At 46.0% G+C, this 142,574-nt stretch overlaps 8 protein-coding genes across 25 annotated transcripts in view; 4 read left to right on the top strand and 4 right to left on the bottom strand.

Moving 5' to 3' along the window:
- The window catches only part of prkg1l (protein kinase cGMP-dependent 1, like), a 16,370-nt gene extending 11,936 nt beyond the window's left edge, over positions 1–4,434 (bottom strand). For 2 of the 3 annotated variants that reach the window (XM_076990290.1, XM_076990292.1), the window contains exons 1-5: positions 3,945–3,966; positions 3,628–3,819; positions 3,096–3,207; positions 2,467–2,633; positions 1,434–1,547 (exon numbers count right to left, since the gene is read on the bottom strand). In XM_076990290.1, the coding sequence (XP_076846405.1) occupies positions 1,434–1,547; positions 2,467–2,633; positions 3,096–3,207; positions 3,628–3,819; positions 3,945–3,951 (592 nt within the window). In that variant the 5' untranslated portion in view covers positions 3,952–3,966. Of the gene's footprint in view, positions 1–1,433; positions 1,548–2,466; positions 2,634–3,095; positions 3,208–3,627; positions 3,820–3,944; positions 3,967–4,252 lie in introns of those variants that run through there. The other variant, XM_076990291.1, reaches the window with a different exon arrangement.
- Positions 4,435–6,301: 1,867 nt separating this feature from the next.
- b2ml (beta-2-microglobulin, like) lies at positions 6,302–9,838 on the top strand. The gene is made up of 4 exons (XM_076990244.1): positions 6,302–6,493; positions 8,307–8,579; positions 8,690–8,718; positions 8,921–9,838. Exons 1-3 carry the CDS (start codon positions 6,430–6,432, stop codon positions 8,701–8,703), a joined length of 351 nt encoding a protein of 116 aa, XP_076846359.1. The 5' UTR covers positions 6,302–6,429; the 3' UTR covers positions 8,704–8,718; positions 8,921–9,838.
- Positions 9,839–15,219: 5,381 nt separating this feature from the next.
- Positions 15,220–18,350, top strand: ubl4a (ubiquitin like 4A). 2 transcript variants are annotated; one of them, XM_076990218.1, is made up of 5 exons: positions 15,220–15,408; positions 15,634–15,739; positions 15,835–16,031; positions 16,177–16,294; positions 17,807–18,350. In XM_076990218.1, the coding sequence occupies exons 1-4, from the start codon at positions 15,361–15,363 to the stop codon at positions 16,282–16,284; spliced, it is 459 nt and encodes a 152-aa protein (XP_076846333.1). In that variant the 5' UTR covers positions 15,220–15,360; the 3' UTR covers positions 16,285–16,294; positions 17,807–18,350. The 2 variants fall into 2 exon arrangements, with proteins under 2 accessions (XP_076846333.1, XP_076846332.1); XM_076990217.1 differs by having other exon boundaries at positions 15,221–15,408; positions 17,728–18,350.
- Positions 18,351–18,485: 135 nt separating this feature from the next.
- rab7b (RAB7b, member RAS oncogene family) lies at positions 18,486–23,196 on the bottom strand. The gene is made up of 6 exons (XM_076990216.1): positions 22,976–23,196; positions 22,276–22,344; positions 21,386–21,512; positions 20,043–20,261; positions 19,752–19,880; positions 18,486–19,571 (listed from the first exon to the last, which is right to left on the bottom strand). The coding sequence occupies exons 2-6, from the start codon at positions 22,326–22,328 to the stop codon at positions 19,482–19,484; spliced, it is 618 nt and encodes a 205-aa protein (XP_076846331.1). The 5' UTR covers positions 22,329–22,344; positions 22,976–23,196; the 3' UTR covers positions 18,486–19,481.
- Positions 23,197–23,912: 716 nt separating this feature from the next.
- On the top strand, positions 23,913–37,726 carry LOC143491347 (dynamin-1-like protein). Of its 7 annotated transcripts, none has more exons than XM_076990247.1 (18): positions 23,919–24,153; positions 24,786–24,910; positions 25,357–25,498; positions 25,788–25,820; positions 26,063–26,109; positions 26,253–26,321; positions 26,511–26,597; positions 26,707–26,869; positions 27,153–27,273; positions 30,221–30,559; positions 31,077–31,383; positions 31,681–31,836; positions 32,876–32,965; positions 33,070–33,168; positions 33,286–33,399; positions 33,848–33,960; positions 34,158–34,317; positions 34,814–37,726. In XM_076990247.1, exons 2-18 carry the CDS (start codon positions 24,809–24,811, stop codon positions 34,868–34,870), a joined length of 2,199 nt encoding a protein of 732 aa, XP_076846362.1. In that variant the 5' UTR covers positions 23,919–24,153; positions 24,786–24,808; the 3' UTR covers positions 34,871–37,726. The 7 variants fall into 7 exon arrangements, with proteins under 7 accessions (XP_076846368.1, XP_076846362.1, XP_076846363.1 ...); XM_076990248.1 differs by having other exon boundaries at positions 23,921–24,153; positions 33,851–33,960; XM_076990250.1 differs by having other exon boundaries at positions 23,928–24,153; positions 31,263–31,383.
- Positions 37,727–56,878: 19,152 nt separating this feature from the next.
- disp3 (dispatched RND transporter family member 3) lies at positions 56,879–77,081 on the top strand. Its single transcript, XM_076990191.1, has 20 exons — positions 56,879–57,960; positions 59,272–59,491; positions 60,704–60,840; positions 61,508–61,642; positions 63,199–63,359; positions 63,849–63,988; positions 64,109–64,200; positions 64,631–64,795; positions 67,037–67,198; positions 67,662–67,796; positions 68,023–68,159; positions 69,040–69,209; positions 69,424–69,554; positions 70,440–70,615; positions 71,361–71,487; positions 71,884–72,029; positions 72,152–72,311; positions 72,531–72,644; positions 73,538–73,713; positions 74,378–77,081. Exons 1-20 carry the CDS (start codon positions 56,919–56,921, stop codon positions 74,732–74,734), a joined length of 4,083 nt encoding a protein of 1,360 aa, XP_076846306.1. The 5' UTR covers positions 56,879–56,918; the 3' UTR covers positions 74,735–77,081.
- A 3,243-nt stretch (positions 77,082–80,324) lies between these two features.
- bmp1a (bone morphogenetic protein 1a) lies at positions 80,325–123,632 on the bottom strand. Its single transcript, XM_076990192.1, has 20 exons — positions 123,323–123,632; positions 104,804–104,917; positions 103,983–104,126; positions 103,245–103,362; positions 100,160–100,338; positions 99,157–99,262; positions 92,872–92,996; positions 90,382–90,497; positions 89,934–90,036; positions 89,671–89,787; positions 89,009–89,154; positions 88,109–88,304; positions 87,740–87,865; positions 85,422–85,582; positions 84,334–84,514; positions 83,878–84,003; positions 83,188–83,315; positions 82,618–82,831; positions 81,974–82,224; positions 80,325–81,292 (listed from the first exon to the last, which is right to left on the bottom strand). Exons 1-20 carry the CDS (start codon positions 123,465–123,467, stop codon positions 81,155–81,157), a joined length of 2,934 nt encoding a protein of 977 aa, XP_076846307.1. The 5' UTR covers positions 123,468–123,632; the 3' UTR covers positions 80,325–81,154.
- A 5,084-nt stretch (positions 123,633–128,716) lies between these two features.
- kansl3 (KAT8 regulatory NSL complex subunit 3) lies at positions 128,717–141,245 on the bottom strand. Of its 9 annotated transcripts, none has more exons than XM_076990237.1 (21): positions 140,389–141,245; positions 139,479–139,649; positions 139,238–139,328; positions 138,802–138,987; positions 138,560–138,721; positions 136,876–136,992; positions 136,617–136,715; positions 136,334–136,405; positions 136,179–136,253; positions 135,830–135,987; positions 135,610–135,673; positions 135,318–135,506; positions 134,183–134,339; positions 133,775–133,852; positions 133,139–133,309; positions 132,763–132,847; positions 132,402–132,526; positions 132,102–132,190; positions 131,423–131,630; positions 130,013–130,128; positions 128,717–128,868 (listed from the first exon to the last, which is right to left on the bottom strand). In XM_076990237.1, the coding sequence occupies exons 1-21, from the start codon at positions 140,607–140,609 to the stop codon at positions 128,866–128,868; spliced, it is 2,637 nt and encodes an 878-aa protein (XP_076846352.1). In that variant the 5' UTR covers positions 140,610–141,245; the 3' UTR covers positions 128,717–128,865. The 9 variants fall into 9 exon arrangements, with proteins under 9 accessions (XP_076846352.1, XP_076846350.1, XP_076846351.1 ...); XM_076990235.1 differs by having other exon boundaries at positions 132,763–132,850; positions 140,389–141,244; XM_076990236.1 differs by having other exon boundaries at positions 130,013–130,125; positions 132,763–132,850; positions 140,389–141,243.
- Between the last annotated feature and the right edge of the window lie 1,329 nt (positions 141,246–142,574).

The following is a 142,574-nucleotide window of genomic DNA, read 5'->3' as shown; positions in this document are numbered from 1 at the left end:
TGAAGGGTTCTAATTCATTTCTGTGTTTCCTTTTACAAGATGATGTAATAACGAGATAAGAAGCTTTTGACTGGTGCACTCCACAGACAAAAGGGGCGCCTGTAACTCGCTTAAAACATCTACATTGCAGTCTGCTATTGGGCAAAACCACACCGCTTAAAACATCTACACTGCAGTCTGTTATTGGACAAAATCAAATTGCTTAAAACATCTACACTGCAGTCTGTTATTGGACAAAACCACATCGCTTAAAACATCTACACTGCAGCCTGTTATTGGACAAAACCACACCTCTTGTTTCTGCCCCCTACTCCAGGTCACTGGCCATGCAGGATGTCACCTTTAATTTGATGATATTTACATCTCTGTAGGGTCAACCAAATGGGAAATGCATTATTGTTCCCTCAGTACAGATACAAATACCCTCGAATTGAAGCTGACAATCCAAACCTTAGTCATTGTTTCATTCAAATTTTTTGTGCAGGAGTACAGTCACAATATGTTACTGTCCAACCACAGACTGAATCACAGACTGTCCAACCACAGACAACTGAACATGTTAGGTGACCCTGAGCTTTCACAAGGTGAAACCCAGAACCGGGCGGCAGGCATCACGACAGCAGGTCTCGACTCCAACCTGGAAACAGCCTGGAAGTGTCCATCAGCGCCAGAACCATCAGAACCATGTGTGCATGCACATTTCTGCAGGCTCTCTGCTTTAAAGGGGACGGTGCAGACGAGGCGGTTACTGGCGTGTAAGTATGGTCTGATTATCTGACTACGTTGAGCACTCAGGAGGTTGCTAGCGTGCAAGTATGATCTGATTACCTGACTACGTTGAGCACTCAGGAGGTTGCTGGCGTGTAAGTATGGTCTGATTATCTGACTACGTTGAGCACTCAGGAGGTTGCTAGCGTGCAAGTATGGTCTGATTATCTGACTATGTTGAGCACTCAGGAGGTTGCTGGCGTGCAAGTATGGTCCGATAATCTGACTACGTTGAGCACTCAGAAACTTACTGGCGTGTAAGTATGGTCTGATTATCTGACTACGTTGAGCACTCAGGAGGTTACTGGCGTGTAAGTATGGTCTGATTATCTGACTACGTTGAGTACTCTGACTACGTTGAGGTTGGCGTGACGTGGATACAGCTGGAGGGGTGTGTGTGTGTGGCTCTCTGATTGGGGACGACGTGGGAGCTTGTGGAGCCTTTCAGGGAACTTTGATTAGAAATTCCATTGATCTCTTCGTGCCACATCGGATCAACGCTGACGAGAAGACCCTGCCTCTCAACGCTCCGCAAGTGTGTGTGTGTGTGTGTGTGTGTGTGTGTGTAAAAACAGATGATTGTAGAGAACAGGCTATGTGTTGCTGCATTCTTCAATATAATAGTGAATGTGTGTGCGCGCGTGTGTGTGTGCGCGCGCGCGTACCTTTGACAGTAAAAGTGCAGGTGTATTTATACAGGAGGGCCAGTTCTCCAAACAGCATTCCCACTTCAATTGTGTGTACCTTCTGGCCACTCCTGAATACCTCAAGTTTTCCCTCTGTAAATAGACACACACACACACACACACACACACACACACACACACACACACACACACACACACACACACACACACATTAAAGATGTGCCCTCAGTCTCAGGTTGCCTGGGGCGACAGGTGCCGAGTGACAGATTAGCTCAGCTGTCACAAATTACAGCTAGAGAAGCAGTCATCTCCAAAGGCGGAACCACAGCAGCCGAACCACAGCAGCCGAACCACAGCAGCCGAACCACAGCAGCCGAACCACAGCAGCCGGTCTCGTCACGGCACTCAACCAGCGGCATTCACAGCGTTGATGAGCACTTCGATGACAGCTAACATATCTGTGCTTCTAACACTCTCCAGTACGTTACTTCTCTATTCACACGTTCAGCCATCTTTGCTTGAGCCAGAGCATATCACACAGGTTTCTTCTCTGTGTAAGCCATTTCCCCATCTCTCTCTCTGTCTGTCTGTCTGTCTCTCTCTCTCTCTCCGTCTCTCTCTCTCAGGAAGTAATGCTTTCTCCGTGAGAATAAATGAGAGAAGGACTGAATCTCAGAGAAAGAGGGAGAGAGAGAACAAATGAGAAGATTGAAACTCGAGAGCGAGGGATAAAAAGTGGTAGCCAGAGAGAAAGCAACGCTAGTTTTGACAGGAAGTTGCGCGTCTATTAAAGATCACAGGTATGCGGGGGTTGATTTGAACAAGCCGCACTAGCAGAACATCCCAGTGCCTGCACACGGGCTACGAAGACCTTCTTCTGACCACTGGATCATGTGGTTCAGCTGAGGTAACTCATTATGTTCAAATGCTAACACGCTAACAGTCGAACATTGAAAGTGTGGGACCGAATTACAGCATAAACTGGAGAGGTAAGGAGGCCCCTGGGGTTCTGAAGCTTTGGGTCTCGCTCTTGTGTTGTCCAGTGTCTTACCTTCCAGGACAAAAGCCTGGGACATCTCCTTGCCCTCCTGGGTGAGCCGAGCGCCCTGGCTGACCACGGACAGGTGGGCGGAGTCAAGCAGCACCTGCAGCACCTCCGGTCCCATGTTAATCAGACACTCGCTCCCCGCTAGTGCAGCCTCGAGCACTCGCCGAGACCTTGGAGATGGAGCGGGGGAGGGAGAGAGAGGGGGAGGGGGAGAGAGAGGGGGAGGGGGAGGGGGAGAGAGACAGAGATTGAGGAAAGGGAGGAGAGGGAGTATCGGTGTTTTTTTACATCATCTCCCATAACTTCATATCAGCTCGCCTTGGGACAAGTATCAAAGCAGAGAGGGAAAATCTCAGCTCAGCGTCCGGCACCATTATGGACTTTAGCCGTCCGCATGGGCGAGAGGGAGGGAGGTCTGGAGTATCACGGCCGCCCAACACACAGTGGCCCAAGGCTGTGGCTGGACTTCACGGATAATGGCAGAGAGAGATGAAGGGAGACGATGGCCAGAAGCTGGAGGTGGTAGAACTCCACACACACACACACACACACTCCACACACACACACTCCACACACACACACACACACTCCACACACACACACACACACTCCACACACACACACACACTCACTCTGTGCTCATGCCCTGGCTGGCTGGAGGACTCTGCTGTGTGGGCTCTATGCTGGCGTGGGTACTCTGCACCGACTGTCTCTTCACCCTCAGAGGCGGAGCGCGGGGCTGCCCTGGAGCACAGAGAACAGCACAGGTAACACAGAGGTACCGACACACGGTACAGCATGTGAATTACTGTAGCCTATGCTGCACTAAAGACAACATATCAAATTTGTAGATAATATGCTGTAAATAATATTGTTCTTCAATAGCAACATTAAAGGCAATTTTTTACCTCATTTTTCTCTCTGTGTGTGTGTGTGTGTGTGTGTGTGTGTGTGTGTGTGTGAGTGTGTGTGTGTGTGTGTGTGTGTGTGTGTGTGTGTGTGTGTGTGTGTGTGTGTGTGTGACTAAACCTATTATTAAGTCACGGGCCTTTTGACATCCTTTGTAAATCATTTGGCACGAGTCAGCCTAATAAAATAAATAGGCCCTACTGGACTGTTAATTAACTACACTATAACCGCTACGGTAAAACGTGAGTTATCTACCCATGGGAGAAAACAAAGCAGAGGCGCTGAGGGTTAATCGGAGCCGGTCCAGCTCTTCCTGCAGACGGCGGATCAGATCGTCTTTGGCGTCGAGCTCCAGCTCAAGTTCGTCGATCAGCGCGTCCCTCTGGCGCAACTCCTCGATCTTCAGCTGGAGAGCGAACTGGAGGTCTCTGAGCGTGCCCATGATAGCTGCGTGGACGAGAAGAACCCGAGAACATGTGCCAAACGCAGCAAAAGCAATGTATTCACATATATAGAAAACTCTCTGTGGTGGGTGTGCGTGTGAGAGATAGGGGGTGGAGCTCAGTAATTACTTTTCATATATCCAGGTGACGAAAATTAGAGGTTCTTAGTGCAGGACATGGTGGAAAACATTGAGATTTAAAGAGATTAAAAATCGTAGTCAGCTTTTCAGCTTTGTATATTTGTATTTTTTAGAATATAATATTTTTTGTTATAGAATCATTCTATAACATTTCACCTCTATTTCTCACACAAAATCATATCGAAGATTACCTACCGTCCTTTAGAATAATAACCATGTCTGAATATCAACGGCAATAATAATATCGATCGCTGAGTTTATGAAGACACGGACATGGGGGATAAAACGAACTCTTACCTATAGTGAACCCAGGTGTTGCACGACGGTGCCCGACGTTCCCTCGTGTAACGCAGAAAACCGACACGAGAAAATCCAGAAGCGTTAGAATTTGAAAGCTTTATTAATAAATAACATTGCGTCTTGTGTGTAAAAGAAATGAGAAACGCGTGCGGTCACCAGACGGTTGGTTCGCGAGCTCCGGTGAGAAGAGTGTGAATGGAGATTTAGTATATAAGCACACACACACACACACACACACACAGAGAGAGTAACTGCAGTGTCGTTCGCTTATCACACTATAGAAAACGAGTTCTATAATTGATTTAAATAACATTCACAGCCAACATAAACTAATATATAGTAAGTATATGCTGAACAATATTCTGCATGATCTCGATTCCTATGGCTACTGTACACCGACATGCACCTTTGTAGCGTGCTGTCTATAGCGGACATTAGGTATGGTTCCTCTGAGGATCAGCCAGAGAGAGGTTGCGCTAGAGACATACAGGGTTATAGTATTACTTTTGTTACTAATTGTACGTCATAGTACACCAGCAATGTGATCATTTTCCCTTCAAACCTAACATTTAGAATACATTGATATTCCGGGTTAGTCTCTTAACTTCACAGGTTTCTCTCTTTGTTTAACATTATTTTAAGCTTTTAACTATGCAAAATAAATGTAAGTTTTGACGAAGGGAAAAGGAGTTCGACTTGAAAAGATGGCGACATCTAGTGTTAATTTTAAAAATAGCATATTCTGACCTACATTATTAAGATAAGATAGCCTTTTATTATCCCACATGCGGAAATTGTGGTGTTACAGGAGCTTAGAGAACATACAAAATAAGAGGTAGAAAAATTACTTCGCAAAGTTACTTGAGCATATATTAAGGGTAAAGAAAAATATGTAAAAAATATGAAAAAATATAAAACAGTCTTTATATGGTAATATTGCAGTTCTTTAGAATATTGCACAAAGTTCCGTCAAATTATACTGAGTTATGAAAAAGAAAAATGTATACATAATTTACAATGATTGTTTATGTTTTGTTTTGGGGCAGTGCTTGTTGTATAGCCTGACAGCAGAAGGAAGAAACGAGCTACGATGTCTTTCCTTTGAACAACGTGGACGGAGAAGTCTGTTGCTGAAAGAGCTGCCAAGTGCGGCCACGGTTTCATGCAGTGGGTGATCTCTGTTCTCCCTTAGAGATGACAGCTTGGTCATCATCTTCTCTCTGCTTCCTGTGTCCTGTGTGCAGCCCAGAACGAAACTCGCCTTTCTGATGATTTTGTCCAGTTTTATCCTATCTGTTGCAGTAATACTACTGCCCCAGCAGACAACGCATAGAAAATTGTAGATGCTACCACAGACTCATAAAAATAGTTCAGAAGAGACCCCTGTATTCCAAAGGAACTAAGCCTTCTTAACAGATAGAGTCTACTCTGGCCTTTCTTGTACAGGGCCTGTGTATTGTCCGACCAGTCCAGTTTGTTATTGAGGTGGACACCCAGGTATCTGTAGGAATTAACAGTCTCTATGTTCCGCCCCTGGATGCTCAGCTGTTTGGTGGGTGTGCCTTAGACCTTCGAAAGTGCACCAGCAGCTCTTTTGTTTTGCTGGTGTTGATTACAAGGTGGTTTTGTCCACACCAGTCACCAGTTTTGTCCACACCAGTATTAAATCATAGTTTAGTAATTTTTCCTTGTTACTCTAATTGAGGTTGATTAGGAAGCTGGTGATTTGTACATTCACTTCTTTTTAAATTGTGTGTGTGTGTGTGTGTGTCTGTCTGTGCCTGTGCGTGCGTGTTTGCGAAATCAAGATATAATTTAGAAATAAGAAGAAATAATGTGATTAATCGCAAAATAGCTATTTAACCTCTCCACTGAATATCAAATTTTCAGATTTAATTGTCGGGTCATGTATCCTGAGTCTTTTATAAACTAATTCCATGCGAGCAAAACCGCCAGACGCGATGTTCGCGCAGCAACAAGCCGCCGGCGTTTCCTATTGGCTATAAAATACAGTAGGGCGGAGTATATGAGTGTGTGTACGGTACTTTCGCTTTATTTCCGTCCCCGTGTTTGAGGACAGCAGGACGGTTCTGGGAAACCTCCGACGTCTATCACAAAAGCGGTTTTACTGTGTTTATTTCTCGGTACCGGTCGTACAGCACTGCGGGAGGATAATGCGCACGTTACTGGGTTTGGTCGTGCTCGCCGTCCTGAGCGCAGTTTCCCTGGCCAAACAGTGTAAGTACGCCAGGCCTGTGGCGCAGTGTCTGCCCGGTCCTCCCTTTAATTTGGTGTGATTATCTTATATTATACATGTTCTTCTCTAATAATTTACAGTTTCTTCTGATTGGTTAGATTATCGTCTTGTTTTCGACATTTTTTATATATATATTTTTTTCTCGTTACTTATCTCGTTCTTATCGCAGATAAATTGGTAATGAAAGCCACATGAAAACGTTGTATAACTAACGTAGAGCCACGAAATGTAATCGTTTTGTAAATGCGTATTACTATTTATTACTTAGTTTTTGGTTTGTTTATTATTTTTACAGGCGACGTTGCTGGTAATCCCCTACCGTTTTTACTTTCACTTTAAGCGTTGCGGACAGGGTCGTCTAGCTCTACCATGTTTGAAGTCTATGCACAAAGAACAGACCTACGTTTTAGACAGATTTCTTACTTTATATGGGACAAATGTAATTTTGTTTTCAGATCCACAGTATTTGGAAAATACAAATAATATAATCGTATAAATAACTAAAACTATATAGAAAAAGCATGGTTTTGCTTTAATGTAAAGACTAAAGAAATAATGTAGTTTAGTAGGTTGTTTAATTTTTATTTAATAAGATAAACATTATTTAACCTAACTTTTTACTTAAGGTTATGAGACGTCTCTAGATTCCAGTTTTATATCTCCTCACCTCCATACTGGACTTATCAGAGATAAACGATAATAAACATGTAGTCGGGCAACGGGTCAGAGCAGAGCTAGTGCTGGCGTTACAGAAATGTCAATAAACTATCATTTGTAAATAAACTGATATTGTAATTAAACTAGTGCTGTCAATATTAACGTGCTAATTGTAATGATTAATTTGAAATATTTAACGCGTTCAAAAATATATATCGCAATTAACGCAGCTGGGCGTTTACTTCCCGTGGAAGGTTGTTCACTTTCAGGCCATCATTCAATAGAAGAGAGCTGCTTTATCCCCTGATAATGTGAAGAATCTGGTCTGACTCAGTAACTAGCTGAATATAAAGGAGAACTAAGCTGAGTTGTTACTGTATAGAGAAAAACATATAAGAATTTCTTGTTCTTAATATTTTGCACAGTTGATATTGATTTTGTCTGAAATTCAACTAGCACAGTTCACAAGAGATAATCTAAAAGTTGAAAAAAGATTAAATTAAACAAACATATCTGAATATGAATATAATTACATTGTGTTGATCTTATATTGATTGTATTTTACATTGAAATATCTATTACTAAAAGCATCAGTCTTATGAAGGAAAAATGTGATTAATCGTGTTTAAGCACAGCAAATTGTGCAATTAGTTAATGTTTTTAATAGATCGACAGCTAGATTAAACTGATGCATGAAAACAAACATAAAAAACATCTTGTTTAACCATTTAGATCATTAACAAACAAAGCTTCTCAGTGATCTGAACCAATCTCATGATCTTACTTTTGTTGACCTCTTGATGTTTTCAGCTAACTGCTTAGAGCTGTGCAAACTGGACTGAGACAAACTCTTATATTTGGCAAAAATAACAAAAATCACTTCCATCCTTCTGTCAGACAGGCAGGACTCTATATAACCAGTGTAGGCATCTCACATGTTCTCCAAAGAACTTAACACAAGCAGTAACCCATCAAAGAAGAGTTCTAAACATTTATTTTAACATGTGACAAAAATAATGAAGGAATGCTGCCAAAACCATATTTTTTGGTTTTCTCCAACAAAGTAAGTTGTTTGCAAAAAACCTGTGTTCCGTTTTGCTCTTCATTTAACATGTATTTAAATGTGTCCATCACTAGCCTCCCCCAAAGTCCAGGTCTACAGCCGAAACCCTGGAGAGTTTGGCAAAGACAACGTACTGATCTGCCATGTGAGCGGCTTCCATCCGCCAGATATCAACATTGACCTCTTGAAGAACGGGCAGGTCATTAAAGAGTACAAGCAGACAGACCTGGCGTTCGAGCAGGGCTGGCAGTTCCACCTGACCAAGAGTGCAAAATTCAAGCCCAGTCAGGGGGACACGTACACCTGCAAAGTGCGTCACATGACGGAGGAGAAGGTCTACACCTGGGGTGAGAGTCTGAGTGATGGTGTCTGGGCTACCTGCACGTTACCTGTTCTTACCTGGGAAATTATGATGTCATAAATCTGAAGGTGATTTTGTTTTTTGCTTTCTTTCTAGAACCCGACATGTAAACTACTATGCACAGGGTAAGTACTGGTGTAATATATACAAAGGCAAATTTGCATTACTTTATACTCTTGATAGAATTAACATAATCTTTCATAGTTCACAGGTCGACTTATATATAAGAAAAAAAGTTTATTTACAACTTTTAAGTAACAATGTTTTTCAAAGATGTTTCTAAAATGTTTTAAATGTCTTTTATTTATTATTTTTTCTATTCAACAGGATCAGTTGATATGGTTGGACACCATAAAGTTTATTGGAAGATTGAATCTTATCTGCTTGGATCTTTGAAGATCAGCTCTTTTGTCAATGCATTCACATTGCTCTGTAACTTTGTAAAATCGAACACACTTTTTTATAAGCATCTTTATGAGAGACACGTGTTTTTCGATATTTGATCAATTCTGAAACTGGGGTGTTGACATGACTAACACAAGTAGCCTCCTCCAGCCAGACCCGTACCCAGAGGGTACGGGAACGGTTAGGCATAACAAATTCAAATTAATCTACAACAAAACAAGAAACCAACAACCAGACAGGATAACTCGGATAACAAAAGACAGATAATATAATAAATACAAGAACTAGAAACACAGGAAGCACTTACAGACCAGGACTACTATTAACCAGGGGATCACTAACACATTGACTTACAAAGGGGGACCGAAACACTGGGAGTATAAGTACCAAACAAATCAAATCTAAATCAGAAACAGCTGAGAGCAAAGCAAGGGGGTAATCACAGATCTAACAAGAAGGTGAGGAACAACAGAAGACATGGACAGGACTGACAGAAGGAGTGGCTCCATTCATGACATTATTACTCTGATAATTGCAATTAACTTAACTGTCGTGTCTGTAGCTAGTAGATGTTGTTGCACAAAAGCCATTACTTTGTTTTTCTGGTCTACCACTGTTTATAGAGATTTAGAACATTATTGATTGCTTACTTTTTATTTTTTTATATTGAGAAATGAATCAATATTTCAAATCAAGGTTTAAAAATTGGTCATTGGGACAACATGTAAAAAAAATCAACCGGTGTTAAAAAGAGCTCCATATGTCATCATTCATTATCATCACCATCATCATTCATCACTTATCATTGGTTTTCATTTAATAAAAACAATGTTTCCCCAACTAATGGTTCTTTATGCAATTATTTTAAATGTCTTCTGCTTAATCAGGAGACATTTAATTCAGCTTAAATAAAGTTCACTTGACCCAAAAGGCTTTATGATCTGATGGATACAGACGATTAGGATGGAAGTAGGCGGTAAAGCAACGTTAATGGTGGGCATGAGAAGAATGAGCAAAGGTTATAAAGCAGTTATTATTAATGGTTATTTCAAGCATCTAATGCAAACCCAAACCTGAAGGCACTTTTGGTTTAGCTAATTTTAAGTTATTGGGCAGCAAATCTCAACATGTCATGGCAAAGAAAGCCCAAATACTTGTGAGACATGTGAGAACTGCATTTCCTCCTGCTATAATTTAAATATTGTATTTATACTGCAGAAAGAAACCTGTATAAACTCCATTAGAGATCTGTACACATACAGGATAGATGTCTCATTTAATGAATGCCAGGAAAGGAGTAAACTTGGTGTCACATTTTTTTCAGCTATTTTCAAATGAAATTCAAGACCTTGTAAGGTCACACCTGCTCAGCTTTGACATCATGTGTGCACTGCATACTCTTAATAGGCACGTAGCCTACTACTGGGTCACAGATTTCAACACAGGCTATCAAATGCAAATGGGAAGATGAATTCGGAATGGAAATAGAAAAGTATATGTGGGAATTAATTGTGTGACTGACGGATGTGCCCAATACATATCTGAAACAACATCTGGACACATCTCTCGTAAGCAGTAGGACACACATATCTCTCATGAGTAGTAAGACAGACGTATATCTTGTAAGCAGTAGGACACACATATGTCTCCCGTGAGCAGTAAGGCACGCATGTATCTCTCATGGCAAATATAGGCAAATATATTTGGCAAATATAAGGCAAATATATCTCTCGTGAGCAGTAGGACTTTTCCTAGGCCGGTTGGCCTATAGCTCAAAGGATAATAAAAAAGGTCAAATAATCTTACTGGTAGGTTTAGCAGATTCACTGTTTTTTATATAAAAGACATATTTGAACGCACACCAGTGTCGAAAATTCCTACCTAGGCTTACTGCGCATGCGCAAGTCACTATTACGTCATGATTTTGGTGGCTTAATGATGTTTTATAATGAAATTTAGGCTGTCGAAATTTCCTACCTATAGTGTTAGTGAACTTAACGCTGGTTTATAATGACACACAGGCTAAAAACATGTTCATACAAAGATGTAAACAATCTTTGCATTAATATTAATTACAATACATGTAATACGCAAATACGCAAAATAAAACTTTTATTTTAAAGATTATAATAACTTTTAAACGCTGATTTGCGCAACATTATGACGTTTCCATAAGGTAAACAAACTCTACAGATATACGTCTACAAATACGCGATGCCCTCCGACACGATAGGAAATATCGATAAGGTAGGAAAATTCGACAGAACACCTTATATTCGCGCAAAGCAGAGTTGATGAGTCCAGGGGGGTGTTCCAAGAAGCGGGTTAAGCGAGAAAACCCGGGTAAGTTAACTCAGAGTTCGCGGAAACTCGAGATTTTCCGTTCCAGAAACCGAGCTTAGAGAGAACCGGAGTCAGTTACTATAGCAACTTATGCTCTGAAGCTAACCTGCTCGCTGGCAGGTTAACTTGGACCTGAACCAGAGTTACAAACACGTCATCATGACGTGTCCTTTCCTCGAAGATCATGTGGATATTGAAACTCAGTTTATTCGCTGAGTTCTTCGTCGGGAACGCCTTATAAAACCCCGAATAGACATAGGCCTACTATCATTTTCGGATTATTTTTTTAATGTACGTTATCGTTTTCAGCACAATCCATTATTTACATCAATAACTTTATTATTATAATAACATTTCAACTATTACACATCGCGGATCAGCCCTAAATTCTCTCCAGATTGTTATATATCGGTCTTCGTTTTTTGCTAGTGGAAGTTTTCTTTATAGTGTAGGAGATGCGGAATCTGTCAGCAAAGCTACTGTATGTCGGTCTGTCCGAAAACTATGTCCGGCATCAAAATGACTAGTGCCCGGTTTTGTGGTGTTTCCTGGGCTTAAGCCAGTTATGGACATCAAAGAGGAATTCCACAGCATCATTGGTTTGTCTTTAATTCACACGGACAATAAAGAAATTAAGCAAAGGAGAGGCAATATATAACGAACTTCATTCCATTTACATTTTAATGTAAATTCCATTTACATTTTACAATCCTAGAGTGATTGGCTGTATTGATGGAACCTACATATGCTACCTATTCCAGCACCATTAGAACATGAATATTCATCCATAGCATTAATGTACAGTTGTGATCAAATTTATTCAACCCCCACTGAAATAAAGTGTTTTGGCCAGTTTGACATTGATTTTGATCATTTCAGTCATCTTATTTACAATTATATCAAAGAGGCACTTATAAATTAGACAAACATAACATAATATTTATGATGGAATAACCACAAATGTCTTTACTGTGCTCACATCATTATCAGTTTTATTCAACCCCCTAGTGACATTATTTTTTAGTACTTAGTACAACATCCTTTTCCAGTTATGATAGCTTTCAAGCGTGAAGCATAGCTTGACACAAGTGTCTTGCAGCGACCTATGGGTATCTTAGCCCATTCTTCATGGGCAAAAGCCTCCAGTTCAGTCACATTCTTAGGCTTGCGCACTGCAACTGCCTTCTTTAGGTCCCACCAGAGGTTCTCAATTGGATATAAGTCTGGTGATTGCGATGGCCACTCTAGAATGTTCCAGCCTTTCATGTTCAACCATGCTCTAGTGGACTTGGATGTGTGCTTCGGATCATTGTCCTGTTGGAAGGTCCAACGTCTCCCAAGCCGCAGGTTTGTGACTGACTCCATCACATTTTCCTCCAAGATCTCCTGGTACTGAAGGGAATTCATGGTACCCTGCACACGTTGAAGCTTTCCTGTACCATTAGAAGCAAAACAGCCCCAAAGCATAATTGACCCCCCGCCATGCTTCACAGTAGGCAAGGTGTTCTTTTGTTCATAAGCCTGGTTCTTCCTTCTCCAAACATAGCGCTGGTCCATTGTCCCAAACAGTTCTAATTTAGTTTCATCTGACCACAGTACACTGTTGTGGCTTTGTCCACATGACTTTTGGCATACTGCAGTCGACTTTTCTTGTTCTTTGGAGTCAGCAAGGGGGTGCGTCTGGGCGTTCTGGCATGGAGGTCTTCGTTATGCAGTGCGCGCCTTATTGTCTGAGCTGAAACTTCAGTGCCCACATCTGACAGGTCTTTTTTCAGTTCCTTAGCAGTCACGCGGGGATTTTTCTCCACATTACGCTTCAGGTAGCGCACAGCAGTCGCGGTCAGGATCTTCTTTCTGCCACGACCAGGTAACGTTTCCACTGTGCCCTTTAACTTGAACTTGCGAATGATACTTCCGATAGTGTCTCTTGGAATATTTAACAACTTCGCAATCTTTTTATATCCATTGCCATTCTTGTGAAGAGCAATAACCTCTTCTCTTGTCTTCTGGGACCATTCTCTTGCCTTCACCATGCTTGGAAACACACCAGTAGATGTCTAGAAGGAGCTGAGTATCACAGTCCTTTTAAATCTGCCTAATTGGTGCTTATCATGCTTGATTGCTGCTCGTTGACATCCACAGATGTTTTCAATACCTGATGGAAAACACTGGAATGAACCTCTGTTCTTAGGAGTGGTAGTCGTAAAGGGGTTGAATAATTGTGTCAATGAAGAAATCACAAAAAGGCCATTTAATACTTTATGACAAAAAAAATTGATGCTATCTTAGTTGCATTTAGTTCTTTAACAAGTCCTTGTAAGATTTCATTATGAACACAATTACAAATGTGCACTGAATTCCATAAAACCCTTCGCAGCATTGGGGGTTGAATAAATTTGATCACAACTGTACAGGTACTAACCTTTATAATCCTTAATGAATAATGTACTTATCTTTAATGGTAACAAAAATAACGTAGCTATTGTAACTGACCGTTCTTCCTATCAAGATCATATGTGATGCTTCCCACCTCATCACAAATGTTGAAGCCAGATGGCCAGGATCCATGTATGATTCCACACTGTACAACAAATCTGAACAGAGTAGGCCTGCGGTAGTTTTGCTAGTTGTTCACATACAGTGTAATAGTTAAATCATTGCAAACCCTAGATGTGATTATAGGACATGACGGCCTCCTTCATGGAGACAGAGGGTATCCCTGCCGGTCCTATAGGCCTACCTTATGACTCCCTATTCAGATCCTGCACCTGGACCACAGTCCCGCTACAATCAGGCCCACAGCAAAACCAGGGCAAGAATTTAAATGACCCTAGGAATCCTCGAGGCCAGGTTCCAGTGCCTGAAGGGGCTCAGAGTAACCCCTGATAGGGCGTGCCACATAATAATGGCATATGTGGTATTACACAACATTGCAACCATCCAGGAAGAGCGACAGCCTACCATCTCTGACATGCCCACAGACGAGGAACCTTACATGCATGTGGGTGACAACAGAGATGGTGGAGTTGTCAGAGACTCCATCTGCAATCACTGCTTTCCACATTAAATCATGCACCACCACCACCCACCCCACCACCCACCCCACCATCCACCCTGTAACCTTTTAATATACATTACAGTCAAATTCACTGTTATGTTTCATTATTTCATTTTTCCTGTAAATAAATATAAGATATAGTTATGTACAGCCATACCACTTTGTACAATATTCTTATACTTCATTTTTATCTGATGCCATGTGTGTTTCACACCACTCAGATTAGACCTGGAATTAGTAAGTGTTCAATTAAAAAATATTTAAAAACTCAATACAGTATTATAAAGGTGGAGAAAATAATATAATCGCACCCTTCTGCTAAATATAAAAATATCATTTTCACTCACGCATTAACTCTGTTGGCAATTTTTTGACATGCTGACTGCCTTTCTCTAGCAGCTACCGCAGTATTACATTTACGTTTAATAATATCTAAATATTCTGCATACGCAGTCATTAATACTTCAAGCAACAGTGGTGTGAAATACGATGTTCGGCTGATTTTCGCGTTTAAGTCCATGATAAATCCTATTAATCTGCGTTCCATTAAGAATGCCTTTCATAGTTACGCGTGAACGCGCTTCTGTCTGGGTCAACCCAGAACCTACTCAGAGTTGAGCGACCCTGATTACTTTAATTCCGATCCGCCGTTTTGGAACCGAAAACTCTGAGTATATCAGATCGGGGTAAGACAACTCCGAGTTCAGGGTTAAGTTTAGAGTTTGTTAAACCCGCTTCTTGGAATACCCCCCCAGATATTTTATTTGTTTATTTCGTCAACGGGAACGTGGGCGCGACACTTAAGGCTGTTACGGTGGTTCGTTGCGTTCCTTCGACGTCATTTCCGTGCGAATCCACGACGTCACATCCGTGGGAAACATCGGGAGCTAATGTTGAAGAATCCTGTTTGATGATTTCTTTTGTCGTGCCGTCGTTTTTGTTTTAAAAAACAAATGTCAGTATGATCCTCACCGTGAAGCCGCTTCAGGGGAAAGAATGTAACGTACAGGTGAGACGAACCGCCTCGCTTAATCCGCGAGGGAAGAGGTAGCGTTATAACGGCGGCTTCTCCGCCGTTGTCGTTAGCTTAGCTAACTAGTTAGCTTCACGTATCCTTCACGCGACGGACGTTCACGCGACGTTTTTGCGCGTGAGATTCCGTCGTTCTGAGGCGAACGAACGCCAGAAATGTCGGATAATGTGTTTGGGGGGGTCACGGCTCTCGTCGTTACAGGTTACCGAGAACGAGAAGGTGTCGACGGTGAAGGAACTGGTGTTCGAGCGCCTGAACATCCCGCCGGACCAGCAGCGGCTGCTGTACAAAGGGAAAGCCCTGGCAGGTAGGAGCGGGTGGGGTTCTTCTCGCGGCCGTGTGGGGGCGACACACGCCCGGCACCACCGTTGTCCTTCATGGCTTCTCCTGTCTTGCTTTCAGACGAGTACAGGTTGAGTGACTACTCCATCGGCCCCGAGGCCAAGCTCAACCTGGTGGTGCGGCCCGCGGGGGAGCGCGGCGGCGCCTCGGGCGCGGAGGGCGGCGGGGGCAGCGAGGTGTGGCGGCTGCTGTCCGGTGTCCTGGCCAAACACTTCAGTCCTGCAGATGCTGCCAAAGTTCAGGAGCAGATAGTGAAGGTGATCTTTTAAAATAGCTATTCAACTTCTTGTGCTATGGTATGGAAAAAAAACTCTAGCAAGAAATGTATTGAACTTGCACTCAGGAGTGATGACTCGTCAAAGGTTCATCTGATATGCCTTTTTGTCCACCCCTCCCTTTCAGGATTATGAGCGCTCTCTTAGACAGCTCAGTCTAGACGACATCGAACGGCTGGCTATACGTCTGTTGCACCCCGAGACTGAGGGAATGGATACCTCGTACATGGACTAGACAAGCTACAGTGAGGAAAATGCGTATTGGAACACCTTGTGACCTTGCAAGTTCTCCCATGTAGAAATCATGGAGGGCAATCTTGGGTGCATGTCCACTGTGAGAAACATAATCTAAAAAAATCTCATCTGTATGATTTTTAAAAAATAATTTACTGCTGCAAATAAGTATTTAAACATCTGCCAATCAGCAAAAAATGTTGGCCCTCAAAGACCTGTTAGTCCGCCTCTGAAAAAAGTACACCTCCACTACATTTATTATTGTAAATTAGAAGCACGTTTGAGGTTGTTAGCTGCATAAAGACACCTGTCCATCCCACACAATCAGTAAGACTCCAACTACAAACATGAACTAACAAGACCAAAGAGCTGTCCAAAGACAGAATTGTAGACCTCCTCAAGGCTGGAAAGGGCTACAGGGCAATTGCCAAGCAACTTGGTGAAAAAAGATCCACTGTTGGAGCAATTATTAGAAAATGGAAGAAGCTAAACATGACTGTCTGTTCCCTCGTACTGGAGCTCAGGTGAGGAATCAACCCAGAACCATTTAGATGATCCAGAGGAGACATGGCAGAAAGTTCTGTGGTCAGATGAGACCAAAATAGAACTTTTTGGTCTTAATTCCACTCATCGTGTTTGGAGGACAAAGAATAAGTACCATCCCAAAACCACAATCCCTACTGTGGAGCATGGGGGGGGGTAGAAGTATCATGTTTTGGGGGTGTTTTTCTGCACATGGGACGGGCCAACTGCACTGTATTAAGGAGAGGATGACCGGGGCCATGTATTGTGAGATTTTGGGGAACGACCTCCCTCCCTAGTTAGAACACTGAAGATGGGTCGTGGCTGGGTCTTTCAACATGACAATGACCCAAAGCACACAGCCAGGATAACCAAGGAGTGACTCCATAAGAAGCATATCAAAGTTCTGGAGTGGCCTAGCCGGTCTCCAGACCTAAACCCTATAGAAAATCTTTGGATGGAGCTCAAACTCTGTGTTTCTCAGTGACAGCCCAGAAACCTGGCTGGAGAAGATCTGTGTGGAGGAATGGTCCAAAATCCCTACTGCAGTGTGTGCACACCTGGTGAAAAACTACAGGAAATGTTTGACCTCTGTAATTGCAAACAAAGGCCATTAACATTGATTTTTCAGTTCAAATACTTATTTGCAGCAGTAACACAAATAAATTATTAAAAATCATACATTGATTTTCCAGATATTTTTTTAGATGTCTCTCAGTGGACAAGGCAGCACTCTTTAACATATGAGAAGCAGCAATGGCGACTGCTTATTTGGTTTGAAAATGCAATTTGTCAACGCCTCAGAGCAGAACTGGAAATCACCTGTTTAATTTAGTTAGCACTTGTGGCTGACGTAGGATAGAGGCTCAACTCAGGATTCCTAACCAGTCTACTGACTGCTTTCTTCGTCCTTTGTTTTTAGGAAGTGTAACGACGGTAATTATGTACACAGTATGACACCCAGCTCCATTTTCAACTTCACTTCTGCTTGTCTTTCCGAGTCTGGAGCCCCGAGCCGCCACACGGACCTGCAGTACTTTGGCTTTGGTCGCTAACATTCCTCGAAGTAAGGACGCTCACCAGCATGGGACAGTACTACACCTTCACTTAATCAGCGTTCAAGGCACTGGAATGGAGGTTCATGCTCAAGGCTTTTCAACAAAACCTTTGGGCACTGGAGTAAGTGTTCTTGGAACAGTAGTAACCAAGTCTAATAAATGCAGCTCGTATTGGTGGCTACGCTTTTACAGACGGGTTAAGTGACTGCAAATTGAACTCGAATTAGACCACAGTGTGAGGCTTGGTTACTTTTTGTGACATACTAATATTTAAAGGATCAAGGAATCATGTAAGCTCAGATTTTGGCAGATCTGGTGTGTGTGTGTGTGTGTGTGTCTGTGTGCGCACATGTTTAACTCAAGTGGATTATTTATGACAGTCGGAGAAGCTGTGCTGGTCACCACTGACCACGGAACATGTGTGCTTGGCCATATGTGGGTGAATTGCTGACTTTGTAAATATTAAAAGTAAAATAAATTCACTGGCTTTATTGTTCTTACTGGTTTTTAATTGTGATGTTTAGCAATATGGGGGGGGAAGAGTCTCAAACTCTGGCCATAAATGCGTCTTCAGCTCTGTCTAGTCAATTTGCATGATACCTAAAAAGGTTCAATGGTCTGGTTGGCCAAGGACATGTATTTATTTTTTTTACTTGCATTAAAACATTGCTTAACCAATTTATTTCTTCCTCAATTATAAAAATGTAGTTCTCAGACTTAAGGTATGTGGGTGTGTATACATTAATCAGTACAGTATGTAAATGTACAAAAAGAAAACATGAAAAGACACACTAGAAGTGAAGACACTTGGTTCCATGAAACACCTGTGCTTTGGATATTTCTGAGTACACGATTCAGTTGTGTTTCACTTTTATGCCTACTTCCTACGCTAGTTGTACAAGTTGATACATACCAAATGCTGAGTGCACGTATGTGATCATGAACTTTAAAAGGCTCAAGAGATAAATGGTGCAAATGGCTATATATGATTGTGGCAATACCATTCCCACCACGATCCAGCAATCCCAAAACAATCCTGATTAAAGTACTTGACAAAAACAAACATTCAAGTTAAGACTATATATGTCCTTGACTGAATACCATAGATGGTTGCTCATTTATATGGATGACATGCAGATATAGATGGATTTGACACCTTTTATCAGTGGTGCACTTTACAGAAGAGAATGCACGGTCAGCATTTGATGTGCGTAACAGAATTAAGGGATGACTGCTAAGTACAACGCAGAACGAAAAGAACAAATTTGGCAGACAATCATTTTCTAAGGGGGAAAAAAAATACAATAAAGTTGCACGAACAAAGTGGGCGTGGTGACAGTCTTCGATAGTGACACTGGGAGCTGTAGCTTTAAAAGTAATGCTATGTTGGAGGAAACCGGTCACACTATCCCCCCCGTTTCCTCTAACAGTTTGCCACATGTTCGTCAGACAGAGGGGGAACACCGTCACTTGGCTTTTCAAACTCCGGAGGTCTCGCAGATGACGGCACATGGAGCAGGGTTTGGGGGGGGTGGAGCTGGGTTGTGATGGTTCGGCCTCTGCTGATCATCCCTCTCTCCTTCCTTCCGCCCCTCAGTGTTGGTTCTCTCTCTCTCCTTTAGCAGCTGCAGCCTTCACTGGAGGAGGTGGGTCTGTCGTCCCTTAGCTTGATCTGGTCAGGAAAATCGTAGGGCTCCCCCTCAGACTCCTGGAAGGGACAGTACAAAATTTTAAAATGGTGAATATATTGGCAAATGTCCAGGTGACCTAAATCGAGCTGTGGCACACAACGAGAGCATGTCTTCATGGAGTTCTTGGTAATCTTATTTGTATTGCCTTCAAACACGGTCTCACGTGTATTCATGGGATTGATCACACATCTCTGTACCTGTTTGAGTGCATTTCTAGCAATTGTCTGGAAAGCCTGGTCCACATTGATGGCTTCTTTGGCACTGGTCTCAAAATAAGGGATGTTGTTCTTGCTCTGACACCACGCCTGGGCTCGTTTCGTTGTGACCTGTACAAAGCAGCGAGTTTTAGTCAACAAACATGGCCGATTCCATTGGCGCCATGGTAAACACCATGCTACGTTAATCGAAACTGCGAGTACGTTTGCGACACTGTCAAGATAACATTTTGGAAGTTTGACATGACACAAGAAATGAAGATGCCCTCTAACCTGTCTGTTCTCCAAGTCGATCTTGTTTCCGAGTACCACAAAGGGAAAGTTTTCAGGGTCACGAGGGCTGGCCTGGATCAGGAACTCATCCCTCCAGCTGTCCAGAGTCTTGAACGTGTTGGGGGCCGTGACGTCGTACACCAGTACGCAGCAGTCGGCCCCTCTATAGAACGCCACGCCCAGAGACTGGAAACGCTCCTGTCCGGCTGTATCCCAAATCTATCAGCAGTAATAATGCACAAAATTATCCATCCAGCAAAGGGGAAAAAAAACAATAAGATCTGCTCTTCCTGAAATACATCTGTGAAAAGCATAGTCACAAGTTCTTTAAGAGGTACTGACACTTTCTCAGATCGCGCCTGCCTTCTGGCGAATCATTCAGCTGTATGTAACAAGGATAAACATTCCTTGGCACCTGTGCTTTATGTATAATAATAATAAAAAAAAGAAACCCGTTCTGACAAACTCAAGTGCTTTCTGGGAAATTACCAGGAAGGTAGCCACATATCACGAGCTCAAAGAATGAGTGAGATCACAACAAACAGGGTTTGGTGAAGCGTGCTGAGCACTAATGAGGTGCCTAACAGGCTGTCAGAATCCAGCAAGCGGTTGATTAAGGGCCCTTACACGTACACATCTTGTTTTGAAGATGACTGCATTTCTAGTTGTCGAAACCAATAACCAATGCATTTTTATTGGGTTTAAAAATACACCAATCAAGACAGCAGTGCTCATCACCATGTTGTGTGGCTTCTAATTTTAATCTTAATGAACAAAACACCATCAAAATGGTTTGCCTTCTAGCATCAGTAAAGGAATGAGGCAGAAACCCTATTTGGGCGTTTCCAAAACAAAAGCGCTAAGGAAGTGACATCATAGTCACATCAATGGCCTTTGCAGGTGCGTTACTCACTAGTCTGAGACATCAGACTGACGCAACGCTGCTGCCGAATTTTAGGGTGATGAGGAGGTCTGGGGCTCTTATTCTGGCAGGATGCAGTTTCGACCTAAAGAGACTTTTAATCTATAATTTTATACTGGCAAACAAAGCTGCAGGACACTACGAGACACTTAAGTGCTCTTCTGGATTCAGGATTCTGCAGACATTTTATTTCACCATTTAATGTTCTAGAGATTTCATAAAAATCACTTTTTTGTGTGTTTATTAGAAATTGGCAAATTACTACAACTGCGTCGAACTAGCCGAGAGTTTTAATATGCTTCTGGCAGCGTTGCTAACAACAAACGTGTCCTGTTTCCTAAACTAAAGCTTCCTGGAGTACAGAGATCTCCACAGTTCTAGTTTCACATCAGCTTGGTCATATGTACAGAGCAAGACAAACCTGCATAGTAACAAGCCTGTCATCCACCATAACCTCCTTGGTCAGGAAGTCTGCACCAATCGTGGCCTTATACTGGTTGCTGAACTTATTGTTAACATACTGGTTCATTAGAGAAGTCTTCCCCACCCTGTAGGAAAAGTGAACATAGAATCAAATTCACGGCGGGACATTTTTTCACAGAATCTACACTGCAGAAAACTCAATTCTATGAAAAACAGAACTACTATACCATTGTACATTTTATTCAACATTATATACTTTAAAGTGAGCCTGAGCAAAACATGAATGACAATGAATTTGCTGACGGAGCAGTTATTTCATCAACAATACGGCTTGAGCATCAATACCAGCCAGCTGTGTGCGCAGGGCTAACGGAAGGAGACCAGGAGCCCAGCTGCTGCGACTTCTTTTACATAGAGCACAGCATCACATTACATTGAAGCTGTTATAACACAGCTCAGTTAACTCGACGCCGAGACACTCAGAACCCCCAGACGGTATCAGTTAGTTCCAGAGTACCCTCAACATCCAGCGTCCCGTAGCTGTGCCAAAAGATTTAAAGATTAGCCGTCTGATTTCTCTTTCCAGTGATTTTGATCAGAGTGATAAGGAGCCAGTTACACTTGCCATTATAGGACATATTGAAAATATTATTTTAGCTTAGTGGCACAGTAGAGAATTCAACCTCACCTAAAGGCCAAGGCCACGAATGGCAGATATGTGAAACTAGGTGGAAGTTTCCAGTACGTGAGTGGCTGTAAAAGAAATCCTACCACTGATGCACAGGATACAAAGATCAAATCAACACGAAAGTGAACGTCAGAGAGCTCAGGTTATGGTCTTTGGAGCTGTAAAACCCCCGTTTTCCTGGTGCGAGTGTCGGTCCTCACCCGGAGTCTCCCAGTATGATCACCTTCAGCAGCACCTTCTTGCGGGAGGTCATGACGTCCAGAGCAGAGCTGGAGAGACACGTAACCACACGTTATGACACCACGTTACGGACCTCGTCTGTTTCACACACCAACTTTTAACACAAGTGGGGTCCTTTCGTCACGAATGTCAACCATTTCAAACAGCCTGAACGTTGTGAAACACACACCACAGGTCAATAAACACGTATACCACCGGCACGGCCGTAAACGCCGCGTTCAATACCGGGGAAACAGTGACACACGCAGCGGTCCCGAAAACGGTGACCTCCCCGCGTTTAAAAAACACGAATGCTTTTAAAATAGTTGGTGGTTTATTGTTATTTTTGTCTCTAACACTAAAACACGAAACGTGGAGTTATATCCGAGCAACTCGACACTGTTTTGGTTCACAAGTTGTTTGGCAAGGGCAGATAAGGCGGCTCAGCTCGGGCCAATTTCGCCATTTCGACATTAAAACCGGGACGGTTCGGCCGAATAACCAACGCCGTCTTCTCTCGCCACGACGGAGACGAGGCAAAGCTCGGTTCGGTGAAGCCTGAGGGACTTTAAATGGGTTTAAAACACACACACACTCGACGCAGCAGCCGCCCGGGAGCCACCCCGTCATTTTCGTTTTTCCCGAGGAAAACACACCGGGGTGAAAAACACGCAGCTTTACCTTCCGCCTCTTCACTTTCAAGACGCAAAGACGACGTTAGCTGACGGTTGGGGTTTCCTTTCGTGTGCGGTTCTCCGAATAAATGTCCTCCGAGTGTGTGTGTCCAACGCTATCCGTCTCGGAGAGGAACATCTGCTGGGGGGGACCGTGCACCTTTCTAGCCGAACATGGCCGCGGTCACAAGGGCCTGACGCGCCGCTCACCACGGGAAGAGCCTCGGAGGTCTTAATCACCCTAAGATGGAGGACTTCAAAAACATCTACTTTAACTCCATCTGCTCTTTTTAACACTAGATTAACTAGATTAGGCCACGTTCATAAAAAAATAAAATAAAAAACAATAATTTTTTTTTGAGTGTACAAAACTAGTGTACAAAAAAGTGGTCGTGTTCAGTTTCGGTGACTATCGTGCGAAACTTTAAATTGAATGGTGATTAAAAAATTGTATTTGTTACAAAAAAAAAAATACAAAATAATAATAATAATAGTTTATGGTGCTCGGTAAAAAGTAATCGTCAGTAAAATACACCCTATTCATGCATTTGACTCTGTTTGATTTTTTGTTAATTCAAAAATAATATTAAATTTCTTTAAGCCTTATTGTAAAACTACCTTAATGTAAAACTATCATAGCGATACCTCTTTTTGCAGTTTTTTTTTTTTTGCTTTTTTAAGTGCTTAACACACGTATATTTTAAATGAAAGAAAAAACATGAAATCTATACAAAAACATTACGGTTTAATGGGGAAAAAAATAATGGAAAAAAATAAATATAGGTTTAATATTTCCAGTCGCTAACCTTGTTTTTTAATTGGTTGATTTCAACTGAGGCTTTAGATCATGAGCCATCAAAGATAAGATATAAGGGTCCTGATGCTGGGAAGAGGTGGGGTGTGGTAGCCGTGACAAAACATGTGATTGACAAGAGTGTTGTCCAATGAAATAACACCGCAACAGAACGTCACTACTGCATTAACAAATCATGGCCTTTGAAGGAGACGCGGAACGCCTCATTATTTTGACAGCCGCTTCGAGAAGGACGAAAGGAAGCGAAATCTTGAAGATGAGCCCGTTTGTGTGATTTATTGAGTTTATACAGTTTTCTTCACTTGCAATGGTCTGAGTGACGTTGTGAGGACCTGACAGAGGGGAATAAAAGAACAACACGTCTTATTTAGGTAAGGAGACTCCGACAGGTAACCAGCTATCCATCGTCTTTCGTTATTTAGCTAACTAGCTAGTTAGCCGTTATCTTCCTCATTTAACCAGCTGGTCGCGCGCTTCCGCTTAGCTACGTGCACGCGCTTTTTTACAGTCCAGCCCTGCATGTACAACTTCCAATTGGGGTCTGTTTGACAGCTTGGTGCTTCGTTTTGTTTTATTTCTCTCTCTCTCTCTCTCTCTCTCTCTCTCTCTCTCTCTCTCTCTCTCTCTCTCATGTACACATACCAGCTGATACACTCAGAATGAGATTAGACATACTTATGTCACACACTCAGGCACATGCACGCCGGTGTTCACATGCCACACATTCATAACCTGTTGTAGAAATATGTGAAAATGGTCATCTGACTTCTGTTAAGTCAGGTGACATACACCAGTCTGAATGGCAGGGTTCTAATGTAATGTCATGATTAAGTCCCTTATGTGTTTTTATATACACTATTTACAACAACAGCACACAAAACACCTTTGATATGTTGCACTTTGTGCATGAGCTTCATTGTCAAAACAGTTTAAACCAAATCAATATATAAATCTGAGGTTATATCTTTCTGCCCCCCCCCCCCCCCCCTTCTCTGTGTCCCAGTGTGACCGAGCTCTGTGTGTGAGATGGACACTCTGATACCCATCATTAACCGTCTGCAGGAGGTCTTCGTCACTGTGGGAGCGGAGATCATCCAACTTCCTCAGATTGTGGTGGTTGGATCACAGGTCTGTCGAGAATTACAGCCAGTGTTTCCAGTGCAAACACAAAGCTCCTGTTTGCCTATACCACAACCACACTTTAGTTGTCTTTCCTTTTAGAGAAAACGAGGACATCATGCATGTTTTTTTTCTTTACGGTCTCGTGGTTTTGCTTGCTCTTGTGGGAGGGCATGCCCGTGGCTTCTCGGTATCAGAGGAAATGTTTCATGGTTGAGGTAGTTGAGATTAGGCAGTGCATGATAATATTTTTAGAAAACAATAAAATAGAAATCTATGATATTTGGAAATGTGACATGGAACATTTTATGTTTTAAATGTGTATGTGATCACGTAAGTGATCTGTGTCTCCTTTCTGGCATTCCACCTTGCCCTGTGTGTGTGTGTGTGTGTGTGTGTGTGTGTGTGTGTGTGTGTGTGTGTGTGTGTGTGTGTGTGTGTGATTGCATTCACAGAGCAGTGGAAAGAGTTCTGTGTTGGAGAGTTTAGTGGGACGGGACTTTCTGCCTCGCGGATCTGGAATAGTCACACGTCGCCCTCTAGTGTTGCAGCTGGTGACTGTACCTCCACTAGAGGAGCGTCGGAAACAGGAGAACGGTAAACACTGCTGTGGTTTTTAGGATATCCGGCGCATACATCCCTCTATGTAATCTGTTGTGAAAATACAGGAAATACTAATAACCTTTCTGAATATTTTTCTTGAATTTTTACTGTTGCTACACAAAGAATCAAGTCAGTACAGCTGAATCACACTACTCTTATTACCTACCATTTACAAACATCTTCACTCACTTCCTTATCATCATCAACACTGTAGACGTGATTGTTTCTGAGTTTCCTCTTAACATTCTCCAAATTTCTCAAATCTATCTTTCCGCTGTCACAGGGTCAGAAGCAAGGTCTCAGGGCAGCTGTCCAGGTCTCTGTGCAGAAAGCACAAACACCCCCTTTAGCCTGCATGAACCTCACAAATACCCCCTTTAACTTGCATGAACCTCACAAATGCCTCTTTAACCTGCATGAACCTCACAAATACCCCCTTTAACTCTTTTTCTGTCTGATTGCCTTACTCTCAGGAGACTAGTCTCGTTTGTCAACCAGGCTGTTGGGGTGCTATTAGTTTATTTTGAACTCTCATTTTGAACTCTGTCTGTCCTACAGCCATCAAAGCAGAAGAATGGGGAACGTTCCTTCACTGTAAAAACCAGGTATTTATTCACCGCTTTTCTCACCTTATCAGTTCTTCAGGTTTCTTGTCTTCTGATTGGGTGTGCTGTTGTCCTGCTGTCCGATCATTGGTTAAGATGGTTATGCTCAACTGACCTTCAGTGGGTCTTTATGTTCTTGTCAGATTTTCACAGATTTTGCAGAAATTCGCAGGGAAATTGAAGAGGAGACTGATCGCACTGCAAACAACAAGGTGCTGAAGGAAGGCACCACACACACACACACACACACACACACACACACACACACACACAAGGACACACTCTCTCGCTTTCTCTCTCTCAGATTAAAATATTTTCAAAGCCTGCTGGTAAACTTCTGTGTCTTGGCTTTTTTTTGATTGATTCGTATTACTTTTAATATTCTCTGTTCTTGTACGTAGGGCATTAGTCCAGAGCCCATCCATCTGAAGATCTTCTCCCCTAACGTTTTAAACCTCACCTTGGTTGACTTGCCTGGCATCACCAAGGTAACCGCATAGGGGGAAAAAAATGCAGCTTCTTTCTCATGGCGCCTCGTGACATATTTTTCTGTGAGAAAATTTCCATCTCACAAAATTAATTCTGTGGTGTTCCCAGGTGCCAGTAGGCGACCAGCCAGAGGACATCGAGTCTCAGGTTCAGGACATGATCCTCTCCTTTATCTCCAACCCCAACTCTCTCATCCTGTGTGTGTCCCCGGCCAACTCGGACCTGGCCACGTCTGACGCTCTTAAACTGGCGCGCGAGGTGGACCCAGATGGTGAGATGCTAGTGCGGGTCATGGTTCATCTGCCTGGGCACAGCTGGTCACCACAGAGACCCTGTCCAGCTGTCCATCTGTCCATCTGTTGATGGAGACCTTGTTCTCGTCACGCTCTTGCCATGCCTCTCCTGCGCTCTGGGGCAGGGATTTTTTTCTTGTTTTGACAGGATGTTTTTTCTATGTGTATCTGACTTTTCTGTGTGTGTGTGTGTGTGTGTGTGTGTGTGTGTGTGTGTGTGTGTGTGTGTGTGTGTGTGTGTGTGTGTGTGTGTGTGGTCAGGTCGGAGGACACTACTGGTTGTGAGTAAGCTGGACCTGATGGACGCTGGGACCGATGCGCTGGAGGTTTTGTTGGGCCGGGTCATCCCAGTCAGGCTGGGTATCATCGGAGTGGTGAACAGGTTAGAAGCTTTTAACAACACAGACAGACTTTCAACAACACAGAAGGACCGACCTTCGACAACACAGAAGGACCGACCTTCGACAACACAGAAGGACCGACCTTCGACAACACAGAAGGACCGACCTTTGACAACACAGAAGGACAGACCTTCGACAACACAGACCGACCTTCGACAACACAGACAGACCGACCTTCGACAACACAGACCGACCTTCGACAACACAGAAGGACAGACCTTCGACAACACAGACGGACAGACCTTCGACAACACAGACGGACAGACCTTCGACAACACAGACGGACAGACCTTCGACTACACAGACAGACAGACCTTCGACAACACAGATAGACAGACCTTCGACAACACAGACAGACCTTCAACAACACAGACAGACCTTCGACAACACAGACAGACCTTCGACAACACAGACAGACCTTCAACAACACAGAAGGACAGACCTTCGACAACACAGACGGACAGACCTTCGACTACACAGACAGACAGACCTTCGACAACACAGACAGACAGACCTTCGACAACATAGACAGACCTTCGACAACACAGACAGACCTTCAACAACACAGACAGACCTTCGACAACACAGACAGACCGACCTTCGACAACACAGACGGACAGACCTTCGACAACACAGAAGGACAAACCTTCGACAACACAGACAGACAGACCTTCGACAACATAGACAGACCTTCGACAACACAGACAGACCTTCGACAACGCAGACAGACCTTCGACAACGCAGACAGACCTTCGACAACACAGACAGACCGACCTTCGACAACACAGACAGACCGACCTTCGACAACACAGAAGGACAGACCTTCGACAACACAGAAGGACAAACCTTCGACAACACAGACAGACAGACCTTTGACAACACAGACAGACCTTCAACAACACAAAAGGACAGACCTTCGACAACACAGATAGACCTTCGACAACACAGACAGACCTTCGACAACACAGATAGACCTTCGACAACACAGACAGACCTTCGACAACACAGAAGGACAGGTTCACAACAGCACTGAACTGTGAATCATGAGCAAAGTTTTGTTAACTCCAGTGTTTGGTATTACATGCGGCTGAAGGAGTCTGGAGAGATTTTTAGGGATTTTAACTCAGACTGGCTTCAGGGAGGCAGCGGGGGGTAATTGCTCCACATTGATTTGGAAGGTAATATATAGAGGTAATATATAAGGCTACATTTCAAATGTTACTTTATCCAAATGAAAAAAAACACATATTTTCCTACTAGAACTCCATCCCTTATCAGACATGAATGCTTTGCTGCTGTTTACGGTGGAACTACCCTTTCGGGTGTGTTCACTGGAGGTGGGCAGGAGGTCATTAGAGAAAAATCTTTATTTGATTTACAGCTGCAAACTGTCAATAAGCCTACACAGAACGAAGACTTTAATCAGTAACGGACATTAGTACAGCCATTTTAAACAGCCGAAAATCAATATCTAGCAGGGGCTATGTCCAGACCCACGTCTTCATGCTTGGTTGCAGAGACTTTTTTGAAACCGCATTGCGTGTGCTAAAGGGCCCTATTCCAGCGGCCCAGCTCTGTCTCTGGGGACCTACCGCCTGCCCTCCACATGGGCGGCGCCCTTGAGAAACACAGCAGGCGTGATTCCTCCGTGCAGCTTACACGGCCTCTTCAGGGTCCCGACCAGTGATGTCAGTAACGCGTTACTTAGTAACGCGTTACTCTAATCTTATCACTTTTTTCGGTAACGAGTAATATAACGCGCTACTATTTCCAGTCCAGTAATCAGATTAAAGTTACTTATCCAAATAACTGTGCGTTACTATTTTTATTTTCCCTAGTAAAAATATATATTTTTGCTTTCTTCTTGGCTCAGTTCTACTTTTGCGTTTGACCGTAGCGCTCCGCACGCTGCGCGCGACCCTGTGAGAGCGCGAGCGCGTTTTACAAGTCATTTTTTGCAGTGTCCTCCCGTAACGATATGTGGTAGGTAGTATAAAGAAACACCCCTCAAAAACAGGGGAAGGGGGCGCCAGGGTTGCGTTATCAATAAAGTTTCCCTCCTCGGGATTTTTGGATTAAGCAGTTTCTGCCTCGGTTACCGAACCTGTTTCAATACATTGTTACTGTTAAAAATGCACTTCCAATAAAGTGAGTATTGGAAAATTTTATTTTGCTGCTGAATGTAACTACTAAAGTAGCTTGTAATCTAACGTAGTTACTTTGAAAATCAAGTAATATGTAACGTAACTAAGTTACTTTTAAGAGGAGTAATCAGTAATCGGATTACTTTCTCAAGGTAACTTAGCCATCACTGGTCCCGACAGACAGCTGCCGGCCCAGTTTAGCAGAGCCGGGAAAACGCCCCGCCTGAGACCACAGCGCACCTCGCTAAAATTCATCTCTCAGCCGCCAGATCCATCCACGCTTCCCTCCAGAGCTTCGGAGTGGAAACGCGATGTTCACTACGCTGCTAGACGGCTGGTTTTTAATGAGAAGATGGATGTCGTGATCACCTCCCCCCCCCCCTTCCCCCCGCCACTCGACAGGTTGTTTTTTTTCCCACTGATGCCTGACACCACTAGAGGGTTTATGGCTTGCTTTGCACGTCCTCTTTGGAGATGCCTGTTAAAGATACAATGATAAAATGGCACTCAAGCTCTGGGCTAGCACACCCCTCCTTCCAGCTGTGAACAGTATTAATCTAACTTCTTTTTTTTTATTTACTCCTCCAGGGAGAGAGTTTCAATTTTATTGACCTAAAAATACTTCACCTATTTCCACCTCTCTGGAACAGACAGTAGGTGATAACTAGATTTAGTTGTGTGCTCTAGACTCCATTTTTTTTTACTTAGAAAGAAGTTTTACCTCAGTGGCCACGTCGAACGCCTCCGACTCTGAACCCTCTTCCTCCTCTTCATCCTCCCACAGAAGCCAGCATGACCTGAACACGGGGAAGAGCGTGTCGGACGCCTGGCGGGACGAGCAGGCCTTCCTGCAGCGCCACTACCCGTCGGTGGCGGGCCGGGCCGGTTCCCGGTTCCTGGCGCGCGTCCTCAGCCGTCTGCTGATGCACCACATCCGAGAGTGCCTGCCGGAGCTCAGGGCCCGCTCCACCTCGCTCGCCAGCCAGTACCAGGCCCGCCTGGGCGGCTACGGCCAGCCCGTGGACGACCCCAGCGCCACGCTGCTGCACATCGTCACCAAGTTCGCCTCCGACTACCGCGACACCATCGAGGGCACGGCCCGCCACATCCAGACGTCCGAGCTGTGAGTGTCGCCCCGCGCCCCCTTCGTGCCGAAGCGGCTGGGCACCGGACCGGGCTGAGGCCCGCGTTGGGCCGTGGGACTCTTAACGCAGAGAGACACGCTCGCTGTGGCCCCGATAGCCAGACTAGCACTGCGGCGGGGATTTTGGCTGCGCAGAGCTAATCTAACACGTAGCAAATTTAATTTGAGCATCTGAGCATCGAAAATGGTGAAACGAGTGAGAGGAGTATCAGGTGTTTGTTACGTTATGTAAGATCCCGTCTGAGTTCCAGACCTAATGGATCTAATGGGCTGAATTGAGTCCCTGCCAAACTGCAAAGTAGCGTCTCCTCTGTCTGGCCGCCCTGAACTCTGGCTACCTGCATCATGTTAGCACCCACCGCCCAACCCGCTAGCTGTAACAAACGCATGTCTTTGTTTGATAGATATCGAACTCTGCACATTTGTTCTGCACAGCTGAGCGAAAATGACAGGCAGGTAATTAGGCAGCACAAAACTCTTTACTTTCACCCGCCAGGCTGGAGACTGGAGCCATGTTTCTCTCCCGGGCTGCTGTCATCCCGCACTGCCTATTGATCAGCGTAGTGTACGACAGTTGGGATACACGTTTCGCTTGTGGAGACTCTGAGTTGGCGGGCTTGTCTTTGTGTGTGTGTGTGTGTGTGTGTGTGTGTGTGTGTGTGTGTGTGTGTGTGTTTTACAGGTGTGGTGGAGCTCGTATCTGTTACATTTTCCATGAGACGTTTGGGCGAACCCTGCAGTCCATTGACCCCCTTGGAGGACTAACTGAGTTAGACATTCTTACGGCCATTCGAAATGCCACGGTGTGTGTGTGTGTGTGTGTGTGTTTGTGTGTGTGTGCATTAGTGCATTTTCTTGGTACACAAATATGTTATATAATTATCTTTATAGAATTTTTATAAATAAATAGTGTTTTTTTTCCCCAAGAATAATGTCGTGTGTTTGAGTAAAAAAATACCTTTCAGCACGATTAACATTGGTGTGTTGTAGAAACCACTGGTAACAGTTTAAACAATTGATATTTTTCTTGCCGACTGAGTAATGAGTGAGGATGAAATCCCAGGTGAATGCTGGGTAATGTAGTCTTGCTTATGCTGTAGGGCCCACGACCAGCACTGTTTGTCCCTGAGGTGAGCTTCGAGTTGCTGGTGAAGAGGCAGATTAAGAGGCTGGAGGAACCCAGCCTGCGCTGTGTGGAGCTTGTTCACGAGGAGCTACAACGTATCATCCAGCACTGCTCGTCTCACAGCACGCAGGTAATATACACACACACACACACACACACACACACACACACACACACACACACACACACACACACACTCACAAATTCACTCCACACACTCACTCCACACACACACACACACACACACACACACACACACACACACACACACACACACACACACACACACACACACACACACTCTCACACACACACACTCACACACACTCACACACACTCACTCACACACACACACACACACACACACACACACACTCACAGGCACATGTACATACACACGAGAGCTGTTGCATACAAATCATAGAGCACCGTGTTTGTTAAAGACATTTGCTATCAACGTAATGCAGTATTGTTTGATTCAATGGAAGATGCTGATTGGTTGTGCTTTAAGCCCATGGGAAGGTGCTGATTGGTTGAGTTTTAAGACCAGCAGAAGGATGATGTCATTGGAGCAAAAGGTTTTGTTTCATCATATTTTTTAGCACTTGTTGGTTTCATCAGAAAAACATTTTAGAAACAGGCTCCCTGTGAGCTTTACACCCTGTCACATTTAAATCAACCACAGGTGCCTATTGCTGCCTTTTTTCGTCTCAAGTTCCATGTCATCCAGATCATGACCCTCTGTCACATCTCTTGAGTTCGTCCATATGCGCGGGTCACTCATAATTTCATTCCAATTCTCTGTATCGGTGGCTTATCTTTCTTCCTGACACCCGCTCTCTTTACACACATCGCTCATTAGCATTCTTTGTTCTCTCTGTTTTACATTCAGATTCTGTGTCAACATTTTAGTCTGGCTGCTGTGAGTACATGGGGTGCTGATAGCTCACCTCTATTAACCTTACAGTAATGTATTGCGGGGGATTACATTGTAGACTCAGTCACATATTAAATAATGGCTTTATTTCTGTCTGTCTGTCCGTCTATTTACAAGGAATTTAGAAGCTACATGTAAGTGTTGCGTGTTTGAACGCCGTTTGCGCTTGTGTTTGCGTATGCATGTGTGTATGTGCGTGTGTTTGTGTAATCATGTGTGTATGTGCGCACAGGAACTTCTGCGGTTTCCCAAATTGCATGATTCGATAGTGGAGGTGGTGACGAGCCTACTGAGGAAACGTCTACCGGTCACCAATGAAATGGTAAGAGGCTGAATGTGAGTTTTTAGCCGAGGTGATGTACTCCAATAGCGTGGGCTTGCAGTCTCTGACAGTGGGTGGCGTCTGTGGCTTGGCCTCTGTCTCAGGTACATAATCTCGTGGCAATAGAACTGGCATACATCAACACCAAGCACCCGGACTTCACAGATGCAGCTCAGGTGTCTGCCTCAGTCAACAGCCAGCAGGTATTCACCTTCACCACACACACATTAACCCTCCCCCCCCTTTTTAATATGCATAGGTCTTTCTCCCGGACCCACCAGTCGGACCCTCTCGCCTTACTGTCTGCTCCTTTTCCTCAGACCGACTCGCTGGATGCAGGAAAGCACCGGAGGTCCGAGAGGATGCCGTCCGAGGAGAAAGGGCCCACGTCTGGTTTTGGAAGCCCGGTTAAAGCAGTCAACTTACTGGACACGGTGAGAGACTTTCCTCATTATTACCTGCAGCCATCGTGTTCGGTCCAGTCCCATACTATTCCACATGCGTGGTCCGTTCTCACCCTCGACACTTTTGGTTAATCACCTGTCCTTGATTACCTGGCTCAGGTGTGCTGGTGCATAACACAACAACAGAAACTGGAACAGCTCAGAGTTTATAAGAACCAGATTGGCCAGGAGTACCAAATTTACCACGAATATGCAAATCCTGCTCTAATAAGAGCTCTCAGGGGAGCAGTATGTGATGCTAGGAATATTTACACCTCCACTTTACCTCATTATGAATATGCTAATGTCTGTTGCAGCAAAAGACATTTTTACGGAGCCAGAAACGAGCGCACTGTTGGTGCAGATTTGTGAATGTCACTCTTTAAGGCGTGGCTTACAGCCATGCAGATGAGCAGGAACTGACCCGTTTTGGCTTCAGCAGCCGGTGTCGGTTTCCCGCAAACTGAGCACGCGCGAGCAGAGGGACTGTGAGGTCATCCAGCGCCTCATCAAGTGCTACTTCCTCATCGTACGCAAGAGCATCCAGGACAGGTCTGTGGGGTCAGGGGTCAAGGGTCAGGGGTCAACTGGCTCAGGCAGCACAATTTAAGGATACAGAATTAAAAGAAGTCATAAAATGCTCATAAAAATAAATATTGATTGCTTCAGTCTGTATCATCTCCCTATGCTACTTTCCTGACTAACATTTCTCTCTGGCACTTTCTCCAACTCTCCCCGGTTCTGCTCAGCGTGCCCAAAACGGTGATGCACTTTCTGGTGAACCACGTGAAGGAACGTCTGCAGAGTGAGCTGGTGGGTCAGCTCTACAGGCAGCCGCTCCTGCAGGAACTCCTCATAGAGTCCCAGGAGACAGCACAGCAGCGCACTGAACTCGTCCACATGCTGGAGGTGTGTGTGTGTGAGTGTGTGGGTGTGTGTGTGTGTGAAGGGGGTGGGGTGGGGCAGATGTGAAGAAAACAGATATGAAGAAATGTGTGTGCATATATGTGTGTAAAATTTTGATGATGATGATAAACAAACAAAAAAAAAACATTGATTTTAGTGCTCCTTCAGCAGATAGTTTTCGGTCAGAACTGTAGTGTTTCTACAGGGCCTGCCTGCCTGCTGAAGTGGGTTCAGAGGACAGTAAGAGTGTGCAAAGAAATGGGCGGAGTCGAAAGAATGGGCGGCGGCTTATATAACGGTCTTTTTCTAAAATGCAGAACGTGGTTAAAAAAAACGTGTCCCTATGTGTCTCGCTCTTTTGACTGGTGCTACAGACAGGTGTTTGATATGTTCCACAGCTTGTTTTCTGTGACTTGTCTTACAGCTCTGCCCTCTAATACAGTCTTCTTCTTCCCCTTATCCTTCTCTCACATTTTTTTTCTCTTTTTTGTTTTCTCAGGCACTCCAGAAAGCCAACAACATTATCTCAGAGATCCGAGAGACACACCTGTGGTAGCCAAATGCGGTCTGCAGTGTCACGCTGCTGAGTGTGTGTGTTTACATGTTTTGTATGTCTGTACTAGAAACAAGTTGCCTCACAAATACATATTTAACGAACCTCCTGAGCACATGCATCAAAAAATATTTATTAACATTTATACATTCATAATTGTTCAGGTACTTGTTTATATATAATTGTATATTCACACCAGTTTCTTTAAATATGTATTTGTGTTTGTATGTTTGTGCGTGTGTGTTTGTGTGTGTTGGCTTATGCTTAGGTGAGCTTACACTTTTTTTTTATCATTATCAGCCATACTTGAACAACCCCACAAGCATCTCTTGATGTTATAGGAAATTGCACTGATTTAAGATAAACATTAAGTTAGAGCCCAATATTCTTGCCAAATTCAAAAAATCTATACCTACCCTAAATCCTGCTACATTTTAGAAAGTGTATGCAGCATTTTTGTAAATTCAATATGAATTTTTATCTTTCCTCCAGTACTGAGCCTGCTTAAACCACCTAACCCAAATATAAATGCCAAATTCATTGATCAATACTAAGAACAAAGCTCGTTTAAAAAGAGAAATGGTTTATGCACAGAACATTTTCAGTGGGTGGACCACGGGCCAATCATGGTCTCTTTTCCTGACTGGAACCTGCTAAGTCCTGTAACTGCCCATAAAACCTCAATTCCAATTGCAGTCTCGTAGTCAGATATATTGTTAATATTTCAAAACCTCTTTGCCCTCAGAGAGCATCAGAATTTCTGAACAGATTGTAGGAACTTAGAGCAAGAATGTGGAATAGCACCCCACGTTTCATATACAATTCTCATTTAACGATGGCTTTTCCATTCAGATATACAGGGCTTTTGTGTTGTTTATTGAAGGAGAAAGTACAAAAATAACCTATGAAAGGAATGAAAATTAACTCTACACAGTAACCACTTTACTTTTTACAGTAAATGTGGATTCACTACAATAGATTCGGATTGTAAATACATAATTGTGGTATGTTATAGTGAATACTATTATGAAGGATGTGTTTTGACCATTGCTTGTGTGCGGGAAGCAGCAGGTTAAAAGTAACGGTTATGTGTCACGCGCGTTTCGTCCGCGTGCTTCACTTTGAACAAAGGCGGGAGTTGCAGCAGATGGAGCGCGCGTGCGCAGGCCCCTGTTCTCGCGATCAATAGACTGATGGATGCTGCTTCTTTACGTAAATCAGCGTAAATCAGTTCGCGTGGCTAATGGGAAAATCAGATTGTCCGCACAGCGTTGTTTTTAAATGGAAAACCTTTAGCTCGCGTTAAATGAGTCAAGTCGGGCTCGAGGAAAACGTGATTACTGCTGGCATGCTGACTGTCTTTGGGTTACTGGTGCTGAGCAGAACGGGAAGGCGCGAGACAGTCGACATCGTCCCGCACGTGGCAGAGACTTGACTGGTGTAATATTTATGGGCGCGTGGATATTAATTGTGTGAGTGCACAGTTCGTTAGAGGTGGCGTGATGTGGAGGGATCCAAAAGTCGTTACATTTGAAAGTCGTGTCAGGTCCGGTTAAAAACGTGTAAAGAAATGCTTTGTTTACAAACAGCATGCTTAATAACAAACATAACAATCTGGTGATTACGTCCCTTGGTCCCTATCATGACCCTTGGGCTGAGATCTGACGCTCTGCTACAGCTTCAGTTTGTTGCTAATTACCAAATTAATTTAGGTATTGCACTTGATTTGTCGGTAGTGAAAAGGCATGTCGCAGCGTGTGTGTTCCTTAGACCACATGCAGATTTGGTACCCCGTGAATAAGATAGTGTGAGGTAGACCGTATCCTTGTGGCTTTAAGGTCTCAGCACTTCAAATGCCAAACAAGTGTCTCTTCGTACCAGAACCAGAGAGAGAGAAAAAGAGAGAGAGAGCGCGAGCAGGCGACACGGATCTAATCGGAGCCTTCTGAAATGAACAGACAAGAGAGATGGAGTCCTCGCGCGCCAGAGAATCCAGATTTATTTGTACGGAAGCTGCAAAGCACTGTCAGTTGGATCCGTACGGCACCAGCTTCAGTGCCCCCCCCCCCCCCCCCCCCCCGTATCTCACTTTCAGTGCGCATCACCGTCTCTTCTGTCTGTTTAATTTAAGCAGCCCGAATGTCCTGCCCTCCAGCTGAGAACTTGTGCATTCTTTGTGCGAGTTTGGCACACGGGAGTCTCACTTTATTCTCCCAAACGCTGCTGTCTCACGAGCAGAAGCCTCCGTATTTCAGAAGCAGCAGGAATATCAAGAGAGGAGTGACGTCCTTATTAAAGGGCTGGTGTTTAAAGGGAGCGAGTGAGTGAGGGAGACCGGCGGGAAGCCGGTGAATTTTAATCACCCTTGCTGCAATCTCGGCACTAATAAGACGACGGCGAGGATGAGGTGTAGAAAAGCGGAACCGCGTCCGTGCCGCAGCTGCGATGCTGCAGGATGACAGATGTTGCGAACGGCTTTTGTGCGAATGTTTCCCAATGCACCCGAGCCAGAAGTACAGTTATTTCCGTCTGTGTACTCTGAATTTGATCATGGTATGAAAACGAAATGGCAAACGATTGTCTTTTATTTTAGGGACTGCTCAGAGTTTAAAAAACATGTCCACTGTCTTGCCGTCTATGATGTAACATGTTGAAACGTGTTTTGCATGTGTAGGTGTGTGTGTGTGTGTGAGTGAAAGGGAGTGGGTGATTTTTAAAATCGTTTTAAATTACATTGCATTACAACTTGACAACATGCCTGTGAGTTCTTTGCCTGCTTCCTTTAATGGCGATACATAGACCTACAGATATACTGATATTTGTTGGAATGGAAGAAAGTAATTAAAATTTAATGCAAGCCTTCCTCTCGCCTCCTTCACACACACAACAGCACAAGATACGAATTATTCATAGTTGCTGGTAACGTTGTGTTACCGGTTGCTGCCGCTGGCCATCAACCGGCTTTATTCTCTGCATTGTTTGTGCGTTTCAAGGAAAATAAGCAAGCCATGAAAGTGTGGAGAGATCGCGTTTTTATAGCTCGGCGCCCACAGGCAACAAAAGGAGCGGAAAGGAGACGCTTTTGCGTGTGCAGAAAGCAAGACAGATCGCCCGCGTGCAACATCGCTTCATCCGCGCGACCCTGCAAAATGGGACTCGACTCAACCAGGCTTTAGGCGCGCGCCGCCCTTCAAACACAGAGGGGGATTTGACACAACTAATTAGTGGCGGAGAACATAATATTTATCTTGGAATAAATACGATTTACAGACGGTTGACTCTTCTGGAAATGGATTATGATTAGATATCACAGACTATGTATAGTTAACGCAGTGCAGAGGCCAAAAACAGACGATTTGGCAACGTCGCTAAATTGCGACGCTCCGATTTCGCGCGAGTATCAAAAGCAGACAGCCTAACCTTACAAGTGGTGTTTTTTTTTTTTTTTTACCTTTTTTGACACAGAAACCTCACGCACCGGCCCGTCTGGCAAGACGGCAGCAATTAATCACGTTTGAATTACATGCCATCAGCCAACACAGGGCCGCTGCCATGAAAAAATAATTACAATGCAAAGCAAATATGAGGCGGTGAGTTGAATGACGATAAGGCACGCGGACGGCGCCGGTGCGCGTGCTTACTGGGAAGAATACTGCACGGAGTCTACTGAGACTTTCTGTACCGCAATTCTTTCCAGAAGACAGGATCGCTGCACTTCAGAAACTGCAGAATGCTGTACATATAAAGTGCATATATCCTTTTGAGCACATATAATTAGATTCTGTTTCTTATGTTAAAGGCAAACTGATTTACAATTCTATCTTTTCTACATGGTGTCTTGTGCAGCGAATGTGAAGATGTTCAGATACCTATACTTGTGGTTAATGCGAGGTAATGACAGCGTACAGACACTAGAGCTTAAGAGGACACACTTTCCTAGCGTGAGAAGCGTCTCATGAGTAGCAACCGTGAATGACTCCTTCACCTCGCCCCACAAATTCCTTTGTACAGTGCCAACTTTACTTCCGCTAAAGGCCTCGTCAAATGGAGAAAATTTAGGTCGGGCACAATAATGTGCAGTTGTGTTTGGCAGAGAAATCTAATTAGTGACTCGTACCTGATAAGGCGCGCGAAAGTGCAACCTCGCGTTTCGCTACTTAATGAGACGTCTAATGGGAATGAGGCTCTCCCTGCTGCTATGAGAAGAGCAGCAACATCTCATCTGCAGTGACAGTCAACAAGTCGGTCACTACAGGAACACAGACTCCGAAATAAGCTTAATCTCATGGTACGTCCTGCTCAATTCATCAAAGACGGCGTCAGAAGTATCTGACTTGAACGTGTTTTTGTCTAATGCCGAGGCACAGAGTTGAGCGGGTTCTGCTGGTGTCACCAAGGTCTTGGGTCCAGTGGGCAGCGCACACACTGATCGGTATTCGAATGGCGCCAAAGTTCTGATGTCTGGCTCTCCAGGAGCTGTGTGATTTCTTCCCAGGGTAGCATTTATTTGTCACATCTGAGTGAAATTGCCTTGGTGCATTCAGGATCACGAGCTTTACCTCTGTGTTTCCCAGAGCCAGTAAATTGAAGGCTTGAAAGTGCCCTTCTGAAGTACATCTCATCTGACCGCCCTCAAAGCACCTGTCCGAAGTCTGCAACCCCCGGGGTATTCTGTAGACACCAACCCACGGAGCATTCTGTAGCCACCAACCCACGGGGTATTCTGTAGCCACCAACCCACGGGGCATTCTGTAGCCACCAACCCACAGGGCATTCTGTAGACACCAACCCACAGGGTATTCTGTAGACACCAACCCACAGGGTATTCTGTAGACACCAACTCACTGGGCATTCTGTAGACACCAACCCACGGGGTATTCTGTAGACACCAACCCACAGGGTATTCTGTAGACACCAACCCACGGGGTATTCTGTAGACACCAACCCACGGGGTATTCTGTAGACACCAACCCACGGGGTATTCTGTAGACACCAACCCACAGGGTATTCTGTAGCCACCAACCCTAAGTCACAACAAAGCCAAGTTGGCAGGCAGAGGGAGAAAGGACGGGACAGGACAGAAAACCTTGCCAAGAGCTTTGGGTTCTTGGTTTCAGTACTCATCCAAATCTCACAGAGAGAAAAGGCTCTACATCAAAGGAATTTGTCTTCTAGAGACCTTACCGAGAGTTCCCTCGTGCAATCGAAACGTTTTGTCAGCACTTCAAAGCAGGGGCCGTTGGCACTTTGGGAAAATACTGGATTTTTATTGCTAGTTATAAGAAAATGTATGTAGTTATTGCACTCTGAAATGTTGTGAAGGATGGAATATACTGTCAAAAGGAACAAAAGTGTTGACCTTTTTTTAAACTCAGAATTAAAAAATAATAATTTTAAAAGTATGTTTTTTATTTAAGTCCTACTCTTGGAGCTCTGAATTATAACAACAGACGATTGCATTAATCATGAAGTAAACAATGTGAATGATTTATAGTGGTGTTTTGGGGATGGCTGACAGCCTCTCAGACCTGCAGCATCTGGGCCTAAACACTGATCTCTAATAAGGAACTAATTACACCAGTATGTATGACCACATTGGCCCAGTCCCAAATGGCCCACCTGCGGTCCTGTTGTCACGAGTGCACATGCACTGGCCCCGTCCCTCATGGTGGCATCAGTGAAAATAACACCGTCTCACAAGAGGCTCGTTACCCAAAATTCCCTGAGATACAGGAAAGAACCAGTCAGTGGTTGGTTTTGGGTCAAGCAGTCAGAGCATCAAGGCAGAGAAATTATTCCAGATTAGTATTATAAATTATTCTAGTTAATGCCAGAGGAGAATAGCCTGGCTGCTTTTAGGTGACAGAAAGGCAACAGTACATCAACGAACCACTCGTTCCAAAATCTGCAGAAGAACATCTGCAGAAGAACATCTCTGAACACACAGCACATCAAACCTTGAAGCAGATGGGCTATAGCAGTGGAACACCACACCAGGTATCTGCTAAGATCAGACAACTGAGGTTACAGTGCACATGGGCTCACCAAACTTGGACAAAAGAAGATTGCCTCATTTGATGAGACTCAGTTTCTGTTGCAACATTCAGATGGTTGGGTCAGAATTTAGCATAACCAACACGAATCATACAACAGCTCAATCATAACAGCGCAGTCCCGTATCAGAAGTTCGGGAACGCGTAAATGTTGCAGCATGTAAAATCGTTCACTATGGCGTCCGCCGTCGCCAGGTCGTAATCCTCGAGGACGCGATCGAACGGGAGATTCACACCAAGCGGCCGATATCTGCAGCGAGTGTGTGGTGCTGTCATGACGATATGTACCAAAATCTCAGAGGAACCGAGTCTCCAGCACCTCGTTGAATCTGTGGCCCAAAGATTTACGGGGGTCCTGAAGACAAGAGGCAGTCCAACCTGGTACTAGCAAGATGGAGATAATAAAGTGGTCGTTGAGTGCATGTGATACATATACAGTGCACGTAAGCGCACCCAGACTGGTCTGAGATCAGTCACAGAGCAACTTTTGTACCTCAGTGTCTCCATTGCACTCTGAAGGCCTGGCCCCTCACCATGGGATGTTTCCCCTTTTTTAAAGCACTTGATTTACCTCATAAAGAGCCTGATTGTCTGCTGATTAGTTTAAACAGGTCTAATTAAGTTAGGGAAAATATTTAAATAAGCAGGATTGTGGGCCCTCCAGGGATGGAGAGCACCTAGCCCACCTGCTGTCAGAGCCGAGGCTGGATGGTGCCCGGCGGTTCACACGAGTTCAGTCAGTCCTGATTGACTTATGTAAATAGCTCTGTGCACTGCATTGTGCTTGTTTGTTTAATAGTTGGACGCTTCCTCGCTGTAAACAAAACTGCTTATCAGTGCACAGAGCTGGAGGAACAACAGTTGTGGAATATCAACGTTTCAGCTCGCCACTGGAACATTCACAGGCCTTTCATCCACACACGCACACGCACACACACACACACACACACACACACACACACACACACACACACACACACACACACACACACACACACTGCTCTCCCACCCCTCCAGATGAACTTCGATTGGTGACATTTCATCCAGTCTTGCCAGGCAATTTCACTCGTCGCCAAGTGACTGTTGCCACATCAAAGCCAAGTCACATCTACAAGCCTGCGTCAGGCGTTCTGATACAAAACTCCCACAATATATCAGTTCTATGTTGGAACTGTGCATTGATTACAGGAGATTTTACCTGCTGAAGCATGTGTTGAGCTTCTGGGAACCTGTGTGCTAAAACGTTGGAGCGGTAGCTGTACATTCTTTAAACTATAAAATCTCCCTCATGTCCCTCTTACTCTCACACACACTCTCTCATACACTCTCACTCTCACACACTCACTCTCTCACACTCTCACACTCACTCTCTCATTCACTCACACACTCACACACATACTCTCACAAACACTCACTCTCACACACTCACTCTGACACACACACACTCACTCTCTCATTCACTCTCACACTCTCTCACACTCATTCTCTCACACACTCACACTCACTGCATCTCTCTCTTCATTCTCTCTCTCCCTCACTGCCTCTGTGTCAGTGAAAAATAATTTAGCAAAATATATCATGCGTGAAGAAATAGTTGCTGTATTTATTACAGACAGGCATAGACCGTACTCATACCGGGTGGCTCTCCTGAGAATGAACTATTGCACAACTATTGCATCAAGAGTAACTTCTGAAATATGTTCAAAATTATGAATATTCTTTATATCGACAATTCTAGACTTTTAATGAACAAAACGACAATCAAAAACTGATTATACAATTTCCACAAACATTAGTTGCATCCCAATTTATAAAATGATGGAGATTATTCTAATAAGAATAATTTTCAGGAGTATGGACAGAGCTCCATTCCTGTTATGCTGTATTTCTCTCTCTCTTTTAATAGTTTGTTGCATAGATCTACTGGGAGTAACTAATGAGTTCATGAGGATGAACTAAATAGCACACAGTCATTTCAATGCTTCCACAAAACATTACAGAGGATTTAACACCCTCCACACACCCTGAATAATATGACACTTTGATGGTACAGGTACAGTATGTGTGGCTCAAAGACGTATGAATAGGTTTAGATGGTTTAGACATATGACTAGGTTTAGACGGTTTAGACATATGACTAGGTTTAGACGGTGTAGACATATGACTAGGTTTAGATGGTTTAGACATATGACTAGGTTTAGATGGTTTAGACATATGACTAGGTTTAGACGGTTTAAATGTATGACTAGGTTAAGATGGTTTAGATGCATGACTAGTTGTAGACAGTTTACAGATGTAGATGTAGATGTATGATTAGGTGTAGATGGTGTAGATGTATGACTAGGTGTAGAAGATGTAGATGTATGACTAGGTGTAGAAGATGTAGATGTATGATTAGGTGTAGAAGATGTAGATGTATGATTAGGTGTAGATGGTATAGATGTATGACTAGGTGTAGAAGATGTAGATGTATGACTAGGTGTAGAAGGTGTAGATGTATGATTAGGTGTAGAAGATGTATATGTATGACTAGGTGTAGAAGATGTAGATGTATGACTAGGTGTAGAAGATGTAGATGTATGATTAGGTGTAGATGGTGTAGATGTATGACTAGGTGTAGAAGATGTAGATGTATGACTAGGTGTAGAAGGTGTAGATGTATGACTAGGTGTAGAAGGTGTAGATGTATTACTAGGTGTAGAAGATGTAGATGTATGACTAGGTGTAGAAGGTGTAGATGTATGACTAGGTGTAGAAGATGTAGATGTATGATTAGGTGTAGAAAATGTAGATGTATGACTAGGTGTAGAAGGTGTAGATGTATGACTAGGTGTAGATGGTGTAGATGTATGACTAGGTTTAGATGGTTTAGACATATGACTAGGTTTAGACGGTTTAAATGTATGACTAGGTTAAGATGGTTTAGATGCATGACTAGTTGTAGACAGTTTAGATGTATGACTAGGTGTAGAAGGTGTAGATGTATGACTAGGTGTAGAAGATGTAGATGTATGACTAGGTGTAGATGGTGTAGATGTATGACTAGGTGTAGAAGGTGTAGATGTATGACTAGGTGTAGAAGATGTAGATGTATGATTAGGTGTAGATGGTGTAGATGTATGACTAGGTGTAGAAGGTGTAGATGTATGACTAGGTGTAGAAGATGTAGATGTATGACTAGGTGTAGAAGATGTAGATGTATGATTAGGTGTAGAAGATGTAGATGTATGATTAGGTGTAGATGGTATAGATGTATGACTAGGTGTAGAAGATGTAGATGTATGACTAGGTGTAGAAGGTGTAGATGTATGATTAGGTGTAGAAGATGTATATGTATGACTAGGTGTAGAAGATGTAGATGTATGACTAGGTGTAGAAGATGTAGATGTATGATTAGGTGTAGATGGTGTAGATGTATGACTAGGTGTAGAAGATGTAGATGTATGACTAGGTGTAGAAGGTGTAGATGTATGACTAGGTGTAGAAGGTGTAGATCCATGACTAGGTGTAGAAGGTGTAGATGTATTACTAGGTGTAGAAGATGTAGATGTATGACTAGGTGTAGAAGGTGTAGATGTATGACTAGGTGTAGAAGATGTAGATGTATGATTAGGTGTAGAAAATGTAGATGTATGACTAGGTGTAGAAGGTGTAGATGTATGACTAGGTGTAGATGGTGTAGATGTATGACTAGGTGTAGAAGATGTAGATGTATGACTAGGTGTAGAAGGTGTAGATGTATGACTAGGTGTAGAAGGTGTAGATCCATGACTAGGTGTAGAAGGTGTAGATGTATTACTAGGTGTAGAAGATGTAGATGTATGACTAGGTGTAGAAGGTGTAGATGTATGACTAGGTGTAGAAGATGTAGATGTATGATTAGGTGTAGAAAATGTAGATGTATGACTAGGTGTAGAAGGTGTAGATGTATGACTAGGTGTAGATGGTGTAGATGTATGACTAGGTGTAGAAGATGTAGATGTATGACTAGGTGTAGAAGGTGTAGATGTATGACTAGGTGTAGAAGATGTAGATGTATGACTAGGTGTAGAAGGTGTAGATGTATGACTAGGTGTAGAAGATGTAGATGTATGACTAGGTGTAGAAGGTGTAGATGTATGACTAGGTGTAGAAGGTGTAGATCCATGACTAGGTGTAGAAGGTGTAGATGTATGACTAGGTGTAGAAGATGTAGATGTATGACTAGGTGTAGAAGGTGTAGATGTATGACTAGGTGTAGAAGATGTAGATGTATGACTAGGTGTAGAAGATGTAGATGTATGATTAGGTGTAGAAAATGTAGATGTATGACTAGGTGTAGAAGGTGTAGATGTATGATTAGGTGTAGAAGATGTAGATGTATGACTAGGTGTAGAAGGTGTAGATGTATGACTAGGTGTAGAAGATGTAGATCTATGACTAGGTGTAGAAGGTGTAAATGTATGACTAGGTGTAGAAGGTGTAGATGTATGACTAGGTGTAGAAGGTGTAGATGTATGACTAGGTGTAGAAGATGTAGATCTATGACTAGGTGTAGAAGGTGTAGAAGGTGTAGATGTATGACTAGGTGTAGAAGATGTAGATCTATGACTAGGTGTAGAAGGTGTAGATGTATGACTAGGTGTAGAAGATGTAGATGTATGACTAGGTGTAGATGGTGTAGATGTATGACTAGGTGTAGATGGTGTAGATGTATGACTAGGTGTAGAAGATGTAGATCTATGACTAGGTGTAGAAGGTGTAGAAGGTGTAGATGTATGACTAGGTGTAGAAGATGTAGATGTATGACTAGGTGTAGAAGGTGTAGATGTATGACTAGGTGTAGATGGTGTAGATGTATGACTAGGTGTAGAAGATGTAGATGTATGACTAGGTGTAGAAGGTGTAGATGTAAGACTAGGTGTAGAAGGTGTAGATGTATGACTAGGTGTAGAAGATGTAGATGTATGACTAGGTGTAGAAGGTGTAGATGTATGACTAGGTGTAGAAGATGTAGATGTATGACTAGGTGTAGAAGATGTAGATGTATGACTAGGTGTAGAAGATGTAGATCTATGACTAGATGTAGAAGGTGTAGAAGATGTACATGTATGACTAGGTGTAGAAGATGTAAATGTATGACCCAGGTGTAGAAGATGTAGATGTATGACTAGGTGTATATGTTCTCAGTGACGTGCAGGCTATCCTGTGAGGCCTTATGCTCTTATAAGCAGCAATTTCCATAGACATTTACCAAGGTAACCAAGAGAGTCCAATTACTCACTTAATGTCAAGGTTAAATGTAAGTTATCAACTTATAACTTCTTTAAGCAGAAGGGTGTGTGTGTGTGTGTGTGTGTACCTACAGTACCACCCCCCCCCCTCCTTTCAGTTGTCTCTTTAACTGAAAAGGCTAGCAGGAATCTAAATGTCAGCCTGCTTCAAGATACTGCCATTTGGCATTGTGATGGATTGTGTGTGTGTGTGTGTGTGTGTGTGTGTGTGTGTGTGTGTGTGTGTGTGTGTGTGTGTGTAATGTCCCATTTACTCCATTTATTATATAATGGTATTTTTATGGGGGTTTGAATCTTATTGTGATGACTGGATTAGTTTCATCTGACTGTAAAATAATCCAGTTGTGATGTAAAGATGAAGCAGTGGAATTATATTCTATAATAGTTCAACAGTACAGATGATAATACATAATAATAATGTTGCGTTAGCAGCTGTAGAATAAATACTCAGTACCACCATAATGGATATTAACAAATGTACATGTATTTTCCCCCCAATATCCAATCAATCTCCTGTATTTCATTCATCACCCCAAACCCTCTCTCCCCTCCTCTCTCACTCACTCTCTCTCTCCCCCTCTCTCCCCCTCTCCCCCCTTTCTCTCTCTCAAGACTAAACCATGATAATCTGAGGGGGACCAGCGGCGTTAGCTGAGGAGTTTCATTATTACTCGTAATCCTGCAGCTGGATTAACACAGCACATGGTCCGCTGAGCAGGACTGAGGCACGTGAGCCTCACGACAGCGGGGTGGGGAGCGTCCTGCCCTGTGTCTCCCCGCGGCTCCCTCACGACTCCCCTCAAAGCCAGTGAGCCTGCCTGAGACGGAACCCGAACAAAGCAGTGAGGGAGAGCAAGAGAGGGTGAGGGAGAGAGAGAGAGAGAGAGAGAGAGAGAGAGAGAGAGAGAGGGCACGCTCACAGAGAAACCGTTCTCTCAGTGAAGCTGTCGCCTGGACAACCGAATACAGCACTGTGGGGGAAAGTGAAGGAGCGGAACAAAAGACACATCGCAAGGCACGAGCGCAAATCGAGACGAGGGGAGACGGAGTGAGAGCAGGAAAGGTGTGCGGGCTCCAGCGCGGCTGGTCTTTCAACCTGTGAGGGTTTGGACATGCTTGTGTTTTTTTTTTAATTTCACAGCCTAGTTTACTCGGTTTTCACACAGCAAAAGGACAAGGTAAATAAAATGTAATAATGAATCGCTGGCTGGCTTAGAGCTTTCGGGACATTCCTGCAGCGGGAAACCGGTGGCGCTCAGGTAAGAGTTCTGCCCTCTGTCATCCAGAACCGCCTGCTCGTCTCTGCTCAGGGAAGTCCAGGTGCTCAGCCTTCACCTGAATGAAACAAGACTAGTTAAAGTCTCTGTGTGTGTGTGTGTGTGTGTGTGTGTGTGTGTGTGTGTGTGTGTGTGTGTGTGTGTGTGTGTGTGTGTGTAAATATGTCTGTCTAAAGTGTGAGAGAAAAGTAAAAGCTCTTCCTCCTGGATCACAGGGGTGATCCCAGATCCACATCAATCAGCACCTTCACAGATGGTTTTCCGTAGTCAAAATCAGTTCCTTTGTGTGTGTGTGCACGAGCGTGCATGTGTGTGTGTGTGTGTGTGTGTCTTTCTGTGTGGCTCTCTTTTCTCTCTCTCTCTCTCTCTCTCTCTCTCTCTGTCCACAGATACCTTTTGACAAATCTTTAAAATCCTATGCCCACAATGTCAGATCTCTGTGAAAACCACATGTGGTAAACTGAAAGCTTTTGTGTGTGAGCTGTGTCTCTCTTGCCATCTTCTTGCTCTGTCTCTCTCTCACTCCTTCTCTCATTCTCCATCTCCCTTTTTCTCTCATTCACTTACTGTCACTCTTCTCCTCTCTCACATTTACACACACACATCTATCTATCTATCTATCTATCTATCTATCTATCTATCTATCTATCTATCTATCTATCTATCTATCTATCTATCTATCTATCTATCTATCTTCCCTTCTTTTTCTTTAAGCAATAGCGAGGCTGCTTTTACACTCCCCTCCCCCCTCCCCCCCTCTTTCTCCTCTTTCTCCATTCCTCCTCTCACCTCTCTCTCTTCTTGGTGCGCACCTTTCTGAGCAGCTCAGGTGAGCCCGCAGAGAGCCAGTCTCCTCTTGATGTAACCACTCAAGTGTTCGCAGGCAAAAGCATAAAAGTTGACACATCTTTTCCACACCATGTCCAGCCTAGACGCCTTGAGCCTTGATCCTTAAAGTAACATTCAGACTCCTTATGGATCCCCAGATCTCTGCCCCGAAGATGGACATTCCTTTAAATGGCAACGATGTGAGGTCCATGAATTTATGCCAATGTGAACGCAAGGGAAGAGTGACAGAAAGGGTGGGGGTGTGGGGGGGTGGGGGCGTGGGGGGGTGGGGGTGTGGGGGGGTTCGGAGGCTGAGGAAGGGTTGGTGGGGGGGGGGGCAGAGGAAGGGAAGGAAACAGGCTATTTTTAGCAGCTGTCTGATGGGGAGGTTTAGGCATCTTGCTTCACTGACATGTGGTAAAGCACACACCGACGCACACACAAATATTACCCAGATTACCCTGCCAAGAGATACCACTGTGGTGTATGAAAACGTGAGATTTACAAACGGCTGTTGAAATGTAAATGTAAAGGTCCAAGAGTTCATAAATTCCTTTCGGTAAGGAATCGTATGGAAAACTGCTCCGAACTTGATCACTCGAGCAATTCGTTTTTTTTCTCTGGTAATGACATCATCACGTAGGCCTACTATATGAATAAATATTTTGCAAAAAAAAAAATCTCTGAATGAATCACGACCCTCTCTGCTCATTTTCAACCTCTTGTTTTTGAACATTTTAAACTAGATAAAAGCGTGACAGTATACAGGATCACAGGTCAGAGACGGACACTTAAAGAGAATAGCCTACATTCTGTTGAGCGCAGATATGGCCACACAGCACTGATAACTAGAAATACGAATCTTGCAGTTTTCTGTCCATTTTTCACCATTGTGTCTCTGTAAGTGCAAAGTCTACTTCATCTGATCTATTAAACATAACCGGTTCCATGAGTTACTCGGGCTCCCAGCCGTCACAGATAGGCCTGTTCTGGTGACTTACAGATTCAGTAAAATCCAGTACAAAGAGGCTTAAGAGAAAAAACCTTGGATATTTATGCTGCTGCTTCTATGGGTGTGTGTGCGTGCGTGTGTGTGTGTGTGTGTGATTGATCCTTATAGTAACGGAAAATACGATGAAAAGGCTTGTCAGTCCAAAGTCACCTGGGTGATTTGGAGCTGTACTGAGGCAGAGGGCCCTGCTACGCACCGTTGTCCCGACGGCGTGTCCTTCCTGTGGCGTCGTTGGACAGGCGGCTGGCTTATTTACAGCACGTCAGTGCCCGAGTCGTCCCGCGTTCATCACGTCTTCGGGCCTCTCAAGGACAGAGAGCATTCTGGGTTGTGTTTAACAGTGAGCCGCACTGCCCTTCTGCACGTGTGTCGCGACTCTCGTGATATGACGGCACCACGCCAAGCACGTGAGACGCCGACATACGTGAACTTAGCGTCCGACCCAACCGAAAAGGTTAGCTCTAGTCTTTTGAATATTGCGTCTCCACCGGCCTTTGATTTATAAAAGGGAATTTGAACCTCTATAGAAAACGACTGTTCTATTCAACTCTGTCCTTTAGTGAATTTTTCATGTATACACTTTTTTTTCTCTTTTTTATAGATTCTTTGCCGAGTGTGTCATACTACAACAAAAATAACTGGGACCACAAGTCATATGTGCACTATAAAACAAAGGCCCTACTTAGCGCTAATAGTTTCAAAGGCTGTAATTAAAATGGGCCTAATGCATATGTATTTATTCATGATGTTCACTTCCTGTGGGCTGTTACAATTTACTCTCCACCTCAAAGTCCGGTAGGAAATTAGAATAAATGGTTTTGGCTCCAGGCTACTGTTAATTTGGGCCTGGTGGAGTCAATTACTGCGCAGCGGACACTCCGCTCAGAACAATAACCCGCCCGTTTCTTCCTGTCTTACAAACGAACGGCTATTTGTTGCCGCAAATGACTTTCCTCTTTGAATGAGTTTGAAGGGGTCCATTGAAGACGGGCATCTGTCCACACCCAAACCCAAACTGGCGCCGGTGTTACGATCCCATCCGCGACTCAGGAACTCAGACGCTTCACGACGAGTCTTGTGACTCAGCCCGGCTCGAACAAGACGTCCCGGCACGATCCGATCAAGATCACGGGCTGTAATGTGTCTGTATGAGTGAGAAATCATCTTCCATGCTTTTACAGTGGAGGTTTATGGAATTATACGTCGTACCGTCAAACCGTCACTGGCAGGACAATGGGAGAGGCTGAGATTACAGTGAGACGCAGGACCAATTTCGAGCTCTGTGTAAGGGAGTGAGACAGATCGAGCCACCTGCAATGAACTGCTGTGTAGCCTATTACTGGAGTTAAACAAGGCTGCCAGATATTGATGGAATTTTTATAAATTTACGACACAGACTTAACAAAGGGGCCGTACATCAACCACGCTTTGAGAGGAACATATGCAGCAGATCTAAAATTGGCGATTGCACGTCAGATTTGCGAAAATGATGTGGACCAGGGAGTAGAACCTCAAGCTCTTTATGATGATCACTGGTCCTGTGACACCTCCCAGAACCAGCAGTCATCTTCGTGTTTTATAGCAGAAGTTTGGCAAATTGTGCGGAGGTGTTCAAAACGTCCTGAAGGTGTCAGGATGCTTCATGTGTGTTTGTAGAAGCTGTAATTGCGTATCTTCTACTTTCCAGGCTTCTGTGGCCACTGCGATTTTTCATGATGAGCTAGAGATGTCATGGCTGCAGGTAGAGTCAGACTGCAGGTAGAGTCAGACTGCAGGTAGAGTCATACTGCAGGTAGAGTCAGACTGCAGGTAGAGTCATACTGCAGGTAGAGTCAGACTGCAGGTAAAGTCAGATTGCAGGTAGACTCAGACTGCATATAGAGTCAGACTACAGGTAGAATCATACTGCAGGTAGACTCAGACTGTGTGTAGAGTCAGACTGCAGGTAGACTCAGACTGCAGGTAGAATCAGACTGCATGTAGACTCAGACTGCATGTAGAGTCAGACTGCAGGTAGACTCAGACTGCATGTAGAGTCAGACTGCATGTAGAGTCAGACTGCAGGTAGAGTCAGACTGCATGTAGAGTCAGACTGCAGGTAGAATCAGACTGCAGGTAGACTTGGACTGCATGTAAGAGTCAGACTGCAGGTAGAGTCAGACTGCAGGCAAACTCAGACTGCATGTAGAGTCAGACTGCATGTAGAGTCAGACTGCAGGTAGAGTCAGACTGCAGGTAGAGTCATACTGCATGTAGAGTCAGACTGCATGTAGAGTCAGACTGCAGGTAGAGTCATACTGCAGGTAGAGTCAGACTGCAGGTAGAGTCAGACTGCAGGTAGAGTCAGATTGCAGGTAGAATCAGACTGCAGGTAGACTCGGATTGCATGTAGAGTCAGACTGCAGGTAGAATCATATTGCAGGTAGACTCAGACTGCGTGTAGAGTCAGACTGCAGGTAGACTCAGACTGCATGTAGACTCAGACTGCAGGTAGAATCAGACTGCATGTAGACTCAGACTGCAGGTAGAATCAGACTGCATGTAGAGTCAGACTGCAGGTAGAGTCAGACTGCATGTAGAGTCAGACTGCAGGTAGAATCAGACTGCAGACTCAGACTGCAGGTAGACTTGGACTGCATGTAAGAGTCAGGCTGCAGGTAGACTCAGACTGCAGGTAGAGTTAGACTGCAGGCAAACTCAGACTGCAGGTAGAGTCAGACTGCAGGTAGAATCAGACTGCATGTTGAGTCAGACCGCAGGTAGACTCAGACTGCAGGTAGACTCAGACTGCAGGTAGAATCAGACTGCAGGTAGACTCAGACTGCAGGTAGATTCAGGGCCAGTGTTCAGACATGCATGTAGAGTTCAAGAAAGTTCACTTCATTGGTACAGCACAATGTCAGACATCCCAGAGTCCTTCAGCCTCAGACCTTTCAAAGCCTGAAGTGATGAAGATGTTGGATTAATAGAAACAAACAGACAAAACCCCCCTTTGAGAATTCCTGTAACAACTCAGAACTGCACGCACAGACTCATTCGCTCATCTGACCACAAAGGTCATATAAATGTCTAGATGTAATTTTTCTAGATTGTGTCTGTCTACTCCAGCATACTTTTATCTTTGAGAGAGAAACTGCAAAAACTGGCCTATTTGTGGCATATAACGCACTGCTCCACCACTGTTTACACATGCGGTAGTGGGATTCGCCTGAAATGAGTTGCTTGGAATGAACTTCGGGCTTTTAAAAGCGAAGAGCACCTCCAGTAGCGTCGTGTCGCACAGGCCTACACAAGCCGTGAAATCACGGCATGCGAATTTAAAGATAACACACAGTTCCCATTCTAGCAGCGGCATGGTAGGCACCAGCTATTGTGGTTTTTGTTTTGTTTTTTTTTTTTGTTTTTTTTTTTTCATTTCTCATTATTATGCAACTAAGGCAGTCCAAGATCCGCCTGATCTCCCTCTCGCTGTCAATCATGTATGCAAACGGGGTTGCACAAGCCTTCGGTGACATGCGGAGAGGGTGTGTTGGTTTAGCCCGTCACGCCCAACACGATGCCACAGGAGAGCATATCTCACCACCCCAGAAGAACAAAGCGCACGAGGCCGCCCGATAACGGCTCGGCCCGCAGCTGTCAGTCACAGGCAGAATCTATTTAAATCTCCCTCCAGAGCGAGACTGGCGCTTCCAGCAAGCAGATGTCCCTCAGCTGCTCCGAATGTTGCCCCACGCCGTCCGGGCTCGGTTCTTTCTTAGTGTCGCGTTAATCTGCTGTTTGTCTCTGGTCGGGTCAGGGCCTGTAAATATTGAATTGCAGACCCAGGTCTGCTGTCTGGCGGTGGGACGATATTAAAACGAGCAAACAGTGTTTTGGATTCTGTGACAGGTGAATTTGGAGTTTCGCTGCTTTTAGCTCAGAACATTTGTACATTTATGATGGTAAAAAGTGGAAAAGCGCTGTAGATATGTTCAATTTACAGAAACACAGAATATTTACGTGTCTTTTTTTCTATTGTCTCTCTTTGTTTTTTTTTTGTCTCACTCTGTCTCTCTGTTTCTGTGTCTCATTTCTACCTCTCTTTCTGCTCTCTGTCTCTGTCTCTCATAGGTCTCTCTCTCCCATGGTACTGATTTCTGTAGATCTCAAGACCATGTTAAGGCTGAGGGCGGCTCAGTGGGGCTCACAGTCACAACAGCACAGCACACACATTTAAACCGTCATTTATATGGAGATGTCATTGTATATCTGGCCAAAGGTTGCAGAGATTACGTTAATCCAGTAATTATATCACTTCTGGAGCCTGTAGGGTAGATTGATCTAACCCTGCGATTCTTTCAATTGGAATAGTTTTTTGTCTGGTTTTAAAAGAACATTTTTGCTTCATAAAACATTCCAAAATGTCCTTGTTTAAGTAAACTGTGCCTTATGACTTATTTAGTGGAGAAATTTCAGTTTACTGTTTTCACAGCTTTTAAGGGAAAAGCTTATGGGGATAATTATCACAAACTGTTAAGGACCGTATTCTTTTCAATGCGATAAAGCTGGAAAGCTGTGGAAGATTCAGTGGAAGATTCCTTCTTTACATTCAGATATCACCCGGTTCAGACATCCTGTCTGTCTGTGTCATAATGACTCTGGAATTAGCCTTAACTTCGCTGATTGGATAAAAGAATGCAGTGATCGACCAATCGTGTTTAATCATCATTAACAGACACCCACAGACTACTGCTTAGATTTACCAAAGGCCTATATATCTCTAGATATCTTTCATTTCTGAGGTCTATAGATCCCCCAATTTTAGAGGTCTATGGATCCACCTGTGTCTGAGGTCTATAGATCGCCCTCGTCTCAGTGGTCTACAGATCCTCCTCATCTCTGAAGTCTATAGATCCCCTTAATCTCTGAGGTCTACAGATCCCTCTGGTATTGGAAGTCTATAGATCCTCCAAACTCTGAGATCTATAGATCCCCCTCATCTCTGATGGAGAATATGCAACTGGTGTCATTTGGCAGACCATGTCAGATTCATCAGAATAATGATTCAGTGTCAAAACTAGGACAGCCTCCTATAACGTAATGTTCTCATCATCTGTTGAAGTGACTATTGATGTAGGGTAATATAGTCTGCATCTCTGAGCATTGCTGCAGTGGATCAGCGTTTTACGAACAGGCATGCGTGTGTGTGTGTGTGTTTGTCTGAGTGTGTACTTGTGAGTGCATGATGAGTTCATAGTGTGCTCTCCAATTAAACCTAGTTGCACCAACTGTGCCCCAGTTCCTCAGGTATAATCCTAAGAAGTTGTGAAATAGTGAAATATTGATGCTTTTGATAATGTCTTTTGTAATGTTTAGACTGCCTTCACTCCGAGAGCCCTCTCCTCAAATCGTGCAAAGCTATGTGGCATAAAGTCGACTTGAGAGAAAATTGTTTTAGTGGTGTTTTTTTTAGAAGGGGGTGTGTGTGTGGGGGAATGCATTTTAGTATTTTTGCTATAGCCTCAAATACATGGCCAGAATGCTATTTAACATGCTGAGATCATCACCGAGTCTTTTTGAATGATTCCCAGTGCACTGATCAGGTTACAGTCACACATCTAGTAACCTGGCATCGTAAGGCTCCTCCTGCCTGGAGACACACGCCAGCCTCTCGGTTTGACTCAAATGAATTCCTTAGCCAGACAGCACTCTGAAGAGCTCAACAGACTGAATTCATTTTGCTCTGATGCCGTATTTCATCCTAAGACCCTGGGCACCGTGAAACCACATTCCAAAATGTCCTTGTTTAAGTATACTGTGCCTTATTACTTATTTAGTGGAGAAATTTCAGTTTACAGTTTTCACAGCTTTTAAGGGAAAAGCTTATGGGGATAATTATCACAAACTGTTAAGGACCGTATTCTTTTCAATGCGATAAAGCTGGAAAGCTTTGGAAGATTCAGTGGAAGATTCCTTCTTTACATTCAGAGATCGTCCGGTTCAGACATCCTATCTGTCTATGTCTATGTGTCATAATGACTCTGGAATTAGCCTTAACTTCGCTGATTGGATAAAAGAATGCAGTGATCGACCAATCGTGTCCTAACCCCGGCTGTGAAGGGCAGCACATGGCCTCCCCCACGTCGGGGGAAAAGCGGCCGTCCCCACACAGTCTGGCCCCGGGCAGCAACAGCAGAATACCCGCAGGGCATGAAAGAGGTCAGTCAGCCTTCAGTGTACGTTCAAGGCTGTCAAAAACGGAAGACAGGACATGTGAGTGCAATGATGTAAAACGTGGGGTGGTCACTTCATTATTAAGTGAAACAAGGTAAAACAAGATTATTTTATGTGACCTCAAACTCAGGTCTTAATGTTCCGCTTTCCTTGCAATTAATTTGTCCTTTGTCAGTGGAAACAAGTTAAATGCACAAAGCCTTGATAATGTCCAAGTCTTAATTTTATTCGGACTAATTCCGGTTTATTCAGATGTGTCAAAAAACGACTTCTAAACTGTCCCAGGGCTCGGAAATGTGTCCCAGAATGCCAATTAGCATCCCTGTAGTCCACGGCTGTACCTTCTTCGACTCCTAAATCAAGCAGTGATCCTGCTGGACTCCCACTGATCTCAGGGCTGCATTCTGCAAGCTATCTGTGGGAAAGAGATACAGGGCTTATGGAGCTATACTTCTCCACCTCTCCAGCACTCTGGACGCTCTGCCTCTTGTTTAGGGCTCCCCGGGGCCACGCTCTACTGAAGGAGAACGACTCCCAGGTCTCGCTGGGTCCCGTAAGCTGGCACGCCTGTCTTCCGCCGGGCAGCGGGTGCATGCTGACAGGATAATGGGATTCTGTTTGATGTTAGCACACACTCCACTACCGGCGAGGGTGCGGACGGAGTGGCGCTAAGTTTTGGGGCGTGCTCTTGTCCGGCGTGGCGCCAGATCATTTAATTTTCAGTGGCAATCGTGCGTCCACAAGGGCTAGTCCACAGTGGTCTTCTCTCTGCTCTTGGTCCTCTCTCTCTGATGTGTACACACACACACACACACACACACACACACACACACACACACACACACACACACAGGCGGGCGCATCTACTGATGGTGTGAAAGCTACTTGCATAGCTCTCCTGCTGAGACAGAGGTCTGCACACAGAGAGGAAGACAAGTGAGAGGAATATATTACCGCCCTCTCTCTTTATCTCTCTCTCTTTCTCTCTCTCATGCACACACACTCACACCATACACACACACTTGCTTTCTCTCTGTGTTTGGCATCTTAAACTGATGGCTTAACAGTCTGGGCCGTCTTGTTGCCCCTGGAGACTCGGTTCACACTTTCTCACTGTTCTCTCTCTTTTTTTGCGTGTCCCCTCCCGCCCTCCCTGTGCAGGACACACAGGCCGCGGCCTCCAGCCCCGCAGCCTGCCAGGAGACAGGATTAACGCCTGGGGTCCGTGTCCCCACACTGGCCATTTGGGAGCGACCCAACGCTCTCTGGCAACCCACCCGTAAATCAGCCTCCTTTATCGCCGCATTAACCCGTCCGCACTGGAAAACGACTTAGCCGGCCCCACCCCACCCACCCGCCCCCACCCTCCCACCTCCCGCGCAAGAGGTGTGGACCATGGACTCGGAGGACGAACCTTTGTTGCTCCAGGCTCCGTGGGACTTTGGCGAATATGAGGAGCAAGGCGAGGAAGACGGGAAGGAAAGAGGAGGAGGAGGAGGAGGAGGAGCGTCGGGGGAGGGCGGAGGGGAGCAGCCCTGCGTGGGGGTGTGGTGGGCGGTGGCTTGGGTGTACACACGCCCCTGGGCGAGCGGGGCGGTCCTGGTGGCGGGCTTCCTGCTGCCCTTCGCCCTCTCCGCTTACATGTTCCTCTACTGTGAGCCCCTGGACATCGACCTCTCGTACAGCGCTTTCGAGGTGAGGAGTCATTCTTCGGCCGAGCGCTTCGACGCCCTCACCGTGGCGCTGAAGAGCCAGCTAGGGGCCTGGGACAGGCACAGGAGGGACGCGGAAGGGTTCGACTTGGACTCCAATGCTCTGAGGGACCTCCTTTTGCTGAAATTAAACAGACAAGGGAAAGAGTCCCCTAAGGGGCCCAATGAGACGAAACTCCCAGGAGTGTCGGAAAACGAACAAGGCCAACCTGAGGAGACTCGTACGCACGGTGGCAGAACGAACGATAAAAACGAACGAAAGACCGAGGAGGCCGTCGGCGCCGAAGACGAAGCGGAGCGGGCGAGCGGAGGACGGTCCGGGAACGAGAGTTCCAGACGACGTGCCAAACGGGAATCCGACGGGACGGGATCGCGGGGCGAGTCGGGCTCGAGCTTGGCCCGGACAGCAAGGTTCGCGGGATACTCCTACCTGCAGACGCAGGCCCTCTGGAGGATGGAGCTGGTGTTCGTGGCCCAGGGCGACGGCGACGACAACATCTTCACCCCGGAGCGCCTCCGCACCATCCATCACGTGGAGCGCCTCCTCGTGCAGCACCCGCACTTCGAGCAATTCTGCTGGAAGCCGCTGGAGGTTCTGGGGGACCTCCCTCTGGGGCCCTCCTACTGCGCCCCGCCCAGCTCCCTCCTCTCCTACCTCTTCCCCAGCGAGCGCGGTGGGAGGGTCTACTTCGACGGCATGGGCCCCGACCTGGCCGACGTACACGGTGAGTCCAACAGCACCAAGGTGGTTCCAGCCCGGAGTGCGAGCTGCTGGTGTTTTCCAACAGTGACTAACGATTGATTCGTCGTCGTCACTCCAGAGACGGACACACCAGGCGGATTTTGGTCTTGCTGAGACTATAAAGGTTCTAATTAAACCATTTTATAGGGTGCTGTAATTAAAGCAGCCTTTGTAAGACTTAAAAACATCACACAAATGTAAGTGAAGTTCTGACAAGAGTTTTTACTGGACAAAACAAATGTAAAAAAAAACTGCATAGATTTCGGTGTTGTATGAAGCCCTCTGTTCTGTCCTGGTGAAAAGCAGCCTACATTCCTAGTCCACGATCGCATGTGAGCAGCCTTCCACCGTAGTCTTCATCTGTTTCCACCATGATTTAAGTTACTGCCATGTCTCATTGGTCAGCTTAGCATTCATACAGACAAGCGTCTACGCAGTGTAGACAGTGCAGCAAACTGAATGTAACAAACAATTTAAAAAATGACATGTGAAGTAACATTTTGTTTGAAGGCAGTAAGGGTTTGTCAAAATTGACATTTTTTCTCCCCGTCAAGCATCGGAACTGCTCACACTAGAGTTTTCTGAAAACGCGATGTCATGTTTCAAGAAACATAACTGCTTACGAAATCAGCATAATCCTACCTACTGCATGTTTAAAAAGGGGCTTTAAAGTGTTCAGACAATATGCAAATGTAAAAAAAAAAAAAAACCTGAAGCACTTGGCCCTGTTTTGCTGGGAGACTCTTTCTTCAGCAGCGTGTGGGGAGCGTGGAGTACCTGAGGAGGTGCAGGTGCGGAGGTGCAGGTGCGGAGCCGCACGGCGTCTGTCGTTCAGCCCAACACTCCCACCTCTGCACACCAGAGAAGAGGAGCGCCAGAAGATCCTTCAGATCCACGTGCAGATATTCATTAGGGCTATCTGCTATTCATTCTGAATTGACTTGATGTTGCTTGCAGATGTTTTAAAAAAACATGCCATTAGAAGACTCATCATACCTATTCATCCTGTCACATCGCGTTAGTGTGTCTAGTCTAGACTTTTACAGCTTCTGCAGTATCGTTTATAGATATGAATGGCCTCAAAGAGTCACAACATAAGCGTAGCGTTTTAGTCTGCAGATGTCCCTGACTGATTATGTAACTATTACGTAAGTCACCCTGAGCCTTGCAGCATCCCAGCGGATCTGGCATCCCCCCGGGGACCTTGTTCAAGCTCCGCCCCTTGAGGGGGGAGGGGCTTGCTTAAGCCCCGCCCCATGGGGGATCCTTCTCAGGCTCATCCCTGTCTCCGCAGGTGCGCTGAGTCTGGCCATCACACACCCTCAGTTCTACTGGTACGTGGATGAGAAGCTCACCCCCGATAGCCTGCGTTCCTCGCTCCTGCGCAGCGAGATCCACTTCGGGGCACCACTCCCCACCTTCTACTCCCTGCAGGACCGGCCCCTGGAGCAGAGGCGCCGCTTCCGGGACTTCGTGGTCCAGTATGCCGACGTCCTGGCCCAACAGTCCACCAGGTGGGAGGAAGAACGAACGGGCTGCAAATGAGGCTTTAACGAAAGTGTAGAAGCGCCCACGCGACGGTTCCGCGCGTCTCCGATCGACACAATTCAGCTCATTAGATACCCATCACGTCCATCACGACCCGAGTCGAGAGTACTAATGGGATGATTAACCTGGAGCGCTGAAGGGGTTCTCCAGTTATGGGACTGGGGTACTGATTTTATGAATGAATTTATTAGTGATTGTACTTCTCCTGAAATCTCCCAGTGTTATGATAATCTAGGATGTGATCAGGATTAGCAGTCCTTAAAAGCTCAGTGTCCAGAGTGTTAATCTTCCCTGAGCTATGCGTGAAGAGCCCTCATAAGATCATAAGATAAGCAGCCAGGTGTGTTTGCCATCAATCTCCACCACTGCCCAAACGTCAGTTTACTCAGAGAGCTCTTACTTCTCAATGATCCGCTGTGAATTGATGCAAATTGGGTAAAACGTACATCTGGTACCAGCAACCACTGCTCGACCGCTGGAAACGGGCATCTGACAGAATCATCGACTCAGTTTTTGGTATTAGGCCTTTCTACTAAGAAACTACCACACATCTGAAAGGGCTATCATAAAGCCAGTCATGAAATCTAGACAGCTCCTGTCAGATGTCATTTGCTTCAAGGTTCACAATATAAAGACACGATTTATGCTCGCTCATTTCAGCCCTTTTGCTATCAAGCAACTTTCTGACTATTCAAAAGCGATCTAAGATTCAGTGGCACAAACTGAAGTCTGCTAGCTTTGACTGTCACATTATCTTCGGGATGAGTAACGGACCGGACGGATAATAAAACCGTACCGTCGTACTGATCTCAAAACGGTTGGCTGAAGTCGGGCTCTGCACGCACGCTGATGTAATTAAGATAATCCTTGTATTCTTGTCTGCGGTCAGCCGTGCCATGTGCTCCGAGGTCATTTCCTCCGAGCTGATCCCTCATTGCGCACCCCCTCTATCTGCCCCTCTCTCAGTAATGCCCCCCCCCCCCCAATCACCCTTCTCACTCCTCTTCCTCATGGTCCATTTGTGGGGTGCTTATCTTTCTCTTTCATCCTTTTAGCTCAACCCCCCCCCCCTTCCCCACACAACCCCACCCCCCTCTCCTTCCCCACACAACCCCACCCTCGCTCCCCACCCTCGCTGACCCCTTTTCATCTCCTCCCACTCTCCATCTCTTCCCCAGCAAGGTGAAGGTGTTGTTTGGAGGTACGGAGCTCTTCGATGATGAGGTCAGGAGGACCTTCCACAGCGACATGCTGCTAGCGTTGGTCAGCGGAGCCTGTATCGCCGGCCTGGTCTACATCCTCACCTCCTTCTCACGTAAGACTCAAACGCTCACGCAATGCTCAAACGCCTGCACCTTTTTACGCTGCACACTGTTTGATGAAAATATTCCGTTTCTTCGATTTTTTTCTTTTCTTTTGATCTCTATGGATTCCTATATCATCACTAAAACTTTGTATAAGCTAGGCCATTATTCTTTTGGCATTAAATTATGGCTACTACACGCATCATAAACAAGTGAAATATATAGTTTGTAATAATATCAGCCAGCCTTTAATGCATTACATAACATGGCCTCGGCACTTTCAAAAGGTTTAACTTTCCACCATAACTTCAAACTTTAATCTGTGATTTAGAATGCAATCTGCAAGGTGTGCGTTTCTGTATGTTAGCCCCAGTGAAATGGTATTAGCGCCAGCTCATGCAATATCAGCCTCACACACTGGGGCACTGTGGTAGTGTGAGCACCACTCACGGGTTCACCTCCGCATGTAGCACACGCCTCTTCAGGCCTGCAGGGCTTAAACATGACAGAACGCATTAGTCAGGTTTATTATTATTATCATTATAAATAATATTATACATTTTCTCCAACCTGTCAAATACGTCATCTGGCATGTTGTCTAGCGTGTGAGATGTTTATAGCCACCTAATATAGGAGCAGCAATGTATAGGCGTGATTTCTTTTTTTAATCCCATATAGTGTTTCTGACGTTCTTTGGCTTGGCGAGTATTGGCCTGAGCTGTCTGATGGCCCTGTTCCTGTATCACGTGGTATTCGGCGTGAAGTATCTGGGCATTCTCAACGGCGTGGCAGCCTTCGTGATAATCGGCATTGGTGAGTTCTCACTGACTGCGCTGGCTGAGTCAGGTGTCTGGGTGTTGTAGTCCAAAGTAAGGCAGGACTACACCATCAGCCGCAAGCTTGTGATATGGGACAGCTCATTTACATACGTTGTATGTAGGCAGCTCCCAGAGAGGTTTTTTTCTACTGAGAGAGTAGCTGTTTATGTGAGGAATGTCATTCTCCATAAGTGCAGCTCCTCCAATACCTGCCAAAATGCAAATTAGGTTGGCAGCGGTTGGCTGAAAGATGACCACCACTGATTTACACTGATCCTGCCAGCCAGCTAAACCACCACCAGCCCCCTTTGGGAAAAACACAATGTCCCCACTGCAAAGATGCTAAACAATAAACAAGGTACGTCAAATGTCTTGGCTTGCCAGTTGATGTCATTGGTTAACCGTGACCGTGCCTGCCCCCAGGTGTGGACTACCTTGGCGGTCATTTCTGGCCGTGTGGAGGTCACACCTATGGCATTGTTTTTCTCACGCTGAAGTGACAGACCGTGCATCTGTTCCTCTCATTTCCCCGGGAAGCACTCGCTCCTCGTCGTAGGAGATGACCACCTCCTTCAGGCCGCTTTGAGAGACCCCTTGTCCTCCCTGCTGTCTTAGTCCCTTTGTCTAGCACCCTGTTCTCTTGGTCCTCTGTGGGCTGACGCCACTGGCCCGTCTCAGGGCGAACAATCACAAAGTCGTGCACCTACTGGGCCTCCTGTGTTCAGGACATCTGTGCTTTGGGGGTCCCTTGGGACAGAGCTGCATTACTGCATTAACCACAAATAGAAAACCTCCTGGATCACACAAGCCTTCTGCCCTGGTCTGCTCAGAGCACAGAGAAGGTTTCTTGTCACCTCTTGGAGTGACTGGAGTGGTGGTGTAATGAGTGTGGAGTGACTGTGGAGTGACTCTGTGAAGTGACTGTAGTCTGACTGTAGTGTGACTCTGTGGTGTGACTCTGTAGTGTGACTCTGTGGTGTGACTCTGTGGTGTGACTGTGGAGAAACAAGAAGGTCCTGTAAAGCTCTGGAAGGTCCTGTAGAGTTCTGGAAGGTCCTGTAGAGTTCTGGAAGGTCCTGTAAAGCTCTGGAAGGTCCTGTAGAGTTCTGGAAGGTCCTGTAGAGTTCTGGAAGGTCTTGTAGAGTTCTGGAAGGTCCTGTAGAGCTCTGGAAGGTCCTGTAAAGCTCTGGAAGGTCCTGTAGAGTTCTGGAAGGTCCTGTAGAGTTCTGTCTAAGCTGTCAGATACTTTCATTGTGTGGTATCATTCTTCACGATTTGGCCTTCAAATCAAACAGTGAGTACGAGAATGCAGAGCAATATGTTTACTGTTCTAAGGATCGCACTGTTCTCGACTGAGATTGATGTGCTCTGTGCCCAGGAGCCCCTGGGACGATCCTGCACCTAGCAGTAGGCATGCAGGAGCATTGCTGGATCGACATCAATATGGCCTATGAGTTATTAAACCTCACCTGATTCTATATATGGGGCTTTTTTCATCAACAAAATATCATGTCTTCCTCTCTCTCTCTCTGTCTCTCTCCCTCCCTGTAGGTGTGGACGACGTGTTCGTGTTCATCAGCATGTTCAGACAGGCGGCTCACGTGCCGAGCGCCGAGCAGCGCGTGATCCACACGCTGAAGACGGCAGGCCGGGCCACGTTCTTCACGTCCTTCACCACGGCGGCCGCCTACGCCGCCAACGCCTTCTCGCAGGTACACAAACAGAGGCGCTTGCTCCATCCACCCCCCCATGACCCCTCCTAACCCCTGACCCCCTGACCCCCTGCTCCCACGTGACCCACGGGTGAAATCGCTGGAAGATTAGCTTTGTTACTTTGCTACGCAGATTTCATTCGTGCATATTTAAGGATGAACGTGTGATCAGCGTAATATAAACCAAAAAGCCAAACGTAGAAGAATGAAAGATGGGTCCATAAAACACAGGACATGAATGATGAAATAAGCCGTAACAACGTCTAAGTCAAACTGACAGAATCCCTCTCGGTATCTGTGGCAGTGTACACACTCATGGCTTCTCCCTAGTGTCACCAGCTCATGTTTATTCAGTAACTACATAATGAGGATATTGGGAACCTAAAAGCTGATTTGGTATGAATAATAAAATATGTTAAAGAACTGCATAATGCAATCTGTCTTTGACCTCTGGACACCAGGCACACATCTCTATGTCTGCATTGTTAGATTCCAGCGGTTCATGACTTCGGCCTTTTCATGTCCCTCATCGTGAGCTGCTGCTGGCTTTGGGTGTCCATTCTAATGCCTGCTGCCCTCTGTATATGGAATCAGTACCAAGCTGCCCATGCTAATGCCTGTCCAAAATGGTAGAGTACTCAAAGATTCTCTTCTCTTTTATTTTTTGTTTCATGACAAAAAAAATGTGTAGCTGTTACCTGTTACGTGCTGTGGTTTCTGATGGTTGCTCCTCGGTCTCCACGGCGCAGGTGGAGTACCCTGACGAAGCTGTCTGTCAGTCTCAGCCCTCTCTCTGACACCGATGATGACGTCGCACTTTTGACTGTAGAGATGGAACCAGGTATGTTGGCTGTTGATAAAGGCCAGGAGGTTCATGAAAATCCTTTTTGCACTAATTTAAGACGATATTTACTACATTACCACATCCATTCTTCACTAAACAGTAACATTTATTTTAGATTTTGACAAAATCTCTCGGGTATACATTTGTATCAGTATGCACTAAATACAAATCAATTAATATATATTCCTTAGATTTATTTTCTGGATTTTCTTTTTAATATTCTGTCTCTCCATGTAAGAATACATCTACCATTAAAAGTATAGAATGATCATGCCTTTATTAGTGGGCCAATGAAGAAAATCAGCAAGGGATCAAATACTTCTTGGACTCACTGTACATCTACTGAACATAATAGAATAAAATAATTCTATGTGACCCCCCAAAACCCCCCTCCCCCCAACCCCCATGGATTCTTGGTATGGTCCAGGTCTCCACGATTCAGAGGTTGATGCAGCTCTTCTGTCTGTCTCGGTGGAACCGCCCCCAGCTGAGTCCACAGAAGTGGGCGTAGGGGTGGTCAGTGCCAAGCTCCAGAGTGCACTGACCCGCTGGGTGGCAGAACCTGTGGTGGAGAGACGGAGGACCATCGTAGGTGAGACATGAAACGCAAACATAAAGATTTCTGATGATCACATCTAGGAAGACCTACTGATTAACGTGAAGAAATAGAGCCCAAGGGTGATATTTCAATGTTTTACCACCCTTTATACTCCTGTGGGCCAAGTAACCTGTCAAAGCATGATAATTTATACTATGGAAATCATTTATATTATGGATTCTTACATTATGGATTGTTACATTATGGATGTTTCTAATGAATTAAATAAGAGGGAAGAGTGGGGTGTTGCAGTGGAATTCCTCTGGATATAGTAACATTAACTTCTCCTCATTCACAGCATGTGGACACTGTGACGGTCCAATTAGAAACAGCTCTTCAATGTTCTTACATGCACTCCAAAACTGTTGCACTCACATGCCTTGCTAAGGTCTGCCACTCGAGTTGTCCTCGATATCTTGCTGAGGTTTGCCACTCAAGTTGTACTCGATTTCTTACTGAGGTTTGCCACTCGAGTTGTATTAAATTTCTTGCTGAGGTTTGCTACTCAAGTAGTTCTCGATTTGCTAAAGTGTGCCACTCGAGTTGTACTTGAGTTTTTTAAGTTTGCCACTCGAGTTGTACTCAATTTGATAAAGTTTGCCACTCGAATTGTACTCGATTTCTTGCTAAGGTTTGCCACTCGATTTGTACTCAATTTCTTGCTGAGGTTTGCCACTCAAGTAGTAGTCTATTTGCTCAAGTTTGCCACTCGAGTTGTACTCTATTTCTTGGTAAGGTTTGCCACTCAAGTTGTACTCAATTTCTTGCTGAGGTTTGCCACTCAAGTAGTACTCGATTTGCTTAAGTTTGCCACTCGAGTAGCACTTGATTTCCTAAGGTTTGACACTCGAGTTGTACTTGATTTCTTGCTAAGGTTTACCACTCGAGTTGTATTCGATTTTCCCAGCATTGCCCTCCCCTCTGCTTCTCATAAACTCACAAAACATCGATTTTTACGGAATAATACAACCAGGCCATTTACACAGATTTAAGGACAAAAGATGTATTACTTCTGCTTTGCCATTATGTCAATAGTCCCAGTTTTATGCGGGATTGATCCTATAGAACATAACATGTAGTTCTCGATGCTCGTCAGGCTGAGTACGAAGAAGAAGGGTGTGGTGTGGCTGACTTTTGGCCCAATCATCCCCTAGCTAGCTCCTCTGTGAAGTTATTTTCTGTTATTTTCGTTCTCTGGACTGTTGGTATTTGCACAGCTAAGCATTTAGAAGATAGCCGTCGTTCCCCGGTCGGCCCTCAGCCAACTCTTCACACCTGCAGTCACTAATCACCAATCTTCACCCACCAATCACGCTCCCCAATTACACAGTCTCCAATCATAAACACTCTCCACTAACTCCTCCAACCCTCATCACCCACTTTAGCTCGTTGCGCACACCTGTTTCGTGTTGTTGCTTCCCTGCGTGATCCTGCGGGTCTCCGACCTCAGCGCTTCAGGGCAGCCTAAGCAGGAGGCCACGTTGTGCCGCTTGGACTCCGTCTCCGCCGCTCGCCAGCCCTGCAGGGTTGCCTGGTTACCAGTTAGCTTCTTTGTCCATCTCACGGGCTTCCTTTCTCTTCTCGTTTTGTATCCTGTTTGAACTTCTGCTCTGCTGCACCACCGGAGAATGAATGGATGCCATAATCAGTCTAGCCAGCGGTGTTCATACCGTGTTTATACAGTGTTTATCCATTATGGCTTTTACTCCATCATCAGTCAATGTCGTGAGAAAACTCGCAGCAGAAACCTCGAGCAGCCCCGCACGTTCAGGCTGTCGTCTGTGTCAGTGCGAAAACTGGATTTGAATGTAATAAACTAAACTGAGCGTTTTTTTTTTCCGTGACTTGTGCTGATTTGGATCACGTTTGCTTTTCCGTCACGTGCGTTTCCCTGCGTGGCCGTGAACAGTACACGCTGCTCGTCACCATGCGTCACTACTGTGTCATTAACATGCAAGTGTCTCTCCGTAGAGCCGGAGTGCTGTTGCCCGCTCCTGGAGAGCCCCCCTCGCGTACGGTTTCATTCCAGCCATAACGAAACACCTCATCCGGTGAATCAGGCCTGCAGGATAATCTGAGAATTAAAGCCTGGTGCCCTCGATTAGGATAGCAACTCTCCCCGGAGCCAAATCTGTAGCTGAAGACGAAACTACTTCTCACTGGGTATTTTAGGAGTCTGCCCTGTTCTCTCTGTCTGTCTCTCTGCCCATCTCTCTCCCTCTCTCTCTCCCTCAGTTCTGTTTGTGTTGGTGTTGTTGGCCTCGGCGTGTTGCTGCAGCCTGCTGAGACCAGCCAGTCACGCCCCGGTTCTCTTCCGCCGAGACACCAACCTCCAACGCCTGCTGGATCTTCGCAGCAACCTGAGCGCTCAGGGCATCTCGTGCCACATGTGTTCAGGTGAGCGTGGGGGCCGCCCGGGTCCCCGAAGCTGCTCAACCGGTGCGCACAGAGGCCAGTCAAACGTGCGAGGCCCTCGAGGGCGCCGTTTAAAGACCCGTGTGCATCCACCCATTCCGGTTCCGCACTTCCCCCTGACCCGTATGGTTCCACCCGTCCATCCAGATCCTCCTCGTCCCTTGTCCCCCGCCCGAAGAAGCTTTCGTTTCAGCAGACACTTGCGGGACCTCATTAGCTCGTCAGATTGCGAGTGGAGCATGTGTACTTGAAAGGGCACCAAAATCATGCTGTGCAACTCTGAATTATCCATGAGGACCAGGGAGCCGATGACGGATTCCATTAAGAAATAAAGGCCAGTGGGCGGAGCTAATACTCACCCGAGAATCCGTGACCGCTCTGTTCCGCTGGTGGTTCCCGCAGGGTCTGGTGTCCCGCTCTGATCGCTCCCTGTGGTGTCCCGCAGGAGTGTTCATGGAGCGGCCCCGTAGCCTACAGAGCGTGGTCCACGCCGCCAGCTCTGTGGCCTGGAGGCACGGGGCCCCGGGCCCGGCTGAAGGAGCCCGCGGACAACCAGACGCCAGCAACGCCACGCAGACGGGTACGTGTGCTCCTTCCTGCTGGGTGTTAGCAAAGACTGCGTGTATAATTTTATTATTTTAGACTACAGCTCTTTGTTTGATATTCGGAAAAAAAGTGGGGGTGAGTGTTACAGGAGCATAACTAAGGTGAAATATTGTAATTAGTCAAAAATGTGTTGCCCCAGCTGTATGTGTCGTTTCGGATTAGCCGTGTGAAGGTTGATCAGGTTTGGTGTGTCTCTACAGATGGTCTCCTCACAGTCTACGTGTCTAAGCTGGAGGTGGATACCACCATCATCGTCTACCGCTACTCTCTCAGCGCCAACATGCCATCTCCCTGGACCACACTTACCTCAGGGCATGGGAATGTGGCACACTTTCAGGTCCCTCCACACACACACACACACACACACACACAAAACACTTCATTACTGTGTATTACTGGGGTAATAATGCGATTATACACCTTTACAATAAAATATTTTCACTTTGTTTTTGGATGAAAAAATAACATTTTGTTTAGAAAATAATGAAAATTACAGGATCATAATTATGCTCGGTGCGTGTCCATACAGACACTTTTCATATGAAGACCTCCATCAATGAATTTCAGCACTAGACACACTGAAAAACAATGACTGTTCTTCCTGAAAACGTAATTATTCCCCTGGTTGACAGAAAGGCAAAGGATTTCAACGTATAATCCAAAATAAAAGCTTTAATTAAACCATTACAGTTCCTCCGCAAAGGCATAATTAGACTTCTTATGAAGAGCCTGATTGTTTGATTTTGTTTTAATGCTCTGCATGAACAGAACACTGAGAGGACGGTTTGTTCAAACTGCACCCTTCGCTAGCAAGAACAAACATCTACACGCATGTGAAAAAATTACAGTGCAACAACAGTGGAATATCGAAAAGTTCCACAATCCTTTGCATAACATTATCAATTACAGTTGTAATCAGATTGTCACGTAGGTCAATAAGAGGGCACTCGTTCCATCTCTGATAGCGCGAGCAAAATGCTCTGGTATCGGAGCCGAATGCCCGTGTAGCTTTGGAAAAATCCATAAACCTCATTACTTATACCTGTGGGAGAAAGAATAAACACTTCAGTCAAGCCATTATCTCTTAAACAGTCAATCTCCGTCCAAGAATAGGGCCTCGGTTTTTTTTAATGGCACCTCTGTGGATTCCAATTGCCCTCATGGCACTGTTCAATCTGAGTTATAAGTGTATGATTGTTTTGCTGTCATGATAATAGGCTTATGGCAGTCGCCATGGCAACTTCAGCGCTCAGTTTACAGTATGCGTGTCCCACGCCTATCACCCCCGCCCGCGATGGATGCTGACCTCCGGGTCATGTGACCCCCACCATGGCTGGAGGTCAGAGTTCAGCTTCTTTGTGGCGTTGAGTGAGCAGAAAAACAGCAGGTGAGGGGAAAGAATGGGGAGAGATATAAGATATAGAGTTGGGTGTCAAAGACCTGTGCAATACTTTATAATACTTACACTCGTACTTATAATATAACACTCGTCTTACAAGTAATTACACAAACTTAAAAAGTGACCTTTGAAACAAGAACCACAGATTTGAATGTAAATACATCAATAGTTATGATACCCCCTCTCTCTGTATCCCCCCCAGGAAGCTCTACTTTGCCCAGCACACACTCAGCCCGTACCCTAGCCGCGTGTGTGAAGGGCCTCCGGGCTGCATGATCAACTCTGGGCCGGACGGACCCGCACAGGGCCGCTTCTACGTCCCTCTCTCTGCAGGTAGACTCACTCCTACACACACACACACACACACACACACACACACACACACATGCAAATGCATTCCAACAGCCGGCGTTTATTGATGCTGATGTTTTATTCATGGGTCCGTGTGTCTCTGGCGTCGTGAGCTGTCTGACGGGGAGCATCCGGTGGCCCGTCAGTGCCTCCAGCGCACGGGCCGAGCGGACCAGCCCTCCTGCTGTCCGCTGGTTCACCGCACACCGCCAGGAAGCATTTGCGGCGTAATAACCATATGTTGCTAAAAACGCTCATTCATCAGCATAGATTGTTTCCCTTTCTGTCTGGATTAATACTGGAATACAAGCTTCTTCCAGCTCATCACCCACTGGGACTGTAATCTGTAATCCTGAAGCTATAATCTGTTCAGCACTCGTTCCATGGGAGTGTGTGTGTTTTTGTATGCTATTTTGGGAGTGTCACACAGTCCAAACAGTTTTCGCCAACAGCCCTAAAGCCCAGTTACTGTGCATTGGTGTATCCACACACGTCTCTGTTAGGGGAATCTCTCTGTGGACGTGATACGTTGACAGGTGAAGCACATTTCATTTTATTGGTCGGTCTCTGTTCTTGGTTCGACTGCCCGAAAGCAAACGTCATTTCTGCCGCCCCACACCAAGTCTTCATCTGGACTGAGCTCACTACCGACATGAAGCAGTATTGTGTAGCATTGTGATTTGAGAGGAATCAAATGACCACGAGAGTTTAACCTAGTGAAATCTAGTCAAATGTAATCTAAATTTTTAAATCAAGCATCTTAAAACTGCTGAGTCATTTTTTTGCGTGTTAATCTGGGAGGCTTGGTATCCACAGGTGCTGCATGTGTTTCTCAGTCACGCCTGAAACCACCCTTTGTCTCTTCAGCCCCCAGCGAGGTCAAGAGTTCCATTACGTCTGGCTTTAACCCCTGCACTGGAGGTGGATGTGGGAAGCCTGCAGTGCGCCCCCTTGTGGACACAGGCGCCATGGTGTTCGTGGTGTTTGGGATACTGGGAGTGAATCGCACTCAGCACGCAGACAACCACGTAATAGGAGATCTGGTATGACCCAGGAACACAGTCACATTTCCACCCTGCTATTCTATAGCACGTTCATATATATGCAAACGTAGGGTTATGCATTACCGTAATGTCTTACGTTTGCTTTGTCAGTGTCCTAATTTCTTGCAGTGTCCTTAATTTCATGCAAACATTTTGAATTTGCATGTATTTTGCAATAAATTACAATAGCATGCCTCATTTACTTCTGAGGCTGGAGGTCCACTGGAGACTGGACCCATTTAACAAGCTGATATCTCCAGTCACGGGTTTTGTCCGTAGAATACTGTGTGCTGAATTTGTAAACTTTCAAACCAAGCACATTTGTTGTATTTTTAATGCATACATTTTTTTCAATGTATTCTTCAATACACTCTCATAGTTCAGAATTCAGAATGGGACTAAATCACTGTCATTTCACACCCATGTGTATGGACGCTCTCTCTGACCTGGACATGAACTCTAACTGTGGAGTGCTGATGCCTTTACCACACAAAAATCCCTGTCTTCACAAGGCCCAGCTAATCAACCGTCTATCCCTACAGTGCTCTCACACTCTTACTGGTTTGGGTACTACAGTAGTTACTGGGGTATATAAGGGCCAGTATCAGTTTCCAGTACTTTTAATTCTCGAACGAGATCCTGAAAAAGTGCCCACAGTCACCGGGTGCGCAGTAGATGTGTGCAACTTGCCTTGATTCGAGCTTCGTTGCGTTTAGATTGATTTTCTTTCACTCCCTCCACAAAGGGGAGCGTGGTCTATGATCCAGACTTTGATCTTTTCAACGAGATCGGCCACTTGTGCCAGCTCTGCAAAGCCATCGGCACCAACACGGACCTCGTCAAGCCAGGCGGAGCTCAGTGTTTGCCTTCAGGTGAAAAGGCAGACGTACCTACACACATACACACACACACACACACACACACACACACACACACACACACACACACACACCCACACACACACAGTCACACACACACACACACACACACACACACACCCACACACACACACACACACACACACACACACAGTCACACACACACACAGTCACACACACAGTCACACACACATACACACACACACACACACAGTCACACACACATACACACACACACACACACAGTCACACACACACATACACACACACACACACACACACACACAGAAATCATTTGGGGGTCACTTTTTATTGGCTCAATCATGTCTTCCTCTCCTTTTCTCAAGCTTCATTTCTCTGTTTCTCTCTCTCTCTCTCTCTCTCTCTCAGGTAACAGCCTCACTTCTATTCTTCCTCTCCTCCATCCCGAGTGTCACTCTCTTCCTGAGCCAAATCTCCTGCCCGGCCAGCTGTCCCACGGTGCAGTGGGTATGCAGGGTGGCAGAGTCCACTGGATATCCATGGCCTTTGAGTCAGTGAGTGAACCTGGGGAAAATGACAATGACAACAACGTTACAACAATCGTTACTTTTGCTGAAGGCCGTCGTGTGGAAAATGCAAAAGGTGTCTCTTCTGTTTCTGTCGCTTTAACACACAGACCACCTACAAAGGGAAGTCTTCATTTCAGACTCATTCGGATTTCCTCCAATGGGAGCGCTTCCTCCAGGAGCAATTAGCATCTCTTCCACAAACTTCAGCTCTGCGACGGGGGTTCCAGACCTGCCAACACTGGAAACAGATCTTTATGGAAATCATAGGTGTGTGTGTGGGTGTGTGTGTGTGTGTGTGTGTCGAGTGAGTGAGTGAGTACGTTTCAAGGATGTCATACGTTACGAATGAGTTTAGATTAATTATTGTTATTTCATTACTACGATACATTTGGAGTGATTGTGCTGAAAAGCAGGACTTCATCATGTTGTTAAAATCTTAAGAAGGATGTTCCATTTCAATGGCACGCCTTTAACCCCTGACTCTAGGCGTGGAGAGCGCCCTCTACAGTCTGCTCCTGTCCTTGGCCATCTGTATAGCATCCGTAGCCGTCTTCACCGCACATCCACTACTGCTGCTGCCTATCCTGCTTAGCATTCTGGGTAAGATCCACCTCCATCCCTAAGAGTCCTCTGCGTATGTGCGTGTAAGCCTCCGTAACCGTCTGGCCCCTATTTAACGGGACACTGCTTGTTCGTTACTATGAGCAACATTAGTCCTAAAGAGTCTCCTGGGCTTTTCTAGGATCACTACCCTTTGAAGAATTTTAGGAGATACTACTTACTCCAGAAGATACTTTAGAAGATGCCGGCTGCTCTAACAATTGCACAATTACAGTGTGCAGGAACTAGAAAAGAACAAAAGGTCCTGACTATATCCAAACTGGGTATATATTTATATTTATTTGGCCAAAGTCGATTACGTTGGATGGCTGTCTAAATTCAATTAAACACCCTTGAAATAAAGTCTTTATAGGGTCTTTTATCATCTCCTGTAGGGACAGTTCTGTTGGGCCCATGTGAATGATAGACTAAACACAGTGACGACGGAAAACACTTACCCTTGAAACCTTCGTTTATTTCAAACTCATTTATATGTTAATGCAATACACCAAAGCAAACAGCAATACACACTGGAAAATATAATCTACTACCGATTACATGAAATTAATGAATGCCCGAGACATTCAAAGCACAATGATCCTTTCAATCAGCCGGTTCAACTGGCCGAAAGTCAAATCGAAAAGAGATTAGTTTAAGAATGAGGCAGTACAGTCTGAATGCAATCACCAGTAATAAGCATCACAGCGAGGGAGTTGAGACAAGACCCATGGAAACACCGGTGTCTTCCCCAGCTAATGCAACTTTAAATATTAAGACACCTTGAAATGTTGAAAGACTCGTGATTGTTCTGTGTCGTTGTGTTGTAAACGGAGGAGATTGTGTGTTACAGCACAGAGTGCAGTGGTTTGTGTGTGAAACCCACATGTGTCCAGGTGTGGTCGGCCTGGTCGTGGCAGTTATGTACTGGTTAGGCTGGGAAATGGGTGTAGTGGAAGCCATCTCTCTCTCCATACTGGTGGGGTCTTCTGTGGACTACTGCCTACATCTGGTGGAGGGTTATCTTCTCGCTGGAGATGTGACGACTACACGTGCGGCCAATCAAGAGATGGTAGGAGCTCCAACCGAGCCGTCATTACCATTTTAGCTTCTTCTTCTTCTTATATTGCCTTATATTCTTGTATCGACTGGTATTTGGAGAAGCAACACTATCGCTGTGAAAAGATGCCAGACGCACTTAAAGAGGATGCTGTATCATCTTAAGGCTCAGAACTAGTCACGGTGCTCTGGGTAGAAGCAGGATACTTATCACGCAGCTAGAACAAGAGGAAGGGGATGATTTTAACAGACCAATGACCTGTAGTGCAAAACTCATTCTGCACCATGATGACTCACTTTGTGGTGGGAGAACTCATTTTGCTTCCATTTTCTTTACAAGAAGCTCGATAAAACGGAGACAAGGATTCAGTCTTCGAAGAAACGCTGGCGTTCCGAGAAAGTTATTAGGGTCTGGATACACTGAACATCTGAACATAATTCATTCGGCTCCCTTGGCGAGAGCCACACTTTAACAGGGAACAATGTAACAACAACCGAAGCAACAGCAAAACTGCTAGTAAACAAACACAAATAAAACTGCTAAACGGCAACAATGACCAATCATGAAATCACAGCAGAGAGTAAAATAATCTGGAGAACTAATCAGCAGACACAATCAGCAGAGAGAAACAACTATTATTATCACTGAGGCTTTTGTACGTTTCTGTGTCCCACAGGATCCATCGAGCAAACGTCAACAAAGGGCACTGGAATCGGTGGCTCACGTGGGTGTTGCCATAGTATCGAGTGCAGTTACTACGGCGATCTCCACAGTACCGCTCTTTTTCTGCGTGATTGTACCTTTTTCGAAGTTTGGCCAGATCGTGGCTATTAACACTGCCGTATCTATACTGTTCACCCTGGTTATGACAACAGCCCTGTTAGCCACAATGGGGCCTGCTGACTTCGGCCGGCCCCCGAGAGCCGTGCTCAAAGCCAGCCTGCTGGTGCTTGGAGTGGGAGTCTCTGTGGCTCTCCTCTGGTGGACTGGATCACATTTGATCCCTGGATCCTGGAACACTTTCATTGCGTAAGCTTGAAGATCAGCCTATCAACAGATGGGGAGTCAGATCATGAAAACTGAAAAACCTGAAGTTATTCCACTGTATGCATTTTGTATGTAAATTGTGAAGATCTACTGTATATTTTGATGAGATTTACAGGGACCAAAGAGATCCTAGATCCTAGTGGAGCACCACTGATGATGACAGTAAAGTGTAACATTAACACACGACGCTGGGATCTATCAGACACTGGCTAAGAGCGAGGTCTGCTCTGATGTTGAAGCGGCTGTTTTTGTTTGTTTGTTTGTTTTAAGGTACATAATCCAATCATACACTAGCTGCCCAAACGTTGTCTGTCCTGTGGTTCTCTTCTGAAGATCAGTTTGGAAGGGTGGGTGTGGGGGGGGGGTGGTCTGATTCTATAAAAAGGACTCACCTGGAATTAATACAATTTAATAAATAATTCAAATTGAAGCAAGGGAAAATCAAGACAGTGGAGAGAGAGAGAGAGAGAGAGAGAGAGAGAAATGTGGAGTACTCTCCCTCTCCGCACCTCTGTCCTTTTAAAACAATATTAAAATGCCACTCGAATGTCAGCACTGACAGCGATGAACCTTTGAGGTCCTGAGACAAGGAGCACTGGGTAAGAACACTGCAGAAATAGTCCTGCTAAATAGTCTTGTCTTTGTTGATGAGGGTCGAGGAACTCTCCCTGCGCTATAGTACGTAGTCGAGGGTGGTTTGTACAGCTTTGACAGCAGTGATTATGTACTTGTAAACTAATGATATTGGAAGATCAATCCTCAACAGATCTGCAGAGGCAAGTGACTATTTTTTCTTCAAAAGGTTATCTTTTTAAAAGTCTCCTGTGAATAACACGGTAGAGACTACAGATGTATTTCATAGAAGGACTTGTTTTGTGAAACTGTGGTAAACATAGGTTGTGGTGATGGTTTTTAAATTGCTGTAAAACTGTACTTTAGGCTAGCCATCAAACTTTAAAAGAGAAAGTGTTTCTGTTGAATCGCTCATTTTGAAACCCATTTATCTGCTGTATTTATGAAGCGTTCTGGCTCTCACCCAGAAAACACCTTCCACTTTGCGGGAGTGTAGTTGCAGTCTTTCTCCGTGTTGTAATTTATGTCTCGTAAACAGACGTCCACAAGCAGTAGGCATCTCTCCAACAACGGGACCCTTTTCTTGGACTAGGACTGGTTCAGAGATGCTGTTTCAGTGTTGAGCCACACCACCTGTGTGATGGAGTCTCCATCTCCTCTGGAACTCGAGCGGAGATGCTTGCGTTTGCCACCACAGAGGTCCTGATGCTCTTCTGATGAGTCTTGATCTGTTCAGCAGAAGTCTCTCTTTTTTTTCTTCCCTCTTTTTTAACAAAGTGGTTGTTATTGATACAATTTTAAATAAACATTGGGTCTCATCCATAAAATGTGGAAAAAAAAGAAATTTCCCAACATCTAAAACCCTAGCATCATTAAAAAAAAATTCAGCAGTGAGTGCTCCTTCAAACACAAGAGTCCTACACGCTTCCTGCATCATTCAGAGGGAGGAGATCCATCATCACGGTGGTGGCCAGCAGTGTCGAGTCTCGGCTTCAAGTTATTTCTCATCATCTCCACATTACGTAAAGCGCCTTCTTGACTTTATTTGGACTTTTCAATCAATTCCATTTAATATTTAATGCTTGAAACTGCAGTTAGCTATTAATAATGCAACAGGGAGGTCATTTATAATGGATACACCAATGAGAAGTCTTGGATGCACCAACATGACTTTGCTCCAATGAAGCGATTTAATCCTGGACAGCCTTAGCTAGTGTCCAAATGCAGGCTTGTACCAATGGTTAACGATCATTTTTAGCAAATGTTTTCTTTTTTTACCACATAGTAAACACATCTTTTTGACAAGGAAATCTTTCTGGCAAAATGTTCATAAAAATACTACTTACTGTACTGTGAATGCAGTGAACATGTAGGAGGTAATGGAGTAGCACGTGGGACGTTGGGTAATTTGTTCTCGTCACAAAAAAACTTTCATAAATCAGTTAAATGATGCACAATTAATAAACAAGGAAAACCATGCAAAAAAAGTAATTGAGAAGAGGATTTTGCAGTACTGTATGGCATTTCCCATAAGCTAACAATAACTATGCACTTACAACCAATATGTACCACCCGATTCCAGATTCAAAATCTATGGAGACATATAAATACAAAGTATGTGCGAAACCTCATGTTTTCTATGTAATAAAATACTTTTGTACATTACTGAAGAATCTGATGCTCAATTTTTTTCGATTTTCAATTGAAGTTGGAGCCAGATTTAGTTGAAGGTCTAAGGTTTAGTCTAATATAACAACAAAAACATATTCATTTATTTTTTGCTAAACGATTAATTAACATATTCATTAATTGATCAAAGGTGTGAGTCCTGAGTCTACAAGTCAATAAAGTGTGACATGAGTCATGTTCCAATGAAAATAACATTTTATGAAATAGATGCACTGGTTAATACTGCAATACATCAGCGGTAATCAGCTATACAATATAAATAAATTGCATCTTCTTTTTGCAATTACACAGTCTTATTTCTGAACAGGTTATAACAGTTATGTGTACTTGATATAACAAACTTATTTACATACATACATATGATGAAAAGCATAAACATATCCCATATTTGATAAGTGTGATCTGATCAGCTACAGTGACTTGATCAATACAAACACAACCATACACAGATTAAAGTAGATCAATCCAAGACCATAAATCTCAATCTTCCCCACTGGATTAAGTATTACCTACACATCTGTTTGCATCATTTCATGAGTTATCTACAAATCAAAAGCCATTGGGAACACTACTCATTCAAAACTACTGGAGCTGCAACATTAAGGTGGATCTGTTAAGATTAGAAAAACTTAAAAGTGCTCCACCACTTAAAAAAAAAAACTAAATAGAATACAAATTAACTGAGTTAAAATGAACGCTCTGTTCAACAGAAAATCTATTTGGTGGTCAGTTTTCATCAAACAATTGCTGGAATTCTACTGAGCCAATGTCACATCGGTATAAAAGCATCAGGTGTCAGGAGGGTGGGGAACGTGTCTGAACGTCACAGCTCTTCAACCCATGACTCCGCTCTGAAAAACCTTCACCTTCCGTACCTGTTGCACCAGCTCACAGCCCGAGAGTGACAGACAGCGTCCCCGCACCACACACGGCCCAAAGACAGACAGACAGCGTCCCCGCACCACACACGGCCCAACAGACACTGGAGCAGTGCTATAAAACCTGAGACGAGAAGAGCTCGAAAGATCCGCAGAGACCAACGGGAAAGAAGATCGCAGGAGATCACAGAAGATCACAGGCTCAGTGAGAGATGAAAGAACTGGCAGGTGCCTTCTAAAGATTTCTGAAGATGGGAGGGTAACAGCTGAGAGTTTAGGGGGAGGTGGATGGTTAGAACTGCAGAGGGAAGTGGATCAGAACAATCAACTAAACCCCATGTACCTTTACACACACACACACACACACACACACACACACACTACACACACACGCGCACTTCTCACTAGCCTATCAGACCTTCGGTCTACCTTCTGTTCTTGAAACTGGCCTGCAGACAAATTGCAGTCAGACTGGAATGAGCAACAGGAATGAACCTAGGACATACTAATATATATATATATATATATATATATATACACACACACACACACACACACACACACACACACATACATACACACTCACGCACACACTTCCAATCAAAGGTTTCGACACACCTGTCACACCTGATATTCTCAATAGTAATAAAGGTATTTTCATGTAAGACATGCTCACATATGCAGAGCACTTGTAGTGTGGAACTAAAGTCATGAAATAAAACTGCTGAGAGTGCTTTTAAAATTGTGTGTGCGTGTGTTGAGAATTTATTTCATAAACATACAAATACTCATAAACAAATTTAAGCATAATCCCTTAGAATGGCATTTACATCTAATAGATTATACTTCAATTTGTTTATAAGACAAATAAAATTTGAGAAAGGTTTTATCTTATATATGAATTCATCCTCAAAACACACACACACACACACACACACACACACACACACACACACACACACACATAATTTTAAATGCTCCCTCAGAAAAAGTGCTTTGCATATGTGAGCATTTCTTAGATTAAAATGTTTTTTATATTGAGAATATGCATTTAGTCAGGTGTGTCCAAACCTTTGACTGGTAGTGTGTTTGTACACAAACACACACACACACACACACACACACACACACACACACACACACACACACACACACACAACCCCATCTTTCCTAAATTTGCTCCTACAATGTACCTTCTGTACCATCTCCGTCTGAGGCTGTGTGACTCACTGACCCCGAGACGACCTCGGTGCCTGAGAACGGCACTGTGATTGAAACCACCGACCGCCAAGACACTATATCCCACACGCCTCAACACTGCTCAAAGTTCACACCACTCTGGTCTTCTCCAATGCCTTATCTAACTGATCACTACTCCATTTCTTACTGGTTGCTATATGAATGGGAATAAGATTCTCATGAAAACATGAGTGTTCTTCATCCATTAAAAACATGCAGACCAGGTGCAGAATCTTTTAAATAAAACAGTGGACGATGCACAAGGCTCGTTTTTCACAGAAGCACCAGACAAGACTCTCTACCGCTCAGTGAGGTACTTTGTTGGTTGAAGTTTCCCTTCCTTACTGATCGGAGATCTGTCCAAGTCTCCCTAACAACACTCTGTTAGTCTTTGGGCCTGCAAATCTGACCCTGGAACAGTGTAAAGGGGGCAAGAACTATCCGAACGCCTGAGGTATAATGAGGAGATCTTCAAAAGGCAACTGAGGGCTTTGGAGGAAATGAAAATACGTATCCAGTTAGTGTACGGCAGCGGGGGGAGCCCGTCTCCCAGGCCTTTCATCGCGCCTGCCCGCAAAGAACTCACAGTGCACAGTTCCAAGACATTAATGCATCCGGCTCAGACAAACCGAGAACTTTTTCAGCCGGCGGTGTGAGATATTACTGGGCTGTGTGAGGCATTCGCACGGCAAAGCGAGGACCGAAAGGACGAGAGGAGAGGGGGACGAGTGGACGAGAGTGGACAGAGCAGAGGGAGAGAGGGAAGGCACAAAGGATCATGGGAAGAGAGCGAGAGTGCCGGTTCCCAAGGACGCGACGAGAGAACGAGAGAAAAGAACTGGAGAAGTGTGAAATGTGGGGGGGGGGGGAGGGACAAGGGAAAGGTGAGAGGAGAACAGAGAGCAGCTAAAGAAACAAGCCCCCCCCTAAACGTCCTCTGAGGAGACGTCATTTGCATTCGATAAGAAAAGCACTTACCCCCAGCAGATTCAGTCACCAGTGTAATTTGGGAACACAGACAAACAGAAGCTTAAGGAAGGTGTGCGTTGAAGGTCATAATTAAACTCATTTATGTTGGGACATGGAAATTAACAGCCAGTAGACAAGGGCCACATTTTTGTGGATAACTGCTTCTTTTAATTTTCCTCGATTATGGTAATATGGAATGGAGCTTCCTGGATGGCTAGCCAAGAAAAATATGATAATTATAAATGCTGGTGCAGTCACATCTTAAAATTCCTGTTTCATGGTTTTTTTTTTTCCTGATACCTGTTATTACATGCATCTGTCTGACATACAGTGTCAAAAACTCAAGTAGCGGATATGAAACCAGCCAGGCCCAATGACCGAGGAAGGACTTGAGTGAAGAGGAGAAAAGATTTAGCTTTCCCATAATGCATTGGGGAAACAAATGAATCCATCTCTTGATCCCGCATCCATCGACTGGTCCTCATCGGTCTCCTTCGTTTGTGATGCTGCTGGCTGGCCGAGTGAGATTACGTCCTCCAGGTCGAAATCCTGAGGGCTCTGTGTGTGTGTGTGTGTGTGTGTGTGTGTGCTCGCACACGCGCATGTGTGTGTGTGTGTGTTTGTTTCAATAGCATTTATTTCGGCTCATAAAAAAAAAAACAAAAACAAAAACATAGGATCCAAGTTGATCAGGATCTGATCAGATGATCTACCCACTCCCCACACCATCCGCCCACCCCCCCCTCCCAACCAGATTCCCCACTTATACCCCCAATCCAGATACAACACCCTCGTCCTACCCCAAGCCCACCCACACATCATAATCATTAAAAAATTTAAAAACAAGGTCTACTGCGGAATGGCTTTACTCCTCACAGTCAGTAGGGGGCACCAGCGCCCCTGGCAACTACTGAGGTGCGGTTGGCGTTCTTGCGGCTGGTCCGTTGAGTCTGGGTGTTCTTGGCGGCCGGGGGCCTCCGAGCGACGGGTGGGGCCCTCCCCTTGGGGCCCCTACTCTTCCCCCTTGGCCCTGCATGGCCCATCCCGGCCACTAGGGGTCACTTCTTACGAGAGTGGAGAGTGTCCTGAAACTTAGTGCTGGTGTAGCGCACGTGGAATCCCTTCTTGTTGATGGTGTCGTCCGAGCGGAATTTGATGACGATGGAGTCTCCAGCCGAGTAGATCTCCTCAGGGGGCTGAGGAACAACCACACGGAGAAGATGAACGAAATGGTCCCATAACAGAATACACACACATTGGTTAAAACTGCAGGTTCAGCCACCATTCAACCACCATACACCACTCAGACGCCCTTGTTTGACTTCCCTATTCATTATGTCATTCTGACATGGCAACGGAGACAAGGTAGTGCCCCCTGGTGGACAGGATGTCGTTATATGATTGTTTACATTAAAACACCTCACTAGTGCCCAGGACTTATGGAGAGGAAATAAGAGACTGTGTCATCCTGCATCTCCTGGTCGTTTTTACTATTCCAGGATACAAGCTGTGTCTCCGGGCGGAAGGGAGTCGGAGTGTGAGAACCTTTCGCTGCCAAACACTTGACTGCATAAGCACTACATCTGATGTAGCGTCTGACAGGCAACTGTCTGTGACAATGATATAATCAAGTGATAATGTCACACTTCAAGTGTATTCGAATATGAATACAGATGTTAAAAGCCTGAAACATAAGACTGATGAAATACAATTAATCTGTTTAGCTGAGGAGATGTTGGTTACACAACCTCATTTATCATTTGAGACTATAGCAAAGTTATAAGAAAGTAATATCTAGCAATGCAAAACACAGCTAACGTCTGAAACTGTGACTCCCGAGTTCAACGCCAGGAGTGAACCCAGCTGGGAAGCGTTACCCCTGATCCGCAGTATCGGCCGAGTCTCGGGGCCTTTGTGTCCGCGCCGTCGAACAGCTCCATGTAGTCATAGCCGCAGTCGGCCTCCTCCTCGATCTCGAACGTCTGGAAGATGAGCTCCACGCCATAGCCCTTCTCAGCCGTGATGACCCACTGGCAGTCGGAGGCGCCCGGGTAGTTGTTGTCCCCAAACTGGGCGTGCGAGTAGAGGTCTTTGGTCTTCACCTCGGCTTTGAGTTGACCGCCGCACTCTGGGGACAGGGTAAGGGACATGGCCAGCAGGTCAGGGGACATGACCGAACGGGACAGGGTACAGCTGGAGACAGAGATGGAGCTGAACCGACACTGAAGATGGAGATGCATCAGAACCACTTCGGGTCAGTGCCGTGCCCTCGCTATCTACACACAAACACACAAAGCTCCTGCGTGCTTCGGAGAAACTTTCAGCCGCAGGAGAACAATTCATCCCTTGTTCTGGGGCATAATCACGCACACCATAACCAAGAAGTGTTTAAAAAAAACCACATCGAATCAATTCTCCCAACGGCTTTAAGGTGATTACTGCAGAACCGGTCGGCCTTACTGCACGCGGTGGCGTGCCGGTGCGGAGACGGGACCGTGAAACGTGAGATGCACGTGCACACCTGCGGTGTGCGAGGCCTCGAACCCTTTCTTCTGGACCGAGTTGTCGGAGAAGAAGCGAAGGAACATCTTGTTGCCGCTGGACGTGACCGGCGGAGGCTTCTTGGAGCCGCAGTAGCGTCCCAGGCTGGGGGCCTTGCCGTCGCGCCCGTCGTAGATCTCCACGTGGTCGTACGCGCACTCCAGGTGTGGCTCCATGTCGATTTCGTTGAAGGCCTGAGGGGGGGGGGGGGGGGGGGGGGGGGGCGATGGAACACAGGGGCGGTGAAAAGACGCCTCGTCTTACGGGCGGCCGTGATGGAATTCCCAACAGCTCTAGGGTGAGTTTCCCCAAACTTTCTTAGCGCTAAGTACTTCATAACCTCGTTCTTACGTACGAGGTTAAGAAGTACTTAGCGCTAAGAACGTTTCGGGAAACTCACCCCTAGTCATTATTACGATTATTACGAGTTATTTTTCACTTTCATGCAGATTTCAGACTCGCCTTTGGTCAGACACACGGACCTGTCCAACCTAGAGCGACTCCAGCAGAACTGTGGAGGGAGGAGGGAGAAGGACTACCGTGAACGTACGATTTTGATTCGGTGTCCCGGCGTGGTGGACAGAGCCCAGGTGCAGGCCTTCTTGCTGGGGTATTTATCAGGCCAGTTCGGGCTGGTGATGGTCCCGCTCACGCTGTTCACTGTGTGATCACAGCCAGCTGCGGGACACCAAAGAACAGGACGCTCAGGTTGCCCTCAGGACACACGACCACAGCTACCAAGAACAGGACATTCAAGCCGCCCTCAGAACAGTCTTTCTACTTCTTTTTTTATTTTTTGTTCCCTTGAAATCCATCCACTCACTTACCTTCTGATTATTCTCTCTCTCTCTCCCTCCCTCCCTCCCTTTCCCTCTCTCCTATTCCTCCTCCTCCTCTTCGTGTCTTATCCTCAATTGGAAGGAATGGTCTATAAATATCTTCCTGGCAGTTAGTGTCAGGGAGCTGGAATCATTGGCGAGGGTTTTAAATAACCCTGAGCATGCCAGTGTTGTCTCGCTAGTACCGCCATTCTGTAGCTACAGGTTTATCTAAAGCAGCTTGAGGGGAGAGAGACAAATCAATTTCCTGACCCTATGGAAGCGAAACAGAGAGCAGACTGGCCTTAAATAGCTTCTCCGCCAGTCTCCCACAGAAGCGTTGTGTGTGGATGGTTCCGTAATGGTCTGCGTGGCGACTTCCACACGGGTGCGCGTGCGTGTAGGTGTTAGCACGCTCTCACCTTCTTTGCAGTCGTGTTTATTCTCGTGTAGCACGAAGCCACTGCGGCACTGACAGCTGTAGCTGCCGAAGGTGTTCACACACTCGTGCTGGCAGCCGCCATTTTCCTTCGAGCACTCGTCCTTATCTGCGAGGAGACAGGCAGCAAGCTTAGTGACCACACACATATACACACACACACACACACACACACGTGTACACACACACACAAGAGCAAACAATACACACACACACAGACAGATGTGCACACATACATTCACACACAGGCAGACACCACACACACACAGCTGCACAAATAACACACACACACACACACACACACACACACACACACACACACACACACACACAGGCCCTTTCTGCTATATCCTTTTTTGCTGTGTGAACCTCTCACAGGACTACACATACCACTGTAAAACAACTCCCTCGAACTCCCTACTAGCCCATTCCTTAGTACCTGAGAAGAACTGGGCCTTGAAGCCCTTCTTGGAGACGGTGTTGTCCGATTTGAACTCGATGCGCATGTTGTTGTACTGGGAGGTGATGGCCTCTGGCTTCTCAGCACCACAGAACTTGCCGTGGAGCCTGGAATCGGCGGAGAGTCCGCTCCTCACCTCAACAAAGTCGTACTTGCACACCTAAGCAGGACACAGGGCAGGACACACGGCAGGACACAGGGCAGGGTCAGAGAAGCACAGCTCAACGCCACACTCATCCTACGACGTTAAAGGTGGATTTACTCCATTTCCTTTGAGCTGTAAAGGTCGAATCTTAGCTGGTCAAGACAAACCCAACTAAACTTTCACTGAAGGGCTGAAACATCGATATTCCTCTACATTTCCGCAATGCGCTCTCAGTGTGAACTGAATTGTTTTTTTCTCAGTGTGAATTGAATTGTTCATCTCTCAGAGGGAACTGAATTGGTTGTCTCTCAGTGTGAACTGCGTTGTTCATCTCTCAGAGGGAACTGAATTGTTCATTTCTCAGAGGGAACTGAATTGGTTGTCTCTCAGTGTGAACTAAATTGTTTATCTCTCAGTGTGAACTGAATTATTTATCTCTCAGAGGGAACTGAATTGTTCATCTCTCAGAGGGAACTGAATTGTTCATCTCTCAGAGGGAACTGAATCGTTCATCTCTCAGAGGGAACTGAATTGGTTGGCTTTCAGTGTGAACTGACATGATTGACTCTAAGGGTGAACTGCGTTGGTTTGAATTTCAAAGCGCTAACGTCTAAGAGACTCTTCCACTCCTGTGATCTAATTACTCGGACACCGCACAAATCTTCACGTCAACCCAACTGGATCTTAAAGATTCGTAGTGCCTGCAACACCAAACATTTCTAGAGGAAATAACGCAGCTCACAGAGCTGAGGGAGAATCGAGGGCTGAAAGGAAATGGTAACTAGCTACCTTAAGAACACTGCATTCTGGGTAACAAGGTTCATCTCTCTTGTCGAACAAACAAATAATAATAATAATAATAATAATAACAACAACAACAAACATGCAGCGAGGGAAAGGAGGGGAAAGGCGTGTCGCTCACATCGTTGCCCTCCGTCTCGAAGACGTCGAAGAGCAGAGTGATGCGGTACTGCGTGGGGGCCACCAGCTGCCACACACAGTTCTTGTTGGGTGGGTACTCGCGCGGCCAGCCTGGGCTGGTGATGGAGCCGTTGAGCTTGGTGATGAAGCCGCCACAGGCAGCTGGAGGTGGAGAGGAGAGGGGAGAGGTGGAGAGGAGGGAGAGAGGAGGGAGAGCCTCCGTTAGATGCCCCCTGCCACACACAGACATCCGCATGGCCGCGGGCAGAGCAGAGAAACGCAGGTCTATTGATCTGAATCACAGAAGACCCCCCGAGTGGCTAAAGGCCATATGGACAATGAGAAGAACACATGACCTACAGCACAGCTGAACCAATACAAACTAAACACGGTCAGGAGCTGCAGCACAGAACGCGTGTGAAAGATGGCAAACACTAGAGCAGCACAGAGACTGCACAACGACAGTATAAAGACTGCAGAAAGACAGTATAAAGACTGCACAAAGAGCACAAAGACTACACAAAGACAGTATAAAGACTGCAGAAAGACAGTAAAGACTGCACAAAGAGCACAAAGACTGCAGAAAGACAGTATAAAGACTGCACAAAGAGCACAAAGACTGCATAAGGACAGTATAAAGACTGCACAAAGACAGTATAAAGACTGCACAAAGAGCACAAAGACTGCACAAAGACAGTATAAAGACTGCAGAAAGACAGTAAAGACTGCACAAAGAGCACAAAGACTGCAGAAAGACAGTATAAAGACTGCACAAAGAGCACAAAGACTGCAGAAATACAGTATAAAGACTGCACAAAGACAGTATAAAGACTGCACAAAGCACAAAGACTGCACAAAGACAGTATAAAGACTGCACAAAGACAGTATAAAGACTGCACAAAGAGCACAAAGACTGCACCAAGAGCAACAAAGACTGCATAAAGACTGCCCAAAGACTGCATAAAGACTGCACAAGGGCTGCACAAAGACTAGCAAATGCAGGAGACCAGCCCTGACAGCGCAGCTCTGCCCCAAGCCACTGGCTATGGCAGACGCCAGCGCTCATCAATTACCCTTTAAGAACACACTGTAATTAGTGTACGCAATTAGGACAGTTGGGCTTTAATTAAAAGCTTTAAAAAGAAAGCCCTCAGGCACGTCAGCCGAGCCAGTGAGAACAGCACAAGCATTTATTTGTAGTGTGATCCAAATCAATCGACTGCAAACATCCCTGACATCCGTCCTCGCGGGCCTGGGAGGGGGGGGGGGGGGGGGGGGGGGGGGGGCAGCCACGTTTCCATGGTAACCGCACGCCACCTCAAAAAAAAAACCGGCATCGGAAGCTCCAGCTCCATCGTGGGAGTGGATCCCAGGACTCCCTGCTTAAGAGCATCGGGCTGGTGGGAACACCGAGACTGCTCCGAGTCGAAGCCTGAAGTGATGGATTTGGACCAGGCCTCAACGAGCCAATCAGACCGGCGCTCCATTCTCCTGTGACACCATGCCCCCCCGGGTGCAGCTGAGGACCCAAGACTTCACTTAGCCTGGTGAAGTGGGTTTTCGTGGTCTAATAGCCATGGTGGCAGCAGTCAGAAGATCAGCGGGTCTGAACACAGGATGCATCCACACAGAACTACAGTTTTACAAGGGATCATTTTAAGAATCCCAGCATGACGGGGACAGTTTCGTAGTGCCAGCATGAATGAAGGTAAGTGAAGGTGGATAAAACAGAAGTCACAGTAACAAAGAGAACGTCAGACAACAGCATGTTTCAAGTTCCCCTAAACTTACATACATTGGTGAGATGCACATTGGGGTTTAAGCTGGGTAGAACACAGCAGTGGATGCAGTAAGGTGGACTGGCCACCGGAGGCAGCATGTGGTCACAATTGAAGAGAGGAAACTAGACCCAGAGAACATGGTCTAATGGCCTCTTTAGGAGAATGATAACAGTGTTTCCTGGGGTTTGGGTGAATACACCTTTGCAACTAAAGATTTATTAGATGATTACGTTGAGAAAATGGAGGTGTCTTGTTCATACACTTCTTCATATGGTGTTCATACAGATTAACACTTCCAAAGAAAGATCCGGAAGAAAGGTTTTGGAAGACATCCTATAATTTCATTAAACAATTTAACAGATTTGCAATCCATCAATATGTATACAACCAACATCTAGCATTCCTCTATGACCCAGTGTGGCCCTTTCTTTACCATCCACCAATCAGCTGGGACTTCACAGCACCAGTCTGCCACACCGAAGCTAGGGGTGAAGCAGAGTTCAGGGGTCATGCTGAGGCCAAAGGTCAGCGTACTCACCCTCACAGCTCCTCTTGTCGGCGGCCAGCTCGTAGCCCGGGTCGCACGCGCACTTGTAACTTCCCAGCGTGTTCACACAGCGCTGCTCACAGCGACCGTTGTCGGGCCGGGAACACTCGTCCATCTCTGTGGCGTAAACGTCGGGCGGGGCGGACCGGTCACGTGGATCGGGGACGGCCATGTGGAGGTAAACAAAAACGTCACGACGACTCAGCCGGCTGATCAAAACGCTAGGAGATCATCTTCACGGCAGAGGTGTTGTAGTGCTGGCCTTCTTATGAAGAGCCATCGCAGTATAAAGTCCAAAACATCTCATCAGCCGGAGGTCCTGCAGACGCAGAAGCCCACCGTCAGTGCCCGACCTCCTACCTTTGAAGAAATTGGCAGCGAAGCCGGCCTTGTTGACCGAGCCGTCGGAGACGAACTTCATCCACAGCTGATTAGAGCTGCTTTTGATGTCGTCGGGCTTGTCGTAGCCGCAGAAGCGGCCCAGGAGCGGGCTGCTCTCGGAGTTCCCGTCCCGCACCTCCAGGTAGTCGTAGGCGCAGCTGTCGTGCCTCTCGATCTGGAAAGGAGGAAGGAGGGGGGAGGGGTGTGAGGACGGGAGAGTATAAACCGATACAAAGGCAGGAACGGCGATGTAATCGGCAGATACAGCCAGGCAGATTAATCTCCTGGAAGAGATTTTCTTCATGACCTAACACACCAAATGACTAAACGTGGCTCCCCTCCCTTCGAAAAGCAGCCGAGTCTGAACGGCCTGTGTGCCTCGTGGGAGGATCACGTGGGAGGATCACGTGGGAGGCTCACGTGGGAGGCTCACGTGGGAGGCTCACGTGGTTTTATTTGCACCAGCTGGAAGCAAAATCTAATCCAAACATAGGGACGACGTGGGTCTGCAGTCGAGCGGCGGATCAGGGGCATGAGCAGAGCAAAACAGGAAAGCCAGGGCAAATGGGGCAAAGCCTTACTGATTTACACCTCCAGGGCAAAACCTGACTTTGGTTAACATCTCCTCAGAGTCCTGCAAGCCTAATGCTGGAGCCAGATAGCCCAGTTTTCATATAATCTTTGATAAATACAAGTGCTGTAAACGTGAAATATAAAGATACATAAAGATGAACATAAATGCAAATTTACTCAGAATTTATTCATTACGTATTAGAAAACAACAGTGGGTTATAAATCATTTATAACTCACTACTACTTACTATATAGTACTACTTAAGTAAACGAAACTAAAGCAAATGTTTACTCTAGATTGCTTACCTCAAAGGACTGAAAGGTGAGTCCTACGTGGTAGCCCTGAGCCACAGTTATCTTCCACACACAGACTTTGTTGGGTCTGTAGTCGTCTGGGTAGTTGGGAGACTGGATCTGCCCATTATCCTTCTTTACCTCCCCACCACAGATAGCTGTCAGGTGAGGTATATACGTCAGCCTTCATCATCATCATCATCATCATCTCCTGTTTTCACAGATGCCATTAAACACTACCAACCTACACAGTCAGACTGTCATTTCTCTGATGGATTCACACTTTTACAAAATGAAACACATGCCTCAAACCCACAGAGTCTAGACTAGCACAGCACTCCCCCAAAAAGGCTCCGTTTACCACATCTGTTTACTGGTCTCACACCAGTAGCTGCTGGTACAACCTGTGCTGGACTGAGTTGTCCCAGTAGGGCCAGGCCTGCATTAACAGACCTAAATGAACTGCATCACATTACCTTTGCGGCTAATATGTGCTTTCGTGCTATAACAGCTCTGAGTCAGGCTGCCGTAGGCAGTGACCATCAGTTCAAGTACATGGTCCACCAGGGAAGTTAAAAGAAGTCGAACATAAATGCAGTGAAGAACACAAGGTTTCTGGAGAGGTTCAGACGGGTGTCCTTCATCGTTCATCTACAGGGAGATGTCTGGAGTACCTTCATAGACAGCAGAGAAGCCTTTGCCCACCCAATTACTGCTGCTACGAAATTCGATCCATAAACGACTGTCCGTCGAGACGATTGGCTCTGGAAGCTTGTCTCCGCAGAAACGACCTGAGCAAAAGACCTTGCTTTTAAATCAAGTGCATCTGCAAGTTTTGGAACAGTCTACGTTTTACATTCATCATCGGGCAGGTCGCACGCAAGACACAGTAGAGTTTATGTGGTAATGTGGGGGGGGGGTTTGATCTCCGTCAGACCTTTCAGAGGGGCTTTCCTCCAGTATCCGTCTCTGATTTCCACGTGGTCGTACCAGCACAGATGGCTCCGGTACAGATCCATGGAGGTAAAATTTAGAATGATCTAGATAGCAGACACAGACGAAACAAGCTATAAACTCTATTCAGTAAAACAGCAAATTCTCCTAACAGGCATTACTAAAGCAATCCAGGGAATCAAGTTGGCATACGTTGTCCCGACAACGACCTTGATATGTTTGAGTACGTTTGTGACCCAACACCACTGGACACTTTAAAGGTTTTCTGTATTTGTACATGATCTAATTACTTCGAGTTCTTTCTTTTTCGTCTTATTACATAAGACGTCTTCATTCCTGGCAGTATTCACCAGGAGAAGCTTGTTAAAGGGAAGAAACGTCCCCGAGTTGGTGTTTACAGACGTGCTGGCCGGTCGGGTCTGACTTCTCACCTTCTCTCCGGGTGTGACGGAGATTCTCCAGATACAGTGCATATACGCGGAGTAGCCGTTAGGGAAACCAGGAGAGGACAAGTTCCCGCTACTCTCCTGCAGACTGTCTCCACATCCTACCACAGAGGAGAGAGACAGACAGGGAAGAAGAGAGCGAGACAGGGAGAGAGACAGGGATGAGGATGGCGAAAATAAAAGAAAATCCACGATAAATGTTATTTGTCATCAAACGTTCACGAGGACGCACCCTGACCGTAGCAAACCGAAGTATTTGTAGCACAGGGGAGTGTCGTGTGTTCTCGGGGATGTAACGACGCGACGGGGACGGAGATTAAAGGAACACAACAAGATCAGTTTGATATGGAAGGGCAGTCAAGGTCGTGCCCCCCCCACAAACCACGATCTCAACCCTGCACATCTGCTTTTAATATTCAGAGATACACGACGTAATACGTGACATTTCAGAACACTGCTATTACAAAAGAATGCAAAATGTCACGGTGATCCCAGCGGAAGAGAAAAGCGACTCAAATATCAGACCCAAAGACAGCACTGTCTCTTAATAACTCACCCCTATTCAATATTTGACACCTAGTGTCCTTACGCAACATTCATTCATTACAAGATGTCAGGATGCAGTGCAGAGGTCACGTGTCTTTGATGCGTGTTTAAGACTTGAACCTACAATCCCCAACCAAGAACACAGAGGAAGGAACTAAAGTGGGAAATGAAATCGAAACACAAGCGTCTACCCTTTTAAACACAGAACGGGACGTGCAGTGGCACTTAACAGGACTCCTGGACACAGTGTGCTAGAGTCGTGCAGACACTGCTGACCATCTGGACCAACACTTCCACTCCACTTCCTTCGTTTCTTCAAACACTAGCGGAGACTGCCTATAGCTCCGCTCAAAATGAAGCTGAACACACACCACATGGTGAGAGGATGAGAGAGGGGACATCACAGATCCATGAGCTCTGGTTTGAAGATCTGGAACATCAAAGAGTACCTGGGGGTTCAGAGCCGAACCTACTGCAAGACCTCCATAGCAATGATGGCAACTGACACTCAGAAAAGCAGAAACGCAAAAATTCATTCCATTTCAGGCAGGAGTGTTTCTAAGCGATGGTTTCTAAGTGATGGTTTCTAAGTGATGGTTTGGCAGTAAGCTCTTCCCTCACACCCCCCTAGTGGAGACTTGTAAATTAACCCCGTTTATAGACGTTACCTTTCCACAGACGCGGTTGGGCAGCCCCATTAAAGTCCAGCCGCTGGGTGTGAGTGGGCGGGGCCTCTCGGGGGCCCATGCCCTTTAAAACTGTTAACAAGCAGCCCGACTGCATGCTTGGGGGGGGGGGTCGGGCGTGTAAAAGCAGGACCTGCCACGCCCCTGGGGTGTTTGGAGGGGGGGGGGGCTCCATTTTCCACTCTCCAGGATTTTTTCCTCAGTCATAGAGCCACATCATCCGTTCATGCCGACTCTGCGGAAACAGAGTGTCCCCCCCCCCCCCCGCTGCTCTCCAGAAGCAGATGGCCGCTTGTAAAACGGGGGACAGCTCAGCGCCGCGACCATCCGCATCTGACCGATTCAAAAGGGCAAGAGAAGCTCTTCTCGGGACAGAGCTCTTTCCAAGTCATCCAATAACGACGCTCCTGCTCTCTGACAAACACTCTGAAACGCGACCCCACCGCCTCACGTCCGTCTCCTTCCTGACTAATGAGACGTTTGGCTCTGATGCTGCGTGTTAGGACATCTCTGTAAAGTTTACACTGTAAATGTGCTGACCCGTTGCTCTCGTTAACGCCGCCTTGCCCTGGGGAGCAGCTGTCGTCTCCCCTTCTATTTATCTGGGGGGGGGTCGACAAACTTCCTGTGCCTGGCCAATGTTTACTCGGCCTTCCCACAGTCCAGGGAGCCAAGGCAACTGTCGCCAAGATACCATACCACATCAATTGTGGATGCGCAGCTATTTCCAGACAGTGTGAGCTTCATCTGGGAAGCCTTCTCTCTCATTTGAAAGTGCTCTGTGTTGTGTTGACCGCTGTACATACTCTACAGCAGACCACAGAGGTGCCTTCTGGGTAGTACATCACACTTTCAAAAGATGGCAGAACACTGATTGCTCGGCTTCACATTGTGATTCAATTGTGACTTGCGCTTAAAATATATAGCATTAATTTCTCAATAATCCCATGTTTGTTTGTCCCTGTACAAGGTCTGGCATTCAGAGACGGTCCACACCTGCGTATGCAAACGCAGGTCTATGTAAGCTCCGCCTCTCCGCCCTCACTTGGACACTTGTACAGCTTGCGTATGTAAACGCAGGTCTATATAAGCTCCGCCTCTTCGCCCTTACTTGGACACTTGTACAGCTTGCGTATGTAAACGCAGGTCTATGTAAGCTCCGCCTCTCCACCCTTACTTGGACACTTGTACAGCTTGCGTATGTAAACGCAGGTCTATGTAAGCTCCGCCTCTCCACCCTTACTTGGACACTTGTACAGCTTGCGTGCCTGTGCGATGTCTCCTTTGCTCAGCCTGGTCCGTTGGCCGATGGGCGGTCTCACTCCATTGATGTCATATCGGGGCAGAATGGTGTCCAGGAAGATGCCTCTGTGATTCAGAAAAGATGATAATGGAAAGTGGTTAGACAAAGAAAACTGTTTTGGAATAGGCACCAAAATAAGCAGCTCTCTCTCTCGCTCTCTCTCGCTCTCATTCTCTTTCCACCACCCTTATCCTGCTATCTTTTGTGTTTTTCAGATAAAGGACTCTGGACCAAAATAAAACCGTACATGCAAACACGCACGCACGCGCGCACAAATCCAAACAAAAACACGCAGCTCTGCTTTCGTAAACCATGATACAACAAAGATGGCAGAAATCACACGCAAAGAAAGTTGGATCCAAGTTTCTAAAGCGGATGCACACAGCGTGGACGAGGGTCCGTGACTGCAACGGCATCCCACAGTCACACAGCACAGCACCAGTACATGCACAAGCTTCACTCTTGCACGAGACCCACTCTGGTGCGAGACCCAATCTTGCGCGCGAGTCCCAGTCCTTGCTGACTGGAGTGGAGCAAAGGCCCTGTTATCTGCCCACATGGCCACCTCAGCCTCGCAGGCTGGACTGAGTCTCTGCTCTTTGTGTGTGCAGGACTGAGGGGCACTGAGGGTGTGAGATACAGGGCACGCGATGTGCACCTGTGTGACCCAGATAGCCCTCCTCGCCTCTTGAGGGCTTGAGGGATGGGCAGGGCTTCTGCAGGACCTTTCTGTTAGAGGCCAGCGTCAGGATGGGCAAGTTCAGAACGGGAGGGCTTACGACGAGAGCCCATCACAGAGGTCGCGAGACGTCAAGGTCAAGTGAACCACGCACATTACCTCTTCCCTCGAGATATCCCTAATGCCACGCCTCATAAATGTTAAAGGGGAAATGAAATGTAAATGTAAATGGGAATGCATCACCAGTTTCACTTCCCCATTTCCAGAACTCGAGCACCACTCCTCTCCTGCGTTTGGTAAGCAGCGAGGATCAAATCATTTCCCCTGGCCACAACGGCCTGGGTGCATCAGTACAGAAGAATCCGTTTGATTTTCACACGGAGCACCATCACGTCCCATGTGACCTCATGGCTGACTTCTATGACTGATTTCCTGGAAGGTCATTAATAACACCATGAGAAGGAATTCATGAAGACCGGTGGGAAAACACAGGATCTTTCCTGTCGTATTGATTACGACAAACCCACAAGAATTTTTAGCAACATGTGTCAGTGTTGCCAATGAGTGTGAAAACCCTCAGAAAGGGCAGAAGAGCCTGGCACATGGGGAAAAAACAACAACACAAAAACTAACCATTTGCACAGTACAACAGAATGATTCAGTATCAGACACCTGTCCCTGTTCTCACCCTCCAGTTCTCAGTTTGACACTTTCCACTAGTTTATCGTCCTGCTTTTCTCTCTATGGTCACTGGCAAAGGCTTGCTCGTTTGTCCGTTCCCATGGGAACCATCCTATCAACAGCAGGCATGCTCAAACAGGCCGGCTGAGCTAACCAAAAAGCCAAAGCTTCAAAGTTTCAGCTACCCTGTACAATCCAGTCAGACAAAGCCGATAATCTGAGGTAACATGTTACAAGCCTTCCATGTAAACCAGCCCAAGACCTCAGAAGGTCATTCGGAACAACACCACAAAATCACATTTCAAAAAGTTCAACTGAGGCTAATGAGTCAAAACAAAGTCGGTTTTCTTGAAAACACTTGGTGACAAATCTTGCTATTCATGACAAACGTGCAGGTTAACCTGGATGATCGTTTTAGCACTGTCTGTTGGAGTGCCCCCAGCCCCACTCAAGGCCAGGCGCTAGCTGTGTGGCTGAGCGCTAGCACGCTAGTTGGTGTCAGCTCGCACAAAAGACGAGCTGGTAGCTCTTTATTTACTTTGGCCTGCCTCCATATGTATCAGTCTTGGGAATAAAAGTATCCCTGAGTATCCCTGAGCAGAATGGGGAAGACGGAGGGCGGGAGGCAGCCAAGGGGATCGAAAAACATGCGCTAGACAAACACCCGAGTGCGCTAACCCGCTCGCCTGAGGGGAAAGTTGAAAACATGAGGGCAGTCCATGAAATCCTCCCAACATAGTCATGGGTAAATGGCCCAGGTTCCCACGGAGATTTACAGTCTGAGCACTCTCCAAACACAGGAGGGTATGATGGGAGGAAAAAAAGCCGTGAGTCCAAACTCCTTGAGGTATGGCAGCCAATAGGAACTCAGGGAAGGAGAGAGAAAGCGATCAGACACCTCGCAAGGACTTGAGAAAAGCTAACAGTCAGCTTTGCTTAAATACTGAGGTTTAAAACGTTTTTTAATGAAAACAAGAGGGATTACAAGATCAATATGAAGAATTTCAAAGGATGGCAGAGTGTTCTGCGTTGATTTTACAATAATGGCAGATCAGCTTTCCGGAAACACTTCCTGAAAGTCTTCATCACCTCATTACTATACTTAGCTCAGGTTGAACTCCCAAAACACAGCTTGAGGATAATCAAAGCGATAAGATTTAAGCGTCTTTTTGAACGCGATCAATGCTACCACCTGATTCCATGTTGAATTTGCCTTCATTATTCTTCCATAAAGACATAGCTTAGGGTTTCCTTTGAACACACACACACACGTCTGTAAAACATCTGGACGTCACTGCAGACTACAGCTCTGTCGGCTCAGTTCACATTATGGCTTCAGGCCTTGTTATGTGTCAATTACAGATAAGATTTCTTGATGTGAGGTATGCCACCTCCTTCACAGCAGATGTATGGGATGCTAGTTTATTTGAATTGATTTGGGAAACTAAGAGAGAATAAGAATGAGAGAGAGTGAGAAAAGAGAAAATATATGACAAAAAAGAGAGGACACAGCTGGTTCTCATATAGAGGCGTCGTAGGAATATTTTGAGCTTCTCCCAACACCCCCATTCAAGCTACATTTCCCCATTCTCTGCTCTCTTCGCTTATGGTTCTGCTCATGTTACCCTCCTTTGAGGAAATCGTGCCTCCAAAACCACTCTGGAAAGTCACACACGGACACGGAATGGGAATACCACTTTTCAATCAGAACCACTGACCCCTCCCTGACCCCTCCCTTTGGCTAACAACTCCTACCCAAACTCTTTAAAAGGGAGAATTAAATATCACATTTCTATTTGCTGCATTAGTTCCAAGCTGACTATTCCATTCCATTTCCTGGTTCAGTGATTCAAGGTTTTTTTTTACTGCGCACCTAAATTAATGCTAGCAATAATAGCATATGCTGGTATTGCTAGCATTTGTAAAGGACTCTTAACCTATGCCTTGATCAGTGGCTTTGACACCAGGGAACATAATTGAAAAATGACAAACCAGTAGATGGAATGACAAACCAGTTTTAAAGACGTCCTGAAGAAAAATTAATGAGAAATTGCACAGATGAGAAATAAGACCAGCCAGTCCATGTGGACACAAAGCCGCACATATGACAAATTGATATTTGAAACACAGGAATAAATTCTCAGTTGAAAACAGCCCTTTTAAGTTCCGTCTTTGCAAGTCGTGCCGAAAGCATAATGACAGGATGGAGGATGGAACTGAAGACGAAGCCGGAGGCTAAAGATCACCAAACATGGCTGAGGGTTAAACGCTAACTTCACACATCATCGGACTTCACACATCATCAAAAAGAGGGTCAACGAGCCAAGCTAAAGACTTTCTGTCCCAATCATGCCATCCAGAGCATTTTTATGGATTTACGAAGGAGCTTAATATATACAGGATTAGTGATTATCCCATGTCAAGGCAAAATGTGGCAGTGTCAGGAAGAGACAAGAAGGGTTTTGCAACCTCATCAGAAAGACTGTCACAACCAGATCATGAAGACAGTCACCATTATATCAGTGTCCCCTGATGTGAGTCAAGTGTTCCAGGAGGACTATGCCATGTTTCCGACATCCACCGGGACACTGCATGAATACTGTAGTTCACCATCACAGAGCAGCCATTAGTAAGCAACAGAGTTTCACCATCACAGAGCAGCCATTAGCAAGCAACAGAGTTTCACATTCAGCACTACAATAATGGGAACAGGAAAGAGAAAATGCCCAAAATAAATTAATATGTCATAAAGTGGTTTTGTTTAGGATGAAAAAGAAGAAATGAAAGACAGGAAAAAAGACAGAAAAACAGAAAATGCTCTATTTTATAATGCCGGACTTTTTAATGCAAGTGTGGGCCCCCACAGACCACGTTTTGTGTTTCAAAAGAACTCTCCATCAAATGGAAAACAACACGCGTTTTGATCAGCATTCCTCACAAGTCTCTCAAAGAACAACGGATGAAAACCCTCTATGGCCTCCCACCTGGCCGCCGTTACAACCACTGAGGCACAGAAGAGCCTCGCCGATTAGGCAAATGAATGTCCTGGACGAGACTTCTCGACATTTGCCTGCACACGTGACCATCTTTCTCTGAGCTTGAAACACATGCCATCATTCTGCAGGCTACATAAAACACCAGGAGTAGCTGCCTCGCAGCTACAAACCTTCAAAGGCTGGCTTCAAAGGCTACCTTCAGTGACAAGGCCATTTGTGCTGTGAGCTTGGCTTGGTGGGGTGGGGGGGCGGGGGGCAGGGGCCCTTTTTTGGTTGTGCTTTTATAAGAGAGTAATCGTGTAAAAGCCTGGTAGCAGCTGTGGTGTGAACAAGGGTGACTGGGGCAGATTAAAACCCAGTTTGGTCTACTGGCCTGTCGCCATGGAAGCAACGGCGAGTCAGAAGGAGACTCGACAGAGAGAGACGAGAACACGAAAGCATCCAGAAGCTTCCAAAGGTCCAGGCCTTCAAAAGCGAGCTGCAGAGGGTCTCCAGCCCAAGATGAAAGACTCCAGATCCTCTCACTCTCTCTCCCACTTTCTCTCTGTCTCCCTCTCCCCCTCTCCTTTCCTCACACACACACATATACTCGCATACTCACACACCCACACCTAATTAAATTACACTCAGTAAAACTGACGAGCACCAGAAACAAAGACAAACATACATGCACACACACACACACAAATGTGCTCGTACACACACGCACGCATGCCTACACACACACATGCACGTACACACACACGCACACAACCTCCTCCCTCATCAATGACAATGCCGTGCAATGGCCGAGTTGTCAAAGCTCAGCGGGAAAAACGTAAAATACCGAAGATGAGAAAGATGGCAGGGTCGTGATGCCAGGCTCACGGTGCCAGTCCAGGAAAATGTTGACTATTAAAAGGTCTGAGAGAAACAGACACGGAGTTGTGCAGAGCGAGCATGACATATGACCCGGGCCACGGGGCGTTTCTCCACCAGCGGGAGAGTACCGACACAGCGCAAGAGGAACGTGAAGCTGATAGGGAATGAATCTACCGCACTTCCACAGCCAGACAGGCACAGGCTGCGGGCACAGACCTCGGTCTCCGTGTATACGCTGATCCAGTGATCCGTGTTATTGGATGCAGGACGTGGATATGCAAATAAGCACTTCTGCGTCACTGCTCAACGTGATGTTTAAATCATAAGCCACAAAAAAAAAAAAATTACTGAATTATGTTTCTACAGGATGGAGGTGACCGAAACAGACGCAGGATGGCACCATGCAGTTTAGACGAGGTTGAAACCAGGGCGCAGTTACCAAAGCTCCTGCATAACGAGACACCTGAAGCTCAAATCTCTGTGTCTGTAGGTCGAAGCCTCTGTCTCAGAGACTATGAGTCTTCGCAACATGTGATACTACTCTCGAAGAAATGTATACATTAGCGACCCGTCCATGTTGTTGTTTATGATACTTTACCCTAAAGGGTCCCAGCAATGGCTGGTCCTTCCAGAGACAACAGCCAACCACATTTGAGGAGGTATATGTTTTTATACGCTGGAGGGTCAGGTTCCAGTTCTGAAGATATACTGGCATGCCGAGCTCATTCCAACCCAATTAGCCTAATCTAACCCATCTGATCCAATCACTAAAGGCCTTCAGGCCTTCATCTAAATATGAGAGTTGGAACTAAACTCTGCAGAGTGGTGGAGAGCCAGCAGTCACAATGGATTTTCTTTTGCCTTCTTTCTTTTATTTTATTGTTTCGTTTTTTTTTTTTTTTTTTTTTAGTCTGAGCCCACACAAAAACCGGCAAGAATAAACTTTGGAAACTGTGAAAACTGTGGAAACCACGGCAGGGCTGTTGGAACGTTAATAGCGCCTCTTACCTAGAAAATGTGTTTCTGGCGTAGTGCATGATGCTGTCAAAGTCATAGGTCTCCCCTAGAGAGTCCACTTCCCCGGGCTCCATCTTCAGGAAGTTATACTCCTGTCCTGTGTGATCAGAGACACGCTGGATAGACCCTCAGTGGACAGACAGCCCAAGCCAATTTCAGCAGCGCTGCATATGTAATGTGGGTTATCGCAATCTACAGGCTCCCGAATGACAGGAGAGTTAAAGGCCAAATTTTCTCTCATGTTCAGCAAGTGTGGAATGGCTGTGAATGCAGAAAGCTAAATATAACGACTATGGAGAACTAGAAGTTATTCTAACCTGCTCATTTTTAAGTTGACACTGTTAACCCCCAAATGCTTTCCAAGTTTCCCGTCAAGTTCTGTGCGCACAGACCTCAAACACGGACTGCTCTTAGCTACAGTGCCTCCATAAGCAGTCATACCTGTACGAACACTGGCTACACCTATGAATTAAGGTGAATTCCTTTGGTAGAGGGTGGCGATCAAATATTACTAAACCACAAATACAGGATAGTAGGTCACAGCGAATCTGTTTCAACCATTTGGACAGCTTTGGAACAATCTTCTTAAATACCAGGATTAAGAACAATGAAATCCAGGCTGATCACAGGCTGAAGTGGTGAAGTGTTGTTACATGTGTGTTATGAGATGTGTTCACAACAGTACTGAAGAGGAAACACTGGATAAAATGTCTCTGAGGGCTCTTTAAATCTCTAATAATTATCCTTACTGCAAGAACACAAACTGAAATGTGGATCTCTCTTGTGTGTCTTGTTCCTCAAGTTCAAAACACAAGCGAGACAGTTGAAAGACTCCTGCCTGAAATCCTAATAAACTAGAAATGATTTGGAATAGTTAGCAATAGACTCATAGTCGTTATTTTTGGATGAATGCTTAGATGACCATCTGAAGCCCGGAGACCATGACGTGTCTGCGTGCGGTTTACGGTGTGTACGGCGTGGCAAGAGGTCCTACCTGGCTGGATGTTGTCACGTATGATGCTGACATGGTCGTCACGGTCCGGCCGCGTGTGCTCATGCCAGAACCCGATCACGTGACCAAGCTCGTGCACCACAATTCCGAACTTGTCACAGTTCTTACCGATGGATATGGCCTGGGGCCCCCCGCCCCTACGGCCCACGTACGAACAGCACCTGTTAGGAAGGGAAACACCATCATCACCATCTTCATCACATTCAGAACATTCATTAGAGGAACGGCAGGTCCCTCCCTCATGATCCCAGTTCTGGTTATGGTTTTAGTGATCACTGGTCATTAATGAAATTATAATGATTCATTTGGACCCTTTGTTGTTCACTCATAGGTAGTGTTGAACATTTTTGGGCAACTGGACCTCCAGGGCTGAGACTTGAATAGTTATGTCCTGTGATATAAATGGACCACCAATTATTATGAAATGTTAGCTTGGAGCCCTGGAGCTGAATTGTTGGGCCTTAGGGTTCAAGTAGACTGGGTGCCAGATTGCTGAGAGGAATGTTGCTGATTGGCTGTCCGAGTGTGTGTCTGTCCGAGTGTGTGTCTGTCCGAGTGTGTGCATCAGCCACTGCTGGAAAGACATAAGTGAGTCCCATCAGCTGGAGAAATGCCCTCTGACTCAGTGTGTTTAGTGCACTGCAACGTGGAGGGGAAAAAGCACTGGCAGCTCACACACACACACACACACACACACACACACACACACACACACACACACACACACACACACACACACACACACACACACACACACACACACACACACACACTGTTCCTATGTGGACAGTCTGTGGACAGCCTGTGCCTATGTGGGCACACCAGACTACTCTCTAATTACTGAGCATCCAGTGGCTTGCCCCAGAAATCTGCCTTGAACTTTGCACACGTGTGCACACACATACACACACACATACACACGTACATACACACACGTACACATGAACACACATACACACACACTTTTTGGAGTTGCCTAAGTAGTCATCAGAGTCTGGTTTGTCTGCTTGCACCAGGAGGAAAAAAGGCCCTCTGTATAATACACACACACACACACACACATACAGACTTCACACACACACACACACACACACACACACACACACACACACACACACACACACACACACACATACAGACTTCCAGACATGCCCTCCGAAGACATATCACACACTTCGAGAAAAAGCCTCCAGTATCTGTGCAGAACTCAACAGGACCAGCACAGAAGCAGACAGGAAACACAGTGATGTACTTCATGAAGTCGGCCTACAGGATCCATGCCCCAACCGCTAGACATGTCTACATCTCTGTAGAATCACATTCCAGTATTACTACCTGTGTGTACTCCCAGCCACTGGGTCTGCTGAACTTTAGTTAGCCCAAGTTACAATATTCCTTCCATTCATCCATCTATCCAAAGATGGTGAACATCAAGAAAAGCATGTAAGCATCATCTTCCTGAAAAGCCATTTAAATATATTTACATATGGACAAATTAGTAAGTTGGGCAGCTGCTGAGGTATAAATGTCAGCACAAACAAATTACATTTGCTTGAGGGAGAAAAAAAAACAACTAATTTTGCATTTTTGAAAAAGGTTAAAAACAAAACATTCGTTAAGGCAAAAAGCAATTTGTGGCTCTTCCTGGATTACTCTGGCAGTTCAGTGAAAACAGTGGAGTAATTATACTTCTCTGTCTGAAACAGAATATTCACCAACGTAGATAAATAAGGGAGGCCAGCAGCCTCAGAATGCAGAAGGAGTCGCGTCTGGAACATTAGAGCGGCGGGTAAATTGGCCGCTCGTAATATTCAGTGACCAACCCCCCCCCCATGTTTTTGAATGTAAATGTTCCTAAACAAGACTGTGTGTTACAAAGATATTCAAGGTGTCGACATCCCACTTGAGCTTTTCACCCAGGTGAGAGGTTACGTCACAGATTAGATGACCCTTCTGTGAAGCTTAAATAGGTATATAAACAAACAGATCAATCCACTCAAGAGCAGAGGCGTCAGGCCCCTTTCTGCTCCGCTAAGTGCACTGTGACAGTGTTCTGCAGCGCTCAAGGTTGGGGTGCTGTCTTTGGAGGTCTTATTTCTGTAGAAAGATCATCTGAAGACGCGTGTTGGTCTCATCTACTTTAATGGGACTACTTTCTTCTTCAGTATCTTCTCGTTTGTTATGTTCGTTCCAATTTCTGTAGGATAAATCACCCCAAAAGCATCGTGCTACCTCTTGATGTAAATAAATAGCTCAGTGTTAAGTATGCAATAGATTACATTACTTTGCTACAGACATTAAGTTACAAAGTATTTACACTATACTGCATATTTGTTGTCTTGGCAGCTCAGTTAGCTTTCTTTCTTAGCTTAAATGTTTTTTGCTGTTTCTTTATGTTGTTCAGTTTCCTTCGTAAGGTTTTTATAATTGGAGCTTGTAGTGTTGTGCTGGAAATGGAGAAATTCTTCAGGATGGAGTAAGCAGAGCTGCAGTCCCAGGTAGAGATCACGGGGGGGGGTCAGGGTGGAGCTCAGAGGCCCAGGTGGAGATCACGGGGGCCGGGGTGAAGCTCACAGAGGCCCAGATGATTCAGACCCTGAAGCCATGATACAGGTCTGAAGTGCATGTGGGCTCCAGTGAGACCTCTGATCCCCGTGTCAATGTAACCACATGTCTTTGAGCACACACACACACACACACACACACACACACACACACACACACACACACACACACACACACACAGCTATACCTTATGATGGCAGGGAGGATAAGCAACAACAAAGATACCAAGAAGAAGATGGATGGAAAAGCACTTAGGGGATAAATCAAGAAGCACAGACCAAAAGGAAAAGAAAGAGGGAGAAAAGGAAGAAAGAGAGGGATGAGTGAGCACCCCCTTCCACCCCCTGCTGTGGAATCTCAAAACCACTCTCTCACTCCATCATTGGCTCTCTCTCCATCAGACACACACACACCTGGCCAGTAGATGGGAATAGAGTAGCCATGATACACACACACTACTGCACACACTACGACACGTGCTCACACAAACACTTGTGCTCACCCACACGGCCGGTAGGTGAAAACTATGTAGCTCTCCTCCGTGGTTCTCTCGATGAAGGTCACACATGTGTGTTTCTCCCAGTGCCTCATGGCCTGCCTAAATATGGCCCTCTGACTACCTGTAGAGCACACAGAAAGAGAAGTGAAATCTACAAGTCCTTAGGGCATAAGATTAAGACGGATTAAATATCACTCATAATTAGTGTATGAACAAATGACAAATATCATGTACAACACATCACAGAGACAATCAAAACCCACGCAGCAGCGCACTGCAGCCGCAGATATGGGGCGTGGCCAAGGGGGGAGGAAGAGGACGAGGAAGAGGGCTAGCAGGTTCTGCTGACCAAGCGCTCCTCCTGTGGACCTCTTACACACAGGATTTCTGCTAAGATCAGCGAAACACCAAAAGCCAGCAGTCCGGTGGTGTAACCCACACCTCAGCGCGCTCATGGCCCGGACACCCAGGTCACATTAAGCTCAGTCACAGCACCACGCGCGTCGCACAAACCCAGAGGCAGGACTTCTAGACCAAACCAAAGAACACTATGCAGACTGTCTTGAAATGAAAGGAATTCATTCTTGGAAGACTAAGGACAAGGACAACCGCGTATGAAGAACAGATTTTCAAGAATGTCGGTGGCAGCCAATGCACACGTGGTCTCTGGACGCAGCAAGAGCGCTTGACTGAGCCTAACTGACGGAGCTTAACTGAAATCACTTAACTTAAGACACTTACCACTGAAGTTCCCACTTATGACATAAGGGATGACTCCCTCAGGCCACACCCTCTCGGGCCTGGATGTCGCCGCCCTCTTCCTGCGGCGCGAGCCTTGCCGATTGGACACCGGAATGTTTGGACTCTTCTCATTGGCGGACAGCCCTGTCATTCAAAACATCAAATTGACATTACGTGGAGCTTAAATGGACTCAATACCGGAGGTATTACATGCAGGCTTAGCACTGCTGAGGAGGAAGAAGAAAATATCACAATCACCCGTTACATTCGTTTATCGTGGGTAAACTTGTCCTTAATGGAGCGTGTGAATGTGTGTAAATGTAGTGCCCCCCCCCCCCCCCCCCCCCAATATCTACTCTATCTGTCCCAGGGCCACATATTTCAGATTTGCTACGACATTTCCAGACAAGTGCTTGAGAGATGACATGTGCAGACATTCTTTTTTTTTATGCTGGCTTTTTGTCAGTTTTATAGTAAAACAATGCATCTCCATATAAGGGCAGAGCTGGGCGGGGCTCTGTCACCTGTGGCACCTCCCACCCTCTTCTGTGCTGAATGCTCACCGATGACACACGGTGCTCCTGCACAAATCCATGTGCCTCTCACTTTGTACCTCCGGAAGTACACAAATTACTGCTAAACGTCAAGTGCACTGGAGCTGTTTTCAACATATAGTGACATATGGCGGCTTCATTACCATGGTAACCCGAGGCCCTAAATCCCTGCATGATTTCAACCATCTTCAAACCCGCCCACCGCCCAAGGGTGCTGACGGGGACCACCGTCACCACCATCGTGAAAGGCGACACACACAAACTTACCTGTGTCTGTCTGGTTGAGGTTTGTGATGGTTCTCCGTACTATGTTCACAACGCGGTCCACTTTAAACATACGCATGTCTTCCTCATCAAGTGCTATGTCCCCCAGATATGCAACTGGAACAAAGAAACAAACATTTAGAAGGTAAACAATATCCCAGCTTGCATTTATTTATCGATCGATTGATTTGTTTGTTTTTCTTGACAAGAGCAGTGATTTAAAGCTATTTAAGAAGCAATGAGTAAATAACATATCGATGCACACTGGAACTTAACCTACAGAACACAAACTTAAAAATTGGTCACAAATATCTTCACTCAATGGACCATCCCTACTTTGTATATTGTTACTGGGTGCCAAGAGACTGCTGTAATCTAAATAAATTAAAGGCCTATTGAATTGATTTTCCCTCTTTAATAGTCTCGGACACCATATATAGTTGGGTTAAGAACTCCCACCACAGCCTGTTCGATACAGTATGCACACAGTGTTTTGCTGATTAGCCTTGGCGCGCTAGCCACACTTCCTGCTTCACTTCCGTCAATCGCGCGCTAATCTCTGAAGCTCTTGCCGCACTGGCCGCAGTGACCTGAATGGAAACGTTTGCATATGTATAGACTTTAATTAGCTCGTTGGGGACTAATTTAGCCTTTAAAGTGTGGCTGGACTGATCAATAGCTGGAAAAGGAGGGTTAAGTCTTTGGAAAAACGTCCTTCAGATCGACATAAGTGAGCCTATAGCGCTTAATTAGAGTAGCAGGCGAAGGTTGTATTCGAAGAACCTGCTCGTAGGAGACCCCATGAACAAAATTCATCGGTCTGGACAGCGCTATCGCCGCAGTGAAACCAGGAGACCTAAGAGAATTAACGTTTCCCCTTGCCCAGTTAAAATGGACCGCGTGGGACTGTTATTGGTTACGGAGTCTGCTTCTATTTTTATAGAGTGACGGTACAACATGTAGCAGCAGGTTCTATGTAGGTACAATAACTTCTCATCTCCTGTCCATTGCTCTTCTTAAGGTCTAAACACACACACACAGCCCTACACGATCCTTTCAGTCAGCTTTGAGGGCAAAGTAACATGGCAAACTAGGTAATGTGTATACAAGTAAAACATTCTGGCAAAAAAAAAAGATTCAGTAATGTCGTAGGCCTACATTTAATAAATTGTGAAATTGCACAAACACAGCTGATCTCTGAAAAACCAGTCCAGTTTCTTGGACGCCTCTCCCTCTCCTGGACGTCTACGCTTCCCCGTCCACTACAAGCGGCACTACTCAGTGATGGACACAAACCAGCCTATGTTTAGATTTAGCGCTCGAAGAGGTAATGTGGTTGGATGACCTTTGAACTCTACAACTTCAACCCAGGTTTCCTGTCTCCAGTGTCAATGGTACAAGTTTCTCTTACAAATTGACCAAAATATGCATGTAAAAACCACAAGGGCAACAGAAGGTGTTTTGGAGAGAAAGGGCAGTACAGTTGGTGATCATTCAAATTGTGTTTGTGTTTCCACTCTTGTGTGTGTGTCTGAACACAGTTCTCCTCATGGATGGGAACAGGGATGTCATTCATCTTATAGCCCTAGAAACAAACCAGCACACGAATTTTACAGTCACTTTAGACTGTATTTGTGTGTCTAGACTGAGTATATATAGATCACTTTGAGATTTCTCATATCAAATCCATGAGGATGTCATGCAGTCAACTCAGTGGGCAAAAGGAAAACAGCTTGAGTAAAAGTAAATAAAGATACATCGGTGTTTGTTCAGTAAACACCTGGCAGAAAGGACACATTCTTCCTGTTAAAGAGGCCCAGCAGACTGAGACTGCCACAGACACACTTCATGTGCAGATGGGAGTTCCTTACTAAACATTCTACGCCAGTGGTCATGGCAGTGGGGCGTGTGTGTGTGTGTGTGTGTGTGTGTGTGTGTGTGTGTGTGTGTGTGTGCGTGCATGTAAGGCTTGCAGAGTTTAATGTATCGATGCTACAGGTAGAAGAGGAATGAGGCTGATATCAGATTTGTTTATGGGTCTGTGTTTATTTACTGTGCACCTGCACTACCCACACCTGCCTGTAGGGGAACACGTTTGTTCTTTCATCTGCTGAAAATACTGCCCTTTTTTCATTATTAGTGGCATTTAGAAATGTGATTGAACTGAGCTGATTGAATTTGTAAACACACACACACACACACACACACACACACACACACACACACACACACACACACACACACACACACACACACACACACTCCTTCTCTTTCTGTTCTATGCTCATAATGTCTGGAAAGCTCATTTCACTGAGGCTGACATAATGCAAGCCTTTACTGAATATGGCTGGCAGGACTGAAATGACAGGGTGTAACTTCAGTAGCACTCACACAAACACACACACACACACACCCACACACAGACACACACACACACACGTCAAGAGAGACAGGCCAAGTGGATCCAGCCTAATCCCAGAGTGGATCCAGCCTAATCCCAGAGTGGATCCAGCCTAATCCCAGAGTGGATCCAGCCTAATCCCAGAGTGGATCCAGCCTAATCCTAGAGTGTGCGGTTCCAGGAAGAACAAGGGGACTGATGGAGTTTGCCCCAAACCCAAATAGTGCCCAGATTAACGGCTTCAAGGCCGTGATAAAGCCCAGAGTGCTTCAGCCTTTGGGCAAAAAGACAGCAAAGACAACACGGAAGAGGAGGAAGAGGAGACACCAAAGACAACAGGGAGGAGGAGGAAGATGAGACACACGCCTCACGGCAGAAGAAGGAGCTTCCACCATCTCGAGCTGGAGCTTAACCAACATGTGTTGAATATACAGCAAAAGGTGTAGGTTCCCTCCAGCAAGACCAGACATGCTAGTTACCTTCAGACATACCTGGCAGACCACAGTAACCACTTATTAAAATATGGGGAGAGAGAAACAGATGGAAAGGGAAAGAGGTAGAGAGAGGTAGAGAGAGAGAGAGAGAGAGAGAGAGAGAGAGAGAGAGGACAGCACACCTCTGCATAACCATGAACGAAATAAATAAGAAAACAAGCTAAATTAATGAATCAAGCCTGCAGAAGACATCACAAAGGGTTCCTTAGCATCACGTGCAGAAGGAGCATGCAGAAAGCTCCAGCACCCACGTGCCTGGGCAGGCCCGATCCCGCCCCCCACCGTTCCCCGTCCCCCCACCCCCACCGGTACTCCTCCACCGTCAATCCCATGGCTGCTGGATCCAACTCGGAATAACAAGTAGCTGAAAAGCACCATCAGTTGGAAGATGACGGCACGTCTGTAACTAAACACAGAGCAGAGCTGGAGAAGGAAATTCCACAGATGTTCCAAACTCCCGGGCAGAACTTAGTCCATGCCAGAGAAATGTGATTTAGAGGGAGGTAGTCTGTGATGTCACCCAGCAGAGGATCTAAAGGAAGTGAGATCCAAAAGGAGAAATTCTCAACACATCAGTCCTGCACTACAAGACACTCTAGATCTTAATTCAGGTCACTCATCTTTTAACTAAGCTCACAAAACACCTTCAACATAGCTTAGACGAAAACAACACTGAGTTTTCTTCACTGATTTACATTTCAGATACAGGATACAACTATTTTGAGGAGCTTGAAGTGGTTCACAAATGTATTCAATAAAACGTCTACTCACATTATCCAGATGTAACTTACAACATAAATGTGTACTAGAGACCTAGCATGTGAATGTCATATGAATTGTATTAGCTCCTTATTAAAAAAATATGGTATTGTTAAATACATTTATGAAGTGCTTAATATCATACATATTTAGCACAATAATTAAAAATGTGAAATGGAGTACATGGAATACCACAGCCAAGTGGCAGGCACAGTACACATCTGTGCATGGGCTGTAGAAGCTGGAAGCTTCAAGGTCAAAGCAGGATGCACCCTAAAAGGTGGAGGAGAATCAAGTGCTGTGTGACCTTAAGATACAGACTGGTGCAACGGTAATGGTTAACCAATCAGACACAGCGATGATGGACAAGCTGCAGACGACGGCCGTAGTGAAAGATGTCTCAAGCCCCCCGGGACAGAAACATCAAGAACAAGGAGCACGAAGAGCTGGAGAAATACTAAGGGCTGAAAGAAAAGGTGGTGATCGCTGCGCTTGGGGCTGTGACCCCCAAACTGTGAGAATGGCTCCAGCAGATCCCAGGAACATCCAAGATCTCTGTTCCAGAAGAGTGTAGTCCTGGGAACTGTTAAGATACTACGCAGGACTCTCTATATCCCAGGCGTCTGGTGGAGGACCCAAGGTTGAATGAAGAAGACCACCCAGGGGAGGGTGAGTTGGGAATTTTTTTTTTTTTTACAGGGTCTCGATGCCCTAGTGTAACGGGAGGTCTCGATGCCCTAGTGTAACGGGAGGTCTCGATGCCCTAGTGCAGGGGTGCTCATTACGTCGATCAGAAGTGTCGGTCGATCGCGAAGGAATGTGCGTAGATCGCGTCACATAAAATAGTAGTAGATGAATCGCACATCTGCACTGACGGTTGTATTTTGATTGACATTCACGGTAGCCAATCTGCAATCCACTCAACAAATTACGTGCCCCCCCCCGCTCAACAAATTACGTTCGCCGCCACCCCGGTAGATCTTTCTGACTTGGTCATCTTATAAGTAGCTCGCAAGCTGAAAACTGTGGGCACCCCTGCCCTAGTGTAACGGGAGGTCTCGATGCCCTAGTGTAACGGGAGGTCTCGATGCTCTATGGGAGGTCTCGATGCCCTAGTGTAACGGGAGGTCTCTATGCTCTATGGGAGGTCTCTATGCCCTAGTGTAATGGGAGGTATCTATGCCCTAGTGTAACGGGAGGTCTCTATGCTCTATGGGAGGTCTCTATGCCCTAGTGTAATGGGAGGTCTCTATGCTCTATGGGAGGTCTCGATGCCCTAGTGTAACGGGAGGTCTCTATGCTCTATGGGAGGTCTCGATGCCCTAGTGTAACGGGAGGTCTCTATGCTCTATGGGAGGTCTCGATGCCCTAGTGTAATGGGAGTTATCTATGCCCTAGTGTAACGGGAGGTCTCTATGCTCTATGGGAGGTCTCTATGCCCTAGTGTAATTGGAGGTCTCTATGCTCTATGGGAGGTCTCTATGCCCTAGTGTAATGGGAGGTCTCTATGCTCTATGGGAGGTCTCTATGCCCTAGAGTAATGAGAGGTCTCTATGCCCTAGTGTAATGGGAGGTCTCTATGCCCTAGTGTAATGGGAGGTCTCTATGCTCTATGGGAGGTCTCTATGCCCTAGTGTAATGGGAGGTCTCTATGCTCTATGGGAGGTCTCTATGCCCTAGTGTAATGGGAGGTCTCTATGCTCTAGTGTAATGGGATTTCTATAAACCAATTGCCAATGTAGCCTACAGAAGCAGTTTTTTACTGTATACTGTTTTCTGGTCATGTTCTAGAAAGGAGACTGAGAAATAATTATATATGGTCATTATATTATTGCTAAAACAACCAACCAGAACTGTATATATACACACATACACATAACTCACATGCTCACATATTTATCATGATTATATGTGATTTTTATAGACCTTTTCCATATGGGTATACTCAAGGAAGATGTAGAGTCCAGCGATGTTAGAACAGAAAAACCCATATAAACTGTTGCCAAAGCTAAACACACACACACACACGCACGCGCACACACACACACACACCCCTCTCCACTGTGAGTCAAAACTCTACGGAGTTTAGCCACTGGTGCCAGGCCCGATGACCCCGGGCAGGCAAAATGCCAACCACACATGGCGTGAACTGATCGTGCCCACTTGCCCAGTGCAGCTGGGGTTTCTCCAGAGCTCTCTGAGGAGCCCAAACCTGTCTCTCCATGGACGTGAGACCCAACCATCCATATCTTCACCATGGACGTGAGACACAACCACCCATATCTTCACCGTGGACGTAAGACCCAACCATCCGTATCTTCACCGTGGACGTGAGACCCAACCACCCATATCTTCACCGTGGACGTGAAACCCAACCACCCGTATCTTCACCGTGGACGTGAGACCCAACCATCCGTATATTCACCGTGGACGTGAGACCCAACCACCCATATCTTCACCGTGGACGTGAGACCCAACCACCCATATCTTCACCGTGGACGTGAGACCCAACCATCCGTATCTTCACCGTGGACGTGAGACCCAACCACCCATATCTTCACCGTGGACGTGAGACCCAACCATCCGTATCTTCACCGTGGACGTGAGACCCAACCACCCATATCTTCACCGTGGACGTGAAACCCAACCATCCGTATCTTCACTGTGGACGTGAGACCCAACCACCCATATCTTCACCGTGGCCAAAGCTCTTAATCTGGCATGTAATTGTTCCTCATCCCGGGCCAAGAGCGACAAGGACGAGCATGCGGCTAATCCCAGCCCCCTCCCCCCTCCTCTCCCCTCCCCTTCTGCGTCCGTTTTTTCCACCCGGTTGTCGTGGCGACGCAGCAGTTTCTCCCTGCGTTGATCCCCCTCTGTTGCCCTAGCTACTGCTACCGTACCGCACAAGGACGACCACAGGAGCGGTTCACACAGGCCCGGGGTCGTGCGGACATGAACAGAACCGCAGGGTTCACGCAGGGCCTCAAAGACATCGGTCAGCAGACCCGAGGAGACACGTTTACGCAGAGGCTGCAAACTTTCAGAAACTACACGTTGGGAATGTTTACCACTATGTTACTATTATACACAATCGCCCAAATGTTCCGACGTCAGCAGAACGCACTCAAGACTCGTACAAGTTGATTACTGGATCGTTGTCACATCATGGAGATGGCAGTCATTATTAGCTTAACGGTCACATCCAGTCCCTCAGTGAAGCTCGTCGAAACTCTCAGCCACAGTAAGCAGCCAGATATCTCTGGTGTCAGCCACACCACGGTGGCTACACTCTCATTTCTCTCAGTTTCTAACTGCTGACACTCAATATTGCTCTAAGGGCAAACACAAACAGCAGTGATTCACACGTGTGAGGATGATAACGTGAGATCTGACACAAGACATCCAATGAAAGTACGACAGCGGTACCATCACTCCAGAATGAAACGTGTTCTCACTTCTTCTTTATACAAATCCATGAAGAACAACGCTGGGACCTCTGATGGCGAGAATCCAAGCACACTGCGTTTAACACCCGTCGTGACGGGACAAAATACATCCGTGATCTTAAACTTACCCACAGTCCTCTCTGTTCAACTTACCAGCAGGTGCCTAACAGAGTCTAGTGGTCTACGGTTCCTGGAAGCCACCACCCACAAATGGAGATTCTCCGCCCCCTCAGTGGCTTTGCGGTAAAGTGTTGGGGTGGGGGAGGGGCGGAGGGTAAAGGAGGGGTGAGAGGGGGAGATCAGACTTAAGGTAGCCTGACTTTGACTGCAAGTTCAAAACAATACTCATTACAGCAGAAGCCTCAAAGAAGACAAACAGCGCTTACTCCGATACAGGAAGCAGTGTATCAGGGTAACGGTGGTTGGTGTGGATTATCCTGAAGTTCCTGGCATGGTGACTCCACCACCCCCCTCCCCCCCCCCCCCACCACCACCCCCCTGCTGAACGTAAAGCTAATTTTTACTCACATCAAAATAATCACGCAGTTGATGATGGTCTTTGTCCTTCGTCTCCTCACGAGGACAGGACGGTCTCGTCCCCACCACCCAGCCCCGAGCTACCAGAACTGACAGGGCTCACAGCTGCCTCTCCTCAAAGACATAACGACAGCCCGGGTCCCGCACGGCCCCGCCTCCCCAGGGGGGGTTGTTCCATAACAAGCTCCATGGTGCTTCTAGGGCTTGTTACAGGAAGGCCGAGGCGGGTGTGCTGGAGTTGGAGACGGCCGGGCTAACGGCTGACCAGAGGGCAACAGGGACGACTTGACAGGCCGCGCGGTCAGACGCTTGACGTCTGTGGCACTTCGAATGTAAACATGTCATTTGGTAACAACTTTTTCCAACCCAGCAGAGATGTCAAATTACTTAAACAATAACAGCATGGCTATCCAGAAACACCGTTACACTATTGGTGGTTGACAACCAGGTCTCTTTTTTGTTTACTTTTTGTTGCGTTTAACGATTTTTTTTTTACTCCATTTAATTCGCTAGTTTGAGAGCCCCTCCATATGTGAAGCATACCAGACAACCACTGCATTACATACTTTAACTGTGTGTATAAAACACACACACACACACACACACACACACACACACACACACACACACACACACACGTGCTAAATAGAATCAGTTGTGCAGGTAGCAGGGGGTCAGAAGAGTGGCTGTGGTCAGCTAAACCATAACAACCCAATTACTGCAGAACAACCCAATTACTGCCAACACAGGGAGCTATTGATCCAACACACAATGCAAAACCAGACATTTACTTACACACACACACACACACACACACACACACACACACACACACACACACACACACACGCACTCACACCCTGACACCTTGTAAAAGTTCATTAAAGTTTTAGCATTACAGAGTCCTTTTCTTTAGAAATGGCTGATGTCTTTCTCACTCTCTCTCACTCTCTCTCTCTCATCTCTGTCTCACTCTACCCCTTTCTCCAGGCAGAAAAGAAACACCTTTTTGAAGGTGTCTGGTTTCACAGCGCAGCCGATGCAGCACACCAAAGGCGTTTGGCTGGTCGGTCCTCACTGGCGAGGAGCGAGGTGATTGGCTCACACTCACCTACTCCTTCCAGGGTTACTTCACACTGTCAACAAAGCCCAGTGGTCCCAATGCATCCACTCGGGGCCTCACCTTTGTTTACAAAACAATGTACACGTTGTTAATTAACCTGAAACTGGAGGGGGAGGGGAATTTACTTAGCCCGCGTTAGCTGCTAAGTAAGTGTTAGCTGCAGGTGATTAGCAATGACTGATCTCAGAACAGTCTGCACAAAAGGCCACACAGGCTAACCCTCATTAGTGTTTATGGTCGGTCTCACCGCTGCTGGTTTACTATGATATTAAAGAAGCAGACATAGGCTTTATTCCTCCTCGGAGACTAAAACCTCTCAAAAGCACAAATCTTAGGTTCCCACCTGGAGAACTGACCACTCCTCATAGCATCATAAGTACACGCCTGGATGGGAACACAGAATGATTTGTTGCAGAGTTACATTATTCACAACTACTGCAGCGAGCAAGATGATTCACAAGTCCGTTTCACCACCTCAGCAGGAAAGCTCACACTTTACAGATCCTCATTAGACACACACTCATCACACACACATAAAGAGCCACGCACTGATGTACACACTCATCACACACCAGAGGTGGGACCAAGTCAGTGTTTTGCAAGTCTCAAGTAAGTCCAAGTCTTTATACCTCAAGTCCCGAGTCAAGTCTCAAGCAAAGACACTCAAGTCAAGTCAAGTCTCGAGTCAAGACAGGCAACAGTCAAGTCAAGTCCCAAGTCTGAAACTTGGAATTTCAAGTCCTTTCGAGTCTTTTTTTTTTTTTTACCAATGTTGCAGGTATATTTTAAATGTAAATAATAGACATGCGTTCTATTTTAAATCTGTATTCTCCTCAAATCTTGATAAAACATGTGCAACTGAAAACACGAAGTATAAAAAAAAATTCAAATTACACCTCTTTATTGCACAGTTCAATTTGTTAAACTTAGCTGCAAAAATATTCATACTTTAAACTACAATTTTCCAGAAATAAATATTATGTGAAAAAGTCATAAGTAGAACTCCATGTTCAAATAAAAAGTGCTGATATTTTCACAGTACAATACAAAGAACCATAACAGCATTTTTCCCTCTCTTCTCTTATCTGGTTTCTTAGAGAACATGTGTGTCCATGTGTGAGTGACACAAGACAAACAAATATAAGAACTGAACAATTAACCGGAATCTGCAACTTTAGACATTTCAGTAAACTATTCTGCATTGCATTTGCTGGCCAAAAGTCTGTATGTCATTTGTGCACGATGAATGATGTCCCCATAGCTGAAAACTCGCTCCACTTTTGTCAATATATTTTTTTCTTGACGTAGATATCTTCAAATACACAATCCATGCTGAGATAGAACTGGATATTATGATGGTGACAGAGAGAGGCTCTCTTCCCCGAGTTCAGATACAGAATCCAGGGTTGCCAACTCTCATGCACTGAGCGTGAGACACACGCATTTAACCGTCTTCACACGCTCTCACGCCACACATCCGATTTCTCACGCCGGAAAAAAATCTAGTTTATTTACCTCTGATCCACATCTATGATTCAATGAGTTACTAGTTTGCTCTGGCACCAACCACTGGCGATCGATCGATCGCGATATAATACTTAATTTGTGTCCATTTTACACCCCGCCCGGTAAAAATTTACGTTCGCCAACCCCCCATTTGATTGGTTGTGCTGCAGCTCATGCACACACACACGTACCGAGTGTGGAAAAGCAGAGGACTGGTCTGCGTCAGAAGGACGGAAATGAAATTAATGGGGCACACTTTATAAATATTAATATGCGTTTTAAATTTTAGATTCGGGGTAAAAAAAATCAAGTCTTTGCAAGTAAACAGGTTCAAGTCCAATTCAAGTCCCAAGTTATTGGTGTAAAAGTCCAAGTCAAGTCTAAGTCTCTGAATATTTTTTCAAGTCAAGTCAAAAGTCTTAATATTAATGACTCGAGTCTGACTCGAGTCCAAGTCATGTGACTCGAGTCCCCACCTCTGTCACACACACACACAAAGAGCCACGCACTGATGTACACACTCATCACACACACACACAGAGCCACGCACTGATGTACACACTCATCACACACACACATAAAGAGCCACGCACTGATGTACACACTCATCACACACACATAAAGAGCCATGCACTAATGTACACACTCATCACACACACATAAAGAGCCATGCACTGATGTACACACTCATCACACACACTCATCAAACACACACAAAGAGCCACGCACTGATGTACACACTCATCACACACACACACATGTACACACACGCACTGATGTACACACTCATCACACACACACAAAAGAGCCACGCACTGATGTACACACTCATCACACACACTCATCAAACACACACAAAGAGCCACGCACTGATGTACACACTCATCACACACACACACATGTACACACACGCACTGATGTACACACTCATCACACACACACAAAAGAGCCACGCACTGATGTACACACTCATCACACACACATAAAGAGCCACGCACTGATGTACACACTCATCAAACACACACAAAGAGCCACGCACTGATGTACACACTCATCACACACACACATGTACACACTCATCACACACACACATGTACACACACGTACTGATGTACACACTCATCACACACACATAAAGAGCCACGCACTGATGTACACACTCATCACACACACATAAAGAGCCACGCACTGATGTACACACTCATCACACACACTCATCAAACACACACAAAGAGCCACGCACTGATGTACACACTCATCACACACACATGTACACACTCATCACACACACACACACATGTACACACACGTACTGATGTACACACTCATCACACACACATAAAGAGCCACGCACTGATGTACACACTCATCACACACACATAAAGAGCCACGCACTGATGTACACACTCATCACACACACTCATCAAACACACACAAAGAGCCACGCACTGATGTACACACTCATCACACACACATGTACACACTCATCACACACACACACATGTACACACACGCACTGACGTACACACTCATCACACACACATGTACACACACGCACTGATGTACACACTCATCACACACACATGTACACACACGCACTGATGTACACACTCATCACACACACATAAAGAGCCACGCACTGATGTACACACTCATTACACACACATAAAGAGCCACGCACTGATGTACACACTCATCACACACACATAAAGAGCCACGCACTGATGTACACACTCATCACACACACATAAAGAGCCACGCACTAATGTACACACTCATCACACACACACACACACACACACACACACACACAAAGAGCCACGCACTAATGTACACACTCATCACACACACATAAAGAGCCACGCACTGATGTACACACTCATCACACACACACACACATGTACACACACGCACTGATGTACACACTTATCACACACACATGTACACACACGTACTGATGTACACACTCATCACACACACACACAAAAAGCCACGCACTGATGTACACACTCATCACACACACATAAAGAGCCACGCACTAATGTACACACTCATCACACACACACACACACAAAGAGCCACGCACTAATGTACACACTCATCACACACACATAAAGAGCCACGCACTGATGTACACACTCATCACACACACATGTACACACACGCACTGATGTACACACTTATCACACACACATGTACACACACGCACTGATGTACACACTCATCACACACACACACAAAAAGCCACGCACTGATGTACACACTCATCACACACACACACAAAGAGCCACGCACTGATGTACACACTCATCACACACACACACACAAAGAGCCATGCACTAATGTACACACTCTCTTCCATTCGTTGTCATACCAACTCTCACTCTCCTTCACTGCTTCCAAAGACAGACAGACACACACACACACACACACACACACACACACACACACACAGAGGCACGCGTGCTCACACTCGCTCTTGCCAACACATGCACGCACACGCCTAAGAGGTGTTATGCAGTTTATTTGGCCTTGTTCTGACATTATTTGAATAGATGGGGTGCAGTTGTGGGGTTAGGATGAAGTATTACAATCTGATGGCAACCAACTCTGACAGCCCAACCTCTGGAGGAATCAATCCTCACGTTAAACTCAAGTTAAAATTAACACTAAATTATATACGGATTCACATGCTTGCTAGAATGTTTCTGAAATCATTGATTCCGCCCTCCTTTGTGAGGATAACAGCAAATGAATAGTGTGAAGGAATCTCAGCTGAGGTCTCCATTGTGTATAGGTGAGGTGTTTCAAAATATGGGCCTGAATCCAGTATACAAGGCAATAAAATCAGAGAAAGGGAATTCATTTTTTTAATCGCTCCCCTGACAAACTCGCATGTCTGTGAATCCTCACAAAACCAATCACCAAGACCAGATGTCATCTTCAAAATATTCCCCAAGCCTCTCCTCAAAACTAGCCCATACACAAACCGACCCAACACACAGCGACATGGCTCATAACCCGTCACATATGTCGGATCGCGCTGGCATTGATGAGGCTACTTGTGCGGCTTGGAGTTCTGTGCACAGGTCTCAGGTCAGACCACTTTGCTTCAATTATCTTCAAACACTCATATGAAAGCTGCAAAACTGGTCTGAGATCAGCAGGAGGGGAGGCATGGTGGGTCAATGTGGTGTAAACAGGCAGGGCCTAGCCAGCCAGGAGGACCCTGGACGACCCAGAGTTCCATGGGCTGGCCAGCTCCGACGTGGCCCTGTGTGCCCTAGACCGCCCAACCCGCCGGCGCTGGCAGACGCTGAATGACCTACAGTCTGTAGTCACCTCCTCCTCTCCCTCCCTCCATCACTCTACTCCTTCACTCACTCCTTCTCCCTTCTTTGTCCAGGTCTGGACGCTGCACTGTACATAATTATCACCCTCCCACACACAGACACACCTCTAACCACTTGTCTTTTCTTCTCCTATAACTGAGGGAAGAATAGAGAGAGGAGGAGGAAGAGGATGATGAAGAGCATTCACATGTGATCCCGTTCCTGGACATTTTGTGATGGGTTCTATAAAACTTTGGGGAATCCGTACACCTGCCAAAGTGTTCTGAAAACCAGATGTTGCGATGTGAAAGCTACAGTTATGAAAGCTACTAGATCACCACAGATGTGAAACCGAACCTCAATAATAATACATGCTTTACATTCATTCTAAATGCCAAAGAACTTACTGCACGAAATTTGCAACAAAACAGCTGTAGGGAATTTCATGTGAAAACACCCAAAGACAAATAGGAAATGCCCATGTAAAAGCGGCGGAGCACGGATGTCATTACATCGGCCGAGTGTAAACACAGCCCTCGGTGCGCACAAGGGCATGATGGGTAAAACTAACTGGACATACTTAAACGGGAGCCGTGCCAGTCCGTCTGCAGGCAGCACCAGACCAGTTCAAAAATCGCTCAAAGCGACTGCAGCCTTAAAATAGATCGTTCTGCTCCAACCCAAACTGCCCTTTGCTCATACAGCTGTGGCTAAACAAGGTCTCGGTTTAACATCGTATCAGATTCACGTTGCCCCTTTTGCGTCATGTGACAGGAAGGAGACAGACAGAATCTCGTTCTACTATTTGTTTGTCGGGTAAGACTAAAAATTCTGCTTCATTAGACGCTAATTGGTTATGACAGTTCATAGTGCAGAGTACAAATACGTTTGACAGGAGAGAGCGATGCTTATCAAGTCATAAACCCAGGATTACAGTCACAGGACTGTGTGACATAACGTGGGTCTTGGTTTAATCCCAACTAAATCAAAATGTCAACAGCCACACCTCCGAAACAAAACAAAACCAACGATGCTGCTCTTTACAAAATACAGTGTGCATATTCATTCATTTTTCATTACGTAAATACAAGATCCCGTCATCCTGCCTGATCTTTAAAGAGTTGTAAAGGTTTCTTTCAAACTTGGGTTATTCTGCAAAGATTATTTAAGAAATATGGCCCTTTTAGGGAGACGACATAATGACTTCCTGAGATGCAAAGTAAATAAAGGAGCAGGTTTGTTTGCGAGTTCTTCAGCTCTGCTTAGAGGCCCTGTGCACTTAAATCTTTTTAAGCTTGAATATTTGAGGTTTCTTCCTGTGTTCAACATTTGCTAACACTTCTGTCACCCTGTTGTGCTTATCTTCTGGTACATGAAGCACACACTCACGCCTCCGTTTACACACAGGCACACGGAAGACAATGATTTGACCACTGCCATACTCTTGAGAATAACACGATGCAGTGTTGAGAAAGGGTCTTTTTCACCGTTTAATCATAGTACTGCTTTCTCTCACACACGTGTTTTCAACGGTCTCTCCTTCGCTTGGATTCAAAAACATCAGCTGCACAATTGTTATTTTATTTTCCATCCAACAGATCACAGTGCACCACACCACAATCTCTCTTCATTTCTCTCTCTCTCTCTCTCTCCCTCTCTCATACACACAGACACACAGCTTGATTGCAAACAATGAGAAAGTGATTTCTGTCTTTAGATCTCCCCGTTTCTCTCAATCGCTCTCTCTTTTTCGGTCTCAAACACTCTTTCTCTCTTTTGGTTTCTCTCCACCACACACTCTCTCTGTCTCTCCCTCTCTGTCTCTCCCTCTCTCTATTGCCACTCTGGCATAAAAAAGAGAACTGTGGGCTTGCGTGATGTCACTCCCAGAGCCGGCATGGCCCCCGTGTGCTGTGCGCACTGCTGGTTTCCGCCCGGGGCATTTGGAAGAGCAAAAGAGTCCAGACACAGTGGAGGAATTCGAGGAGCACCGCAAAAGTAGCCAAGCGCTTTAGCAGGGATTCAGGTCAAAGAGCTTTTTCCTGTCTTCATTATTAAAGCCACAGAAGAAAAGAGAGAGAGTGTGTGTGTGTGTGTGTTTGTGATACAGTATCTGCCAGTGTCAACTGCTTTATTAAATGAGAGTAGAGGAACGCGTGCACACACTGACTAGAAAGGGAAAGGCCGACATAGAGCACATCTGTGTGGCCGCTGTGAGGCCATCCCAGCACCGCTGTCTCGACACACATGTACTGCACACAGCAGTTTCACAGAGTTCACTACTTAGGACAGGAAAGCGACTCTAGTATAAATCTCCACCACTATCGCACCGAGAAAAACTTCGCACGATCAATCCTGCACTCCACCGATTGTTGACATTTTGCACGCTGAACCGAAGCCCAGAGACACAAACACGGGGGCCTCAGTTCTGGGTTTCCTCCAAACGACGGGGTGCACTTGCAAGAGAAAGGCAGGACGCACCGTGGCACAGCGCCCCCTCCTGGGGGGGCCACCCCAGCCAAAACCCAGACCCCACCCCACCCCCCACCCCACCCACTTTCTAACAGGCCCACCACACAGCACAGATGAAAGGATTTAACGAGCTCACGTCACGGCCCAGCTGGCTGAGTGGCGGGCCTGCCCGCTCTCTGCTGTGCTGGCACGGACCCAGGAAAGGGGCTCGCAAAGCAGCGGGCCTCGAGCCGGATTCAGATCCCCCCCTGCGTGCGGCGTGCACCGCCCCGCTGAGGGCTGGCTGCCTTCGGACGCTCGGACCGGCTCCTCTTTCTCTCCTGCGTCATCCTTCCAAATCTGGACTCACAGAGCTTCTAAGTGGCAATAGAGGCGAGCATGGATGCGGAGGGGGTGTTTAAAAGCGGCGCGCCGTACGGATTTGTTTGTTTACTAAAGGAAAAGGAAGGCTGGCTTCAGCCGGGGGAACAGAACCACGCTGTAGGTTCTGCGTCATGGGCTTTCACTACCATTGACTCACTAAAACATCTCACTTTGACTCACTAAAACATCTCACCTTGACTCACTAAAACATCTCACTTTTGACTCATTAAACCTTTTGTGGAACGATAAAGTAAGTCAAACGTGGCATGTGCAGTCCTGCACGTCAGGACACTTTGTTGTGGGCAGAAACACAGGGGTCGGCAAGCGCACAACATGCATAGTGAACCCACCGTATGACAAACAAACAGAAGAACTTTCCAGCTCTGTTTCAACAGACCTGATGGACAAAACATGCAGCTGAAGAAACACACACACACACACACAAAACTACTGGGGTCTCCATATCTCTGCTGACAAAGATTCGGTTTTAAGAGCAGCAATCCAGGAAGTTAATCCTTACATGAAAGATTAATGCCTTTTGAACGCCTATGGGTCAACCAGCACAATCTGCCTAGAATACCAATTTGGGTTGGTGGGCTGGGATATTCTTCCAGAGCCACTTGTAAGGGGACTGAGCCTTTTTCTTCAGGGGTGAACATGTAAAAATGAACAGCCAAGAGCTCCTTTCAGCTGCAAATGAGGACACGGAAGAATGCCAGGCTATGAAAGAGTGTAAAAGGACAGGATGAAAGAGAGGGAGGGAGGGAAAGAAAGAGAGAGGAGGAGAGGAGCAGGAGAGGAGTTAATAGAATCTAAGATCTTGGAGACTTTAGTCTCCTGAGTGACCCTGTCAGCCTGTCAGAAAGAAAGGCAGACAGACAGGCAAATGGGCATACAGAAAGAGCTAGTGTATGTGTGTGTGTGTGTGTGTGTGTGTGTGTGTGTGTGTGCGTGTGAGAGAGAGAGAGAGAGAGAGAGAGAGAAATGAGAAATAAGGTCTGTTAAAATTGCCAACATCAGATAACAACCTGCCATGGATTAAAAAGCAATAACCCATCGTGTCCTGATCACGTGACTGAATTGTTGGCAGTACTCGTAAGCGCTCCAAAAGACGCGTTGCACTTCACTACACTGGACCCGAACTCGCCAGACCACCATGTACGAGTCAAGGATTTCACGTACTTCTAATGTTTGATCTACTAAAAAAACAACTAACTGACGCTAAAAACAAGACTAACTTCTATGACAACACACGAAATAAAAGTCTCTCAGAAGAACCAAACCGAACCTCTACCCTAAGACCAGTTGTTCATAATTCTAACTGAAATAACCACATACACACGGGATGGGATACCGGGCCAGACCGGTCTCGTCTAACTACGAGTTCGGTACCGTCAGTCTCTTCCCCGTTACTTTGTTTTAGCGGTGGCGCGAGCTACCGGCTCGGTGTTCCTGCTGAGGTAACACGACGTCATGTGGTACCGTGACACGGCAGAGGGGATGTTCTCCCGAACCGGAGGCTCTCGGTACCAAACACACACACAACAAACCCCAACTTACATTAACTTACTTAACTTACGTTAAGTTTCAAATACTAAACTATGCCCTGTAGAAAATGCATCAAATTCACCAATTTATCGGATGTCAAGTGTTGACAACCACATACAGTGCAGGAAAAAACAGAATCAAAGTCATTTTCATTTTAAAAATATAATTTCATAAGAAACTTGTATTAGTAACTTTTCGCAAACACACCAAAACGGCATAAAAAAACTTTCTGGTGGCGACGTTTCTAAATTCAGATTCAAATGTGTCGCTTGTGTGATCGATCAGACACACACCGATGTGTCCGCTACGTTTTAATACTCTGCAGAATACACCGAGGTGTGTGTAACCTGACGCCAAAATCACAAGTCCGAGGACGAACGGTCGTTGCAAACACACACATTGCAACACATTAGGAGTGTTTACGGCGAGCGGAACCGCTCGATCCCTGTCCGGCTGTCACTCGCAGCTGATCACGGTGGCCTTACGTGGCGTGCACGACCGATCGCGACGAACGTAAATAAACATCTCACATCCTCACCGGCTTTGCAGGGATCCTTGTAGTCGATCACGTCCGTGGAAGTTGGACTCTCCTCGTAGTAGCTCGGCTCGATCGCGTCCAGATCGGTCGTTTGGACCGCGCAAAGGCTGGAGAGCAGGAGCAAACACCTCGTCGCGAGACCCATGGTTCGGGAAAAAGTGGGGACACGCCGACAGAGCAGAAATAGAGGTGAAGACTAGATGAACGAGGGAGAGACAGCGAGGGAGGGAGGGAGAGAGAGAGAGAGTGAGAGAGAGAGAGAGAAAATGGGAGGTTTTAGGGGAAATGAGCTGCTTTTCGAGGGCGGGTTTAAAAACACAGCTCTGCTTCGGCTCGGCGTCTCCAAAGAAGGCCTGTGATTTATTGTTTGGACCGGGATCTGGGCCAGACGAGAGCCTGCAAACTTTGCGAGAAGGAGCTCGGGCTTGATCTTAATATAAGCTGGAGACATCCCCGTGCGTGTGCGTAAAAAGTCACTGCCCAGTATTGGATTGCGTATTTCACGCGTAATATCCCTATTGAGGTCGACATCAGTTCATCTTTTTAAAAATATTTCTCTTTTTTTGCGTTCTAGGCGAATTGACGCAGTTCCGGAACAAAAACGAGGCATTCCCCAAACTGGGTTTCATTTCAAGTGGAGGGTGGGGGTGACCCAACCCAACACATCATCATATAAGAGCAGGAATACTCAGGGGGGGTCACGTACCCTCACCCCCATAATTACGCCAACGCTGCTTGTACTGTACATGTAGACACTTAGGGGTTCTTGTTCAGTAGCTTTCTAAATTAAGAAATTGCATTATAATAAAAAAAAACCTTCTAAAACACCCTAAAGGTTGTGGGTCTTGGAGTTGGGGGTGCAGGGAGTCGACCAGTTAGGGCCGTAGGGAGAGTTAGTGCGAAAATCAGTTTGAAAAGAATGCATAATGTGGTGTCACGCCCCAAAACCAGCAGATTTGCAGAGTGGCTCGGTTCCTTGCTCGCTCTCCTCTCCGTCTGTCTGTCGTGTCTGTCGTGTCTGCTCCATTCATCAGACATGCACCATCTGTACTCTTCCAAGAACTCTAAAGCTCCGTAAGAACTCAAATAACGCCACCAGGCTCGTCGCTATGCGAAGAAATAGCAGACGCGATTAATCCTCTGATATGGATTAATCCATTGATATTGTACGTTATTATTTCACTGTGCAGCTTTGGGTTAGTAAGAACGAGTTTTCTAAGGACTCCGGGCAGGAAAAAGACTCGAATCTCCCGTCCACATACTCTCAACGTGTCGAGACACAGGACCCAGAGATACACCTCTCCTCTCTTCTGTTCGTCTTCCTCCCAGAGATTTATCAGCAGATTTTCCAAAACATCTCTCCGATTTTTGCCAATGAACTGATATCGAACAGTTTTGGATGGTTTATTTGAGTATGATTACGTGTAATCTCTATTAGCAGATGAGTGAGTCTGTGCTTATTTGGAAGTGTTAATGATAGTAGAGACTGGGAAATACAAATTGTAGTTGAAGGTGTGTGGGGGGGGGGGGGGGGCTTGACTGAATAACTTCAACGTGGTTCTTTATTTTGGTAATATATACATTCATAGTCTGTCTCAGTATGTTTTGTTGTTGTTGTTGTTGTTGTTATTATTCACTGCAGCAAATACCATCACTAAAATGTACTAAAACCCTAAATCTGGTTTATTACCAATCAGCAATGCTGCTTGTTCTTTTGACATGCCAAGTCTAGCAAACACGACTTTAGAACCAATGCTTGTGCATTTAAACGTTGTTTTACATCGCTGTGAGAGCGTAGCACCAGTGCCATCAGCATCTCATCATCTCCTGCTGGGTTCTGGACACTGGTCCAAATATTTACGAGGTCATTTCACTTCTTTGTAATAATTCATGATTAATGAATAGTTAATTTATTTGCTTCTTACTTTTATTCGTAATATGTTCCGGACAAAAGCTATGATATGTGTCATAAAGGCGTTAGTAAGGATAAAAACGTTTCATTTTTCATCACCCTGCAATGCTCTGATGACACCTTGGTCTCGTTACGAGCATTAGGGCAGAGTTTTTAAAGGTTAAGGCCCAAAGTGACCTCGGCCAAAGGAGCAGACCTGCAAGTGATGATGTAAGCTGGACCTTGTCTCATAGTCCAAAAATGCTCTAAATGCTTTGAAAGTAAACAGACGTGTTCTGAACTCCTGCGTTCAGGTCAACATCAGAGTGCTCTAGGTCCGGTTATGTGAATGAGGTAGTTCTGAGGAGCCAATCAGGAGGTTTGCTGCTCAGGCCCGGTGCCACATGCTGGCGTTGGTGTTTGGCAGCGGGGCTCATCCGACCCGAAAGCTCATCCTTCGTTTAAAGCAACACAAGCAGTGGTTGGCGGGCGGAGCCGAGGACAGACGTGTGGAGGACGTGCCAGCCTGCGCCCGGTCCAGGTTCTGGAAGTGCAGCCCGAGTGGGAGAGGGTCCGGCTGCTCGTTCTGTTCTCCTCCAGACACGGCGTGAGTCATCCACACGGAAGCCTCACGGGACAGCACGTTTTTTCTCAACGTTATTCACGTAGCTGGGGAGGTGTGCTTCACGAAGCCCGGTTCTGCTGAGCTCGACCACCACGCAGTCTTAGTTTCACAGTATACACAACACCAAGGCACCTTCCTCCAGACTGAGCCCAGTCAGTGAAGCAGAACCAGGTCAGCCCAACTGCACCATTTACTATAAACTGCATCAATGATTTGTCATACGGGATTGTAAATGATAGTGCTGACTGTGAGTGCGGTGATTGTAAATAGCTTGTATTTGTATACACTTCAGTTGGTGCCTGTGACTCATTCTGTGTATATCTCAGTGTTTGTACAATCACATGATTCAGTTCAGGCAGAAATTGTTTACAAAGCAAAGCTCGAGAGTTGATATCCTTCTCCTTGTTGATTGAACAGGGGGACGTTACCTTTGCTGTTCCCACTGATAACAACTGTAGTCTTTACATCAACAGGCCTTGCCCAGAGATGTTCGGATCAGATAAAGAGTTAAACGAATACAATAAATCAGTCTGTTCAAACTTCGAAGAGATTATTTAGAAGGTCTATATATTGTAGGCACCTCAATTAACCATGTAGATTACTGCAATCCCCCATTTCCTTGGTATATCTAGAATTATCCCAAACAACCTGCATCTTATTCAGAATTCAGGTGCCAGGGTATTTGCACCTGTGCCTCTCTCACACACTTCTTACCTTTAAGGCCCCCTCCACACATACACACTTTATCTGTCTCTCTGTCACCTCTGTGCACCAACGTCCACTGGTAACGGTGTACTGGTGGACTCCAAAACCAGACGAAGACCACTGTCAGAGTCAGGTCTGTAGCCTGACCCGCACTCTGCAATCTCACAACTTCACAAGCGTGTTTCAGATCTCCGCTGAACACCTACAGCTTCACCCAACGCTAACGCCTTTCCTGCTCCTAGCTCACATCTTTCATCCGGAGGTTTGTCTTGAATTGCTGTGTCTTAAAATGGCAGTATGTCACTATTATTGTTTTAATTCAGTGCTTGAATATGCAGAGGAATGTATCAGATCCATGTTCCAGGTGGATCGAGCGGTGTGTCTAAACAACATGACTCTAGACGGCTACCTTTCATCTGGCATTTTGTTGATGATGGCAATGTCAATACCCCATAGCAGCGCTAATTCTGACGTTTAGCTAGTAGCCTTCAGTTTGCCTATAAACAACTGTCACAGTCTGGATATGTCTCTCCTATTTGAGCTTCCTGTACTTCAGGGTGGAACTGACAGAACCTCACAGGAACACACACATATTGAAACACTATTATTTCTTCTTCTCAAGGTTTAACACAACCACTGTGGAATAGTCCTAGGACAATGTCCAATTTCCCCTTCTATGACTGTGAGTAACATTCCTACTGGGAAAGTGAAGCATCTCTGTTTACGTTAATGATGGAGGTGCAGGTGGTGTCAGGGTAAGTGGCTGGAGTACCTTCACACGGTGAATAAACGCTGTCTTCTGAGCGTGCTCCTTGTTAAAGACAACCCACCCTCCTCTCCCTCATCCCCCTCATCACTGTACAATCACAGCAGCGCCATTATCATCACAAAGGGCTTTTATCACAGCACTTAATCGCAATCATTATCTTTCTTTCATGGGCAGCTTCTGTTGCAGGGTTAGCAGGCTGGAACAAAAGTTTGTATGCCAAAGTATGCTGCTTCAGCATGAACAAACGGATAAAATATTATCCTAGAAATCTTCTGTGGAGTTATGTGTGTGTGCGCATGTGCGTAGGGGAGATTCAACTAAGAATGGGTTCTCAGAAATATAAACTTTTTCAGGTTTTTTGCTTTGTGTTCATATTTTCACATTGCGTAATGCCACAGACAGAGAGAGAGAGAGAGAGAGAGAGATACAAGATACACAGAGAAACAGAACTTTTCAGGGACTTTATCAACTGTGCAAGCAACGTGCTTGTGAAGTCCTATGAGAGTAGTAAAGTTTATATTAGATGTTTTAATCTTAACAGTCTTACCACTGGGTTCTAAAGGTTCGAGTGTCGGTTCTTTTTCTTTGAGTAACTTTATTGCTGCCATAGCAACAACTGGCAATGCAAACAGATATGTCGTTAGTGGAGTGTGTATTAGCATTCGAATGCCTTGCCACTGGAAACGAAAAATCCTTCATTCTTACGGTCCGAAGGTGTTCAACGGAGCGGTCACGAGTCTTCTCTTAGTTTCTCTAAAGTGAAGCTGATTCTATGTGAACAGCCGTAACAGCTCTTTGACGCATTGTTGGTCACTTCTCAGACTAGGACTTTGGGACTTTCCCAACCAAACCCAGCCCATGAATGACGCTTCTCAGCCCGGATGTGATGAGTTTCTTCTGTCAGCACCGAGGATGGTCACAGCCAACTCTGAGCGATCTGCAAGAGATCTCTCAGCTCGGACTTGCCCTGAGATAACCCGACTTATTCACCACAGGTGGGCCTCATCAGCAGGGACATGAAGTCCAGCGCTCCCATCCAGACAGCAAACGCGTCTCACGTCCACGTCCTTCTGACAGGAGATGAGAAGAACAGTGATGCAGATTCAGGACTGCCTCACCATGATGTGGATCCTCAGTGCCATCACTGATCCAGGAACAGGTTTTATTTCTCGTTAGTAGTACATGGGCTCATGGCTTTGTCATGCTCCCTCACTCTGAGCAGCCCGATATGCAGTAAGGCCCTGCATGAGGATGTAGACTTTGTACTGAGGGCTGGTTTTAGATAGCCTTAGGTGATCCAGCACTGAGCATTGTGGGTAGTGGAGTCCTGCCCACAGCGACACACCCAATCATTTCCTTCTTCGCACACAAATAAACAAACAAATGAATAATACAAGCAGAAAATGGGGTTCATAACTTCTTTATTGGGGTCAAACTCCTGGGTGGTATGGCAAGTGAGCAGTCCATGCTGTCATCTCCACAGGTGAGGTGAGGTCTCTCTGCTGACGCCATGTTCACAGTAGGAGAGACAGACTGTTCGCGTGGGACTCCGGTCACTGTAAGAGACGTAGACGGCAGAACGCTGAGTCATTGTAATGCTGATGTGGAGGTACAGGTGAACTGAGAATACTTGGGATCGACACTGTTAGTGTTTTACTGAGTGCTTCAGAAATGAAATTAATGTTAATGTAATGTTACATCAATGACATTTGGTATCTAGTGGTTCTTGGTACATTTAGTAAGACCATGAGTGGTCCAAACATTCTCACTGTTCATGAATGATTCACCGATCAGTTGCTTGAATTGTGATTAAAGGCACCATAAAAATGGGGTGTAGCTTCTAAAAACCGAACCTAAAAACATTTTTAAAAACATTTACACAACTATAATAGGCTAAAAGTATGCTCCAGGGAAAAAGTGTCTCCACTATCAAACGATAATTGACTAGAAATCAAAATCTAAAATTAACAAAACTCTCAACCAATGCCTAAATTATCCGGAAATTAGAGTGACAAGCATGTAATTACACTCGTCAGAATAATTAAGCAAATAATTAGACCCTCATCTTTCTGTGTTGTCACGGAGACTGTTACTACAGCAACTGGTTTGATGGAACTAATTGGTTTCCAAAATGAAAATGAAAAGGCTGTGATAAATGGCAGAGGGGAACATTTAAAAAAATAATGTTCTACTTCACAATCCCTTACTGGGAAGTGCACCAGTCTCAATGAACAAGAATGACGATAAACATCTCCCCACGTCCGCACCATTAAACCTGGACTAATATCAGGAGGGGGAGAGTGTAACGGAGTTGTGGTCCTTTCATACTGGGACCGTTTTGTACTCCACAATATTTTAGAGAACTAATTGCTTTATTTACACCATAAAGGTTTGAAGATGATACAGTTAAGCAAAAAACATGTTGGGACATGTACTGTTGCTAAGCCAATAGTGAAATAAATAACGAATCTTTAGAAATACATGAAAAAAATATGAATCTTTAGAAATGCATGAATAATGCATAAATGAATATACTCGTGCCTCCACCATCCAGTTATCGGATGTGAAATAGGGGTCCGTAAAAGGAAAAAGGAGGGACCCCAGCTTCAACCACGGCTGGCCGTAGCCATGGTGCTAAATCGAGGAATAGTTGCGTGAGTGGGAGATGATGGAGACTCACTCACACACACACACACACACCTGGTTGTCAGGTGCGCTGGGGGGAGGCAACATGGCTCCTGCCTGGCACAGAGCAGGAAGTCGGCTCGGCTGTGCACGAAGCGTCACGGTGATCGTCGTTGGGGCTTTCAGCCCTGCTGATCACACACACACACACACACACACACACACACACACAAGAACACCCAAGTGAACAGAGCTGGCAGAAAGGACTCCCAAGTGGAACCCATGGTCTGAAACCCTTTACAGAACCTTTACAGAAAAATATTTTGGACTTTTGCACAGATAACATCATCTGAATTAACCAGACCTGATTCGATATTATGGATACAACAATCAGAAGCATCATTTTACCCCCAATATCCTAAACACAACCAGATAAGTGTGTATATAAGCCAAGGATGGTGCCACCGTGCAGATGGAGACTCACTACACCTACACCACCATTCGGAGGTTTGAGATCAGGATGCTTGTGTTGAAGGCCATACCCACCTTAGATAGCTGTGCTGTGAAAGCCCAAAATAAACAAAATAATGTATTTCTATAGTAGGTGAAGCAGTAATGAGGAACAAAAATGGGTTGATAGAGAAGCAGTGGAAAAACTAAATCTTAAAATATTTTGTGAGTCTGGCATTGAACTGGAGTTTACATGGAAAAGTGGAATCACACAATTTTTAATATGTAAATAAATAATATTAAAGATGTGTACAGACGTGTCAAATGTGTGTAGGTCTGTGGGGGGAAAAGATGGCCAAAGAAAGACAATGACAGAAAAATGGACACCTGTTTGTAGTTGGTCATTTAATAAATGCACTTCTGATTAGATGTCAAAACAAACAGCACTTGTGTGCTACACAAAGGAAAAGAATGGGCAAAATTATAAACAAAAAGAAACAATGCGATCGAAACAGTGGACACACTTCAGACAGAATGGACAGAGGTCACGACATGAAGACTACTCATCATCCTTAACGTGTTCCGTGTGACGTGCGAGGCGAGAACAGATTACACTGGGAAGTGAGTATAAAACAGCCTGACAGGGAGCGGTCAGCCCACCAGGCAGCGGTCAGCCTGTACACTGTGTTCTTTGCTGGTGAAACAGTCCTTTCTTCAAACACAATCAATGAGGACAACTTTTCTCCTGTCTGTATACGCGAGTCCACATATGCCTCTTTCTGTCTCTGGCAAACATCAGTGATTTGGACACAATTCAGCGTTTCCTCCGTGTTTTCTTATCTGTTGTATCCACTATGGTCTCTCTGCATGGCGGTTAGCCGCAGTCGCTACACTAACGTCCTATGTGCGGTAGCAGTGGCCCGAATACGACCTTTGACCTCATCTCCGAGGCAATCACCGTCCTCGCACGTCCTACTCAGCGAGGACGCCTTTGTTTGGCAGGCCGCTGCGTGGATGGCGTCGACATGGACGTACCCGCGCTCTGATTTGACACGTGAGCCAGTCCTGGCAGGCTATTGGCTAGTTTGGCCAGGCCACCGTTGGTGAGGAGTTGGTGGATGGCTGTGGTTTTGGCGACTCCAGAGGCAGCAGAGACAACCGGGACCGCACGCACTAGAGTGCCCCCTGCTGGACTGAGTGAGGTCAGCACCTGCCCGTGACCCTGTGCTTTTCCTACAGGAGCCTGGAGGAGGAGGAGGAAGAGGAAGAGGAAGAGGAGACCGACTCAGTTTAGGTTCAGCGATTCTCCTTATGCAAAATTACTTTCTTCTATTTCCTGTGGTCACTGATGTCTTTACACAATTAGCACAGACAACAGGCTCTTAGAATTAATATTTTGGCATTTGCTATGATTTATTACCAAATTTATCTGTAGGTTTAACCAGCAGATCTTCACATTTCTAATTCCTCGACTGCCCCCTACAGGCCATTATGCATACTACAGCCAACCTACAGTACTTAAATGACAATTTCACTGCATTAGCTGGAGTTCAGGGGATAAAAGGAAGTGGTGGTCAAGGTCAAAGAATAATTCCAGACAGAACTGTTGGTCAGGTGGAGGAGGGTGGATGTGTGTGCAGCAGAGCAGGGCAGCAGAAGTGGGGGTTAACTGGGGGCAGATGGGGCAGGAAGCCCTGGAGCTCGGGCGACGTACCTGGGTGCTGGAGGGCAGACCCGGGGATTTGGTGTTGATCTCCTGCAGACTGAAACTCAGACCCTGCAACAGGCTACTGGCTGAAGGAGCTGCTCACACACACACACACACACACACACACACACACACACACACACACACACACACACACACACACACACACACACACACACACACACACACACACACACACACACACACACACACAGACGTTCAGAGATGGCTACCTCGCACACAGGAAAGTCCCAGTTGAAATACCTGATGTTGCGGGGGGGGGGGGGGGGGGGGGGGTTTAGTTACCTTGAGCAGCGGTGGAAGCCTGGACTTGTCCTGGAGAAGAGCTCGACATGGCGCCGCCCTGCAGGCTGTGGAAGGAACCTCCGGCCGAGCCCAGCGCCCCAGACACGTCCGTCAGAGTGCCAGACCTACCGAAGGAGGACAGCACATCTAAATCACACATCATCATCATCATCTCCCCACAGCACGTCAGCACAGGTCTTCAGATCTACTGTAATGGTTTGGAGAAGTGTAGAATGAAGACACAAGAGGACAGGACGTCCCTCTCCGTCCCTGAAACCAAAAGCGTGCTTGTTGTGTCTCGTGTCCCACAAGCGCTTCAGATATTTCTATCAAAAGTAGAAATAAACAAACCCCCACAAACCTTTGAGCAGTCAGAAGGCCAGACAGCTCTTTCGCCCCGGACACCGCCTGGCTCATGGTGACCGTGAGAGCCTTTCCAGATGCCCCTGCTGACAAAGACCAAAGCGAAGGAGAACACAGATGCAATGATGTACAGCACACACACACACACGTGGGATTTCCATCCTACACACACACACGTGGGATTTCCATCCTATGTACACACACGCTGCAGAGCACTTCATAATTTCCATAAACTGGCCTCTGAAACGTCTTGGACAAAGCTGACCTTGCTTTGATGGCTTTGAAGGTTTAAAGCTTAAAAAATAAAACCAGATCCAAGACTAAACTTTCACAGACCCAACAGCTCCGCCCACGAGTGGGCAAGCTCCGCCCACCTTCCTGCGTGGCGGTGGAGGCCGCGGCGTCGCCATGGGAGACGATGGTCACTTTGATCTTGGCGCGTTTGGAGGGCTTGCTGGGCGTGGGGCTGGGCGTCTGTCGGCGTTTCACGTGGAGACGCGGGTCGTCGCGGTCCGGCCCGTCCGCTTGCTCGCCCGCAACAGGCACTGGGGGCACAGAGAGGGCGGCGGCATGGTCAAAGAGGGCAGAGCCTGACCAAAGAAGGCGGAGCCCTGACATGACATTAACAAACACTCCGAGAAAATAGAGAGACTCCCAGTGTCTATCTTCCTTTAGCTAATGGGGAATAAAACACGACTGAATAACAGTACACAATAATGTACAAATGCAAGTGTGCAAGAAAGAAAGTCTGACACGGCTTGGGAGTCAAGTGTGAGTGAGTGAGTGAGTGTTGGGAGTCCGGTGTGGGTGGGTCTATTTTCCAGATCCACCGTTATAGTTAAACAAGAGCCGACGTGATCTGGTAAAAGACGGTCTGTCTCCGGCTGGGGAAAAGGAGCATGCAGAGTGAGTCTCTGAAGTGTAAGACAGGAGGACTGAAGAAAGGACAGGAAGATGGCAAGATGAGTGGGAGGGAGAGAGAGAGAGAGAGAGAGAGAGAGAACACTCACCGAAGACACAGGTGGGCGTGCCTGGAGGAACGCTCTTCCTCACCAGCATGTTGTGTTTCATGAAGGCGGCGAACTGAGCTGGAGCAGACGGGAAGAGAGAGGGAGCGAGTGAAGGGAGAAGAGGGAGAGAAGACAGGAAAGGAGGCACACATGCACGCATGCACACACAGGAGCACCGGAGGGGAGCTCGAGGTAGGACCGGCGTCGGAGCGTAAGGACGACGAGTCTGCACGTCCCTGAAGGTTAACGTGAGCTACCGTGACTCTACCGATCTACCGGGAACCGACGAGACTCACAACGCGAGCAGGAACTGAAAACCAGGAGTGAGCGAGTAAAATAAAGATAAAAACACCTCGAGTTTGTCTGAATGTTTGTTCAGAAGCTAGTAGTGCGTGTGTGTGTGCACACCTTGTGCCTGTTTGTGTGTGAGAACGGTTCCGGAGCGCTGCATGTGGGTCTTCAGTAGCTGGGTTGCAGTGATGAGGCTGGACTTCTGTGCTGGAGACAGACCAGTGGCCTTGGGCTTGGGACTGGCTGTGGGACTGCTGCACACACTGGACATGTCCTGCAGGGGGCGCACATCACCACAAACATGCCATACTGCATTTGTAAGACCCATTTTGCAGATTGAAAGGAACAGTCATAAGAACTAGTCCACTTTAACGCGGGGGAAGTGGAAAAACGCCATTTGTCCGATTTTTATCAGTCCATTTTCCCGACGTTTTCTGTCCACAATAAATCAACGATGGGAAAGGTGAACGTGGGGGCCTCTCTGACCTCTGACCCCCCCGTGACCTTTTGACCAGGTACCATGATTACATGCATGAGGAGAGAACAACGAGGAAACAAAGTCGTCGCGTGGACAGATAAGGAAGTTGAGCAGAGAGACACCAGGACGGGAGGATCACATCCACGCTGCGGTAAACGTGACCACAGGGTTCTGCACGCTGGAGCTGTGAGGGTCTCACTATCTTACGCCGGAGAGCCGCTTTGAAAAGACGCGTTTTGTGGTGGAAAATGTCACATTAGTGCGGACGAATGTTCAAAGCACACGAGAAACAAGAGGCTTCTCCCAGGAACCTCGTGGTAGCGCAGACGCGGTCGGGAATGAACCTCGCTCCAGGTTCTGTTTCTTCCTGTCCAAACTTGCACGGCCAAATTGTTTTGTCATTATTCAGAATCAGCACTGAATCTAAAGCCTTGGGGTTTTAATAAAGAAACTACCCTACAACTTAGCAGGCAACTACATCAGCTAAGATTAACGTACTGTTGTACTGTTGCTGAGAAAGAAAGACATTTTTCTTTCAAATGTATTGTACTTCTTCTTTTTGGCGTTCTCTGGAGACGTGATTTTAGTTCACACTCCTGCCTGTATAGCTGTATTCATAGTGAAGGCATTTCTAGTGTGAGCGCCATGACTGTGTAAACTCCTCAAGGCTGTTTTATCCACGGCCAACGTGAGCACGTAACTACCACAAACCCAGAGGCCATGACTGCCGACACCTCAGTCCAGCCACTCCCGTAACACTCTAACTCATCTGACCTCTGACCCCAGAGGGGAGATGGGGACCCTGATGGCGGGCGAGGAGGGTCGCGACCTCTCGGGGTCAAAGGGCAGCTCGCGGCGAGGCTTTTTCTTCTTCTCCGTGTCGAGGTCGCGCGTCTCCCCGGATACGTGGCTGGGGCTCTCGGCTCGGGTCAGGATGGCCGTGAGGAAGTCCACGATCTCGTCCTGGAGGGGGACGCAGGAGCAGGTCAGTGGCGGGGGGGGGGGGGGGTGTTACGGTTTAGCCCCCCCCCCAGAAGAAGAAGACCTGGACAAGGTTCTGGCGTACCTGAATGCAGCGGTCTACTACGGTCTGTGTCAGACCCTCGGTCTTCATCTTGGAGGAACCAATACTGCAGGAAACACACACACACACACACACACACACACACACACACACACACACACACACAGCTACAGTCACACCTCCACCCAACCTGCGCAGTCACAGACTGCTTCTTTAAAGTGGTGATTATACTTAAACACCCCACCCACCCACCCACACCCACCGGAGGTTGTCGTCCGCCCCACCGACCACCACCATGCTGTTGTCTGCACGGATCTTCTCTCTGAACTCCTCCATGGTCTCTGTGCCACACTGCAGTGCATTCTGGCCCACCACGAACAGCACTGGGGTCCTCATGTCAAGTAAGGGGTCGTCTACGTCCTGCCCGATGGAAAACGCACACAATTGTCTCAATATATAAATTCAGAATTTGTAATATACGAGTCTCATCAGACGCTGAGGGTTAAGAAGCAACAATGACTTTCTGGAACATTCTTAAAAATCAGCTTATTTTGTCAATCGTGGTGCCGATTGGTGCCGGTGAGGCCAATCGGTTCTGGACCGTCTCTCACCCCTCTGGGGCCGCTGACCGTTTGAAGGGGGAAACCCAGACACACGACGGCGGTCACGTACTCCATCAGGGAGACCTGCAGGAAGGAGCACAGCGGTCAGCACCGGCGGAGGCAACAGGAAGCCCCCCCACGCGCACGTGCGCCCAGACACTCACGTGACAGGCGATGAGCGCTCCCACGTTCCAGCCCACCAGCACGATGGGCTTGTGCGGGAAGTGACTGTGAACCTGAAAGCACACGGGTCAAGACAGGACACGTGAGACGACACGTGAGACGCCAGGAGGCACGCGGGGCTTAAAGCCTTTAGCTGCCAACGTGAACGTACTGTTGTACAGCGAAAGTGACGCCACTGATTCTGAAGAGGACCGATGAACTCCTAAGCACTACGGTTGTGTGTGTGTGTGTGTGTGTCACGTAGGGCCACGTGTGACGCCTCACCTCCATGACCTTCCCCCGCACCGTGCCAACCGTGTGCTCCAGACACTGCGTGATGCCCACGTTGGCACCACTGCCCACGTTGGAGCTGATGGGGATGACCTGGAGTGAGAGAGTGAGACAGCACACCAATTTACTCTCACAGACAGACTGGAAAGAGCAGTCTTGTACAGGAACGGACAAAGCAGACAAGACACACAGGCACGGGAAGAGAGACAGACAAAGCCGGAGACAGACAGAGGCACACAGACAGATAACTTGCCTTTCCCAGGCAGGAGAGCTGCGACTGCCAGAATCTCATTCGTCGAGAGGTTGACAAAGCGGGAGGAGTCGGACCCGATGGACAAATCAGGATCAGAGGAGAACCTGGGAGTTTGCTCTAAAAACGGCAGGACACACACACACACACACACACACACACACACACACACACACACACACACACACACACAGAGAGAGAAAGATCAGCAGGGAATCATATTAGACACCTTTTCCCTGGACAAAGAATGATTTGAATGACATCATCTAGTTAGCGTTCAAAAATCCACAACAAAATACAAAAATCAACTTTAACCGTTAACAGGGTGTCTACAGGTTTAACCAAGTGAAAATTAAGACATTTTAAGACTTTTTAATACCCTTTTCCAAATAAAATTAAAACCAACTCGGAAGATCGTACACGTTACAATAAAGCACAAAACCAACCGATTATTTACATTATTTATCTAGCTGCTTGAAAACTTAAAATGCGAGGGTCTGCGTGGCGAAAATGATGCAATCGCAGTGACCTCGCACGTGCGCGAGGGGCTCGCGCACTGTCGATTCGCGAGGTCGTGCACCTCTCGAATTTTGTAACTTCTCGCGCGCCGTGCTTCAGCGCAAGGAGAACAGTCGTGTTTTCAGGGCTCATACACCTTTATAAGGTGGAATTAAAGCACTTGTACGTCACTTTCAAGGTCCATTTCTATATTTCCCAGCACGATAAACTTAATTAAGTTAAATATTTATACATATACTCGAAATGATTCGCTTTTTCATCACATTATTTAATGGTGGTTTATTTTCAAAACGCCAAATCTTAACGTCTTCACGTTCTCTCATGTTTCGTCCTGGAATTACAAGAGGCTCGTATTTGTTAACGTAATACAAGAGAACTATTCAGTCAGACAGATATTTGTTGTGAAACCAAGTAGTTACAATTTCAAGCATTTTTAAGTACTTTTTCTCTTTAAATTACAGCACTTTTCAAACCTGAAACACAAAGCAACATTAAAATTCGTCAGGTAAATGTTCATTCCCCTGTTATTGAGGGGTGTTTCTTTATACTAACACAATTACGGACAACACTGCACAGAACGTGACGCGTCAAGTATGAACGCTTCCGCCGTTCGCAGAGGGTCGCGCGAGGTGTGCGGAGTCAGTCACGGTCACTCGCGAAAGTATAAACCAGGCTACGCTAGCAGCAGGGCAAAACGTTAATATTGCAGGCTGCTGTTGACTCGCTGGCCTCGCTGGTATCTGACAGCTCTGAGCCACCAAGAATTTATATTTCTGGCTAAATTTGCATTTTCGCATCTCTCCGAACAGACGTTAACGTACACACATCCCGCCAGTCCAACAATTACGGGTGCTCGTAAAGCCCGAAATACTTGTGAGCAATACTGTGAAGGTTGTGCACTGCATGGCTACCGATTTCCGCCCCCGAGGTTCAACACAGAACGGAATTATTCCTCCCTAAATTTAGCTCCGCAAATTTAAGACATTTCGGTTGAAAATTTAAGACAAAATAAGACTTTTCAAGGCCTTATTTGACAAAAATGAAATTTAATACCATTCAAGACTTTTTAAGGACCCGCGGCCACCCTGGTTAAAAAGTGGCCAGCAGCCGTCAATTAGCACAAAGAAGAACAGCGGTAGTGTGGCTGGTTAGGCAGGCCGGCATTTACCAGGCCAGCCAGGGAACGGCGCGCACGTACGGGTTTGTTCTGGGACAGCACGCCCACAGCCGGGTCCCACGGACGTTTCAGGAGCAGCGAGAGCGCCTCGGCGCCCGCCGCCCCCGTCTTGGTGGACGAAGCCGGCAGCATCCGCTCGATCAGAGACGGCACCTGACGGAGGAGGAGGAGGAGGATGAAGATGAGAGAGCTCACGTGACCCACGCAGCACGCGCCGGTGCGAGAGAGCCCACCTTGCTTTTGAGGGTCTGCAGGACGTCCAGGTAGGCGGCCAGCATGGCGAGGCTCAGAGACTCCACCAGCGTGCTGTGCAGCCACTGGGACAGCTTGGCGTCCCAGTTCACGCTGGCCAGCGCGCGACGCACCTTGCGGGCGCACTTGTCCACAGCGATGCGGCGAAGGATGGGCTCGTTACACATCTAAGAGAAGAGCGGAGAGCAGCGTAAACACACACACACACCCTAACACATAAGCTAGATGTCGGACTAAACTGTAATGACAGTGGTGATTCACCATTAGTTATGGTTTAACAATCAACACACTAACTCCTCTCATTCTACAGGGTGATATATACAAGAGACTATTTGCACCAATTTTTTTTCCTCTTCACTACTACACACACACACGACCATGCTGAAGCCGGGGACGCCCCCGGTGGGGGTAACTCACACTCTCATTGGCCAGCCTTGCCAGCCTCTCTGCCTGCAGGGCCTTCAGAACTTTGTTGAAGAGCTTATTTTGCGACATGGTCCAGCCAGTCCTGAAGAAACAGTTCACCCACATCAAAACAGCAAACTGGCTTCATATGCAACACCGCATTATCAGCACAAACACCATGGACCGTCTAGATCTTCAGCTGATCTCAGGTCAGTTTTCCATCATTATAGCGTCAGGTGTGTCTGCGTCTTACTTGTTGATGTGTTCCTCCCAGTCGTCGGGAGGCAGTGGCCCGTCGGCGACAGTGCGGGCGAACAGGACGTGCCGCTCACACTCGTTCATCACGCTGCGCGCCTTCTGGTTGTCATAGAGAGGCATGGGGGTGGGCGTGACCGTTTCCACGTCGATGGACACGTCCGACTCGCTGGGGAAAAGGCAGCAAGGGAAATGCATCAAACAGCTGATGAGGAAGGGTCGTCTCATCACAAACACAGTCTTTGCACAAAAATAAATCCCTTTAGAACTGCACAGTTTGAACAATAATACACACTAATGTTTTCTACTGTGCTTGTGAACCGTCATGAAACAGATTAATTACAAATACGTGAAGGTCAAACAGAAACCTGCACTGTTTGGACTGAAACTGAACAATGTGATTCATCAAAACCTTGACAGAATGTCTGAGAATTCTGTCTGGAGGTTGTCCAGACAACAAAAAAATGTGGGTTTACTTATTTAAAGAGTTCATTTGTACTTCAGGGACCTCTGTAATGTCAGCATCGAAAATGCTACTACTGCAATATTGCAGAGGTGTAAATTCCAGGTTCAGAAAGTAAAAGTCCTCACCAGGTTTTTGCTCAAGCTTGCTAGATCTTCAAATTAGTGCAATCCAGGTAAAATTAGTGGAATCAACACAATCCGGGAAGCCTGAGCAAAATCCTGGTGAGGACTTTTACTTTCTGAACCTGGAATTGACACCTTAATTACCACTTTTATTACTGTCAACAAATCAAAGGCACTTAACAGCCTATTGTACCATTCCAATAGATGCAACATCGCAAATGGCAACATTGTGTGTTTGTTTGTTTGCCTAAGATAAGCCGCACTTTGTTCAGAGACTCAGAAGCCTAGCGCGAGTGCTGAAAGTCTCGCGCGTCACTCACGCGGAGGGTTCCGCGTGCCGCCGAGGGGCGACGAAGAGCATGCGGGTGGGGCGCGCGCTGCTGGCGTCCGGGTGCGCGTTCCAGGGCTTGGCGTAGCTGTGGTCCAGGAAGACCAGGTCCAGCTCCCTCTCGTGGGCCGACAGCTGGAAGAGCAGCGACGTCCCCATTCTTCGCGCCGAGGTCTGGAAGTCCCTCTCCCCCCCGCCGCCGCCGCGGAACATCGCTCGGTTCTCTGGACCTCGGGGAGCGTCACGAATCCGAAGAGGTGCGCGTGCAAAGCGCGAGACGTGCTGGTTACGCGCGCCCACGCACGCACGCGCAAGCTTTCGGGGCCGCGCCTCCTTCACCGAAAGCTCGGTCGTTATAATTGTCGATTTTTTTACGAGCTAGCTCGCCGTCCGCGAATCGCGAACTCCGTAATTCACAAATATTATCCGAGTACGTGTGAATTGTGTGCTTCGTCGAGCCAGCCGGCTACACGAACAGCCCGCCTACCGTCCTTTGTACGCGCTAGCTGGCCGGCTATTCACTGCTGAGCTCGTGTAGCGGCGGGTGTCTAAGCTAGCTGGTTTAGCTCAGCCGACGTAGCGACGTTCCCGGTCCGCTGCCTCAGACGGGCGAGGCGTTACGCCATCGTGTCTCAAAACGCGTCCCCACAACCTTCAGAAAGGTTTTATCGGAGTGCTGGGCTTGCGGGAGGGAGTAAAAATGAAATGTTGCGCCTGTAACTTCAACGCATCATCATGGCCGCCTGTGTTGTTTTGCCAGCGCGCCTCGGCGGCGAACCGCGAAACCCGGAGTGGAGCGAGCGGCGAAACCCGGAGTGGAGCGAACCGCGAAACCCGGAGTGGAACGTCCACACCGCGGGAAGTTTTCAAAAATAGAGGAGCCCTTCAAAACAGCCCGCCAATCTGCAATCCACTCAACAAATTACGTTCGCCACCCCCCTCCCCCTCCCCCTCCCCCTCCCCCCTCCCCCTCCCCCTCCCCCCTCTCAACAAATTACGTTCGCCGCCACCCCGGTAGATCTTTCTGACTTGGTCATCTTATAATAGCTCGCAAGCTGAAAACTGTGGGCACCCCTGCTGTAATGGGTTACATTATTGTAAAAGCAAACGTATGCACCAAACAGAAAGTATGTTTTAATAAGTAGTTGAACGGATGGATGTTCTTCATTAGCTGGCCCATTTTTCGTAAAATTAATTCAGCATGGATGTAGGTAAATATAGTATTATAGTATGAAATATTTACTTAAAAAGAAATTGCCAGATTATACTTCTTTTGCGTGAGGTAGGGAGAAAGTCCACCATATGTGTTCTGCTTTTTAATTATTCATTGTTTTAATTATTGCTATTGCATAGTCTACTGGTATCTGCAGTAATATACATTTAAATAATTATTCTGCTCTGTACATTTACATCTCATAAATCGACTCTGCTTACTGCTTAATTCGGTTTATAGGATTTACCGAAATGTAATCTAATCTAACGTTTTAGATATGTTCATGATATAGAGAATTCCTTTTAATCTTTGGCTTTCATTGGTGCCATTTTGAATATACAGATACTAATATACTAGGTTTAGTTTTACTAAAATCTTGTCCATGTCAATTAGTTTAAATATATAAACATTTATAAATATATAAACATTTTTATAAACATGCACTGTCATGTTGGAAGAGGAAGGGGCCAGCTCCAAACTGTTCACACAAAACCAGGGGGTTGGTCTTGGTATGCTGAAGCATTTAGAGTTCCTTTTACTGGAACTAAGGGGCCAAGTTCAGCACCTGAAAAACAACCCCACACCATAATCCCCCCCTCCCTCCAGCAAACTTGGCACAATGCAGTCAGACAAGTACTGTTCTCCTGGCATCCCACCAATCCCAGACTCGTTTATCAGAGTGCCAGATGGAGAAGCAAGATTTGTCACTCCAAAGAACTTTACACCACTGCATCCGACGCTTTGCATAGCACTTGGTGATGTAAGGCTTGGATGCAGCTGCTCGACCATGGAAACCCATTCCATGAAGCTCTCTGCGCACTGTTCTTGAGCTAATCTGAAGGCCACATGAAGTTTGGATGTCTGTAGTGACTCTGCAGAAAGTTGTTGACCTCTTCGCACTATGTGCTTCAGCATCTGCTGACCCCGATCCGTCAGTTTACGTGTCCTACCACTTCGTGGCTGAG

This window comes from Brachyhypopomus gauderio, unplaced genomic scaffold (genome assembly GCF_052324685.1).
Source record: "Brachyhypopomus gauderio isolate BG-103 unplaced genomic scaffold, BGAUD_0.2 sc74, whole genome shotgun sequence".
Taxonomy (NCBI): domain Eukaryota; kingdom Metazoa; phylum Chordata; class Actinopteri; order Gymnotiformes; family Hypopomidae; genus Brachyhypopomus; species Brachyhypopomus gauderio.
This window is presented reverse-complemented; position numbering and strand designations above follow the sequence as displayed.

Excerpts from the sequence above, each read along its gene's own strand:
- b2ml (XM_076990244.1), top strand. The coding sequence starts at position 6,430 with ATGCGCACGTTACTGGGTTTGGTCGTGCTCGCCGTCCTGAGCGCAGTT. Across the intron at positions 6,494-8,306 it reads AGTTTCCCTGGCCAAACAGT|CCTCCCCCAAAGTCCAGGTC; the intron begins GTAAGTACGCCA and ends GTCCATCACTAG.
- ubl4a (XM_076990218.1), top strand. The coding sequence starts at position 15,361 with ATGATCCTCACCGTGAAGCCGCTTCAGGGGAAAGAATGTAACGTACAG. Across the intron at positions 15,740-15,834 it reads CAAAGGGAAAGCCCTGGCAG|ACGAGTACAGGTTGAGTGAC; the intron begins GTAGGAGCGGGT and ends TCTTGCTTTCAG. Across the intron at positions 16,032-16,176 it reads TTCAGGAGCAGATAGTGAAG|GATTATGAGCGCTCTCTTAG; the intron begins GTGATCTTTTAA and ends CCTCCCTTTCAG.
- rab7b (XM_076990216.1), bottom strand. The coding sequence starts at position 22,328 with ATGACCTCCCGCAAGAAGGTGCTGCTGAAGGTGATCATACTGGGAGAC. Across the intron at positions 19,881-20,042 it reads TCGACTTGGAGAACAGACAG|GTCACAACGAAACGAGCCCA; the intron begins GTTAGAGGGCAT and ends TGCTTTGTACAG. Across the intron at positions 19,572-19,751 it reads CTAGAAATGCACTCAAACAG|GAGTCTGAGGGGGAGCCCTA; the intron begins GTACAGAGATGT and ends TGTCCCTTCCAG.
- LOC143491347 (XM_076990247.1), top strand. The coding sequence starts at position 24,809 with ATGGACACTCTGATACCCATCATTAACCGTCTGCAGGAGGTCTTCGTC. Across the intron at positions 26,322-26,510 it reads ATCGCACTGCAAACAACAAG|GGCATTAGTCCAGAGCCCAT; the intron begins GTGCTGAAGGAA and ends TCTTGTACGTAG. Across the intron at positions 26,870-27,152 it reads GCGCGAGGTGGACCCAGATG|GTCGGAGGACACTACTGGTT; the intron begins GTGAGATGCTAG and ends GTGTGTGGTCAG.
- disp3 (XM_076990191.1), top strand. The coding sequence starts at position 56,919 with ATGGACTCGGAGGACGAACCTTTGTTGCTCCAGGCTCCGTGGGACTTT. Across the intron at positions 64,796-67,036 it reads GAGACGGAGGACCATCGTAG|TTCTGTTTGTGTTGGTGTTG; the intron begins GTGAGACATGAA and ends TCTCTCCCTCAG. Across the intron at positions 72,030-72,151 it reads TATCCATGGCCTTTGAGTCA|ACCACCTACAAAGGGAAGTC; the intron begins GTGAGTGAACCT and ends TTTAACACACAG.
- bmp1a (XM_076990192.1), bottom strand. The coding sequence starts at position 123,467 with ATGGGTCTCGCGACGAGGTGTTTGCTCCTGCTCTCCAGCCTTTGCGCG. Across the intron at positions 84,004-84,333 it reads CAAGGCCCAGTTCTTCTCAG|ATAAGGACGAGTGCTCGAAG; the intron begins GTACTAAGGAAT and ends GTCTCCTCGCAG. Across the intron at positions 82,832-83,187 it reads CGGGACACCGAATCAAAATC|GCCTTCAACGAAATCGACAT; the intron begins GTACGTTCACGG and ends CCCCCCCCTCAG.
- kansl3 (XM_076990235.1), bottom strand. The coding sequence starts at position 140,609 with ATGTTCCGCGGCGGCGGCGGGGGGGAGAGGGACTTCCAGACCTCGGCG. Across the intron at positions 138,988-139,237 it reads CAAGGCTGGCCAATGAGAGT|ATGTGTAACGAGCCCATCCT; the intron begins GTGAGTTACCCC and ends CTCTTCTCTTAG. Across the intron at positions 132,527-132,762 it reads GGCCTTCTGACTGCTCAAAG|GTCTGGCACTCTGACGGACG; the intron begins GTTTGTGGGGGT and ends CTCCTTCGGTAG.